Raw genomic sequence first — 144179 nt, forward strand, 5'->3', positions numbered from 1 at the left:
GTTCAGTTGCTCAGTCATGCCCAGCTCTTTGTGACCCCATACCATAGCTCACCAAGCTCCTCTGTCCGTAGGATTTTCCAGGCAAGAATACTGGAGTAGGTTGCCATTCCTTTCTCCCGATAGGAAAGGAGGCAGTGGGATTTGTAGCCTCCAAGATGCAGGTACACACCGGTTGATGCTGAAGGAAGGAAAGAAGACAGACCCAGTACCTGGAGAGACAACTCCTCTACCTGGGAGTTGTTGTTGTTGTTCGGTCACTAAGATGTGTCTGACTCTTTGTGGCTCCATGGACTGTAGCATGCCAGACTTCCCTGTCCTCCACTATCTCCAGGAGTTTGCTCAAGCTCATGTGCATTGAGATGGATAGAGAGAGCACTGGGCCCAGGATCCTACACTGACACCACTAGCATCTCCTGTCACTGGGGAGGGCAGGGAGTGCTCTTGTAGGACTCACTGCAGATGCAGAGCAGCTGGACCTTCATGGGGAGGAGGCTCAGGGATATCCACAAAGCTCCACCCTCAAGTCCCAAGCCCAAAGGACGATCTGAGGCTGATGCTGGGCTCGGCGATGAAGATGCTCAATCACCACCTGCCAGCCCAACAAGGACAGGAAACAGGGCAGGGAGCAAGAGCTCCCAGAAGCTCAGGAAACTCAGAGAGGCAGGCATGCAGGGTTGGGTGAAAATTGAGGACAGGGCCTGAACACAGAGGAAAACCTTTCTGCACTTCAGCTCTTACCTGAGCACAGAGCATCTTAGGGATTATCAAGTCTTTGTTCTGTGAGCATAATGGGATCAGTCAGCTTGGTCTGCCATAACAAAGTACCACCGACTTGGTGGCTTAGAACCACAGAACTTTATTTACTCACAGTTCTGGAGGCAGGAGTCCATGATCCAGCTGTCAGCGGGGACGGTTTCTCCTGGGGCCTCTCTCCTTGCCTTGCAGATGGCCTTCTTCTCGTTGTGCCCTCAGATGGTCTTTGTTTTGTGCAGGAGCATCCCTGGCACCGCTTCTTCTTCTAAGGACACCAGTCAGGTTGGATTAGAGTCCACTCTTGTGACTTCATTTAACCTTTCTTACCTCTTTCAAATGCTTCCCTGGTGACTCAGATGCTAAAGAATCTGCCTTCAATGCAGGAGACACAGGAGACATGAATTTGATCCCTGGGTCTCGAAGATCCCCTGGAGGAGGAAATGGTAAACCCACTCCAGTATTCTTGCCTGGGGAATCCCTTGGATGGGGGAGCCTGCTTGGCTACAGTCTGTGGGATCACAGAGTTGGACATGAATGAGTGACAAGGATGCACACACACACGCACACATCTCTTTAAGAGTCCCATCTCCAAATGCAGTCATGTTCTGATTTACTGGGGGTTAGGGCTTTTTGGTGGGGAGACAATTTAGTTCATAATGGTAACAATAACTGAGAAAACCCAAAGCCAATTCAATCCCTGAGTTACCTGATCCTTCATCTTTTCTAAAAAAGCACCTACCATTATAAATGTTTTTCCTGTTGCTGTACAATTTTTGAGTTGCCATGTTTAATGGCTGCATAACATTTCTTTTTCTGGCTTTGTCATTCTTACGTCCCTTACTGTTGTTGCACATTTTGGGTTAGTTCTGTATGTCTTCTTGCAAGGAAAATTCTCTATGTACATGTTTTTACATAATTTGGAATCCTTCCTTTGGGTAGATTCTGTGCTCAGTCGCTTCAGCAATGTCCAACTCTTTGCGACTTATGGGCTGTAGCCCGCCATGCTCCTGTGTCCATAGGATTCTCCAGGCAAGAATACTGGAGTGGGTTGCCAGTGACCTCCTCCAGGGATAGATTCTAAAAAGATACATTACTGTATCAAAGGGCATGACCCCTCTCATGGGATGAATTGTGTCTTCTTCAAAATTCTTATGTTGGAACCTTGATCCTAACACAATGGTATTTGGAGGTGGGGCCTTTGGGAGCTAATTAGGGTTAAAGGAGGTTGTAGGGTGGGGCCCTAATCTGATGGATTGGTGTCCCCAGAGGAGGAGGAGACACCAGAGAACTCTCTCACTCTGAGCACACCTGGCAGAGGAAGGGCCACAGGAACACATGGTGAGAAGGCAGCCATCTGCAAGCCAGGAGGAAAGGTTGCCAGGAATCACATTTCCTGGCACTTTGATCTTGGACTTCTGTTACCATCCAGGGTTCTTCACCTTTCCCAATTGGTAGAAATTGACTAGAGGCCACACAAGAAATACAGGCAGGGCTTTGCTGGGGTCTCTGCTGCAGCAGGGCAGGAGAACAAACCACAGTTTCCCTTGCTTGCTCTCTCCCTGAGAGGGGGGTGGCAAGCTTGTTTCTTGTACCCGGTGAGGGTAGAGGTTTGTTCAGGGATCAGGCTGCAGGGGTGGCTTAGGGGTCTGCCCACTCCTTAAGTGGTGTCCAGAGCAAGGGCACACACAGTACTCTGCTTTTGCGCTGGGCTCTTTAAAAGTAGCAGTGTGGTTTTTTTGGTCTCTTTGTTACTTTTAGGGTCCCAGAATCTGCCCCAGCTGTGCGTACACATGGCTGTTTTTAATCCCATACAGTTTTCTCAAGGAGAGGTATGTCCAGGTTCAAACACTGCAGCACTGCCGTGAAGGGGCCCGGGTCCCAGCCTGTCTCACTCCCAGCCTCTAGAACTGGGAGAAGATGAGTTTCTGTGGTAAGGGCCACCCCTTCTGTGGCCTAGCACATGCAGACTGAGCAGACTATTGCAGCCCCTTTATCCACATGCACTACTTACCTGTAAGGGTCCCGGTTCACATGAAAAGTCGTCTGCTTTTCTTATGACTATTTACAGAAACTTTTCTTCTGAATGGACTTTCCTGTCATCTGTAAACCTAAGATATTCAAATAAACTTTCCCCCTTTAAATAATTTTTGGAAATCTATGTCAGATCCTGACACTGGTATTCCATAATTCACAATTATAAATTTTGTATCTTTAAGCTTACCAATAACAAAGTCGTACCCTAATTCTGATACTTATTTCTCCCTTTGTTTTAGATTATCCCTTTCACACTCCAGGAAGCAAACACATGATCAAATGAACAAATAACAAAAACAAAAAACCCCTAACACCCCCAACCAAACACTCTAGAGTTATAGGAATTCATCCTTAAACTCTATACATATCTTTTAAAATAGACATTTTCCAAAGTATATTTTTATATCTTAATAAGAAAGGACTATTATTTAAATGCTTGTTGCTGTGACATGATTTGTGTTCATTTAAAAAATAGGGGAAAACTTTGGTAAAACATTTTTCTGTCATGTGAATTAGCAAGCATGGTAAGCAAGATATATATAAAATTTATAAATGAATAGCTGAGGGGGGATTTACTTACCATTGCTGGATGATCTGACTTTTGAGATAAACCCTTGGCTTGCTCTTAGACTTCTGTGGGACTACAGAATTATCCCGCTAATGGAGAACCAAATTTGCTTCAGAACCTTTAATTTGCTATCTTCAGTTGAAGCTGAAGAATCAGTCAATAAACATTCATTGATTTTTCCAAGGCTCCTTAGGACACAAAGAATGAGATACTGTCCACATCGAATTTTCAACTCACTGGCTTGTCAAAGTCTTGTTTTAAGGTTGGCTGCTGCTTATTATGGTCTCCTTGTGGACCTGCATTTTGGCTTTCGTAAGAGCTAATATTATCTAAGAGACAGAAACATCTTTGCTTTTTGGGTCTGTCTACTTCTTCAAAGAATGGCTATATTGCAGCTGATGTACAGGCCAGGACTCTTCAAGGAATTAGGGAAATTTTCAGATAATCCAATATTGTCACTTAAATTGGCTTATAAATTCAGTTAACTCCTCACCCAGTTTCTTGACTACACAAAACTGATGGGGCGAAGGACAGAGTTTTAGTTTAAGTCTTTTTCATAGCCCAAGAAGGTGATTCTAGGAGTCAGGAGTTAGGGAGTGGGGAGAGGGAGGCAGGGGAGGGGAAGCCAATATGCAGGTGTGGATGTTGTCAGGCAATGTAGGAGACCCCGTTTCACCATGTAGGGAAATGGACTGCCAACCTTATTACTTTTCACTATGCACACAGATGATTATATCATAACCACACTGGATCTAAAACAGACCTGCCACATGGTTCTGTGAGGTTATCCTCTCAGGGTTTATTTGAAATAAACTCTGTGAACATGGGCTTCCCTGATAGCCCAGTTGGTAAAGAACCCACCTGCAATGCAGGAGACCCCGGTTTGATTCCTGGGATGGGAAGATCCACTGGAGAAGGGATAGGCTACTCACTCCAGTATTCTTGGGCTTCCCTTGTGGCTCAGCTGGTAAAAAATCTACCTGCAGTGTGGGAGACCTGGATTCGATCCCTGGGTTAGGAAGATCTCCTGGAAAAGGGAAAGGCTACCCATTCCAGTATTCTGGCTTGGAGAATTCCATGGACTGTATAGTCTATGGGGTTGCAGAACTGGACATGACTGAGGGACTTTCACTTTCATGCATGCATGCTGTCACTTCAGCTGTGTCTCACTCTTTGTGACCCTATGTCCTATAACCCTTCAGGCTTTTCTGTCTATGGGATTCTCCAGGCAAGAATCCTGGAGTGGGATCTTCAGGGGATTTTCCTAACCCAGGGATTAAACCTGCATCTCTTACATCTTCTGCTTTGGCAGGCAGGTTTTTTTTTTTTACCAATAGATCCACCTGGGAAGCCAGTCTCAACTATAAAGCCAGCAGAGGTGCTGCTGAGCTGGAAGCACCAGACTGGGAGCTCCTTGGAGGAGCCCCTGGAAAGACCCCTTCCCCTGAATGACAGGAGGTTGCAGGTCTCATTCCCCTACTCCATCCTCATGATGGAAGGGTTAGTTTCATCATCCTTCTCTCCCAGCTTCTGAGAAGACCCTGAAGCACAAACAGGGAAAGATAAAAAGTGACTGCCTGAGTCAGGAGGAGTGGGGGCTGCAAAGCACAGGATGAGTCAGAGGGCTCCCCTAACTCCTCAGATGAGTGGACAGTGGGTCGAGGAGCTGGGAGACGGGACACTGGAGGGCATCTATGCCAAGGAGCCGCATCTCTCTTTTCCCTTTCCTGTTGATTGATTGACTTCACAATCTAACACGTGAAGATTAGGGAGGAGGAGAAGAGGAGGAGTTGGAAAATCTCAGATTTGATGAATACATCTCTGATCCCCAGAGTCGAATACCAAGTCTTTCTGCCTTTTTGGCAAACTGCCAAGAAATTGTGCAGAGCTTGCAGGTCCTCTTTGATTGTGATAGTTCTGAGGAAACAAATGAAGATACCCCCAAAGGTATTGATGAGCACGCTTCCCTCATCACTGAGACACAAATGGTTCTCTCCAAGGCCCACAGGAGTGACTAGACCTAAAAATGAATGAGTGTGACAGGCTTTAAACTTGTTTATCTTTTCAGGGTCAACGTGGGCAGGTGTAAGAGCCACCTGCAAAATGCTAATCTGTTCTCTGGAAAATGCATGACTCTAAGCTTCAGTGACCAAATGGAAGACTGTGGTGAGAGCTCATTGGCTACAGTTGGTCATGTGTTGGGTTATCACCAGTGTACTCTTTTTTTAAAAAATATTTCTTTATTTGGCTTCTTCAGGTCTTAGTTTTGGCACACAGGATCTTTGATCTTCTTTGTGGCATGAGGGATCTAGTTTCCTGAAAGTGAAAGTGTTAGCCACTCAGTTGTGTCTGATTCTTTGAGACCCCATGGACTGTAGCCCACCAGGCTCCAAGTCCGTGGAATTCTCCAGGCAAGAATACTGGAGTGGGTAGCTATTCCCTTCTCCAAGGGATCTTCCTGACCCTGGGATTGAACCCAGGTCTCCTGCATTGCAGGCAGATTCTTTACTGTCTGAGCCACCAGGGAAGTCCCTACTAGGGATCAAACCCAGCCCCTTGCATTGGGAGCAGAGTCTTAGCCACTTGACCACCAGGGAAGTCCCAGTACAAATCTACTCTTGAGTTTTTATTTCATCAAAATAAAAATAGCTAACATCTGTCTGAATGTGACACTACATGGCATAAAGATGTGATTGATGCTTTCTTAAAAGATTAAAACAGAACAGACCAATGAAGTGAGACACTAAATAATGTAGTATCAATTGTGTAAACGTTTGAATGAATGTTTTTAAAAGTGAGATGTTAGCCTCATTACCAAGTAGCAAGGTTGTGAGTGAAGACAGTTGACTTTGGGAAATGGGGCCTGGAAGATTTTGCTGTTGTGTCAAATAGCAATAAGTGCTTTGGAAAAAAAAAATGTATCTCAAGGGCTTTTTACATTTAGGAATAATGTGAAAGAGATAATGATCGCAGTGGGGATCAAGGATGGCTAAACTGGGACTCCAAAGATGACTCAGGCATGGAACTGTGACCAACAGTCCATCACATACGTTTTCCAGAAAACACATCGTTTAGGCAATCTAGAAAGAGTTGTTGTTAGAGGGTAGGGGAGTTGTTGTCAATGTTAATAATGTTGAATGAATGAACAGAGAGATGGTATATGAGATGAGGAAGCCCAAGGGAAGGCTGGACAAAGTCAAGGAAGTGGTGGATGGTGTAGTGATTCATGGTGGGAGTAGGGAGGGCTCCCAGGGGGGAGAGTTGCAGGGAGAGGAAGAAACATTGTCCATGGACCTGGATGTAGCCCAAGAGATGCTCTGGAAGCAGACTTGTGGTCTAGGATGAACTTGTTCCTGTGAGAAACAGGATAAAACTTGGCATGGACAGGGTGGGAAACATTACCAAGGACTTACCCTTGGGCCTGGTCTCCCATGATTTGTGGGGCATGGAGATCTTCTCAGGGAGAGCTTTTGTATGGCCAGATCCTCTTCAGGGGACATTGACCACGAATCATTTTCCATTCTGTAATGGAAGGTGCTGAGTTTTACCTCCCATTTTCTTGGTAGTAAGGCTACTCACTGGTGACCTGAGTAGAATCTGTGTGGTCAGAGTCCCTGCAGCCCCATCTAAGGGCACAGCCAGTGGTTCCTGCTGGAGGAGCTGCCTCTCCTGGGCTCACATCTCCTTGGAATATTTAAGGAGACTTCCCTTCTCCAGACTCCAAACTGGCCTGTGGATGGAATTAGAGCTGCTTAGTCACCTTCTCTTGAAAGGCCATCAGAGATCATGTCATCGCTTTATATGTTCATCTCACTTAGGTCAGTCTCCACCGGCAGGCTAAGCCCTTAAAGGCTTAAGGCTAAAGGCTTAAGACCACCTTAAAGTGGTCTGTTTTTTCCCTGTCTGATTTGTGTCCTGTAAGTTTCTTTATATCCCTTAATAGGGTTCAGTCTCCTATCCCTTCCTTACCACTCAGAACCTTTCTCTGTGTCCTCTGGAATCAAGTCTGTCATCCACAAATTTCCCTGAACCTCATCTCTTCTCAGAAAGTTCCTTTCTTTCTAAGAACGAGATCTGCTCTCCCCTGAGGACACTGGAGTCCTAGTGGTGTCTGTTTCTTCTCCCATTCCCCATGGAGCACAAGCTGGGAGGTGGGATAGCCTCCTTTCTGCTTCTCATTATTTCTTCCTGACCATTTTCTCCCTACTTTATTAAAAACTTCTGGTCTTTTGAGTAACTGCCATTACCGTGTATATTAATCTTGGATTTTTCCAGAAAAACAGGACCAATGAATATATTTGTATATTTATATACAAATAAATGTATAATATAATGTATTGTTTACATTATAAATAATAAAATGTATAATAATAAAATGTATTGTTATACCATTATATATATTCAATATTTAATGTTTTATTTTAAATATATACTATATATTTACTATATATACACACACACACACACACACACACACACACTAAAATTTACTCTATATATATATTCTAAAATACTTATGTGTATTTACTATAAGGAATTTGCTCACACCATTGTGGAGGTTGAGAAGTTCCAAGATCTGCAGTAGGAGAACTGCAGACCCAAGAGAACTGAGGGTGAAGTTCTAGTCCAAGTTCAAAGACAAGAGGACCAGGAGAGTTATAAAATCTTGTCTGGATTCGAGTCTGAAGGTAAGAGGAAATGGCTATTCCAGCTCAAGACAATGAGGTAGAGAGAAGGAATTCTTTCTTACTCAACATTTTATGTTATTCAGACCCTCAGCAGATTAAATGAGGCCCACCCACACTGGGAGAGCAACTTGCTTTACTCCTAACTACTCATTCAAATTTTTTTCTCACTTTCTCACATATATACTTATTTCTCCTATCCTATTAAATATACATGTATTAATTGAAGATTCAAGGGATTAGATCTGATAGAGTGCCTGAAGAACTATGGATGGAGGTTTATGACACTGTACAGGAGGCAGTGATCAAGACCATCCCAAAGAAAAAGAAATGCAAAAAGGCAAAATGGTTGTCTCAGGAGGCCTTACAAATAGCTGTGAATAGAAGAGACATGAAAGGCAAAGGAGAAAAGGAAAGATATACCCATTTGAATGCAGAGTTCTAAAGAATAACAGAGAGAGATAAGAAAGCCTTCCTCTGTGATCAATGCAAAGAAATAGAGGAAAACAATGGAATGGGCAAGACTAGAGATCTCTTCAAGAATATTAGAGATACCAAGGGAACACTTCATGCAAATATGGGCTCAATAAAGGACAGAAGTGGTATGGACCTGACAGAAACAGAAGATATTAAAAAGGGGTGGCAAGAATACATGGAAGAACTGTACAAAAAAGATCTTGATGACCCAGATAATCACTATGGTGTGATCACTCACCTAGAGCCAGACATCCTGGAATGTGAAGTCAAGTGGGCCTTAGGAAGCATCACTATGAACAAAGCTAGTGGAGGTGATAGAATTCCAGCTGAGCTATTTCAAATCCTGAAAGATGATGCTGGGAAAGCGTTGCACTCAATATGCCAGCAAATTTGGAAAACTCAGCAGTGGCCACAGGACTGGAAAAGGTCAGTTATCATTCCAATCCAAAGAAAGGCAATGCCAAAGAATGCTCAAACTACTGCACAATTGCACTCATCTCACACGCTAGTAAAGTAAAGCTCAAAATTCTCCAAGCCAGGCTTTAACAGTAGAGTCGGATATGACTGAGCAACTGAACTGAACTGAACCATGAACTTCCAAATGTTCAAGCTGGATTTAGAAAAGGCAGAGGAACCAGAGATCAAATTGCCAACATTCATCGGATCATCAAAAAAGTGAGAGAATTTCATAAAAACATCTACTTCTGCTTTATATACCTTGCCAAAGCCTTTGACTGTGCGGATCACAACAAACTGTGGAAAATTCTGAAAGAGATGAAAATACCAGACCACCTGATCTGCCTCCTGAGAAATCTGTATGCAGGTCAAGAAGCAACAGTTAGAACTGGACATGGAACAACAGACTGGTTCCAAATCAAGAAAGGAGTATGTTAAGGCTGTATATTGTCACCCTGCTTATTTAACTTATATGCAGAGTACATCATGAGAAATGCTGGAGTGGATGAAGCATAAGCTGGAATCAAGATTGTCGGGAGAAATATCAATAACCTCAGATATACAGATGACACCATCCTTATGGCAGAAAGTGAAGGAGAAGTAAAGAGCCTCTTGATGAAAAGTCAAAGAGAAGAGTGAAAAAGTTGGCTTAAAGCTCAACATCCAGAAAACTAAGATCATGGCATCTGGTCCCATCATTTCATGGCAAATAGATGTGGAGACAGTGGAAACAGTGACAGATTTTATTTTTTGGGCTCCAAAATCACTGCAGTGGTGACAGCAGCCATAAAATTAAAAGACGCTTACTCCTTGGAAGAAAAGGTATGACCAACTTTATATTAAAAAGCAGGGACATTACTTTGCCAACAAAGGTCCATCTAGTCAATGTTTTTTCTATGTTTTTCTATGTTTTCCTATGTTAGTCTATGGTTTTTCCAGTAGTCGTGTACGGATGTGAGAGTTGGACTATAAAGAAAACTGAGCACCAAAGAACTGATGCTTTTGAACTGTGGTGTTGGAGAAGGCTCTTGAGAGTCCCTTGGACTGCAAGGAAATCCAACCAGTCCATCCTAAGAAAATCAGTCCTGAATATTCATTGGAAGGACTGATGCTGAAGCTGAAACTCCAATATTTTGGCCACCTGATGAGAACTGACTTATTTGAAAAGGCCCTGATGCTAGGACAGATTCAGGGCAGGAGGAGAAGGTGATGACAGAGGATGAGACGGTTGGATGGCATCACCAACTCAATGCACATGAGTCTGAGTGAGCTCTGGGAGCTGGTGATGCACAGAGAAGCCTGGTATGCTGCAGTCCATGGGGTCGCAAAGAGTTGGACACGACTGAGTGACTGAATGAACTGAACTGATTAATTGAAGTAGAGTTGATTTACAGTGTTGTGTTAATTTCTGCTGTACAGCAAAATTATACATATATATATATACATATGCATGTGTGTATATATATATAAATATATATAAATATATTTATATAGTTGTTGTTTAGTTGCTTAGTCATGTCTGACTCTTTGCAACCCCATGGACTAGAGCCTGCCAGGCTCCTCCATCTATGGGATTTTCTGGGCAAGAATACTGGAGTGGGTTGCCATTTCCTTCTCCAGGGGATCTTCCTGACCCAGGGATTGAACCCGTGTCTCCTGCATCTCCTAAATTGCGGGTAGATTCTTTATTACTGAGCCACTGGGAAAGCCCTATATACTTAAAAAATCTCATCCAGAAACACTCTCAGAAACACACCCAGAATAATGTTTAACCAAACGTCTGGGCTCCCCTTGGCCTAGACAAGTTGACACATAAAATCAGCCGTTGCACCACACTCACTTCTCCCCATCCTTCTTGTTCACTGAAGGTTTGAACACTCAGTTCTTTCTTATTATTTGGGAAACTGTAGAAAATATATTTTTACATTTTTGTACAGTGTTTTGAACAAATTCCACTGAAATCTAGTAGCTGTGCTAAAGATCAACTCTTGGAAGATGAAGGGTGATGAGAAAATGAAAGGCTTTCCTGAGAGAGCTGCCTCCCTGGAGGGGTGTGTTTATTTCAAGGTGGGGTGAGACTTGGGACCTATGCATTTCCCTGGGTTGTAAAGTTGGAGACATTCACTTCCTGTCCTCCTTGGAGTCATTTATTTACATTCCTAAGAAAGAATTTCAGGATGCATTCCAAGGTGAGCTTATTTCCCTAGGGAGTGACAAAGATCTTCTCCTTAACCATTTTTATTCAGGCTCCTGCACCTTCTAGATCCATCTGTTCTTCCTCCTAGGAACCAGTTTTGGCAAGAAACTTGCTAAGTTATTTTAACTAGAAGCCCCCTTCCTTGACACATAATCAGATTCCTCATCTTCCACTGCCCCCCAGATATTGCCTGATCATCCCAGACCGCCTTCAGCAAGAGTCCTGAGAGGCTGATTTATTCAGAACTCCCCTGGCCCCTGATGCTTCCTTTTAGTCGTTGTCCCTCCACTGCCTCTGCCTGCTCCTTGGCTGGGACTCCCAGTTGCCCACGCTGTACTCAGAGTTGAGCCTGGTACTGAGATCTCCCTTTTTGCAATAGTTCTGAATAAAATCTGTCTTACCACGTTCCTGTTCAACTCTTTGTTTTTCTTAGAGGGGAGATGACTTTTAGTTTTATTTTTCAAGAAAGGGCAGAGGGCCACAATACAAGCCATCTTATTTAACTGCTCAGATGCATAGTTCCATTCGCGACCGCAGGATATATTCAGAGACATCTGATGTAGCATTCTTTGTATCATCCCAAGAGCAAGGATTGGAATGTGAAGAGAGTGTGGTTATGATAGGTGAGTAAAATTAATTTGTTCTTTCTCTGAAAACTCATATCTCCCACCAACTTAATATGAGCAAATATAGATACTGAACACTTCAGATTGTCTTCATCTCTGCTCTAGGTTCTTGCGGATTCACAGTCACATCAAATCCTTACACGAAGCCTTCTTAGCTCTTTCTTTTCCTCACTGTTCACATGCAAGGTTTTCTGTTTCACCTCAGCCACTTGCTCCTTTGGCCATTTCTAAGATCTCTGAAAATTTAATTCTAAGCATATTACTTTCAAATACCATATTCCTTATCTTTATTTACTTGAGTGCTATGTCCTCACAATGCTTAGTCTATACTGGGACCATACGTTTATTTGTCCTCCTTTTTCACTGAGCATTACTCGTTTTTAAAAACCCAGTTTAGAGTTCTTCGTCCTTAACCATAATTACTCCCTTGTGAACACCCTCAGCTCTTGGCCCTTCTTGGCTTTGCTTGATAAAACTCCAGCCTTGGCTAAAGTAAATTTTCTGACTCTAACACCTGCTTCCAAGGGACCAAATGTGCGAGAAACAATTGTCAGCAGTGACAACTGGTTCTGCTTTGAATTCATTGCATAACCTCACTAAATCCCTCAATGCTACTCAGCTACCCTGTTACTTCCTCTGGTCAAGTCTTTCTCTCCCATCCAGAGAGAACTATTTCATACTTTCTCCTCTCTCCTTGAAACTGCTGATATCTTTCTGCATCAGTCAGTTTCTACTGTATAACAAGTGAGTACAAAGTCCTCATGGCACACAGCAGTAGGAATCTGTGACTGTGCCCACAGCACAATCTCGGGATCAGCTTGGTTGCTCGTTCCATGTGTCTCTTCATGCTCCAGAGGACCAGGAAACATTTTTTTCCACAGCAATGGAAGAAGCAAAGAGACCAGGTCCAGGTGGCAAGGTCATTTCAATGTTCTGTTCACCTCATATTCCCTCAAGTTGCATTGGCCAAAGTAAGTTCACAATGTGATGGGAAAGTCTGTTCCTCAGATAAAGGGGCTCCTCTGGTGGCTGAGATGGTAAAGGATCCACCTGCCAATGTGGGAGGCTCAGGTTTGATCCCTGGGTCAGGAAGATCACCTGGAGAAGGGAATGGCTACCCACTCTAGCATTCTTGCCTGGAAATTCCACGGACAGAGGAGTCTGGCAGGCTATACCCCATGGGATCACAAAGAGTCAGACATGACTGAGGACCAACACACACACTCCTCAGATGGAGCTGTTGGGGGGAGTAAATATTTCCTGAAGGATAATCATTCCCAGTTGATGATCTTGCTTTATTTCACAGAACAGTCAAAAGAGAACTGCCTTGTATTTCCCCCAGTGAGTTGCCAGCCCAGCAGTAGCCTCTGCCTGACTCATGCCCTTGGCCTTCTTTCTTGTGATAAAGGGTCTGCTGTGTCTAAACCCAGCCTCTCCAGGGTGCCCTGGATCCTCTCTATTCTGGCTATGGTGGGTGGCTTCCCTGCACCATCATTTTTTCCTTCTCTCCTGGATCATCCCCAACAGCAGACATGCTGACTGGCTCCCACACCATGACATTGTCCTGCTTTGATTTGTCTTATCCCACTTTTGTCACCAGCTCAACCCAATGATTTTTATAGAAAAACTCCTCAAAAGAGTTGCCCAAATTACAGTTCCAGCTGCCTCACTTTCTAATTCGAACAAGCATTTATCTTCTATGTTACTATCACAGTGGTCAAGGTCACCAACAACCACCATCTTGTCAAATCTAATGGACAGTTGCAGCCTTCACCTTGCTTGACCAGTTGGTGGGATTTGGTACATTGCTTATTTCCTCCTTGAAGTCTCTCATTTGGTTTCCATGAGGCTCCCTTCTCGTCCTCCTACTTTACTAACTCCTCTTCCCATGACTTTTCTTATTTGTTGTTTACAATTCTTCTCTTTTTGTGGTGTCTAAATGTTGGTTCATTTTGGACTGAGCATTTGATTTCCTTCTGTGTCTACAACTGCTCCTAGGTAGTTCACATTTCCCATAGTCTTGTGGCTTTAAAAAGCATGCATAAGCTGATTGTTCCACATTTTTATATTTGTCCTTGACTTTCCCCCTAAACTTCAGACTTGTTATCCAATTTACTACCTGGCATCTCTCTTAGATATTGAATAGACACCTAAATCTACCCATCAGTACTAGATTTTTCCCCAAGCCCGCTGCTTCCCATTTAAGTAAGTGATGCCACCTAGAGTCAGGCCATCTGGTTTTGGTTCTCCTCTTTACATCTTTCTTCCATTGTATTGTTGGAAATATCTTTCAACTATATCTGGAATCCACCTATTGTGACCACCTCTGTGATTGAAAGAATACTGCCCCCTCTCCAGAACACACGGATGCCACCTTACATGGCAACAGGGATTGTGTAAATGTGATTAAATTTGCAGACCTTGGATGGAAGATTATTTTAGATTATCTGGCAACCCAATCTAGCCATATGAATCCTTACAACTGGAAGAGGAAGGTAAAAGGGGGGTAAGAAAGATGTGATATGAGAAAGACTTAACCATGGTTGCTGGCTTTGAAAATGAAGAAAAGAGACCTTGAGCATAAATATGTAGCAGCTTCTAGAAGCTGGGCACAGCCTTCATTTTACAGCCTGAAGGAAACAGAGACCTTGGGTCTTTAGCCACAAGGAAGTAAATTCTGACAATTTAATTGAACAGGAAATAATTTCTTCACTAGAGCCTGCAGAGAGGAATGAAATGCTGCTAATACCTTGGTATTAGCATCATTAGACTATATAGGACGTCACTAAGGAACAGTGAGGTAATAGATTAGTGTAGTTTTAAGGCACTAAGTTTATGGTAACTTGTCACAGAAAGAACAGAAAACTAATATGACCTCTCCTAGAAATGTATCCAGAGAAAAACATGATCTGAACAATATTAATACATGCACCCTAGTGTTCACTGCAGCACTGTTTATAATAGCCAAGACATGGGAGCAACCTAGATGCCCACCAACAGAAGAATGAGTAAAGAAGATGTGGTGTGTGCGTGTTCAGTCAGGTCCGACTCTTTTGAGACCTCATGGGTTGCTTTGTCAGTGGGATTTCCCACTGGAGTGGGTTGCCATTTCCAACAATAGAATATTACTCAGCCATTAAAAAGGATGAAATAATGCCATTTGCAGCAGCATGGATGGACCTGGAGATGATCATACTAAGAGACGTAAGTCAGACAGAGAAGGAGAAGTATCATATGACATCCCTTAAATGTGGAATCTAAAAAGAAATAATACAAACGAACTTATTTACAAAACAGAAGAGACCCACAGACTTAGAAAATGAACTTACAGTTGCCAGGGATAGTTATGGAGTTTGGGAGGGACATGTACACACTGCTATATTTAAAATGAATAACCAACAAGGACCTACTCTGTATAGCACAGGGAACTCTGATCGATGATATGTGACAGCCTGGATGGGAAGGAGTTTGGGGGAGAATGGATGCATGTTTGGGTGTGGCTGAGTCCCTTTGCTGTTCACCGAAAACCATCACAACATTGTTAATCGGCCATACATCAATACAAAATAAAAAGTTAAAGAAAAAAAAAGGAAACTGGGGCTTTCAGTAGTCTGGTGGTTGAGATTCTGAGTCTCCAATGTAGGGAACACAGGTTCAATTCCTTAGTGGGGAAAAAAGACCCACATGCTGTGCAGTGCAGCCAAATAAAAAAAAGAAAAGAAAACTAACACAACCTTTGTTACTATCACCCTATCAAAGGCAGCACCATCCAGTTGCTTTTACTTTGCAAAGTAACCGAAGTAATATTTTAAAATAGAAACCAGGTCATGCCATTATCCGGCTCCAAAGCCATTCTTCTGCTTTAAAATCTTCTCAACACATGTAGGAAAAATCCACATTGTTTATCATGACATACACATCTCTACATATCTGATGCCTGTGTAACTTAAGAATCTTGAATTCTTTCATGCTTCTTCTCTCTCATTTGGCTCCAAACACACTGATCCTGCAATTTTTAAAACAGACCAGGATCATCCCTACCTCAGAGATTTTATCCTTGCAGTAACTTTTCCTTTAAATCCTTGCTCTTTTTCCAGGTATTCACCAGGTTTGTCCCATTGTTTCATTTGGTTTGGTGCTAACAAGGCACCTGCATGGGCAGGACTCTTGCTTGGCCAGATCTCTAATCATCCCATCTTCCACTCCTGCCACCTCTGTTTCTTCACTTGTTATATTATTTTTGACAGCATTTGTTGGTATTCAAAATGAGTATTATAGTCTCATTCCTTTGCTGGTTTATTGCTTGTCTCTGCCACTAGAAAATAAACTTCACAAGGGGCCACAAAAGTTTGTCTTGCATGTTGTTGTTTTGTGCTTTGCTGGATAGAACACTTCTGGCGCATACAAAGGACTCAGCATATTTTTGTGATGACTTAGAAGGGTGGCGTGGGGGGTGGGAGGAAGCTTCAAGAGAAGGGATATGTTTATACTTATGGCTGATTCATGTTGTTGTGCAGCAGACACTAACACAACATTGTAAAGCAACTATACTCCAAAAAAGATAAAAGAAAACAAACAAACAAACAAGACAAAAAAAAAAAAAACTTAAAAAGAGTAAAGAGCAGATTGCAGCTAGAACATCTGAGTCTTTGATTCAGTGAATTCATCTCATCTGCACCTCAAGTGCTCGGAGAGGGAATGGAGATAGAAGCTCTCAATTTCTACATGATTACTTCTTTCCCAGACAGATCGGCATGTCAGTGGGCTCACTGGGTGAAGGGTCTCTGAAGAGCTTGGAAGGCAGTGCTGCTGGACTGGGCTAGCATGTTGTTTATGTCTCAAAGCAGTAGATTCAGAGCCCAAGGGGAAAGGCAAACAGGCAGAGCATCTGATGTGGCTGATCAGCTGCTGTTTCAGAATTTGGGGACTCAGAGTTGCAAGAGGTTGTAGTATTTTGCTTGCTTCTTTGGTTTTCTGCTGAATGTACCTAGTTTTTAAATATAATGATGACTGGAATAAGGTTCTCCTTTCCTCCGACATACAGAATGATCCGCTACCATGCTGTTACAGCCTGCGGGAGAGGTCACAGAGCATGACCTGCCAACTAAGTCACACGTCTAGCATCTCTCATTTCTGATGACATTACTGAAGTGCTGAGATATCAGAACATGTGATATTAAAAAAATACTTACTCATAGAACAACTTCATCTACAGAGATGAGTCCTTGGGTCTACCTGACCTGCAGAGCTCCTCCGAATCACTGAGTGCTTCCTCCCACCAACATTTTAGGGCCCAGCTGACACAGCAGGACTCAAGCTTCTGTAGCTCCTTCTTTTACATCATGAGTCTTCTAGTAGTTTTGATCAAATGTTTCTTTTTCTTTTTTTTTTTTTGCTATGATTCAAAAATAGAAATTTACATTTCTAAAATTAAAAGACACTTTGTTCTGGTCAAGTTCCTTTGCTGGTACCCATTTCCTGGATGAAGTAACATTTTGGAGTGCAAGTTAACTTTAGAATGTCCATCTGTAGCAACATACAGCTTAGGAGTCACATGGAGCTGCACAGGAGACATGCTCTGTGATGGCTAATGACACATCCTCTCATTCGCTAAAGCTTACTCTGTGCCAAGCTCTGTGCGAATAATGGCACTTTATAATCATAGTCCTTCCTCCCCAGTTCTCCTTTGATCCAGTCCAGCTTCTGTCCCCAGCACAGCAGGGAAACAGCTCATGGCAAGGTCACCAATGACCTCCATCTTGTCAGGATCCAAGAGATCCACATGGGTCCCCTCACAGGTCCTCTTGGTGGTGTTAGATTCAGTTGACCACTTCATTCTCTCTTCTGAAATTCTTTCTTCTCTGGTTTCCAAAATGATTCATTCTCTCGATTTCCTTCCTCCCTCAAATTGCCTTCATTAATGCTGGTTTTTACCAGATGACATGTTGCCGAACTCCTGGTGGTTGGCCTTCCTTCTTCCTTCATTTGAATTTTCCCCTTGGGTGGTTTGTTACGGTCCTACGACTTTTAAGGCCATCTAAATGCTAATGACTTCCAAGTTTATGTTCATCCCTGAATTCTTTCTGAGCTCTAGTCTCATATATGCAACTGCCCCCTTGACATCTCTATTTCAATATCATTTAGGCTTCTAGACCAAAAAATCTGAAACAGAACTTTTGATCCCTCACTATAATAAGAAAAAAAAAAACTAGAAGTAATCCTTGATTCTTCTTTTTCCATTATTGACACATCCAAATCCATCATCAAGTCCTGCCTCCATCAGGTACTTTCCCAAACTACTTAGCTTGTCCCCACAGGTCCCATGCTGGTCCAACCACTTAATGGTTTCTTGGAGTTGACGAAGCAAAAATGAATTAGAAATCATCACTATCTTTGGAGAAGTTGCAGATGAATAAATGAATGATCATAACAGTGTTTAGTAAGGGCTGTTTGTCATGGACAAACCCAGGGAATCTTCTTGGACATATATTAAATCAGGTATGTCTTGGACTCTATTGAATGAGTCTAATAGGAGAATGTTAAATAATCATAGATGAGAACCAGAACAAAGGGTATTTGCAGTCTCCATCCCAAAGGCATCAACTTCCCATAGATTCTTCAGCTACAAAATGGTACAGAAAGTGTAACATGCGCTTTACGAAGTGAACATCACTAGGGTAGAGACCACTCAATCTAAATTTTTCTTGAGCACTTACTCTATGCCTAATGCTGGGCTAAGGCAAGGTGAGAAAAATGCTCCTCTGATCTCCTCCACGTCTGCCTTGTACGAATGTTCACCTCCCAGTGCAGCACTGACAAAAATACGGCATATGGCACCCATGGGGTCTGTTGAATCACTAATGGATGGTGGCCTTTTTCATCTTTGCATATGGTACCCGTGGCTCCAGGCAGACACTACCAGCCAATAGGAGTTGGTGTTGGAAACTAAACCCATTTGCTATTTGTTTGTTTCAGGTCTCTGTGTATAGGAAATTTAGGGAGTCTATTAACAACTGCTGCTTGGAGGGGAGAGAAATTGGGGGATAGGCAGTAACGTCAGAGAGCCTGTCCTCTTGGGCTTAGACCCTGGTGAATCAAGACTCCTACCTCTTTTGTTTGCCTTCCTAAGTTTATAATTTCTCTGTTTTCATATTATGTTTTGAGAATAAAAAATTCAGTGTGCTTACCCCTGAAAAGAAAAATTATTGGAAGGCAGGCTTTGATCTGCTCGATGAGCTCACACATTTGTTAGCATCTTGTTCATCTTTCTATTCCAAGCCCCCTCCTGCCACAGCACCTGAGACATGAGAAGAGTTCAGAGAATGTGAGCTGGATGGACGACTGAGTTGATAGGAGGCCAGAGTCTGGAGCCTCCCCATTTGTTGAAATAACCGATGACCGGTCAAGGAGGAAGACTCTGAGACACAATGACTCCTCCGTGGGAACCAACATGTATTCATTCAATAAATATTTACCCTTTACTTTTCTACTTATTAATTTTCATCTGATTATAGTTACTTTACAATGTTGTGTCAGTTTCTGATGTACAGCAAAGTGAATCAGCTATATGTATATGTATATGTGTATCCCCTCTTTTTTGGATTTCTTTTCCATTTAGATCACTACAGAGCACTGAGTAGAGTTCCCTGGTTTGAAACTCAACATTTAAAAAACTAAGATCATGGCATCGAGTCTTACCACTTTATGGCAAATAGAAGGGGAAAAAGTGGAAACTGACAGGTTTTATTTTCTTGGGCACCAAAATCACCGCGGATGGTGACTGAAACGATGAGATTAAAAGACACTTGCTTCCTGAAAGGAAAGCTACGACAAACCTAGACAGCATATTAAAAAGCAGAGACATCACAACAACAAGTGTATATACGTCAATCCCAGTATCCCAATTTATCCTACCCTCCTTCTCCCCTTGGTATCCATACATTTTCCCCTCTACATCTGTGTCCCTATTTCTGCTTTGCAAATAAGTTCATCTGTATAATTTTTATAGATTCCACATATAAGCCATATTGCATGAACAAAGGTTAATCCTTTAGACTAGCAGCACGATCCCCAGCCCCTTGGAACTTCCAGTCCAGTTGGGGAGACAGACAAACAAATGCATAATTATAAACTGATTAATCAGGAAGGATGCAGCTTCGATGGTTCCAGGATTGGCTGGCTTGGAGGTGGATGGAGCTCCGCATTCAGTCACACACCTTGCCATCCTCCGAGCCCTGTCACAGGTCCCCAGTGGGAAGAGCCCAGGGGCACAGTGAGCAGGTGCTCAGGCTGCGGTAGAGGCGCTGGATTCTTAATGTAAACTCCATGAGTGAGAGATCTGCTGTCTGACATGCTCCGCTGGCATAGCCAGCGGTGAGAGCGGAGCTTGCTTTTTAATACCATGAAAGTTTTATCTGCCCAGACTTCAGTTCCAAAGAGGCAATAAACTAAATATTTAAGAGCGCCCCAAATTAAAAGTGACAGACAGACCCAAAGAAGTCTCCTACTTTGTAATGATAAAAATTAGCATAACTTCTACTTCATAAAAATGTACACTTACAGGCTTTAATTGGTTTTCATTTTATGGTGGCTTAGCTAAATCTGAGCCCTCAGAGTTGGGGTTTTTAAAAATTTTGTGAAACTAGTGACTTCATTCTCTTCTTTTTAAAGCTTTAATTTCTTTTCTCCTTTTTATGAAATGATGGTGCAGCCTCCAAATCCTCCTAAGACTTTGGAATGCTTATTCGGTTCAAAAGGTTTCCTTTCTTGAGTGTTCATCTCTCTGCGGAATATAAAATTTGAGCCCTAAAATAAAACCCCGAAAATCAAGCAGTTAAAAAAAACTGATAGAAAATCAAGCAGTTAAAAAACCAGTTAGAACCTGTATTGTCTTTGCTAACAAATTCCATGAAGTATTTGGAGGATACCACAAAAGAGACCACATAAAGCCCTCTCTGCCAATATGCACTGGAAGGACTGATGCTAAAGCTGAAGCTCCAATACTTTGGCCACCTGATGCGAAGAGCCAGCACATTGGAAAAGACCCTGATGCCACAAAAGAGATTGAGGACAGGAGGAGAAGGGGTGACAGAGGATGAGATGGTTGGATGGCATCACCGACTCAGTGGACACGAGTTTGAGCAAACTCCAGGAGGAAGGACAGGGAAGCCTGGCGTGTTGCAGTCCATGGGGTCACAAAGAGTCAGACACAACTTAGTGACTGAACAACAGCAACTGTCAATAAGGATATTAAAGAGACCAAAATGTTTAAAGATTTTGTTGTTAGTAACCCTCCCTTCTCGTGACCATAATATTGACTTCAAAACAGGAAACCAACATTGTTAGTTTTCCACCAGCTGTTGTCTAGTCTTCTCTCTTTTTTCCTCCCTGATCTCTGAGGTCTGAGGCTCCTGTGTCATTGGCTTTGAACAGTGTTTCCCAAATTTTCCTCTTGGTGTTCTCTTTGCAGAAGAGAGAGATATGTGTCCCTGAGCTTCCGGGGGACAACCCAGAAGGACTTGCCAAAAGCACATTTTGGGGTGATCTCCTATTTTATTTCACTTTGTTGCATGGCATGCAGGACCTTAGTTCTCTGACCAGGGATCAAATTTGTGCCCCTGCAGTGCAAACATTGAGTCTTAACCACTGGATCACCAGGGAAGTCCCTGTAATGTATTATAGTTTCCAATCTACCCCTTTGATTTACATTCTTACCTTATTCCCACTTGTTTTACTATAAAAATGTGTATTTCCCCAAACTTGCAAGTCACATTGATGATTTTGGATATTTTATAGAGCACACATGCCCTACAGCTGTGTGGGTGGTGGATGGGGGTACTGAGCCCGGATGAGATGCATAGTATCTGGGGATGAGTTTTAGCACCAGGTGTATTGAGTGCTCCATTCAACAGGGTGAGACCCAGACCCTGGCTTCCTCTTGTCACCCCAAGAAACTAGCAACAGTTTGCCCTGGTAGTTTTTTCAGTCTTTTCCTGCATCTTCAAATACCTTATCCTTCCTGAGGTCTCCATTGTTACCCCAGTTAGAGGCAGAATCTCCCCTTCCACGTGGCAAAAGCAAAGCAGAACAAATTAAAAGGAGGCGACAGAATTAGTTGGCAAAAGATGGAACTAGGAAACCCTTGTTTTGCAATTATCACTCTAATGAAATCAGGTGAAAGTCATGGGATGAAAAATTACAGGGCTTATAGGATAGACACAAAGACTCAGAATAACACTCCTTGGTTATTTATTAATCACAAGGGGAAACTTCCGTTCACAGCCCTGGCATCTCTCAGCATCAGGGTTGTGGGAGGAGCTGACATCACAGGCTTTTGCTCTGATGCAAGAAGAAGGGGAGAGCATCAAATATTCAGCATTTCAGTTGGATTTATTTTAACCTGAATCTAACATTGAGGACCCAGTCAGACTCAATCAGACCGTAGGACAGTCAGCAAAACTGGCCTGAACTCAAAAAAGATGCTGCAAACAAAAATGCAAAATAAAAACATAGACAAAGGCTCTGTTCTAGGTGAAGGGTAGATAGAGAGGCATAAAGAGTAAATACACTGCATAATCCTTGACAGAGTCTTGAACTCCTGAGACATTTTAGAATGGATTATATATTTGATACCATTATCAGTATTAAATTTCTTGGATGTGACAATGAGAGTCAAGTTATGGGGGAAAATATCCTTTTCTTTAGAAGAAATATTTGAGGATAAAAGACTTAAACTTTCTTAACGGACTTTTGGACTCAGAGGGAGAGGGAGAGGGTGGGATGATTTGGGAGAATGGCATTCTAACATGTATACTATCATGTAAGAATTGAATCGCCAGTCTATGTCTGACGCAGGATACAGCATGCTTGGGGCTGGTGCATGGGGATGACCCACAGAGATGTTATGGGGAGGGAGGTGGGAGGGGGGTTCATGTTTGGGAATGCATGTAAGAATTAAAGATTTTAAAATTAAAAAAATAAAAAACTAAAAAAAATAAAAAATAAAAAATAAATAAATAAAGAAGTTAAGTATCGACTCTATTTTTTTTTTTAGCTTTTTTAAAAATTTTAATTGGAGGATAATTGCTTTACAATACTGTGCTGGTTTCTGCCATACATCAACATGAATCAGCCACAGGTATACATAGGTCCCCTCCTTCTTGAACCTCCCTCCCACCTCCTAAATAAGTAGGGGGAGAGAGAGAGAAGGAGAGGGAGAGAGGGAACGCCAATGTTGGAAAGATTTAATTGGTGAAATGGGGTCAAAGGTGTTTGTTGTAGTCTTTGACTTCTTCGGTAAGTTTGAAGTATTTCTTGCTTCTGCAGGAAAAAAAAAAATCCACATAGCAATGTCCATTTACAAGTGTCATTTGACAGTTTTAATCTTGTACTCTAGTTGTTTGTGGGTGTTCTACTGTCTCTAATGAAAAGTTGACTTTCCTAGAATGAAGACCCAACTCGTACATTCTCTAAGCAACTACTGAGGCTAATTCATGGCTTTCCACACCACGTGTGTTCAGTACGTGTCGTATCACTTACATGAGTGTAATTCCTTGTACGCTGAATGAACGAATGCACCTCTTGGCCACCCAGCCTAGAGCAGTGCAATAGTCTCTGTTGGAGGGGTACGAAGATCTCATGAGAGCTTCCAGGATGCAAGCCCCACATTTAGGACGCTACTTCTTGGCCTTGAAAGCCTCACCTTTATCTATACAAGAGGATAGGGTGTGTGTGTGTGTGTATGTGTGTGTATGTCTTATGTGAGGGAGCTGCCCAAATAATTTGAACGCTTTGCAATAAAAATGCTTTTATGATAGGGGAGGATGGTATGCAAAGTTACAGATGATAAAGTTTTTATGAAGTGATGTTTTAAGGATATAAGGCATGAACAATAGAAAGGAAGTACACATTGAAGTCACACTTTTCAGATTTTATATATATATATATATATCTCCAAGGTCTGGGAGCACTGTGTTTTTTCTCACATTCATTTGATCTGGGAAGCCCTGGTTTATCTTCCAGAGAGTCTCAGAGTTGGGGAAGAGGGGCTGTAAACCTTCCCATGGCCTTGACCATGTTTCACTGAAACCGTACTAGATGGAGATGCAGGCATGGTTTCTTCACTGAAAGGTCAGGTGGATTTCAGGAGATGCCCCCTTCCCCTTAAGAGGATGGTCTTTCTTCAGTGTGGTCCCTTCATGAGGCTTGGATTCTGAGAGACTCCAGATTGATCTGGGTGCTGGTGGAGATTGCTGTTACTGAGGCCCTGAGGGGAGGGTCAGCATTGTCCAGGGGGTGCGCAGGAAAGCAGACTCCCCACCTCTGGTTCAGTCTGACCACCAGCCAGATGGGCAGTTGACTGCCCTCCTAGCTCACCTGTAAAGCCAGCACCCTGCCAAGGTCAGTGCTGTTTCTTCTTGGTGACAGCGTAGTTGCTCTCACCCAGTGACGTCACGTCACGTCACTCCTATTACAGGACCTCGTCATGGCTTCTTGCAAAACAATGAGCTCTGGCATCGCCATGCCCAGGCGTGTCTGGCTTCTTCCCAGGACTGGCTTCCATTACAGCTGCCTCCTTGCTGGCTGTGAACAGGTCTCTCTTTGCTCACAAGGAGGAGGATGCAGCTTCAGTAAGATCGTTTTACCTCCAAATCTTCCCCCGTGATTGTGCAGTGGCAGCTGCAGGGGATATAAACAAGCAATACCACAGCCCCACATTATGTACCGCTCTTTGTTTCCGTTTTTCCGTTTTGATTCCATTTTGAACTGTCGATTCTACTTTGGGACATGGAGAGAGTGCTCCCTTCTCTGCCCCCTTTGTAAACATGAGCAAGAGGGGCAGGTGGATGTAATTCCACAAGTCACCCTGTTGTCTCTTTCATTCTGGGTCCCACTGTGTCCCAGTGACGGACCTAGGTGAATGTTTAAATTTTCCTTTATATTAATCTATTTGAACAGGAACTCCATTTGCATGACTTGAATACCAAAGCAACAAAAGTGTATACTGACATGTCTGCACTCAACCCACCTCCTACCCACCCTGTGCCCTCCACTTGCCCTTGATGGTCATTCTCCACCCTTTGCTCTCTGCTCAGCCTGGAAGCTGCCCATGTAGCACACTCACCAGGCTTCTCTGCTCCGTTTAGCCAGTGGGAGATGCTGACACAGCCTCCTGAAGTGTTGGCCTTGGTGGTTAACTTCCTCTGCTGCTTTGTTAATTGTGCCTACAGTTGGGTACACCATCTCAATAGTAAGCCCTTTTCTGTTAAACCCATCCGAGTGAACCAAGAGCTTGTGGTCAGACCCAAACTGACTGAAGGAGGAGAGAACAGGGCTCCGAGGGGTCACTTGGCTCTCTCAAAGTCACACAGCTCACTTGTGGAGCAGAGTTCTGATACGAACTGGATGTTTGTGTCCACCCGTATCCCTAATTCACATGTTGAAGCCCTAACCTGTGATGTGATGGTATTTGGAGGTGGGGCTTTGGAGAGGTGATTATGGTTAGAGGGCTTCCTTGGTGGCTTAGACAGTAAAGAGTCTGCCTGCAATGCAGGAGACTCAGGTTCGATTCCTGGGCTGGGAAGATTCCCTGGAGAAGGCAATGGCAACCCACTCCAGTATTCTTTCCTGGAGAATCCCATGGTCAGAGGGATTTGTCCGGATACCATCCATTGTGTTGCAAAGAGTTGGACATGACTGAGCCACTAACACTTTTAAGGTCATGAGAGTGAGGCTCTGAGATGGGATTCAGTTCAGTTCAGTTCAGTCGCTCAGTTGTGTCTGACTCTTTGTGACCCCATGAACCGCAGCACACCAGACATCCCTATCTATCACCAAATCCCGGAGTTCACCCAAACCTATGTCCATCGAGTCGGTGATGCCATCCAGCCATTTCATCCTTTGTCATCCCCTTCTCTTCCTGCCCTCAGTCTTTCCCAGCATCAGGGTCTTTTCCAATGGGTCAGCTCTTCGCATGAGGTGGCCAAAGTACTGGAGTTTCAGCTTTAGCATCATTCCTGCCAAAGAAATCCCAGGGCTGATCTCCTTCAGAATGGACTGGTTGGATCTCCTTGCAGTCCAAGGGACTCTCAAGAGTCTTCTCCAACACCACAGTTCAAAAGAATCAGTTCTTTGGCACTCAGTTTTCTTTAAGAAGAAGGAGAGACAAGAGAGTTCTCTCTCCACAGGTGTGCTCTGAGTAAAGGCCCTGTGAGGACTAAGAAGGTGCCCTTGCAGGCCAGGAAGCAGTTCCCACCAGGCACAAATCTGCCTGCACCTGATCTGAGACTTCCAGCCTCCAGACTGTGATGAATCAGTGTCTGCTATTTAAGCCTTCCAGTCTGTGGTATTTTGTTAAGGTGGCCACAGTGACTAAAACAATCCTGAAAATCAGGAAGCCCTGTGTGTTTGCCTGACTTAGGAAACTCTGACTTCCTGAGGAGGGCATTTGGTCAATGGGGGCTTGGGGATCAACATGAGATGCTCTGGAATCAGGAAGAAGCCCACGACCTGGTGGTGGCTCTGTGGATGTGAGGACCCCAGCCGGAGAATGCAGGGCAGAGTCTTGGAGGAGGTGGCGATGGGGGAGGTGGATGGGACACTCAGGCATCTGGCAAGGTGAGGGGGATGCTCCACAATGAAGGACCCACTCACAGGCGCACACATTTCTCTTCCTTCCAAGGGAAGGAAGCGTCTTTGACTCCAGTGGGTGGCTGTCCTCTGGCTTCACCTTTGCATAGCTTCCTCCTCAGCCCTTTGGTCTATAAACTTGAGCCCTGAGGAGTCTTCAGTTCTGTGACCTCAAAATGTGCTGCAGGTCCAGTGGAGGAGCTAAAAAATGACCTACACTGAGGTCCAGCAAGTGAAAAAAGATGTTTTTGCTCTATTCGACCCAGGTTCTAATTTATTCATGGTGTGGATGGCCTCTCAGCATGTTGCCATTGGACAGGGCTCCATCAGCTTCATAGGAGGGTCTTTGACCTATCTATCCCCTCGCACCCATCAACTTTCCATTCTCAGTGGCTGATTTACTCTTATCAGATAAATGTTACCGGTTCGACTTTTCTTCCCAGGAAAGAAAGGAAGAAAAGAAAGGGCTGGATCTGAAAAAATGAGGAGAATATCTCAGAAGGAGATTTTGGAAAGAAAAAATTAACTCACAAATGTAAATATCTGAAAGGCAGTAAAGAAGCAACACTCTCCACTGGGTAGCCCTGCTACATGAGGTCTGTAAGGTGATGAGAGAAGAGCTGGCCTTGTGTTCCTACCTGGGAAGGTTTTGCTTTGAGCTCTAATAAGTTGGATGGCATCACTGATTCAGTGGACATGTACTTGGGCCAACTCCATAGTGAGGGACAAGGAAGCTGGTGTGCTACAGTCCATGGAGTCATGAAGAGTTGGACACAAGTGAGGGACTGAACAACAACAACTTCTTACTTTTATTTATTGACTGTGCTGGGTCTTCACTGCTGTGAGGGCTTTTCTCTAGTTGCAGTGAGCCTGCTTCTTACTGAAGTGGCCCCTCTTGTTTGGAGCACAGGCTCTAGGGCATGTGGGCTTCAGTAGTTGCATCATGGGACTCAGTAGTTGCATCATGGGATTCAGTAGTTGCAGCACGGGGACTCAGTAGTTGCAGCAGGGGACTCAGTAGTTGCAGCATGGGGACTCAGTAGTTGCAGCATGGGACTCAGTAGTTGCAGCATGGGATTCAGTAGTTGCAGCAGGGGACTCAGTAGTTGCAGAATGGGATTCAGTAGTTGCAGCAGGGGACTCAGTAGTTGCAGAATGGGATTTAGTAGTTGCAGCATGGGATTCAGTAGTTGCAGCAGGGGACTCAGTAGTTGCAGAATGGGATTTAGTAGTTGCAGCATGGGATTCAGTAGTTGCAGAATGGGATTCAGTAGTTGCAGCACGGGGACTCAGTAGTTGCAGCACGGGGACTCAGTAGTTGCAGCAGGGGACTCAGTAGTTGCAGCATGGGATTCAGTAGTTGCAGCATGGGATTCAGTAGTTGCAGCAGGGGACTCAGTAGTTGCAGCAGGGGACTCAGTAGTTGCAGAATGGGATTCAGTAGTTGCAGCATGGGATTCAGTAGTTGCAGCATGGGGATTCAATAGTTTCGACTCCCAGGCACTATAGCACAGGCTCAGTAGCTGTGGTGAATGGGCTTAATTGCTCCTTGACATGTGGGATCTTCCTGGACCAGGGATTAAACTCTTGTCTCCTGCATTGGCAGGTGGATTCTTCACCACTGAGCACCCAAGGAAAGCCCTCTAGCAACTTCTGACTGTGGAGCTCACTGTGTGGCCTTCCTAGCTGCATATAGAAAGCCAAGCTCTATGGGGAGCAAAGCAGGAATAAAGGTCTGGAAGGGAGTCTAGGCGGGGACCAGGTTCCTAAAGTGACCAGCCCACCAACAGCCTCCCTTTCTGCTGGGGGAATGGTGCCCTTCCTCCTGAAGTTTTCTACAATGGGACTGTTAAGAGCCTCGTGATCTACTGACTGAGCTAGTCAGGCACTACAGTGGGGTCTTTAAATCTCCAGCCCTCCACCAGGAGCTGGGAATGGCTGCCCTGGCACTCAGGTTTCCTGAAGCCAGAAGGGAAGAGTGGAGGCAGAGATATACTTTATCATCACCCCTTTTCTAAAAGGCAAGAAATAATTATTGAGGTCTTTTTTAAACACATTAATTCCCTTGTCTGAATAGAGATTGAAATTTGTTAACCGATAATTAATGTCTTTTTTACCTTTTAATTAAAAGTTAACTGCCAGTGGAAAGTGCAGAAGTGGAAGTGGAAACATTCTCTCACTGTACCCAGGCAATTTATGCTCTTGGGTTTTCCTGACCTGCCGGCCATTGGATGGCCAGAAGGTGGCATTTGTATGCAAGTGATTAGGGACTTGGGGAGCTTGAGAAACAAGTTATTTCTTTTCTGCAAACTGATGTGAAAAGTAAGGCTGAGACAATTGAAAATGAAGATCATCTCCCGATCCAGTCCCTTCGGCTACAATCCCAGCCCCGCTTGTCTGCTTCTGGAGGGGAGAAGGTTTTATTTTGTCTTGCTGGGGCTGACTGCTGAGTCACCACAGATAATAGCTTCCTCCAGTATCTGCCATAAACGGAGGGCAGCTGGCCACCACGCTCGATGGCTCCTCTGGGATGCCGCCTCCTTGTCGCTCTTCTGATTGTCATGAGCTGTCACAGATGGCATTTAACTGCAATTTCCACAAAGGACACTTTCTTCCCACCACTGTTTATAGCTTTATGGGTTGTATTCTGTCCAAGGTTGGGGGATGGGGCACAAAGTCCTTACCTAGAAGTAACTTTTTTATTGTATACAACCCAAGATTAATTTGCATCCTTGTAGGATTTCTATATATCATTTATCGAGCTCTTGTAATGTGCAAGGCATGGTACTAACTCTGGGATGTTGGCCTGAACCCTATGAAATTGCAGATATCCAATTCCGCCTGCCAATGCAGGAGATATGGGTTTGATCCCTGGGTCGGGAAGATCCCCTGGAGTAGGAAATATCAACACACTATAGTACTCTTTCCTGGGAAATCCCAAGGACAGAGAAGCCCAGCAGGCTATAATCCATGGAGTGGCAAAAGATTCGGACGTGATTTAACAACTAAACAACAACAACCGAAATTGACCTACAAAACTAGACATTTCCCATGGTTTAACCTAATACTTAATTGCACTTAATCCTCAAAATAAGGCTACAGGGAGGTATCATTAAATTGATTTTTTTTGGATGGTGAGGAACCACAGTTCAGGGAGGTGTGTGTATTTGCTTAATCTTGCAGAACCAGGAGGCTGGCAGAGACTGCTGTCTTATGCTAAATAGCTTGCAGTATTCTGCACCTTATTCTGGGGCTTGGGGACCATATCTGGGTGTTTCAAGAAGTTTGGACTAAAATTCAGTGCTTTTCAATAGCATGCAGTGCTGTGCTCTGAGAAGGCATTTAAAACAAAATTTCAGAGTCATAGTGATGGGGGAGGTGTCCCTTTGGCATTTACCGGGCGGGCCAGGGGTGCTAAGCATCCTGTAAGGAGTGGGGTGGTCCTAACCCACATCAGTCATTCTGTTCCAAGGGCCAGCTGCTTCCTCCATAGGAACATGGGCTGGGGTGAACCCCAGGTTTCTTTGGCAATAGAACCCAATCATTTTGAGTCTTCAAAGGGAGTGTTTCTTTCTGTGCATAGCTGATAAGCTGTCTGACCACCTCCTTTTTGAGGATGCGCTGGTCCTGCCAGGCTCAGGGTGGGCTCCTGAGGAACATGATTCTGGTATGTGACTGCATCCTAGGCATAGCTAGGCATAGCTGGTTCATCCAGGGGTGGACACCTAGCCAGACTGATTTCTTGGAGAGCTGACCACATGTACAGAGAGAGACCACATGTGGCTGGGACCACTGCACATGAACTTGGGCTTGTGGTGGTCGTCTTCCATCCACATGGGCCTTCAGCAGCCCAGAAGCTCACTTTTTTCTTGAAACCCTTCTTTGAAATTAGTCTCGGTATTTGTCTGGAAATAGATCCAGTATTCACCTATTTATCAAGTAGCTAATTTTTACAAAATGGACAAGCATAATTATAATTGGACAACAATTCAAAGTAAGGACATGGGTATTTTCCACGTCAAATGACTATGACCTGTGGGTGTTTTTCATCTCATTGATATTTTTGTGGGCATTGAGAGCAGCTTTTTTCAATTGTTACCTCTTAAGAATCCAGCTTAATTATCTTCAAGGTTTTATCTTCATAAAAGCCACTAAACTACTTGGAAATAATAGTTTCAGCATTATATGTGGAAGAATTCTATCCTCAGACACTGAAAGGAATGATGACAGCAAGAGACATCTACACGATACTTCTTTTCTTTTCATAATTATAAGTATTAGATCCCATCATTATGAAAAATAATACACTTAATTTATTTTAAAAAATGGATTGTACCTGTTACATAATGGGAAAGAGATTCTCATCTCATCAGTCACTTGGGGAAATTCTTTGAGATATGAGAGTTTTTTGGAACTTTTTTTCTGGAGTTGACTTTCAAGGATTGAAAGTTGACTGTCAGGATTTCAGATAACTTCCAGTGTTTAGGAACTGAGCCCAGCTCCTTCAGAGGGCCTGGCTTCTCTCTAGGTCTTGATGTGGGTTATTCATATCTGAATCAACTTCATTCATGGCTGGGGGAAGTTTCTATTGAGGAGAGTCTGCACTTCTCATGATCCCAAACCTCACCATGGCAGCAACATATAGGAAACAATAGGAAACCAAGATAGACAGGTCACTTTAATTCTCTGAACCCTATGAGTTTTGTTTTTGTTTTTTATTTTTAAAATGGGCTAATCATGCCTAGATCAAAGTGGGATTAAATGTCATAAGGCAGGTGAATGTGCTTTGGAAATGAAAATAAAATGTCTGGCAGCTGAAACCTTGGCAATCTGACCTCTCTGTGATGCTGAGAGGCCATCAGTGTGTAACCATGGAGCAGAAACACAGGCGTCCATTGCTTGACTTCCAGTTTTCATGCTAATGCTGTCCCTTTGGTTTTGCAGGGCTTACGTCCGAAAAGCAAGCAGGTGAGGACAAGGGCAATGTACACAGACTCCGAAGATGAGCAGGCTGGCTGCCACAGCCCCTGAGCCAAGGCCGAGTCCTGCAGTGGTGACCTGAGGCTTTGGAGAGGACCTCGCCGCATTGAACCAACACCTGCTGGCTCTGCTCAGTGGGCTGTGCTCAGCGGTGGTGAGCCTCACTTTTCTATTCTTTGATACCACTTACCTAGTGAGGATGCGGTGAGAAGTGAGTGAGACTGTGTGTAGGAGAACTGGTCATTTATTGCCTGTTTCCTGGAACAATCTGCCACTCCCACCCTGGCCCAGGGTAACTCAGGGATGGGGGTGTCAGGCGACTGTGTGAGTGGGATGAAATGGTCCCTTTATCTCTCTGGGGGATGGGGAATGTGTCAGAGATGAGGGAGAGATTCCTTCTTGTCTGCTCTGGAAATGCACTCTAGTTTTCTTGATTTCTGAAAGCAAGTGACCCTAGCTCCTGCCTGGCTCCAAATGATAACCACTGGCCCATGTCCTGAATGGACACAAAGGTCAGTAACCGAAGATGCATTCCTGGGAAGTGTTCTTTGAGTCAGCTCTCAGGTAGCCATTGCTAGTGCCCATGAAGTTCCTCCTGGTCAACCGCTTAGTTCAGCCCAGTTCTCATCTGTAAGAATTCTCCATGAATAACAGGACAATCCAGTGTCTCAGAAGCTGCAACTTTTCCTTCTTAGATCAATGTCCAGAGTCGCCTCCTTTTTCTACCTGGCTGCCTGACTCCAAGGTCCTGATTTTGCTGGCCCTGCCTAACTCCCCTCACTTGAAGTGCGATGCGTTTACACATAATTTCCAATCATTTCCATTCCTTGGCTCTGGACCTCTTCCCCTCTCCTCCTGCACTCAGTGATTCTTTAGGGGAACTTCTGGGGAAATTTCACTTGCTCTTTCCTTCTGTATCTTGCCTCTGCCCTCCCTCCAGCCTCTCCTGGCCTTTGGTCCTCCCCAAGACAAACTTTACACAAGGTGAGTGTCATCTTCCTCCTCACTGCTAGGGGTCCTCCCTTCTTCCAGGGTAAGCCCCTTCCTATAGCCATTCATCACGTCTCTCTATCTCTACCCACCCTAGACTGGTATTCTGCCATGTTTCTCATTGCTCTTTCAATAGTTCAAGTACTTCATGAAGTTTTAGGTATTTTTCCACGGCCCTAGGGATCAAAGGATGCACAAATTCTGGAAGAATTACGTGTCCCCAGAGATCTTATTGATATAGAAGAACTGATGCTTTTGAACTGTGGTGCTGGGGAAGACTCTTGAGAGTCCCTTGGGCTGCAAGGAGATCCAACCAGTCAATCCTAAAGGAAATCAGTCCTGAATATTCATTGGAAGGACAGATGCTGAAACTGAAGCTCCAATCCTTTGGCCACCTGATGCGAAGAGCTGACTCATTAGAAAAGACCCTGATGCTGGGAAAGATTGAAGGCAAGAGGAGAAGGGGAAAACAGAGGATAAAATGGTTGGATAGCATTACCGACTGGATGGACATGTTCTTAGTAAGCTCCGGGAGTTGCTGATGGACAGGGAAGCCTGACATGCTGCAATCCATGGAGTCACAAAGAGTCAGACACAACTGAGCGACTGAACAACAACAAGAAATCTTATCAAAGGCGTTGCTATTACCGTTAAAAAATATGTGTTTATGGGAGAGTGTGCAGTAAGCTAGGGAGTGGCTATAAATGACATTCTGTCCTTCAGACTATTCAGGCCAAAATAGAGCGATAGACTAGAATGTTATCATTCAAAAAACAAGAAAATTCTGTAAAGCAATTATCCTTCAATTAAAAAATAAATTAAAAAAACAGTTTTGCTTTGTAGGCATCTGTTTGCAAAAGCTGTTTTTCATCGGATGAATGAAAGCTTTTTTTTCTGGTTAATTTCTTTACGTAATGAAAATGACCTTGCCTTCTGAGATCCAAGTATAAGATGGCATTCATGCATTTTTTAAGCTTCCTTCTCCACAATTATGCCTCAGTCAGAATATCTCATTTATGAGCTTAGTGACCCTGTGGCCACTCTAGTGGAAACATTGCACCCACTCCCGCAGGTGCTTAACTAGAGAATTAAATTTTTCTAAAGACTTTATTTCACTGAATTTAATTGACTGAGATTTTTTTTTTCTAATTTTTGCTGTATCAGTATTAAGCTCTTTGGTGTGATTCAGTATTTGGAATTATTTAAAGCAAGTGCTTATATTAAATGGAGTGAACTTATCATTTTTAATGCTAATGTTTTTCAGTCTTGAAATGATTAAAATGACAGGAAGGTTTTGCAGAGGTCAAGTGTGAATATCATTTTTGCTTTCATTTTGAAAGATTTTAGCACAATTTCCTATCATCTGTTGACATATACATTAGGCCCAGTGAGCGGGCACCATATATAATTCTTCCATGACCCATTTAAATTGTGTTCAGTTTAGGGGGTACCTCTGAGAATATGTTATGATTGTGTACTTTCTGTTTTTCCTTTTCTCCAATCCCTACCCTTGAGACAGACAGACAGACAGACAGACACCCACACATACAATCTTTATTTTGTTGGTTGGACCAGCACAACCCTGGTACAAAGTACTCTATTGAGTTTTGAGGGGCTGAGACAGTGGGGTCTACTATTTTATATACCCAAGAAGAAAAACCATGATCAAATTTTTAAATTTTACTACCAAACAAACTATTCATTTTCTCAAGGGCAAATAGTCTGAATACAGGGAATTGAAAGTTATATTGTAGGTGAGTAGCAACAATGAAGTGACCTGTTACTTAATTTCTAGATCACTTGGGGTTTCTCATGGAGACACTGTGTGAGATGCAAGACCCATTTCATCCCACGTGACCCGCGAGGATGTCTCCCAGGTACTCTCATGACCATGGGCTGATCATGTAGCATTCACAAATCCTAACTTCTCACCCCTGACGGACATTACCCCAAACCCAGCGAACCTAGGCATGTTATCATACTTTGGACACTCAAGCACACACACTCCCAACTGGGCCAGCTCCCAACCCCAGGTCAGAGTCTGCTGTCTCCCACTGCCCCCAGCACTTGGGTGTCAGGCTGTACCTGTGAGTAGACTCTGAGGCGGAGCTTAGAATACTCGCAGGGTGATGGGGTATGACAGGTGTCCTGTTATCACAACCAAGTGGAAATTGTGAGTAAAAAAAATTTCCCCCTGCCACATTGCTAGAGAAAGGATGCCACAGCCATCAGCTTCTACAGCCATGCCATCGGTGAGCCCTGAGGCGACTCAGGGTGAAGATGAATAGGTTGCCAAGCTCTCACCCCTGGCAGTCACCCTGACTGTGCACCCTGAAGGGATTCAAGATGGAGAAAAGCAAGATGCTGGCTTTAGATATTTAAAGTGAAAAGTGAAAGTGTTACTTAGTCGTGTCTGACTCTTTGCGACTCTATGGACTGTAGCCTGCCAGGCTCCTCTGTCCATGGAATTCTCCCGGCAAGAATACTGGAGCGGATTGCCATTCTTTTCTCCAGGGGATCTTCCTGACCCAGGGATCAAATCTGGGTCTCCTGCATTAGAGGTGGATTTTTTTTTTTAACATCTGAGCCACCTGGGAAGCCCCCCAGATATTTAAGGTGCACATCACAGGAGTGATCTCCATGAGCCTACACTCTTGTGTCTTCCCATGCATACAAGAGTGCTGAAGTCATCAACCTGAGATGTTATCTTTAATTAGCAGTCATCTTTTGATGTTCTGACTACCTGGTCTTTGTAGTAAAGACTGCTATATATCCTGGTTCCCTCCTTACCTCTTCAGAGCAGTCTCTCAGAGCTATCTGAGATGCCGTGTCCCAGACTTAGATGCTCAGCTTTGCTTGCCAATTCTCAGCTTTTAGGTTGTGCACTTTTCCTTGGTCCACAGAGTGAAGGCCAGGGTAGGACTGGGGTGGAGGATGTGGGCTATGACTCCAGCAGACTCACAGGAAGTTTCAGAGCTGGGATGGAGGACCCTGGAGGACTGTCTCAAACTGGGCAAGGGGTCCAGGCCTTTGTTGGATGTGGACATGTCATTAGAACAGCACTGTGGCTTTGGGTGAGGCAGCTCCCTTGGACTGAGGGCAGGTTCCCAGGGGACTGAGGGCAGGGCTGGGTTCATCACCATCATAGACACTCAGCAGCTGGGGAGTGAGACTTCAGTCCTGGAAGGGCAGGGGTCTGAGGATGGCCACTGGAGCATCTTCCAAGAAAGAACCTCCGCCATGGTCCAAATCTGCCTGGGCTTCCATGATAGAGGACCATGCAGTGGGTGGCTTAAACAACAGACATTCATCTTTTCACAGCCTGGAGGCTGGAAGTCCAAGGTCAAAGTGCCAGCAGGGTCAGTGTCTCCAGGGACCTCGCTCCTTGGTGTGTCGATGGCCATCTCCCCACCGTGTCCTCACATGATTGTCCCTCTGGGTGTGTCTGTGTCCTGACCTCCTCTTCTCATGAGGACACCAGCCACACTGGGCCAAGGTCCATCTATATGACTTCATTTTGTCTTCATCATCTCATTAAACGCCCCACATCCAAAATATGCGGTGGGAGTAGGAGGTAGCTGGGGAGCACAATTTAGCTTGCAACACCGGACAAGTGGGCTGGCTCTGCAGAACCACTGATTTGAAATTTCGAGGACAGTGTCTGGAGAGTGAATTGGGGGAGCTCACCTGTGGAGGAAGGAAAGACCGGGGAACTAATTAAGGGCTCAACAAAGCACAATTCCGAATGTTGTCACTGTCGGCCTTAGAGAAAGGGCTCTTTGAACATAAATACCTACTGACCTTTCCAACAAAGAGTGAGCTGTGGGGGGTGGCACACCGGCTCTGGGAGCCTTCCAGGAGGCTTCACCCTGGGGGCTGACTCGCACATTTAATTGGGCGAAAAGGGACTGCAGGTTGTAAGATGACCTTTTCATCTGTAAACAGGGAGTGACTTAGACCTTGGGAATACTAGCGGCTGCAGATGAGATTTCGGCAATTGAAACTAGAAGATGAGATGACAGAAGTCCATGGAACCGTGCCTGATGGACTCAATGTGTACCTGTCCCATTCCTCTAGAATCCCCCTTTTCTCCTTCTCAGGGAGCCTTTGTAAGGAAAGAGTGACCTCACTGAGGGTCAGGCGGGGTGGAAGTTAGGATAAGTAAACTCACATTATTTTAAGTGAGACAGAGAGACACAGGGTGGGTGGGAGAGAATAGAAAGCACAGAGACAATAAGCCTGCAATGCCAGGATGGCAGCCGTGTGACATTTGCTAAAACATTGGAAGACCACGACCAAATATTTCCATTAATCTATTTTTTCTTTAAAAAGGCAATAAAACACAGGTCAGGGAGGTTTAAAACAGATTAGTCATGCCAGTAATTAATTAATTTATTTGTATTTGTTTATAGTAAGTCCTTGTTGGTTATCTATTTTATTTTTTTAATTAAACTTTTAATTTATACTGGAGCATAGCCAATTATGGGCTTCCCTGATGGTTCAGACAGTAACTGCCTGCAATGTGGGAGACCCAGGTTTGATCCCTGGGTTGGAAAGATCCCCTGGAGAAGGAAATGGAAACCCACTCCACTATTCTTGCCTGGGAAATCTCATGTACAGAGGAGCCTGGTGGGCTATGGTCTGTGGGGCTGCAAAAGAACTGGACATGACTTAGGGACTAAATAACAACCACAAAAACTCAAGGAGAGACTAAATTTTTGCAGACAATACACACACGAATGAAGCATTATGATAAAGAAATGCTTCCAGGAGAGGTTTGTTGAATAACTTTGCATTTCCACACGTGTAAGTACAACCAGATTGAAGGCAGGAGGAGAAGGGGATGGCAGAGCATGAAACAGTTGGATAGCATCACTGATTCAATGGACATGAGTGAGCAAGCTCTGGGAGTTGGTGATGGGCAGGGAAGCCTGGCGTACTGCAGTCCATGGGGTCACAAAGGGTTGGACACGACTGAGCGACTGAACTGACTGAGATACAACCAGGGTAACCTCCTGGCTCTGGACCATGTGCGTCTAGAGGTTGGAGACAGGTGGACTCTGTAGGAGGGATTGTTCATAAAATTGAAGGCAGCAGGAATCAAGGTGGGGGATCAAAGACTGGAGCCCGTGGGGCCTCCCATTAAGGTGGAGATGCTCAGACTCTGGGTTGAGGACCTACAGTCACCAAGGGACCGCAGCTGGCTTCTGGCTGGGGAGCAGTGAAGGCAGAAGGAAGGGGGCAAACCAGTCAGTGATGCTGGGCTGGTGAATCGCTCCATCAGAGTGACACATTTTCTGTCTGTCCTGAAACCTTCCCTGGTTAGGGACTAGGACAGAGCTGTGACTGCACATGGTGGCCACCGAAAGCCATGAAGAGGCAGAGAAACGAAGGAGGAGAAATGAAAGAGGAGATGGATTTTCTTAAAGTCCCCATAGCTCCTGCCATTGTATGCCAATGGTGCACTGGGTATGAAAGTCTGATGAAAAGCCTTAGGTCATCAGTATATAGTGTTCCTATAAATAAGCCCAAAGGAAGATTTGAAAGATTGCCTGGCCCAACCCTGCACCTTCAGGCAGGCCCATGCTTCCAAGAAAATGAAAATAATCTGTCCATATTATATATTTTTTCATAAATTGCAGAACCATATGTCTGTATTTTTATTCAGCAAGGCTGAAGAATTCCCCCAGATCTAATATATGAAGCTGTAGATCTAATTCTCCTGAAGTTCTTTCAAAATTTATCTCCCAGCTCAATATATTTAGTGTATATATTTTTGCTTAGGTTGGCAGATGTGAGGTTTTAATATTTCTATATTACTAGTGCAGGAAATGAGACGCTGAGGAATGCGGAGGCTTGGCCAAGGTCATAAGGCAAACGATGGCTCACGTCAAGAATTACAGTTCTAAGCTTCTGTTTTCTGGTCCATCTTCCATGTAAGACGGTGTTTGGTTGACCTAAGGAGAGTTATTGGATAGGGATGTGTTGAAGCTATTTAAATAAGATTGTTATTAATACATGTAAGAGTCAGCAATGACTATGCACGTCCTAACAGGGGATAGGAGAAGTAGAGGCAGGTAGTAAGAGTGAGCCTGAGAAGTTGGGAAGGAGTGAGTGATGTATGTGTGTGTGTGTGTGTGTGTGTGTGTGTGTGTGTGTGTGTGTGTGTGTGTGTGTCCTCTCAGTGCTTCAAGCAGTGACTCTCAAACTTGACTGCTCATCAGAACCACATTATTGATGTTCAGTCACTCAGTCATGTCCGACTGTGACCCCATGGACCGCAGCACGCCAGGCTTCCCTGTCCCTCACTATCTCCCTGAATGTGCTCAAACTTATGTCCACTGAGTTGGTGATGCCATCCAACCATTTCACCCTCTGTTGCCCCCTTCTCCTGCTGCCTTCAATCTTTCCTAGCATCAGGGTCTGTTCTGATGAGTCAGCTTTTCATATCAGGTGGCCAAAGCACTGGAGCTTTAGCTTCAGCATCAGTCCTTCCAATGAATATTCAGGGTTGATTTCCTTTAGGATTGACTGGTTTGATCTCCTTGCAGTCCGAGGGGCTCTCAAGAGTCTTCTCTAGCATAACAATTTGAAAGCATCAGTTCTTTAGTACTCAGTGCTTTTTATAGTCCAAGTCCATCCATTTGTTATCTATTACCCTTGTCCTTGGGGAGTCCAAGACAAGGGTCATGGAGCCTTTGCCATCCTTGGTCTCATGGCTGGTTGTATTGGGGTGCCACTGCCCAAGAGCATAGATGCGGCTGGCTGGGAGTTGCGGTCCAAGAGCCCATCTAGGGACGTGATGGAGGAACACTCAGTGCCAGGGTGCCCGTGGAGCTGGCCAGTGAGCATGATGGAGACGTGTCCTGTGTCACTCGTGGGCACTGACTTCTCACGGATGGCTTAATTTTTCCCTCTGTGGCTGCATTCAGCATCTGCCTTGTATCTTCTAAAACAGACACAACCTCACAACTCGTTAACAAGAGACAGCTATTTTACTAAAGATGCCCTGGGAAACGGTGATGGTGGTTTAGTTGCCAAGTGGTGTCTCACTCTTGCGACCCCATGGACTATAGCCTACCAGGCTCCTTTGTCCACTGGATTCTCCAGGCAAGAATCCTGGAGCGGGGTACCATTTCCTTCTCCAGCCCTGGGGAAATGAAGAGTGTGAAGCTGTGTGCCATGGCCGCACAATGAAATTCCTTACAAGGTTCTTCTAGCCATTCCTGGAAAGTCTTCCCCAAGGGTTTGTTAGGTCATCCATGTACTTGGTTGTGTCACCATAACAACGTACTGCAGGGTGGGAGGCTTAACCAATAGAAAGTTGTTTTCTCTCAGTTGGGGAGCCTGGCAGTCTGAGATCAAGGTGTGGGCATGGCTTGTGTCTCCTGAGGCCTCTCTCCTTGACTTGCAGAAGGCCATCTTCTCCCTGTATGCTCATGAAATGAGGACTCTTCTCCCTGTGTCCTCCTCTCTGAAATGGGACTGGGTCCAGATTTCCTCTTCTGATAAGACACCAGTCCTGTTGGACTTGAGCCCACCCATAGGATCTCAGTTTGCCTTAGTTACCTTTTACAAGACCCTATCTCCAAGTATAGTCACATTCAGGAGTACAAGGGGTTAGGACCTTAATATATGAATTTTGTGTCTGTGCTCAGTCACTAAGTCGTGTCCGACTCTTTGACCCCAGGGACTGTAACCTGCCAAGCTCCTCTGTCTGTGGGATTCTCCAGGCAAGAGTACTGGAGTGGGCTGCCATTTCTTCTGCCAGAGGGTCTTCCTGATCCAGGGATCCAAACCACATTTCTTACGTCTCCTGCATTGACAGGTGGATTCTTTACCACTGCGCCACCTGGGGAGCCATGAATTCTGGGGGGATACAGGTCAGCCTATAACATCATTCACCCTCTCTTTCATAACCTTCATAATCCCCTGCTTTGTCCCAAACAGTTGTAGGCTCTACTCAGTAAAGCCACAGCCCACCCTCTGGGCGCCACCAATCCTAGCCCGTCTTCTTGGAAGCTCCTGCGATGACGTATTCACTGCTTCTCCAACCCCAAGCTCTTGCGGTTCCATATGTGTGTCTGCGCTAGAGCCAGGGCAGCAGATCGCAGGCTGGCGCTCCGTGTCCCTTCTCTTGTCTCCTCTGCCTAAGCACAGCCTGCAAACCACAGGACCCGCCAAGACTCCCACTGGGAGAGCCCCCCCTCCCCCTCCAGGCCTACGGTGCTCAGAATTCCCACCCACTGAGGCGTCCCTGCGGAGGATGTGGTTCTACACCTCAAGGGGAGAAGGGAGCCCTGCCCTCCCTCCTCCGGTCTGCAGTACATCAGTGGGCGGCACTGCGGACCTGGTTCTTGACCTTGACCTTCCTCTTCCCAACTCCCCTTCCTAAGCCCCTGGGGAGTCCTAAGGGCATCCTATCTGTGTTCTCCCGTGTGTGAAATTGGGGACAGAATTTTGAGGAGTATGCTGTCAGGACGGGCTGGCAGGCAGATGCTTTGAGAGCTTGCAAATGCTTCATGTGGTTAGGATATGTATGTACATGCTTAATTTATATATTAAACCCATTTATCTTGCTCTGTGAAATAGGAATTATTATAATGAATGTACCAATTTTCCCACTGAAAAGGGACTTTCTACAGATACAGTTCCCTCGTAAAGTGGCTCTAAATGAAGAAGGTGGGGTCACAAGCCATGGAGAGACTCCTGATTCTTTCTTCTTCGTGGTCCTGCTCACTGGTGTTCACAAGGCTCAGACAAGGGCTCAGACCCAGTGCTTCTGTGTCAGCCTCCTTGGGCAGCCTGTGCTCGATGGTTCTGAAGTTTCCATCCAGCGCTCACACTGCTCATTGTATTTATCTGTTCTGTTTTCATCTTGAAATGTGCATTCTGGCTCCATCAGTCAGTTCAGTCACTCAGTCATGTCCAACTCTTTGTGACCCCAAGAACCGCAGCACACCAGGCCTCCCTGTCCATCACCAACTCCCAGAATTTACCCAAACCCATGTCCATTGAGTCGGTGATGCCATCCAACCATCTCATCCTCTGTCGTTGTCCCCTTCTCCTCCTGCCCTCAATCTTTCCCAGCATCAGGGTCTTTTCGAATGAGTCAGCTCTCCTCATTAGGTGGCCAAAGTATTGGAGTTTCAGCTTCAACATCAGTCCTTCCAATGAACACCCAGGACTGATCTCCTTTAGGATGGACTGGTTGGATCTCCTTGCAGTCCAAGGGACTCTCAAGAGTCTTCTCCAACACCACAGTTCAAAAGCATCAATTCTTCGGCACTCAGCCTTCTTCACAGTCCAACTCTCACATCCATACATGACCACTGGAAAAACCGTAGCCTTGACTAGGCAGACCTTTGTTGGCAAAGTAATGTCTCTGCTTTTTAATATGCTGTCTAGGTTGGTCATAACTTTTCTTCCAAGAAGTAAGCATATTTTAATTTCATGGCTGCGGTCACCATCTATAATGATTTTGGAGCCCCCTCAAAATAAAGTCAGCCACTGTTTCCACTGTTCCCCCATCTATTTGCCATGACGTGATGAGACCAGATGCCATGATCTTAATTTTCTGAATGTTGAGCTTTATGGCAACTTTTTCACTCTCCTTTTTCATTTGCATCAAGAGGCTCTTTAGTTGTCCTTCACTTTCTGCCATAAAGGTGGTGTCATCTGCATATCTGAGGTTACTGATATTTCTCCCGGCAATCTTGATTCAAGTTTGTGCTTCTTCCAGCCCAGTGTTTCTCATGATGTACTCTGCATAAAGTTAAATAAGCAGGGTGACAATATACAGCCTTAATGTACTCCTTTTCCTATTTGGAACCAGTCTGTTGTTTCATGTCCAGTTCGAACTGTTGCTTCCTGACCTACATACAGGTTTCTCAAGAGGCAGGTCAGGTAGTCTGGTATTCCCATCTCTTTCAGAATTTTCCACAGTTTATTGTGATCCACACAGTCAAAGGCTTTGGCATAGACAATAAAGCAGAAATAGATGTTTTCTGGAACTTTCTTGCTTTTTCAACGATCCAGCAGATGTTGGCAATTTGATCTCTGGCTCCAACACTCTGCAAAATCCATGTAGAAGCTTCTTCTTAGATTGTGCCCAGAGGGGTTCTGTTCTCTCCTTTTACCTCACTTTTATTCTTTGATATGAAGCTCATCAACCCTCCCCTTGCGAACTGGGGACCTGCCAGCAGGGCCAAGACCAAAGTGGGCACACAATTTAAAGAGGCACCAGCCTTCAGGTTTGAGCAAGCGCAGCTCTGGCATTTGCAGGAACTTGAGAGTGAGTGCCTCCTTAAATCTTGCACCTGCCCTGCAGTTACCACTTCTTACTTCCTTCTCCAAACTCAGAAAGTAGCTTCTGTGGATCCAGCTGGTGGGGATTCAAACAGTAGGTCACCCAACTACTCCCAGGTCCCCCTAGGATATCTGCATTTCAGGGTGGCTGTGAGGCAGAGTTGGTGGGACCTCACCCCCAAGCAGTCATGTGGGTCATCCCCAGGCAGTGAGTAAGGATGATCAGGAAAGAACTTGGAGAGGATTAGGATTCACATGATTGTTGGGATGGAGAGGAGGGGGTGCCTGCTGGGAACAGAAAGCCTGGAGAAGGAAGGCATAGAGGTGGCATGAAAGCCCTCTGGGGTGTCAGATGAGAGAGGGAGGGGCTGTGGAGGAGGATGTTGGAGGGAGAGGCCGCTGGGGTGATGGCTGGATGGAAATGGAGAGAGTCAGAGACAGGGCTCTGATTAACATCAATTCCACGAGCGACTGTGGATAGAGTATCTGTGCTCCAGGTGACAGGTGAAGCCCATGGAGCATCTGAGGATCATACTGTGGGACCCAGGTCCTCATTTATTTGTCTACACCAGCTGTTTGGAAGCCATCACTTGGATATGCTTGCATCTCTGGTGGGTCCTTTACATGTGAGGTGATACTCTTATTCTTTGAAGTATTTGCCATGAGAAGGCATTCTTGTTAGCATGCTGAGGCTCCTACTTGAATCTGGACCCAGTTGAAACCAGCAAGTTGCAGGCAGGTGTCCTGACTAGTGATGGACCAAGGAGATGGGCAGCCACATGTATTTCAGGTCTGAGGATTGGCTGCATTCCCTTCTGTAACATCTGCCTTGTCAAAATCAAAGGCCTACGCAGATGCTGCTCAGGGTCTTAGCAGTCCAGTTCAGTTCAGTCGCTCAGTCGTGTCTGACTCTTTGCGACCCCATGGCCTGTAGCACACCAGGCTTTCCTGTCCATCATCAACTCCCAGAGTTTGTGCAAACTCATGTCCACTGAGTCGATGATGCCACCCAATCATCTCATCTTCTATCGTCCCCTTCTCCTCCTGCCTTCAGTCTTTTCCAGCATCAGGGTCTTTTCCAAGGAGTCAGTTCTTTGCATCAGGTGGCCAAAGTATTGGAGATTCAGCTTAGCAGTCCAGACCTGGGCAAAAGGATCTTCACTGCCAGGCTGGATGGGCAGATTCCAGGGTCAAAGCCAAGTCTCCTCCAGCACTGGTGAGGCTATCACACCCATAGGAATAGCTGGGGAGAGGGGGGATGCTCTCCTCTGAGGATTCACAGTGTGACTCTCCAAGTCCATGACTCCAACTGCTCACTTCCTCCTGCTGGAGATGAGTACCTGGGGCGCAGGCAGGCTGGCAGATTTGGGGTTGGAGAAGGAGGAGCAGAAAATGTTCAACTCTGAAAGCTGAGATTGTGCTATGAAGGGCAGGCGCCTCCCGAGTAAACCAGGGGGATTTTCAGAACTGCTCTTCCTTCCAAAAACAAACCTTCTGCTCACCGACATTGACAGCGCATTTTCCATGTATCTCAACCCCGTACCCCTTGGAATTATGAAGACTGACAAATCTGTGATGATCTCTGTGCTTCCTACTTAGACTATCTTGTCATCTGTCCTTTCCCTCCCTGGTGGGGCTAGGAGCCCTAACCCAGCCTGCCTTTCTCCTTTGCTCCACTAGGTGGCCCTGGGAGCTCTCAGATATCTGCCAGGCGTTCAGACAGGTGAATGAATCTCATTGGCTCAGAGGAAGCATGATGCCACCGGGCAGCCCTTTTTAAGAGAAAAGCCAGAACCGGGAGCAGCGACCCCTGAGCAGTGCTCTCCGTGTGGCCGGTGAGGATACGGAGCTGCCCGTTGTTACAGCATCATGAGTGAGGTGAGTGGGGCTTCCACTCTGGGAGGGAAACCTGGGGGTGAGACGGGGCAAAGTTACACTCAGAAAATGTGAAGGGCTTCCGAGTGGTGAGGGCATGTCGACCCTGGAGCTATTTACCTGGAAGCCTGACTCTGTTCCTATCTGGGTTTGCATGGCAAGTGCAAAAATTGGTTAAGTTGCAACTTTTACAAATTCAAAATGAAAGGGCTTCATTGTTTGCTTCTGATTGAACTGTGAGTTGGAAAGTGCTTTGGGATTTAGACCTCAGGAGAGAAGGCTGAGTGAGTGTTTTTAGTCTCTTGCAAAGATTTGTCTCTTGAGGTGTATGGGTCTTCACATGTCTTCCTTGGTGGGTACCTTTCAGAATGTGAGCAGGCTGGCCATCTGGTGAAAGTCAGCCTCTGAAGAGAAGCAAGGGAAGGATTGCATTGCATGATCCTGTGGAAACCTTGCCTGTACAAACTACATCTGCAGTTAATCACAGTAAAACCAGGAGAGAAATGCAAGTCCAATGAACCACGAAAAATCTGTGTGTATGGTTGTGTGGGTCTAAGATGGGAGAGACCCTGGGAGAAGAGGGGCTACAGTTTTCAACTGAAAGTCACTGAGCTGCATCTGTTTACGCAGAAGAGAGTTTGTTGGGGGGCAAACTGAATGCTCACTGTATTTTTAAAAAGATCGTATTCTCTGTCTTTACGAAAAGGCAGATTTGGGGTTGTATAGCATCACCCTCTAATTTGCACTTGGTAATCAAGACAAACCCACTTTCATTTCCTTTTGGTTGGCACTTACATCATTACTTTTTAGATCTTTTATTTTGTCTGTCTTCTTTTTTTAACAGACGGGTGAACCTTTTTTGGAAATCTACAGTAAAATTAACAACTTTAAAAATAAAGTGCCTCTTTCCTGCTTTCATATGTCTAATGGGTGACTTTTGATATAAAGGATCGCCTGCAATGCAGGAGACCCAGGTTCGATCCCTGGGTTGGGAAGATCCCCTGGAGAAGGGAATGGCAACACGCTCCAGTATTTCTTGCCTGGAAAATCCCATGGACAGAGGAGCCTGGTGGGCTACAATCTATGAGGTCACAAAGAGTCGGACATGACTGAATGACTTACATATATATACATATGTATATATATACATATATATATACAGTAAAATTAACAACTTCAGCAATAAAATGCCTCTTTCCTGCTTTCATTTCTCTGATGGGTGACTTTTGATACAAGCATGACAGGAAGATGGAGCAGGCAAAGTGTTATGAGAGTTAGGAATTGGGTTTGGGATGGAGCCAAGGGGAAGGAGGAGGGCAAGTATGGATGGAAGAAGGGAAGGCAGGGTTATTCCAGCAGCAACAAGGTGACCGCCATGGCAGCTCCTGTTTGCCCAGCATCCTTAGAACCAAGCGGGGTATCAAATTGTCTTATTTGAACTTCCTACAACCCCGTGAATTAGAATAGAATTACCACGTGCGTGCCAAGTTGCTTCAGTCGTGTCTGAATCTGTGACACTATGGACTTCAGCCTTCCAGGTTCCTCTGTCCATGAGATTCTCCAGGCAAGAATACTGGAGTGGATTGCTGTGCTCTCCTCCAGGGGATCTTCCCGACCAAAGGTCTTATGTCTCTTGCATTGGCAGGGGGGGTCCTTCACCACTAGCGTCATCTGGAAATAAGTGAGTGCTGTTATGATTCCCAACTGACAGATGAGGAAACTGAGGCACAGGTTAAGGTCAGTTGGCTCAAAGCCACCAGCTCGTGAAGGGTAGAGTCAGGACTTGGGTGGGTTTTGATGTCCAAATGGCACATGGAATTTCCTGGTCCATGTGAACAATGGTTGCCAGAGAAGGAGAAAGAGGTGGAGGGAGGGGGTGAGGGTGGGGGGTGAGGCCAGGAAGCTGGGCCTCCTGGTCCTGAATGCTCACTTGAGGGGCTTTCTACAGACTCAACGGAGATTCTAGAAGCTTCTCTGCACCAGCTCACCTTGCTTGCAAGTAGCATGAACAACTATGTGGAGTGGGATTTTTTATACAACTTAATAGGTCCATGTAGAAGGGCTTGGAAACCTGTGCAGCCCAGGGGCCTCCCTGTATTCAATTAGGTTGGCTAAAGGGGACTCTTCAGGAGTGGGGAACTTCCTGCTGGTTCTCCCCTCTGGCTGTCACCCCCATCTTCAGCAGTCTCCTTGCTCAGCATCTGGAGCTTTCTAGAATGCCTCCGCTTGGCAGTGTTCACTTAACTGTGGGTCCTCAGGGAGACAGCAAGTATCCCAGAGCTCACCCATCATTAGGATCACAACCTCATTTCTGCTGAACCTGTAATTAGGGCACTTCTGCAACCACGGCCCTGCCCCCCAGCATCTCTCAGATGCCTTGCCAGGCTCTTTCAAGAACTCTGCCTCTTTCCTTTAATGTTGATAAACTCCCACAGTGTCTCACATCTTGACCTCCCTTTGCTACCACCCACCTCAATCCAGCCCCCCTTTCTTCCTCCGACATGGGTTCCCTGCTCAGGTCACGTGCAGCCCCATCCTCTGGGTGCCAGCTCCCTGGCTCATCTCCCACTTTTGGGAGTGTTCTCATTGGAGAGTGGGAATTGGTCCTTTGACTCAAATCTACTTAAAACATTTAATAAAGTTGAACAGAAGCTCCTTTCTGGGTAGAGGACTGGATCTCCCCTCCCTTCTCCTCAAGCTTTTCTTTAGTTAGATGAATTCCACGTGGCTTCTGGTTTGAATAATTCTCAGGCGGGTGTGGATTTCAGATGATCATTTACTTACCCATGTAACTAATTACCCCAGAGAGTCAAAGCAGTGGATTTTCTCAGACTTTCCTACGACTTTGGGTTTTATTTTATTTTGATGGGTACCTCATTACTGCTCCAGATGTTTGGGTTCATCTCCTGCTCTAGAAATTCTGAGGTTCACAGCTGGGCTGGGAGGAGAGGCTCCCCAGTGGCTAAATGCTCCCTGGAGTGGGCTCTCTGAGTTCTTGCAGCCTTTCATGAGGGGATTGAGCCTGCAGCTTGCTTCAAATTGGGTGACGTTAGGACAACACAACATCTTCTTTTTCCCTTTTGACAACGCTTTATGGGGGAAATGGCATGTGATTGAAAAGAGCAGCTCACATGTAGCAAGGCAAGTAAAGTCCAAATTTAGGGCAACGTGACAGAGTGGAGGTGGTTGGTGGGGGTGTCTCATTTGCATTTCGGTATTAAAGTGTGTCAAGGTGCCTGGAGCAATCTACGAGATGAGCTGCAAGATCACTTAGCAGGGATTAAGATGCAGGCTTAGGTACATTTGCTGGATCAGAAATCCTAACCACCACAGCTGAAGTTTACAAAATGCATTCTCATCTTTCCCCACTGGATTTCCCACACAGGGAGACGAAAAAGGCTCCCTTTGTTTAGTGACCTAATAATATCATTTGAAATAAGTTCCCCCAATAATGACAGTCAGTACCATTTTCTCATTCAGGTGTCTTTTTAAGTTGCTTTTCAAAAGAACTGATTTTAGTAGAGCCAGGAGCAAGAATGTAATGCATAATGGCACGTTTGGAGAGTGGCTTTGCAAAATGACATGTATTTTTTGTGAGGCGGTGGGGTGTTCCCCGTTGCATAATACACCCTTGACCGCTGTGAATTAGACTTGAAACCCCTTTGGGAAAGTGTTCTCTTGACCCTTCCTTGTTGCTGTTCACGGTCTCTTTTCTAACATCGGCTTCAGTGGGATGTTGCAATTTGGTGCCAGGCTTCTGGGCCTTTCTCTCATCCAGACATTGGCAGTGACAAAAGGACTGCACCTGCCCAGGGCTGGTTTGAACACAATGAGGAATTAAAGGGCAAATCTTTAGACCCTCATGTGTATCCCAGGTGGCACTGGTGGTAAAGAACCTTCCTGTCAATGCAAGAGATGTAAAAGAAGCAGGTTCGAGCCCTTAGTTGGGAAGATCCCCTGGAGAAGGAAATGGTAAACTGCCCCAGTATTCTTGCCTGGAAAATTCCATGGACAGAAGAGCCTGGAAGGCTACAGTCCTTGGGGTCACAAAGAGTTGGACATGACTGAGCACAGACACACACAGTGTATCCTTAGCACTGAATCAGAAGCTACTTGCCTGATACACTAAATCTCTGAAGCAAGAATCAAGCAGTGAACCTCATTGTTTTGGAAAGAGACTGCAAGGGGGAAGCTATGCCACTTATATCAGGGGTAGAGGGGATGGACAAGACATGACTTTATTCTTCAAAGGTAGCCATTGGTTTAAAATTTGCATATGACAGTGGTTTAGGGTTTACCTAACCAGCATTCAGGGTAATCCTTTGGAGAGAGAAATAGTAAGATGAAACAGGTCTAAAGTGAAAATTAGCATAGTTCTGTGTTTCCTATGATGTAATAGCAAGCTGAAACAGATGCCAATGCGTGAGTAATAGGTTTGCAAGGAACTGTATAACTTAGACCAGTTAAGCACAGATCCTGAGGATACCTGCATAAAATGTGGATTTTGCAGCTGGCCTAAAAGGCTTAGCAAGAAAAGGTCAAATGAAAATTCAACTTCTTAGGCAATTTTAACCTCATTTGGGGATGGCCCTGCAGCTGAGATACAGGAAGACCCAGCAAGATGCATATGGTTTCACTGGATCATAGAATGATAGATGTTCTAACTGGGGACATTAGGTCTAGAAAGACTCCAATTACAACTTGGGTCTGAGGTTCAACATTACCTAAGTAGGAAGAGGCCAGTGAAGCAAGAAAGTGTGTTTGTTCGGCTGATGATGGTAATGGATTGCTCTAAGATTGATTTCCCCAATCCTGCATTTCATTAACAGGCGCTGTGGGATTAAGAAGTTTCATTGTTTTCCTCTCTTGAATTCTAAGAATGACAGAATGCAAGATGTATGATATTTTTTAGAAAGAAAATTGAATAAATGACTCACAATTAGAGGTTCAGTGGAATAATGTGATCAAGATGAAGAGGAAACATGGGCTTTTGTAATGGAAAGTGCCTTGAATTTATGATGAACACGTTCTGTGCATTATTTTTAAAAATTCTAATTTCTGCTCTCAGAGCTCTGTCAGAAGTGTTTTCAGAGGTGGAAGGCATCCACAGTTTGTTTGGGGTCTTTCTGTTCTTGATTCACTGGGCACACTGAACTATTTGAACATCTGAATAACATCATGAACCCAAGCTTGGGGCTTTCCATTAATTTAGAATGGCTTTCTAGAAAAGGCTTCAGAGTGGGGAATAGAAAGATTTTAGGGGATGCGTATGCACAGGTTTATATTGTATTTGATTAATATTTTTATAAAACAGTGCATTAAAGATCATGTTGTTAAAGTGTTATCTTAATGTGTCTGGGCTGCTGCAACAAAATACCACAGACTGTGGCTTATAAAAGATAGAAATTTATTACTCACAGTGCTGGAGGCTGGCTGGTAGTCTGAGATCAGGGTGTTGGCATCCTCAGGTGATGGGTCTCTTCTGGGTTGCAGATTTCCCACTGTATCCTCACCTGTTGGAAGGGGCAACTGAGTCCTCTGGGGTCTTTTTGATAAAGGCACTAATTCCATTTATGGGCTTCCCAGGTGGCTCAGCAGTAAAAGAGCCCACTTGCAATGCAGGCAAGAATACTGGAGTGGGTCGCCGTGGTCCTTAGAGCATCCCTGTTATACTGGGCTGTTTAAATATGGCTGTTAAATCCTTGGGCTTCCCAGGTGGCACCAGAGGTAAAGAATCTGCCTGCCAATGCAGGAGACACAGGAGATGTGGGTTCTATCCCTGGGTTCGGATGATCCTCTGGAGAAGGAAATGGCAACCCATTCCAGTGTTCTTGTCTGGAAAATCCCATGGACAGAGGAACCTGGCAGGCTATAGTCCATGGGGTTGCAAAGAATCAGACACAGCTTAGCAACTAAACAACAGTGACAAAATCTCAAAATCTCATTCATGAGGGCTCCAGCCTCACAACCTAATCACCTCCTAATGCCATCACCTTTGGGTGTTATGATTTCAACATTTGAATTTTGGCGGAATGCAAACATCCAGACCATAGCTAGTATGGGCTGCATTTTATATATTAGAATTATCCTACCTGGACTGTGAACTTTCTGAAGTCATCCACAGACCCAGCTCCTGGTTTGGCACTTGGGGATGTTCAGTTACTGGATGAATCAGATCAAATGGCTTTTGGGGGTCTGGATTTATCAGTTATTGTAACCAACAGACCAGCACCCTCTTTTCTAACTGTTGAGATTTGTGGTCTGGGTAGATTTGGAGAGAAAAATTTCTCTCTTTTGTTCTTTACCTCCAGGTTTGAAACTTGTGTTTGCCATTTAAATTCTTTTAAATTGGAAATGGGTGCATTGTTACTCATGTCAAATAAACACTTTCGTGGCTGGCAAAGAAAATGAGAAAAAATCAGAAGAATCTCAATAGAAAGAACTCTTGACATTTGGGAAAATGTCAAGGAAAATAGGGAGCTGAGGGAAGAATGGAGAATTCTAATATCCTTCAGTTTGGGGCTTTTCTCCATTGAGACCATTTTGCTTCAGATAAGTACTGTGAAATTTAGACAAAAGTGATGATAGCCCAATGTGGCAGAGCTCACTTCTACCTTGAAAAAGGCCCATTGTATTGAAATATAAAATCAATTAGACAGTTAGGGGTTAAGGGTGAATAAGAAATAGTCCAAACTGATCTTTAATAAGTTAGCTCCATACGCCCAATCATAGTCAAATCATAAATTCTGGAATATTGTTGAAGGCACAATATAGAATACAGAACGCAAGCTGTGTATTTAAATATTATAATTAATACTTAAAATGAAGCCCCAAATGTTAATACTAAATAAAACAAATAGTTCAATTATAGTTGCATATTCATACCGTAATAGTTAACGGAGTATCAATGTTAATATTCATTAAAACAAATATTTTAATTATAGTTGTGTGTTTAAATTTTTCAGGTTACTTTATATTTGAAATAAGAATATAGGACAATTCATATGCAAAAGACGTCAATTCATATTTGTTCTCCTGGAAGCTGAACATTGAACTGCGAATCCGGGACACTGCAGTCTATGGGGTCTGCATCCATTCTCCTATATTCCCTACTCATAAACTACTTACCATTCCTCCAGTCTTTGGAATGAAGTGAGGTATAAACAATTAATGGCAAAGTGCTGTTCATTTGATTTAATATAGGTGCCTTTTGGGTATGGATACCTGAATGTATCAGGTGGCACTGTGATAAAGAATCCACCTGCCAGTGCAGGAGATGCAAAAGACATGGGTTCAATCCGGGGTTGGGAAGATCCCCTGGAATAGGAAATGACACTCCACTCCAGTATTCTAGTCTGGAAAAGCCCATAGACAGAGGAGCCTTGAGGGCTACAGTCCATGGGGTCACGAGGAGTCGGACACGAATGAGCACACACACGAGAATGTTGTATAGCTCATGGTTCTGTGACATAAGCCAAACAAGCTTGCCACACCCATCAAAGGTCCAGACCTATAAACCAGCATCTCTTTCAGGGCTCTTTCACGTGAACAATGAGTTACCCATTACAGGCATCAATCTGCTTGAATGTCATTTGTGCCTTGCAAATAGCCCTAAATTTATGCTTCAGAATCTCACTGAAATACTTCTCATTCATTTCTGAAAGGGAAACGCATGGCCATATTTATAACATTGTCCATGGAAAAATCAATCACCAACTAAATGCCATTATTTTATATTTTGCTCTCAAGCTGCCACTTTATAAATAAAAGGAAGACAAATTAGAATCATAAAACAAGAAGGTAATCATCCACAGATTGAAAATGGCCTTGCAGGACATCTAAGGGGAAGAAGCCAAGAAATATGAAATGATGGAACTTTCGAATGGGGCCATTTTCATACCATAATGGAGCTATAACGGAGAACAGGGGGTCCTTTGTTCTGAGTGGTTTTCCCTCTCCAGTTTGAGGACAATGATGGGTTTTCCAAGATTGAAATATGTCAACTCATCCATCAGTTCAGTTCAGTTCAGTTCATTTGCTCAGTCATGTCCGACTCCTTGCGACCCCATGAAACGCAGCATGCCAGGCCTCCCTGTCCATCACCATCTCCTGGAGTTCACTCAGACTCATGTCCATTGAGTCCGTGATGCCATCCAGCCATCTCATCCTCTGTCATCCCCTTCTCCTCCTGCCACCAATCCCTCCCAGCATCAGAGTCTTTTCCAGTGAGTCAACTCTTCGTATGAGGTGGCCAAAGTACTGGAGCTTCAGCTTTAGCATCATTTCTTCCAAAGAAATCCCAGGGTTGATCTCCTTCAGAATGGACTGGTTGGATCTCCTTGCAGTCCAAGGGACTCTCAAGAGTCTTCTCCAACACCACAGTTCAAAAACATCAATTCTTCGGCGCTCAGCCTTCTTCACAGTCCAACTCTCACATCCATACATGACCACAGGAAAAACCATAGCCTTGACTAGACGGACCTTAGTCAGCAAAGTAATGTCTCTGCTTTTGAATATACTATCTAGGTTGGTCATAACTTTCCTTTCAAGGAGTAAGCGTCTTTTAATTTCATGGCTGCAGTCACCATCTGCAGTGATTTGGGAGCCCCAAAAAATAAAGTCTGACACTGTTTCCACTGTTTCCCCATCTATTTCCCATGAAGTGATGGGACCAGATGCCATGATCTTCGTTTTCTGAATGTTGAGCTTTAAGCCAACTTTTTCTCTCTCCACTTTCACTTTCATCAAGAGGCTTTTTAGCTCCTCTTCACTTTCTGCCATAAGGGTGGTATCATCTGCATATCTGAGGTTATTGATATTTCTCCCGGCAATCTTGATTCCAGCTTGTGTTTCTTCCAGTCCAGCATTTCTCATGATGTACTCTGCATAGAAGTTAAATAAGTAGGTTGACAATATATAGCCTTGACGTACTCCTTTTCCTATTTGTAACCAGTCTGTTGTTCCATGTCCAGTTCTAACTGTTGCTTCCTGACCTGCATACAGATTTCTCCAGAGGCAGGTTAGGTGGTCTGGTATTCTCATCTCTTTCAGAATTTTCCACAGTTTATTGTGATCCACATGGTCAAAGGCTTTGGCATAGTCAATAAAGCAGAAATAGATGTTTTTCTGGAATTCTCTTGCTTTTTCCATGATCCAGCGGATGTTGGCAATTTGATCTCTGGTTCCTCTGCCTTTTCTAAAACCAGCTTGAACATCAGGGAGTTCACGGTTCACGTATTGCTGAAGCCTGGCTTGGAGAATTTTGAGTATGACTTTACTAGCATGTGAGATGAGTGCAATTGTGCGGTAGTTTGAGCATTCTTTTGCATTGCCTTTCTTTGGAATTGGAATGAAAACTGACCTTTCCCAGTACTGTGGCCACTGCTGAGTTTTCCGAATTTGCTGGCATATTGAGTGCGGCACTTTCACAGCATCATCTTTCAGGTTTTGAAACAGCTCAACTGGAATTCCATCACATCCACTAGCTTTGTTCGTAGTAGTGCTTTCTAAGGCCCACTTGACTTCACATTCCAAGATGTCTGGCTCTAGATTAGTGATCACATCATCATGATTATCTGGGTTGTGAAGATCTTTTTGTACAGTTCTTCTGTGTATTCTTGCCACCTATTCTTAATATCTTCTGCTTCTGTCAGGTCCATACCATTTCTGTCCTTTATCGAGCCCATCTTTGCATGAAAGTCATCCATAGTGCAATCTTTCACCCAGTGGCCTGGAATTTTAAATACTTGTTTATGATGATCTGACAGGTGAGTTTGTATCTGGGTTTCCCAGAGACCATGCTTTTGCAGCTATTACAGTCCAAAGCTGCTGTGGAATGACTCAGCAAAGAAATGGTCATCTGCTTCCATAATGCTATACCTGTGCATGGCCAAAGTTCTAATGAAGTGACTAGTTACTTTGTTGTTGTTTTTGGTTATCTACTTTAAATATAGAAGTGTGTAGATGTCAATTCCAAACTCCCAATTTATTCTTCCCCCAACCCTATCCTCTTGGTAACCATTCAGTTCAGTTCAGTTGCTCAGTCATGTCTGACTCTTTGCGACTCCTGGAGCTTGCTCAAATTCATGTCCATTGAGTCAGTGATGCCATCCAACCATCTCATCTTCTGTCATCCCCTTCTCCTGCCTTCAATCTTTCTTAGCATCAGAGTCTTTTCCAATGAATCAGTTCTTTGCATCAGTTGGCCAAAGTATCAGAGCTTCAGCTTCAACATGAGTCCTTCCAATGAATATTCAAGACTGATTTCCTTTAGGATTGACTGGTTTGATCTCCTTGCAGTCCAAGAGACTCTCAAGAGTCTTCTCAGTAACCATAAGTTCATATTATATTTTAATTTTATGCAATGCCTGAGAAAAGGACACCAGAGATTGACAACAGACTACGCATTAACATTGATCTTAACCAAACAGGGAGTAAAGATAAAGAAATAAGTTTTTCTTATTCTCAAGATCTTTTTTGAAATTTTTTTTAGCCAATCACTTTTCTGTACACCATGTGGCTAAGTTCCAATGTTTAAAAACTAATTTATAAATAACACTTATTTTAATTTAAGATTCTTAGGTATCAGTTCACTTCAGTCGTTCAGTCGTGTCCGACTCTTTGTGACCCCATGGACTGCAGCAGGCCTCCCTGTCCATCATCAACTCCCGGAGTTTATTCAAACTCATATCCATTGAGTCAGTGATGCCATCCAACTGTCTCATCCTCTGTCTTCCCCTTCTCCTCCTGCCCTCAATCTTTCCCAGCATCAGGGTCTTTTCAAATGAGTCAGCTCTTTGCATCAGGTGGCCAAAATATTGGAGCTTCAGCTTCAACATCCATCCCTCCAATGAATACCCAGGACTGATCTCCTTTAGGATGGACTGGTTAGATCTCCTCACAGTCCAAGGGACTCTCAAGAGTCTTCTCCAACACCACAGTTCAAAAGCATCAATTCTTCTGTGCTCAGCTTCTTTATAGTCCAACTCTCACATCCATATATGACTACTGGAAAAACCATAGCTTTAACTAGACAGACCTTCAGTGGCAAAGTAATGTCTCTGCTTTTGAATATGCTATCTAGGTTAGTCATAGCTTTTCTTCTAAGGAGCAAGCATCTTTTAATTTCATGGCTGCAATCACCATCTGCAGTGATTTGGGGGCCCCCCAAATTAAAATCTTTTACTGTTTCCACTGTTTCTCCATCTATTTGCCATGAAGTGATGGGACTGGATGCTATGATCTTAGTTTTCTGAATGCTGAGCTTTAAGCCAACTTTTTCATTCTCTTCTTTCACTTTCATCTAGAGGCTCTTTAGTTCTTCTTCACTTTCTGCCAGAAGAGTGGTGTCATCTGCATATCTGAGGTTATTGATATTTCTCCTGGCAATCTTGATTCCAGCTTGTGCTTCATTCAGCCCAGCATTTCTCATGATGTACTCTGCATATAAGTTAAATAAACAGGGTGACAGTATACAGGCTTGACGTACTCCTTTCCTGATTTGGAACCAGTCTGTTGTTCCATGTCCAGTTCTAACTGTTGTTTCCTAACCTATCATTTCCTTATTAAGTAGTATTCACTGTTTTCTTGATGCTCCCTCATGGTCTAGTGGTTAGGATTTGGCTCTCCCACTGCTGTGGCCAGGGTTTGATTCCTGGTGAAGGAAAACTTTCTTCCTGGGCTTCCCAGGTAGCACTAGTGAAAAGAACCCACTGCCCATGCAGGAGACATAAGAGACATGGGTTCAGTCTCTGGGTTGGGAAGATCCTCTGGATAAGGAAGTGGGCAACCCACTCCAGTATTCTTGCCTAGAGAATCCCATGGACAGAGGAGCCTGGCAGGCTACAGTCTATAGGATTGCAAAGAGTTGGCTATGACTGAAGAGACTTAGCATGCACTGTTTAATTATGAGTTGTTAGGAAATTATCACTTTATTTTCTTGAGCATGGCAAGATGGCTAATTGTATGTAGGCTTTTCTTTTTCACATTTCCCCACACATGTTTGAGGAGCAAAAGAATCCCTGAGGCCATAAACTGGTCAAACCGTGAGTCCGAGATCATCCAAAATGGTGGTCTCCTCATCTGGGAGGGGTGAGACATCAAGTAGACAGGTGTTGATGCAAACCTGCCTACATCTAAGATGGAGGAGCATGTTGAGCCCTCTTTGAGAATCCTCTTATTTCATGTGTCTCAAAGAGCTGTAGATGGAAATGGAACACGCAAAACTTCAAACCATTATGCTACAGGAACCCCTTGCTGAACCAATTCAAGGGGGTTTTGAAATGATTCTGTTCTCTTCCTAGTGAAACTATTGCTATCCTGCCCTTTCTTTTCTTTGACTTTTCCATTAGCTGTTGGTATTCTAATAATAACCATCCACAAGTGTTTAAAGTAACATTCAAAGCTGATCAGCTTCTGGGAAACCATCTCTGCAGTCCTCCTGTGGATCCATGACAGACCGATGGAATGGTGTCCATGGTGACTGTGGGTATCCATCCTCAAGGAGAGTAATCTTCAAAGATTTTGACAGTGTATCATCTCAGAAAAAAGGTTGGAGCATGCATTTACAATAATTTTTTATTTACTTATTTTATAATAATTTACCCAGTATTCTTGCCTGAAAAATTCCATGGACAGAGGAGCCTGGTGGGCTATAGTCCTTGGGGTCACAAGAGTCAGACATGGCTGAGTGACTTTCACTTCACTTACTGCTTGCTTATGTGCTCATATAGTAAGTCCAGCTATAAAACATGCAAAAATATACCTTAAAATGAAGAAGAATATGATGAGATACACTAGGTATTTTGTTAATTGTGATGGATGGCTTTATTAACCCTAATCAAGATTTCCAAGCACCATGTATACTTGTGAGAGGTAATTGCTGGTGGAAGGTATAAAAATCTTTAACTCAAATAGTGTTGTTAACTGTACTTCTTTTGAGCTGATTTTGTTGATTGTGTTTTTAAGTTCATGTTGGCCCTTGTGAAGACATTCTGATAGGAGAATGGTTAGGTAGCAATCTCACTGTTTCCTTTTGCTGGCAGTATCAACATTATCTTCAATCTGAAGATTTTATGTAGGAATTTTTTTTTATTCCTGTAGAGAATACATACCATAAAATTTACCATCTTACTCATTTTTAAGTGTATAATTCTGCAGTGTTGTCTATTTACGTTATTGTGAAGCAGATCTCCAAATTTCTTACCTTGCAAAATTGAAATTCTACCCTTTAAACATCTCCCCCTTCCCTTCCCTCTCTCCCCTGTTAACCAGCTTTCTGCTTTCTGTCTCAATGAATTTGACTACTTTAAGCACCACACAGAAGTGTAATTATACAATGTTTGTCTTTTTGTGACAGGCTTGCTTTACTTATCATCATGTCCTCAAGTTCCTCTATGTTGTATCGTGACTATGCAGGAATTTTTAAAGACACTTACCCACTATGGGGAGATTAGGTTGGTTAAAGGTAAACTGTATAAATATAAATCCTCTTACCAGAGCACAAGGGACTGCAGTGCAGCACAAAGTGCTATTCAGAGAGCAATTCAAGAGTAAGGATGTTGTAGAAAGCAAACTCATGGTTACCAAAGGGGAAAGTGGGGTGAGAGTGATAAATTAGGTGCTTAGAATCCCAGAGACGGGGGAGCCTGGTGGGCTGCTGTCTCTGGGGTTGCACAGAGTCGGACACGACTGAAGCAACTTCACAGCAGCAGCAGCAGCAGGGTTAACAGATACACACTACTATATACAAAAGAGATAAACAACAAGGTCCGATTGTATAGCACAGGGAAGTACATCCAATATATCATAATAAAGGAAAGATTCTGAAACAATATAACACACACACCCCCCCCTCCGACACACACACACACCTCCACACACACACACACACGCACACATATATATATAGTAGTTGTAAGGAACCTGCTCTTCTTCAGTAGTGTTGCCACTCCAGTACTCTTGCTTGGAGAATCTCATGCACAGAGGAGCCTGGCAGGCTACTGTCCACAGGGTTGCAAAGAGTCAAACATGACTGAAGCAACTTATGTCGGAATCGCTTTGCTGTACACATGAAACTAACATAATATTGTAAATCAACTATGCTTCAATTTGGGCTTCCCTTGTGGCTCAGCTGGTAAAGAAGGGTTTGATCCCTGGGTTGGGAAGATCCTCTGGAAAAGGGAAAGGCTATCCACTTCAGTATTCTGGCCAGGAGAATTCCATGGACTGTATAGTCCGTGAAGTCGCAAAGAGTCAGACACACGGAGCGACTTTCACTTTCACACTTCAATTTATGTACCCCGATGTTCATTGCAACACAATTTACAATAGCCAGGATATAGAAGCAACCTAGATGTCCACTGACAGATGAATGGATAAAGAAGATGTGGTGTATAATATATAATATATATAATATTATATATATTATATATATATATAATGAAATATCACTCAGCCAATAAAAGGAACAAATTTGAGTCAGTTGAAGTGAGATGGATGAGTGGGTGAAACCAATGCAATACTATGAAGCAATTATCCTCCAACTAAAATTTAAAAAGTGAAAGTGAAAGTGAAAGTGAAGTCGCTCAGTCGTGCCTGACTATTTGTGACCCCATGGACTGTAGCTACCAAGCTCCTCTGTCCATGGGATTTTCCAGGCAACAGTACTGGAGTGGATTGCCATTTCCTTCTCCAGGGGATCTTCCCGACCCAGGGATCGAACCCAGGTCTCCCGTATTGTAGACAGACGCTTTAACTATACTTCAATTAAAAAAAATAGGGTGGGGGAGAGTGAGGTAGTTCTGAACAATCCTCAGTTGTGGGATTCCCACTCGTTCCCACATACAAATGATGATGTTGGTATCAATCCAGATATTAGTTATTGATAAAATCTGATTTCCTTCTTACTGATCTTAGGTCCTAAAGTGATATAACTAGACATTCCAGAATTCTCTTCACCAGGCATGGTTGTAAGTGCTGAGCACCTTACAACCCAGAGGGGCCGTCCACACCACAGTTCACGTCAATGGCATTCCCTGGATTTGCGCAGTGCACAACCTGTGTGGCTGAACAGGGCGGCTCTGCCCTTCTGGGGCGCGACCAGCTTGCTTAAAGACTCTTGACCTGGAGAAAGATGATCATTTCTATGGCCTTGCTTAGAATTCAGAGAATTAAAGGAGGCCCTATATTCATTTCATTCCAAATAGTCATTTAAAATAGGGAACTGAGTGCCCCTAGGCTAATTTTATTCAAAATCACAGAGCTTCTTAAGGAAAAGTCAGGCTAGGTTCCACTTCTACCTTTCCTATCCTACTAAATTGCTCCTTTTCTGACATATCCTAGATATAGCCCAATTTCTTTTATACCTGTCCCAGTTCCATTTAGGACTTGGGCATGAAATACATTAAAAATAATATTGTCCTTTTTTTTCTTTTCCAGTCTTGAATTAAAAAAGAACAACCACAGAAATCTTGACAAAGTCATTCTCTCCTTCACTGGTGCTTCTTCTTTGCTTGTAGAGATTCAACTTTCCACTCCAACCCCCTCAATCCTCCCACCCCCGTCACACATGAAGTTGGTAAATGTCAGTATTGCTACTCTTGTGCAATACCATGGAGGTCTCTGCCCACAAAGTTTTCTTCTGCGTCACCTGGCAGAGTTTCCCTGACTTAGAGTTTATACCAGCGGCCTTCATTCCTTGCCTTACCTCCCTGGCTCTGTTTGAATGTGTAAGACCATTCTGAACTCTCAATAAAAACTCTTAGAAAATGTTTGCTCAGGGAACAGAGTCCCTTTCTATGGTCAAAACTACTGCACATACAGGCAATCCTTGGAGGTGTTTTGGGTTCAGTTCCAGACCGTCATGATAAAGCAAAAATCTCAATAAAGCAACTCACAGAAACATTGTTGTTTCCCAGTGCATATAGAAGTGATGTTTACACTGTACTGTGGTCTGTTAAGTGTGCAATAGCATTATGATGAGGAAAAATTGCATACCTTAATTAAAAAGGCATTGGTAAAAAGAGGGCAACTGTCACCGGAGCCTTCTGAGAGTTGTAATCATTTTGCCATACTTACATCAAAGATGACTGATCACCATGACAATATAATAATAATAAAAATTTTGAAACATTGTGAGAATTACTAAAATGTGACACAGAGACACAAAGTGAGCAAATGCTGTTGGAAAAAATGATGGCAATAGACTTGTTTTACACAAGATTGCCACCAACATTCCATTTGTAAAAAGTACGATATTAGCAAAGTATAATAAAATGAGGTATGCCTGTAATCAGTAATCACTTATCTTGTCAAATTTCTGTCTGCCTTCTAGATTATAAACCTTTAAAAGACAGATATTGTGTCTTCTACACTCTTTCTTCTCCCCAGCACATACCATTCAACTCCATTGATGAAGCATCCATATACGTTGTACATTATGGACCCCCACCCCTCAAAGAGTTTATAGGCTAGAGGGGGAGATAGAATCACATAAAGTTAACTGGATGAGAGGGGCCATACAGAGTAGAGGTCTACTCACTGTATAAACCAAGTGCAAGAGAAGCATTGGTTGAGGTCATCGTGCTGGCCAGGGAAAGGGAAGAAGGACATGATCAGGAAAACTTCCCCAAAGAGTCAGTGCTGACAAAAGCAGGGGCTCAATACATATTGGTTGAATAACTACCTAACTAATGGTTCATCTTAAAAGTCATATATGTTAGAGCCACATGTTTATCAGTCATGAAGTCCAATGAATAGATATACATCTATTAGGATATTGTTCAATTATCCCTAGGTATCCAAGGAGGATTATTTCCAGGACCACCCTGTTCACGGATGGTTACCAATCCAAAGATGCTCCTTATATAAAGTTCCTTGTATAAAATGGCATACTATTTGTATATAAGCTACACATATCCTCCCATGTACTTTAAATCATCTCTAGATTACTTATGACACCTAATACAATGTAAATGCCATGTCAATAGTTATAAATACAATATAAATGTGAAGTAAATAGTTGCTGGCATATAGCAAATTCAAGTTTTGCTTTTGGGAACTTTCTGGAATTTTAAAAAAATATTTAAAACCCGTGGTTGGATGAATCCCAGATTTGGAACTGTTGGATATGGAGGGCTGATAGTAGCTGATTTCTAACTCCTGCTTAGTGATATAAATTGTTTTAAACATGTTAGAATTTTCCCCATCCTTATCAATAACGAGTTAGGTTCTATTGACTTATCACATCTTCCTTTTAAAGTGTGAAGAGAAAATAAATCTGTTCAGTAATTCAGAAGCAGATTACATGAGAACAGTTGATAAGATTTTTGCAATTGTGCCTATTGTGTGTTTTTTAAGTTCTGTGTTCTAATTGTTAGACATGCCCACGTGAATTTAGATATTCATGTAATCTACCTTCTGTGAGGGTATTAGAGTTTGTGCATGGCAGAATACCATTAAACACTTTGTATCTGAGCTTCTGGTGACTTTTTTCTTTTTTGCCATGTGATGCGGCTTGTGTGGTCTTAGTTCCCTGACCAGGGATAGAACATGTGCCCCCTGTGGAGGAAGCATGGAGTTTTAACCACTGGACCACCGGGGAAGTCCCACCTAGTAACTTTAACCATTATTATTTTCTTGTCTTTGGAGTTTGCTCAGGGCAAGGCTCATGCCTGTATTTATAGCTCAGTTCTCACATATGCACAAATCTTGTCAAAATATCGAGATAATACAGTGGCACATCACAAATATTATTTCTGGCAATGTTCTATACTTCAGAAAGCTATTTTACTTCTTCTTTGAGATATCCTCTTAAAATAGATACAGCAATTTGTCAATTTGTATTTCCACCAAATCCTTCCTGCAAGTTCACTGTTATTTTTTCCATCTAGATTTAATCTTTCCCAGCTTCAAAGAGGATTTGGTTCATTCTGGGGGCACTATTTTGTGAATTTCCATGTCATCCTTTTTCTGCTGTGTTCTTGCTGAGAACCAGATTTGGCTGATCTACATTTGAGAGCTCCCTCACAGTTGAATTTTGGATGATGATCTGGGATTCTCACCTGAAAAAAATTAATGCAGTGTAAAGTAGCTGTAGGATTATGAGCAGCCCCCCGAGGGGATCCCACTCTGCTCCTGTGTCCCTTCAGTGTTACGACAAGGAGACAGGACGAGAGCAGAGGAGTGGAGCAGATCCCCGTCAGAAATGAAAAACCTTAATGACACCCCACTCCAATACTCTTGCCTGGAAAATCCCATGTACGGAGGAGCCTGGTAGGCCGCAGTCCATGGGGTCGCTAAGAGTCGAACATGACTGAGTGACTTCACTTTCACTTTTTACTTTCATACATTGGAGAAGGAAATGGCAGTCCACTCCAGTGTTCTTGCCTGGACGGGGGAGCCTGGTGGGCTGCCATCTATGGGGTCTCACAGAGTCGGACACGACTGAAGCGACTTAGCAGCAGCAGCAGGACTCCAGTATTCTTGCCTGGAGAATTCCATGGACAGAAGAGCTTGGCTGGCTACAGTCCATGGGGTGACAAAGAGCGGGACATGACTGAGTGACTAACATTTTCACTTTTAAAAACAAGCCACAGCCCTGTCATCGTTTGCTCCCATCCGCCTCTGCCATGAACCTTTTTCAAGGTGACTGAAGCTCCGAGTTGGGAGGTCCAGGTGAGCCTGAAATGGGGCGGTGGGGACAGGACTATTTCCACAATTTAGGGGAGAGTGAAAAGCAGAAATGTGGTGTTTCATGTTGAATGTGGTGAAGAGTTTTGAGAGCATGACACCAAGTTCAGGCCCTACTAAGGGAGGGACCCTGGGTCGGTTGTTCAGCCACAGGCTAGCCCTGTAATGTGGGGGCAGGGAGGTGCGGACATGGGGGCTGCCTGATTGCTTTTTAGCAAAAAAAATGAAACCAAACCAAACTGAGAGACAGAGCTATGAAACGTAATTCCATTAGTCCTTTGTCATGTCTGGAGCCTTTTACATATAATTTCTCTCCATCCAAGCAGGGCTTTAGGAATGGCCCGTGCCTGACCGTGGAAGCGGGTGGCTTGAGGGTCTTAGCCAGGAATCAGATGGAGTTTTCAGGCCGGCTCAGAAGAAGCCCACTCAAGGACATGCTTGAACAAGAAATCAATGATGCTGGCTGACTCCACAGGACTGTTCTGAGGATGGAGTCATAAAGCTGGTTCAAAACATTTGGAAAGCGTACATTTTTAAAAGACCATATCAATGCTAAGCTATAACCTCAATGTGGAAAATTCCCCCAATTGCGATTTCAAGTATCTTTACTGAGTGCGGTTGTTGACTCTGATCAATACTCTGAGCTGCCCATTTTTTCCAGAGACTTTTCCTACACTAAAGCCCTATGTCCTCGCCCTTCTCTCCTTGCCTGTGTGATGTCAGAGGATACACAGGGCAGATGTGTCAAGGGTCAATTAAAGGATGATGTTTGCACTTGGGAAGTAAAAGTTCTCACCATAGTAGGATCCAGGGTTGGTCTGTGCAGGCATGAAACAGTTTGACAGCATCCGTTTCCTTCATTTGTAACAGCCCCCTGGAAGGCAACTTTCAACTCAGTTACACCTGGGCTGGTTTTCCAGCAAATTAAGTTGTTCTGGACTTTTGAGGGATTTGAAAATAAAATTTGCAGCAATATCAGATGTGAAGGAAGTGGAGGCGTTAGACTGAGTTGGTTGGTGCTGCTGGATGGTGGGGGCGGTGTTTTTGTTTTAAGTGGAGAGTGAGCTAGAATTTTCAGCTTTCCATAGGGCAACTGATCCAGTGGTTTATATAGCTTTTTTTTCTTTTAGTCATTTTATGTATTCATTTTGTATTGAAGCATAAATTGATTTACAATGTTATATTCGTTTCAGGTATACATACAACAAAGTGATTCAGTTAAATATGTCTTTTTCAGATTATTTTCCCTTATATGTTATTACAAAATATAGAGTTTGCTGTACTATACAGTCAGTTCTTACTGGTTATCTATTTTATATATAGTATAGCTTTTCTAGCATTTTCTGATCTCTCTCGATTCACTTTTTTTTGGTTCATTTTCTACTTGTATTTTGTATCTATGTATAAATACTCACAGACTTCCCTGGTGGCTCAATGGTAAAGAATTTGCCTGCTATTTCAAGAGAAGCAGGGTTTGGAAGATCCCCTGGAGGAAGAAATGGCAACCCACTCCAGTATTCTTGCCGAGAGAATCCCATGGACAGAGGAGCCTGGTTGGTTATAGTCCATAGGGTCGCAAAGAGTCAGACATGACTGAAGCTACTAAACAGCACCAGAAATATATACTCACACATGCATATGTAAAAAGTTTATTATTTGTAATTATATTGTATACTCTATTTTTGCCTGCTTCATAGATTTTCTTACTGTGCTGTGCTAAGTCTCTTCAGTCGTGTCTGACTGTTTGAGACCCTATGGACTATAGCCCACCAGGCTCCTCTGTCCATGGGATTCTCCAGACAAGAGAACTGGAGTGGGTTGCCATGCCCTCCTCCAGGGAAGCTTCCTGAACCAGGGATCAAACTTTCATCTCTACCATCTCCTGTATTGGCAGGCAGGTTCTTTACCACAAGCACCACCTAAGAAGGCCCAGATTTCCTTACTATAGGTGTGCAAATATTCATCCAGACTCACTGAAGTGGGCTAGGATTCAGTTCACTTCTTGAGCCATGACAGCTGATTTAGGACAAAGCCTTGCCCTGTCTTCCCAAAGTACACAACCTCAGACTTGTACCATGTTCTGCAGCTATTTAGGTTTTAGTTGATTTTGGAGGAAAAAAAAAAAAAAAGAAAAACCTGGCTGCTTCTTTATTACCAGAAAAGAAAGACTCTAGCTCTTAAAGCCTGGAATAGCCCCTCCCGGAGAGGCACGCGGAGTCACGGATAGGGCTGAGTCAGCATCTGTGCTTCCTCACAAGCAGTCAGTGCATGGAGACTAAGCTTTGCCTTTCTTACCAAGTGTCCAGGCAAGAGTCTGTGAAGTTAGTTAAGACACATAAAATAAGTCAGGACACCCGGACAGAGTGAATTATGGAGAGAGCGCTGTCTGAAGGGTCCCGGAGCCTCATTCTAGCATCCTACACATCTATGGGGTTTCCAAAGGTGGCTGAGGCAGGTTGAGTCAACCCACATGTCTTTTTATTCAACCTCAGGCTCAGGGAGTCTGCTGATCAGGTAAGAGGCACACACGTTAAAGGGGTCACTAGGTCCTTCCAGCTTCCTTCCACCTTCCTTCTTTGATCATATCTACTCGCTTCTTGCATCTTCTCTTTCTAGAAAAAAATAAAGGCAGTGATTTATACGAAACACACAAACACACGTGCAGCAGAAGCAGAGGAAAATTCAACTGAAATTCATAACCTAACAACTAGCAGATGAAGGCTGCATACTTTATGAAAAAAAAAAGATCATAAATACCAATATTTCTGTCTTTGGATTCTCACATAGACATGTGAAATACTTGCTTAATTTAATCATATTTACTTGACGTCTCCATGAAGAAGAAACTGAGCAGGTGCAGAAGAAGCCGAGGGAATCCCTTTTCCAGGGTTCATCTGGCTGCACACGAGGGCTGGGCTTCCTCCTTCCTCAAGTTTTGCTGAGCTCCTTGGGCCACTGTTAATGAGCTGCAAGAAAAATACAATGGGGACAAAGAGTCATTTGTCTTTCCAAGCCTCTTTTGCATTACTTTGCAGGCTGACTTTTTCAGGGATCTCCTGCAGGCAGTGTGAATGTTTTAATCTCATTGAATTCTCACAACTTGATGATGTGAGTGTATTGTTATCTTCGGTTTATAGAAGCAGAAACTGAGGCTTAGAGATGTCGTGTGTCATGCACAGGGTCACACAGCTGCTAAGTGAAAGGGCTGGAGAGCCTGGCCAGCCTGATAACAGGACATTCTTTTCTTTCTTTTTTAAAAATCAATTTTATTAAGGTATATTTTATATACATAAAATTATCCTTTTTAGTTATATAGTTGATGAGCCTTGACATGTTTATAATCTTATAATTGAGGTTTGCTGCTGCTGCTGCTGCTGCTGCTGCTGCTAAGTCGCTTCAGTCATGTCTGACTCTGTGCGACCCCATAGACAGCAGCCCACCAGGCTCCTCTGTCCCTGGGCTTCTCCAGGCAAGAATACTGGAGTGGGTTGCCATTTCCTTCTCCAATGCATGAAAGTGAAAAGTGAAAGTGAAGTCATTCAGTCATGTTCGACTCTTAGTGACCGCACGGACTGCAGCCTACCAGGCTCCTCCGCCCATGGGATTTTCCAGGCAAGAGTACTGGAGTGGGGTGCCATTGCCTTCTCCGAATTGAAGTTTAGATTATCCTAAAAAAGAACTTCTGAGCGTGATAGGATAGTTAACATAGATTAGCTCTGAATAGTTGGGTTATAAGTGTTTTGCTTTCCTCCTCATGTATTTATTTTCTAAGATTTTCATTATGGCCCTATCTCACTTTTATAAACAGAAAATAGTATTACTGAAAAAGAAAATGGGCATGGAGAAAGTTTTTAAGGGTAGAAAATACTCATTTAAAATATATAGGTATAGGATAAAGTATAAAGTGAATTTCAGTAAGACAAACCACCAATCCCTGGAGAACTAAATGGACATTTCTCCAAAGAAGACATACGGATGGCTAACAAACACATGAAAAGATGCTCAACATCACTCATTATCAGAGAAATGCAAATCAAGACCACAAAGAAGTACCACTTCACACCAGTCAGAATGGCTGCGATCCAAAAGTCTGCAAGCAATAAATGCTGGAGAGGGTGTGGAGAAAAGGGAACCTTCTTACACTGTTGGTGGGAATGCAAACTAGTACAGCCACTATGGAGAACAGTGTGGAGATTCCTTAAAAAATTGCAAATAGAACTGCCTTATGACCCAGCAATCCCACTTCTGGGCATACACACCAAAGAAACCAGAATTGAAAGAGACACATGTACCCACATTGTTCATCGCAGCACTGTTTATAATAGCCAGGACATGGAAGCAACCTAGATGTCCATCAGCAGATGAATGGATAAGAAAGCTGTGGTACATATACACAATGGAGTATTACTCAGCCATTAAAAAGAATACATTTGAATCCGTTCTAATGAGATGGATGAAACTGGAACCGATTATACAGAGTGAAGTAAGCCAGAAAGAAAAACACCAATGCAGTATACTAACACATATATAAGGAATTTAGAAAGATGGCAATGATGACCCTGTATGTGAGATAGCAAAGGAGTCACAGATGTGTAGAGCGGACTTTTGGACTCTGAGGGAGACGGAGAGGGTGGGATGATTTGGGAGAATGTCATTGAAACATGTATACTATCATGTAAGAAACGAATCACCAGTCTATGTTCGATACAGGATACAGGATGCTTGGGGCTGGTGCACGGGGATGACCCAGAGAGATGATATGGGGTGGGAGGTGGGAGGGGGTTCATGATTGGGAACTCATGTACACCCGTGGTGGGTTCATGTCAATGTATGGCAAAACCAATACAGTATTGTAAAGTGAAATAAAGTAAAAATAAATATTAAAAAAAAAAAAAGAAAAATGAGGGATAAAAGGCCTGCCTCACCACAGCCATGCTAATTGCTTCGATTAACATAAAGGTCAGGATAAAAATGCTCCGAGCTGAATGTAGTAGCAGAAGGTGGAAGAATTAGGAAGAATTATAAAGGTTAATGCCTCTGTCATGAAGATCCCATCATTTTCTTTTTAGCCAACTTTTGGACTTTTTTTGAAATCCTTCCAGTGAAAGTCCTCTTCTGATCTTTAGGGATTAAATTGGTGGATTTTTAAAATGTTCAGTGTTTGGAGTATTACCAGGAGAATCATAGATGATTTTAAAATGATCAGTGCTAAGAAAATACATCAGCTGTGTTCTGATCACACAATGTTGGCAGCAAAGTCTCTTCTGCTCTTCAGACAAATTTGGGGCCTTTGCTTTAGAAGAGGCCTTTCATGGTGTGCCTTTCATGTTGCTGAGAAAACACTGATTTCATGACGGCGGTGGCACTGAGCACACATCAGCTGCCTGTACTGGCCAACCCAGCTGCTAATCTTCCTTCACTGAGTGATCGCCATGGTTCCTCAGCACTGTCCATTTAGAATCTGGTATTTCATCTAAAAGACTTACAATCTTTCATCAATAAAAATTAAACATAACACCATAGATAAACTTAATATAATACCACAGAAACACTTCTGTTTCATTCTTTATAAACATGGTCCTCAAAAGACAGCTTCGAAGGATGAATTGAGAACTCTGGGGTCCTTTCTCCATTTTGCCCTCTCTCCTGTGTGCAGGAAATGGCAACCCACTCTAGTATTCTTGCCTGGAGAATCCCAGGGACGGAGGAGCCTGGTGGGCTGCCATCTATGGGGTCGCACAGAGTTGGACACGACTGAAGCGACTTAGCAGCTGCGAGCAGGATATTGATTCTGCAAAGAATATTGCAATTATCTGAGCCTTCATGTTCCCTGAGAGTCTTCTAGCCCCAAAACACACAGATTGGCATTTTCCCCCTTATTTATGACCCATTTGAGGATCCGCTTGTCACGATGCTAGCATTTAAGGGGCGCCAGAATCCCTGAGCCATCAGCAATCTGAATATCAGGTTGCAGCCACACAAAAGGAAGGCAGAGTCATGGAGAAGAAACAACTTCAGAGCAAAGTCAATCACCAGGGGAGGGACTGTGTGAAGGAGCAGTTGCTGACAAGAGCTTCTAAGCAACTCTGGGGGTGGGGAGGATGTTTCTTTCATTCTTTTGCCAAATTTCTGTAACTTTTTGATTGTTATTGTTCAGTTACTCAGTCGTGTCCGACTCTTGGAGACCCCATGGACTGCAGCACATCAGGCTTCCCTGTCCTTCACCATCTCCCAGAGTTTGCTCAGGCTCATGTCCATTGAGTTGGTGATGCCATCCAACCATCTCATTCTCTGCCCTCAAACTTTCCCAGCATCAGCGTCTTATCCAACGAGTCGCCTCTTTTCATCAGATGGTCAAATACTGGAACTTCAGACAAAATCCAACAGAGGTCAGACATTGGGGACAGAGAGGAAAATGTTAAAAAATGCCTTGAAACACATACTTTCCTTTCCCTTGAGACAGTTGTGCCATCTATTTGATAATGCCAAGTAGTGTCTCTTTTGGAAAACGCTGTCACTGATGGGTGGATGGGAGAGTGGACTTGCTGCGTGACAGGTCCTTACACGTGACAGCAGGAACCGGAGGTCACCATCTTTCCTTCTCAGGAAGGAGCTTGGTAAGGAGTTTCCCCAGCTCTGCCCAGCTTGTGGGGTCGCTGTGACTCATTCCCCTCCCTCAAAATGTGGAACTGTCCTTGACCCCCTACTCACTCCACTGTGAGCTGGGGGACCCTAACCCGTGGTCCTGAACTTGGGTCTTATCTTACCCGCCATCTGAGGTGATTGGTTTAGTCTCTCTCCCTCCAGGCTGTGACCAACCAAAGTCAGAGCATATCCCCCTTCTCCTGGGGACCCTCAGGGCCTGGCGCAGTGCCTGGCCCAAGGAAAGAGGAGTAAATTGTGAGTCCAGGAGCCAGTCACCCCCTGGGTTGCTCGCAGCCTCTGTCTGACACTGAATCCATGACTTCACTGCTAATGGTTTTGCACAGTGGTAAATATACCTTTTTTTTTTGTTAAATAAATAATGTTTTATTGGAACACAGCTAGTGTTTGCATATTGTCTACGGCTACTTCCATGTTACAACTGCAGACTTGAGTAGTCACAACAGAGACCACTTGGCCTGTGACCCTAAAATATTTACTATCCAGCCCTTTAACAAAATTTTGGCTGGCTGTTTCTTAAGGAAGTGATTTTGAGAGCAATTAGGAAGTGTTACTTTAGCTTCCTTTGGAAGCTCTCTGGAGTTTCTTATTTTCTCATTGTGGATCTGAGTTTCTGTGTGGTACCATCTTCCTTCTGCATGAAATCTTTTATTTCTTAACTTGGGCGAGACCAAAGTCCTCTAATGGGAACTTTCCTAATGCGGCAGCACTGACAGGCTGACCTCAGGGCTGTGAGGAGCTCCTTCACATCCTCTCCTACCCTGATGGCTTGATAAGGCGGATGAGAAAAAATGCCTTCGGGAGCCAAAGACTTTTATGGGCCCTTCTGTCCTTTCTCCCATGGATCTGGTGCCATGAGGGTAGTCTTTTCTCCAGTGTTGCCAAAGCAAATTCATGCATGGAGCTCTTTCCAGAATTTTGTGGCACAATGGGTGAGTTGCTTGGGAAGATGGAAGAAGAAGGGATGGAGAGCTGTGGGACTCTGGGAATGCTGGGGACCCTGGGGATGCCCTGGGACCCTTACTGCTGCAGAAGGCAATTTGTTCCCCAACCGTAAGGGGCTTTTGAAGTTAGTCACCCTCTATTTGAGTCTTTTGTTGTTGTCCAGTGGCTCAGTTGTGTCTGACTATTTGTGACCTCATGGACTACAGCACACCAGGCTTCCTTGTCCTTCACCATCTCCCAGAGTTTGCTCAAACTCATGTCTATTGAATGGGTGATGCCATCCAACCATCCCATTCTCTGTCATCCCCTTCTCCTTCTGCCTTCAATCTTTCCCATCATCAGAGTCTTTTCTGATGAGTTGGCTCTTTACATCAGGTGGCCAAAGTATTGCAGTCATATCTCATCAAATTAAGAAACAAGCCAAGTTCTTGAAGACAGATTTATCCACTTAGTGGGTGCACATTCAGAAAATATTCTTGAACTATCATTTGTGCCCCTCTGGAATTCATTTCACATTTCATTCTGTCCAACCTTCTGAAATGAAAAGCAAATGTCTTCATGGGAACTTGTGTTTTATCCTAAAGATGAAAACAGTATGTACTGGCTGAATGGATTTTCCAAGCAGACATAATCTGTCCAGGGTTCTGGGTCTGCTTTAATGAGGAAGCAGGTCTTAGTGATTCTGGGTCCTATAAGACATACGACTGGCATGACCGATTTTAAGGGTATCAACAGCAAAATAGGAAAGGCAAGACACTCCACTGCAGTATTCTAGAAATCGTAGAATAAAAACTTGAAACATGACAGCATGAATCATAAGCCACAGTCTTGGCCCTTGAGAGAGCTGCAGAAGAAAGGTTTCAAAGACTGTATTAGAATAATTGTATAAATCCATGAAATTACGCAACTTCCTGAGTCTTTTATTTGCTTTAGGGAAACATGGCCAGCACCTGGGCGAGCCATGCAAGAGTGTGGCAAAAGGAAATGTCAGTGGTTCGCACCTGTCTTGTCTTGTGGGTAAAATGCAAAATGTGGGTATTTTGTTTACCATGACTTTTTGCAGTAGTTTTGATTTTCTAAAATAGTATATTAATATTTGCCTTTTTTCCAGTTTTGTTGAAGTATGTTGTTTAGTTGCTAAGTCATGTCTAACCCTTTGTGACCTCATGGACTATAGCCTGCCAGGCTCCTCTGTCCACAGGATTCTCCAGGCAAGGATACTAGAGTGAGTCGCCATTTCCTTCTCTAGGGGATCTTCCAGACCCAGCAATCAAACCCACGTCTCCTGCAGTGGCAGGCAGATTCTTTACCACTGAGAACCTGGGAAGCCCTTTTTGATGTATACTTGACAAATAAAATTGTAACATGATTAAAGTGTACAACTAGAAAATTTGACATATCTGTACACTGTGAAAGGAGTCCCATTATCAGTTTAATTTCAACATCCATCTCCTAAAATTTTTACCTTTTCTTTTCTTTTTTTTTTTTTTTTTTTTGGTGAGAGCTCTTAAGTTTCATTCTCTTAGCAAATTTGAATTTTACAGCAGAGTGTTATTAACCATAGCCACCATGTGACACATTTGATCCGCTAACCTTGCTCATAACTAGATTTGTGCCCTTTTACCAGCTTCTCCCCTTTCCCCTACCCCAGCTCCTGGCAACCACCATTTCCCTCTCTGCTCCTATGACCTTGCCTTTTTTTTCCTCCTTCAGATTCCATGCAAACATGATCCCAGGCAGCATTTGTTCTGATTAACGAGTTTCTTGATGCCATCTTAAATTCTGTGCCCAAGGCGGGTGAACACTTCACTCTCCTTAGCCAGTGACTTGATAATTACTCCAAGAACATAAAGGTTTTGTGATAGATCTCACAGGGAAGAACAGAGGACGTGGGGGCTTGTGATGGTCACGCAGTAGGATTGGGCTTCAGTCTGTTGGTGATGGGTAGGATGACCTCACACTCTCTTCCAACCAACACTGTTGAGACGGGACTTCCTGATGTGGGCATGGCCCCTGTTTTTCAGTCACTGAATCCTGTCTGACTCTTTGCGACCCCATGGACTGCAGCACGCCAGGCTTTCCTGTCCTTCACTATCTCCTGGAGCGTGCTCAGATTCATGTCCATTGAATTTGTGATGCTTTCTAACCATCTCATCTTCTGTTGCCCCCTTTTCCTCCTGCCCTCAATCTTTCTCAGCATCAGAGTCTTTTCCAATGAGTCCCGGCCCCTAGATGTAGCAAAAAGTGACTGCACACACTCTGAGCTCAAAATACAAGAAGAAGTGGTGCCAAAGCTGGTTATTTACCAGAAAATTGGAGTGACTTGTTCCACTACTGAAGTTTCTAATATGAAAGGACTGTCCGTGAGTTTGCAACTTGGTTGAAAAGACAACCAGCCAAGTTGATGTGCTGAGTCAGACACCTCTCCTGTGTCACTTCAGGTCCCATTAGGGAGGGCCCTGTGGGTGGGCAGCCAGCGTGGGCTCTGCAGGCTTCAGGCAGGTTTAAGTGACAGTATGTCACCTCCTGCCCATGCCCTGTGTCTCCATCTCCTTCCCAGGGGTGTCCTCCTTGTCCTTTGACAGACACCATGTTGGAGACATGGCCCAGACTAGAAGCACTGGGAATTAAGCTCCATGGTGCATGTCTCGGGCCAGTGAGAGATGGGAGCTGATGGATCTTGGGAGTCTGTCCTCGAACACAGTTCGAGCATCGCTGGAGGGCAAAGTCTTGGGGTCTGGGTGCCCCTGGCAGCGCCTACCTGATGCCGTTTCCTTGCATAGCTATCTGGGCCCTACTGCCCTTCCTCTCCACTCATTCCTGGAACCTCCCTTCCCAATTAGATTGTAGCACAAATTGCTCTTGCCTTGCACTTTTCTTTCTGGGAAGCCAAGCTAAGACATGTTCCTTGTCATTTCCCCGTAGCCCTTGGTGTCAGGGGACTGACAGGGAAAATCACTTTAAGAATCATACTTTTGAAAACCAGTCCTGCCTTTTTATGAGTACTTAGCATTATGTTGGATTGTAAGAAGAAGCTATATATGCTTATTCTTCATTTAGGCTCCTTTTAAAAAATTCATTTATTTTTAATTGGAGGATAATTACACTATAATGTTGTGTTGGCTTCTGCCATACATCAACATGAATCAGCCAGAGGCATACATATGTCCCCTCCTCTTGAACCTCCCACCTCCCACCCCATCCCACCCCTCAATGTTGTCAAAGAGCGCGGCGTTGAGCTCCCTGTGTCATATAGCAAACTCCCACTGGCTATCTATTTTGCATATGGCAACGTATATGTTTCAATGCTACTCTCTCAATTTGTCCCACTCTCTCCTTCCCCCATGGTGTCTACAAGTCTGTTTACTTGATTGGAATTTATCAAACTCTGAAACGCTATCCTTGTATTAGTTAACACCATTGAGGAAGGAAACCTCCCTCCCAAGACCCGTGGGAGTTGCTGGGTGAGGATTTAAGGACTGAGAACCCAGAGAACACCTCTCCTGGCCATGGTTCTGCCTTGTTGGCTCACATCCCCTTCCCTCCTGGCTGCTCCGCAGAGTCCCCCAGCATCCTCCAGCCTCCTGCTTGTGCTGCAGAAGAAGGAGCCTCCAATGCTGTCATGTTAACATTTTGGGCTGCGTCCTTAGACAGGGCTCTTATACTTCCTGAGAAATTCTGCAGAGGCCATCAGTGTGTGTGTGCTCAGCGGTGTGTCTGACTCCCTGCGACCCCGGGACTGTAGCCCATCAGACTCCTCTGTCAATGGAATTTTCCAGGTGAGAATCCTGGAGTAGGTTGCCATGCCCTCCTCCAGGGGATCTTCCCGACCCTGGGATTGAACCTGGGTCTCTTGTGTACCCCACATTGGCAGGAGAATTCTTTACCATTAGTGCCATCAGGGAAGCCCACACTTCCTGTTGGTGATAGAAGCAGCATGTTGGATGGTGATACATTTTTTCTTAAGCTATTTTTCTCTGTGGTACTGTCTGCCCTCCATGTAGCAATCTCCCCACCTGCTGGTGTGTTGGGTGGAGGTGGGGTGGGCTCAGAAGGATACTAGAGGATATGCAGGCTCAGTGGTTAAAAGGTCAACTAAGGAGCCAGAGCCTCTGGGTTGGAGCTCAGGCTCTGCCACTTCCCAGCTGTGTGACCTTGAGCAAGTCCTCTGTGCCTGGGGATACAGTGTGTAGAGTGATGCTGATGAGGACCACGGTGGTATCTGCCTGGTTAAGGATGCTGTCGTAATTTACTAAGCCCATAATGCCCAGGACCACCTGGAGCTTGTCTGGCCTCGGCACACTGAGCCCCAGCTTGACTCAGGCCCCCTCCAGATACTTGGTTCAGGGGAGTTTCAGCTTCTTCCCTAGTGATAAAACAATCACCAGTGATGACCCTGGAGACCCCTGGAACAGGAACAAGAGCCCTCTTGACTGCTCCCCTCACTGTTCTCAGCCTTGCCTTAAAAATGTCGCCAGGTCTGAAAGAATTCTGAAACAAGATGTTTTGGATGACTAGTTCTTTTTTGTAGGGATCATTTTCTGATGCGAGACACAAGCTCCTTATGACATCTATCAGCTTCATTTTGCCTCCATCAAATAAGACCTGACACAAAACTCCTATCTTAGAAATTCTTAGAAAATGAACCCCTTTTCTTTCCCAGTGCACGTTTCATTTTGGTTTTCTTCAGGTTTCTTAGAGGTGATCTTTTATGGAATGAAGTATTCAGGACATTTGAAAGCTGTCAGTATTTAAGGCATTTAAAGATAATGGAGCTGGATGTGCACCTATTTTGCATTTGTATGCCATTGAATTTGCTTTATTCAGCTCTAAAACCCTGTCCTTTTATTCTGTGGAATTTGCCCTGTCTTCTGAGTCTTCTATGAACTATGTGGGGAAGGATGGAGAGTTTAAACCTTGGAGCGGTTCAACCTGTAACTGGCTGCTGTGTCTCTTTTGATCCTTCACAATGGTGATCAGATTTCCATCCTGCACAGCAAATTTACCAGCTTCCTGTTTTAAAAAAATGAAACTGAGTAAACAACAGGCAAGAGTAAAGTGGCATTTTCACTTACAAATCTACTGTATTTAAGCAATGTGTAATCTGGTTTAAATCAAGATGATGAGGTGTTACAAGTTGAGTGCTTTAGATAAAGATGCTATGATACAGGGAACGATACAGAAGAAATTTATTGAAGATCAGTGGATGTTTGGCCAGTACTGCAACCTTTTTCTTCCATGGGAACATGGGCAGGTCTGGATTCTGAGAAAATGTTTAAAATTAAATAAGAAGAAGGAACCCACATTTATCTAGGCTTTCCTTCCACTTTCTGCCAGAGAGAGGTGGTTTTTCTTCTTGGAATGAAGCAGAGTACTCTCCTGACCTGGGTGGGCATTTGTACTTCTCATTGACTGAGATAGAGTCTGTGTGTACATAGAGTGTGTGTGTGTGTGTGTGTGTGTGTGTGTGTGTGTGTGTGGCATGTGTGTGGTGGGATTTGTAATAAATGGAAGGCTTGACTTTTCCTCTCTCTTGAGTTATCATCTGCACCAGATAGTAAGTGTACACAGGGATGGTTAAATTTGTTCACATAAGCCTCTATCATTCATTTGCCATATTTATTTACAGTAATCAGAACATGCAAGCAATATTTTTCCAGATGATCCAGCTTCTATTAATCAAGGGTTGGCCAAGGACCTAGGAATTTCTCATGAAAACATTGGACAATAATAGGAACTAATAATTTTTTTTTAATATTGCTTTAGGCTGAAGTCTTGGACTCAAATATAGACTTTAAGTTCATTCTGATCCTTGATGGGAGTCACCTATATTGATTTTCTACTTGGTCAGTGCCTTGCTTCTCTTTCCAGGATCCCATCAGAGAGTTACATAATGATGACTATTCCTGCAAGGTACTAAGCTTGGCAGGAAGTCCAATCTCCAGCCTTGACTGCACCACCAGTCAGCTTCATGAACTTGGACAAATCAGCTCCCTGCCTGGCCTCTTTTTCTGCACCTGAAAACTAGAGAGTTTACAATCACTTTATTTTTCTCAACTTATAGTATGTTTTCCAATGATGACCAGAAAACGGGACTGACAAAATACTTCTGTCTCCATGGACTAGAATGATTCCGAACAGCATGTTATTTAAAAGTAGTCTCTGGATAAGCTTTGAGGAAACATGCTTATATGCCTGCATTTGCAATACATTGCACATAGCTCCCCAGGCCACATATCCAGAGAATCTTGCCCAAAGATTCAAGACTAACCATAAAACATTCCTTATGGCCAACCTAGTAAATTGAAAATACACAAGATAGGCATAAACATGGACAGAAAAGTAACCTAACGCTAGAGGAGATTCTGGCCATTGACATGGGACTTTTTAAAATTGATTACCATATATCTGAAGATGAGACATTGAACATAGTGATTGGAATAAAAATGTGGCAGTGTAATCACTGACAAAAGTGATAGCTCTGATCTTGTCGCAGTTGGCGCAGACTCTTTGCTACTTCCCTCGTGTTTCTGTTGATGCTATGTTCCATCAACAGTATCCTGTCTGCTATCCCTTGTGACTAGTGAACTGAATTCATAGAACAGTGGCTCTGGTCCAGGGAGGCAGTCTGTGACATTTCAAAACATCCTGTCTTGGACTGATCTTTTCTTGGTCACACAAATATCATGCCTCAACCATCTTAAGCTAAAGTGACATAGAAATTGATATGATGCAAGAAGTATTGGAAACAATGAAAGAGACGAAAATAATCCTGAAAGTGACTGATAACAATTTCTTTCTTTTTTAACACCTTTAGCGACAAGGAGCTGGGACAACCAATGGAAAAGACAAGCCATCTGGTGAAAATGGTAAGACCCCATGAATAGTCTAACTACTTACTTATTTCCTGTCTGTAGCTTTGGGCACATGGCAGGTGTGGATCATAACTTTCAGCCAAATCGGCCACTATCTACGCCTGCACTTTGGTGTAGAGTGGATTTTAGCAAGTCAAAGTGGGCACCATGGTCTGGTTTAAAAAAAAAAAAAAACAAACTGAGCTAAACGCAGTGGATAAGATCAGTTTGCTTCCCAAAGGAGGACACCCATTCTGGGCAACATGATAATTACGATGCAAATATAGTTCTCTGCTTTCTTCATTAGGGGTGGTGAGAATCACCCGAGTTGTTGTGAGGATAAAATGAGATCAAATGAGAGAAGTGCTTTGAAAACTGTGAAGCACTCAACTTCACAGGAAAGGAGGTTTAAAACTTGCTTCGCTCTCCCTCGTATATAGAGCAGGGTGCTGGTTGGGGGAGGTCCTGGATCAGTGTCACTGCACGGATTCACAGAAGATAAAAGTAATAGAAGAGACCAGAGCATTTATATTCTCCATTCCAGTCTCCACCTCAGCCTTAAATTGTAGGAAGGATCATTAAATTTTATCGTTGAAACAGAATGGCAGTGGAGGAGCTGGGATGTGGCTGGGAAAGGGAAGAGCATGGACTCTTCGTGGAAAGAAGCCAGCTCCCTACCTTTAGTGGTTGTAGTGGAGGATGACTGGTCACCAGAATAAAGACCCAGTAAGCACCCAGGGCTGGGGTTGTGGTCCTGGAGAGGCTGAGCTCTGGATGTTCCTGTATGTGTGTGCTGTCACTCAGCTGTGTCTGACTCTTTGTGACCCCATGGACTATAGCCCACCAGGCTCCTCTGGTGGTGGAATCCATGGGATCCTCCAGGTAAGAATACTGGAGTGAGTTGCCATTCCCTTCTCCAGGGGATCTTCCCCGACCCTGGGTGTTCCAACTTTTTGTTTATTACAAAATGAACTCCCCTTTCATGGAAAACTACTCCTTGCTTCCTGCTGGATGGAATTTAAGCTGATGCTGCTCATCCAGTTGTAGATTATGTCAGTCTCAGATCCCAGCTGTAAAAACTCCTTAGGGCCCTGAAAACCACTTAGGACCCTCCGTTTCGAATCTTAATGGGGCCTGAGCAAGTCTAAAGTTCTAGAACGTTTTGTGGTGGGTCACTCATCTGTGGCTGCTGACTCACTCACCTGTTTTGGGCCTTTGTCCTGGAGGGTGAAAAGTTCATTGTATTAATAAAAAGAGGGACTGGTACCCAAGAATGTCTTGATCAGACCTGGGGGCTTAGGGAGGGTGGGGGAGGAAATGCGCTCTTTGGCAAGCCTTTTCTGATGCCCACGGCTTTTCCCATTTTCTCTGCGTGGGTGCAGGTTGGTGGGTTTATTAGCAAGGAGTTCAGAGAGCAGAGAGGAGCAAAATGAGAGCTGCTCAAACAGAGAAGGATGGACTGTCACACAGGAGTTTCTTGATTTTCTGGGTTCATAGATTCATGTCCATCTTGTCAATGGAGTTAACATCCATGGAACCTGCCAACCTTGGTATCATGGGATTTAGGGTCAAAAGTCTTCTCAGATGTGCCCTCATGAAGCAGTTTTCAACCTTTTGGCTCTCACAACTTCTTTCCACTCTTAAAAATTCTCAAAGACCCCAAAGAACTTCTGATTTGTTGGCTATATCTACTGATGATTCTCATATTAGAAATTAAAATGGAGAAATTGTTAAAGGGTTTGTTTGTTCATTAAAAACAAAGTGACAAGCCTATGTTAACATAGATAACATTTTAAAAATAAAAAGTAATAATATTTTCCAAGACAGAAAAAAATACTTTTGCAAGACAGTGGAAGAGTTCTGTATTTTTGCAAATAGCTGTAATGTCTGGCTGCCTAGAAGACAGCTGCTTCTACGTTCAGTCTGTTGTAATATGTGTTGTGTAGCCTCTAGAAAATTCCACTGTGCACTTATGAGAGGACAAGATTTTAAAAAGCAAATAATACCTTGTTGTTGTTGTTTGGTGATACTAGTGGTAAAGAACCTGCCTGCCAGTGCTGGAGACACAAGACGTGGGTTTGATCCCTGGGTTGGGAAGATCCCCTGTAGAAGGAAAAGGCAACCCTCTCCAGTTTCCTGCCTGGAGAATCCTATGGACAGAAAAGCCTGGTGGGTTACAGTCCATAGGGTGGCAAAGAGTCAGGCACAACCAAAGCAACTTCGCATGTACACACGTTGTTGTTGTTCAGTCCCTCAGTCATGTCTGAATCTTTGTGACCCCGAGGACTGCAGCATGCCAGCCTTCCCTGTCCTCTACTACCTCTTGGAGTTTGCTCAAATTCATGTTCATTGAGGCAGTGATGCTATTTAACCATCTCATCCTCTGGTGCCCTTTTCTTTTACCTTCAATCTTTCCCAGCATCAGGGTCTTTTCCAGTGAGTCAGCTGTTCATATCACGTGGCCAAAGGATTGGAGCTTCAGCATCAGTCCTTCCAGTGAATATTCAGGGTTGATTTCCTTTAAGATTGACTGGTCTGATTTCATTTCTGTCCAAGGGACTCTCAAGAGTTTTCTCCAGCACCATAATTTGAAAGTATCAGATAATATAATACCTTAGTATCATAAAAATGATTTTGGTTTTGTGCGCTCCCTGAAAGGAAGGAAGTCCCCTCAGGGTAACCAGTCTGCTCTTTGAGAACTGCTGCTTTAGGAACTCACGGCTCATGTGGGAGGAGGCTGGAGTCTGGGGTCTGGCAGAGTGGAGGTCAAGGCCGGACTAGGTCCCTTGCGCTCAATAGCTCTGCAGCCTGGCTTTCCCTTGGCATCCACAGGTCCTTCAAAGCAAGTCTGTGTGCTCAGTGCTTTGCGCCGAGGGGATTATCAGCTGTTACAGAAGACACTGCTTTCTCGTATTATAAAGCATGAAATTCATTTCCAATAAAAATGGATTTACTCTAGTGAAAAATGCATATGTCTTTTCTGGAAGTCTAAAAGTAAACAGAAAGGAAAAATTCAAGATGCTACAAATAAAGTGTTTCTTTATATAATTCTAGATATTAGAAGCTATTCATTTGATAAAGACTATTTGATGGTTAAAGATTATTTGATAAAGACTCATGGCTCTGTATACATTCAAATTGTTATTAACATGTTTTATCTTAATTTCAGATATAACTGCTCATGTGTGATATACATATGTGGATTTCATTAAAATATTAAATTGGGGGTAAAGTTTTCTAGAAGTGGTCTAAATGTTTTCCTAAAAATCTAAGCTGCCTAGTTCCTTATTCTTAAATATGCAATATGAGAAGATCATCTTGGAATTTCTGTTTTAACCTAATATTACATCCCATTGAAATTGAATTCATTTTATTCTGTCATCATGGGTGTCTCAAGAGATCTTTTATCTTAATATATATATATTTCCTATTAATACAAATGAAGCTATCTACATGTTTTGAAGAAACAGGGACCCATGAGAGTAGAAATACAAAGCACAGATTATCATAATGTAATGAGATCAGAATAGTAGTCAATTAATTGTAAAATGAGCATCCCAAAATGTCATTAGTTGACTACAATTCTAATATTATAAATTTACTTGAGGTCTCCATTTAGCACAAAGCAATGAAGACTATAGGGGGCTCCCTGGTGGCTCAGTTGATGAAGAATCTGCTTGCAATGCAGGAGACTGCCTGCAATGAAGGAGACATGGGTTCAATCCTTAGGTTGGGAAGATCCCCTGGAAAAGGAAATGGCAACTCACTCCCAGATTCTGGCCTGGGAAGTCCCTTGGGCAGAGGAGCCTGGCAGGCCAGAGTCCATGGTGTCACAAGACTTGGCCATGACTTAGCAACTAGACCACCACCACCAATGAAGACTATAGGGCTATGGGCTTCCCACGTGGTGCTAATGGTAAAGAATCTGTCTGCCAGTTTGGAAGACATAAGGGATGTGAATTTGATCCCTGGATCCAAAAGGTCTCTGGGAGCAGGAAATGACACCCGACTCCAGTATTCTTGCCTGGAAAATTCCGTGGGCAGAGGATCCTGGTGAGCTACAGTCCATGGAGTGCAAAGAACTGGACACAACTTAACAACTGAGCACAAACATACACATAGTGAGGACCATGGGAGTGAATTTAGGGTGCCTTGAAATTCTAATCTGGATTACAGAAGACACAAGTCAGATGCATTAAACTCCAGTGGGATCTAAACTCTTGAGCTCTGCTGAAATACTGTTAAATATTATCTCAAAAGGGTCATTGGCTAGGAATCTGGGTTCTTCTAAGATTCATTTTTGTGTCGTTGTTGTTGCCGTGGTATTTATTGATGTGAAATTTTACATATATCCACCCCATACTATACAGAACAACCTTGAACTTGTCCTTATTCTCCAGTACACCAGCCTCTGGATACACAACCCAGATAGTCCTCATCTTACCTGCAGAGTGAAGACATATTTTTTCCCACAGAAACACTAGAGTTGTATTATTTTTTAATTAAAAAATTAATTCATTAGTATCTTGATAATTCAGAGATTTTCATTCTTATCTGAACAAAGTATCTTTGTGATTGAGTAGTTTTGGCCAAGAGCTTCATTTTTTTTGCACATAGGACTTCCCTATGTGCGTGTGTTAGTTGTTTAGTCATGTCTGACACTTTGTGACCCCCATGGATTATAGCCTGCCGGTCTCTATTGTCCATGGGATTTTTCCAGGCAATAATACTGGAGCCATTTCCTTCTCCAGGGGATCTTCCTGACCCAGGGGTCGAACGTGGGTCTTCTGCATTGCAGGCAGATTCTTTACTGTCTGAGCCACCAGGGAAACCCATATAACTCTCCACTTCAGTGAAACGCCACTTCAGAGCTCCGGTTACAATTCATCTGCTACATTCAATTCAAACATGGCACAATCATCTGAACCAGATTATTTCCCACTAGTCAGCAGTTTGTTGTTGTTCAGTCACTCAGCTGTGTCTGATTCTTTGTGACCCCATAAGCTGCGGTACATCAGGCTTCCCTGTCCTCTGCTATCTCCCAGAGTTTGCTCAAAATCATGTTCATTGAGTTGGTGATGCCATTCAACCATCTCATCCTCTGCCACCCTCTTCTCCTTTTACCTTCAGTCTTTCCCAGCGTCAGGGTCTTTTCCAGTGAGTTGAGTGTTTGCATCAGGTGGCCAAAGTATTAGAGCTTCAGCTTCAGGATCAGCATCAGTCCTTCCAACGAATATTCAGGGTTGGGCACAACCAAAAGGTTTCATTTTGTAAGACAATAATTTGGCTGTGTCTCTAGACTTATATCTTGATGTTCATTGTTCAGAGAGACTGTAAGAGTTAAATTTCTTTATTGATGAACAAAAGTGGGAAAATACTGGAAGGAGAGTGGCTGCTGGGTGACTTCCAATCTCAAGGAAAGATTTATGAGTAATAAATGTCTGATGGAGCTTACTTTTAGTGCTTGGAGGCTTACCCAAGCTAGATTGAATTTCTAAAACTGGAATGGATTTCTCTTGACTTAGTGAGCTGTGATATATTTGTTTCCAAAAGTCTGCATTTGGAGGTGAAAGGCATATGGGCATACTGAGTTTGATAAGAGAATCTCCTCACCCAGTCCTGGCTGTAGGTAAATACCCAGAAGGAAGGTATTTTTCTGAAATACCTGTGGGGCTTACCCCAGTTGTCATCTCTTTGAGATGTGAGTTGTGTTGTGTGTGTGCTCAGTTGTGTCCGACTCTTTGTGAGACCACGGACTGTAACCCACCAGGCTCCTCTGCCCATGGGATTCTCCAGGCAAGAATACTGGAGTGGGTTGCTATTTCCTTCTCCAGGGGATCTTCCTGAACCTGGGATTGAACTCACATTTCCTGCATCGGCAGGCGGATTCTTGAGTATCTGAGCAAAAATACAGCACCATACTTGGATAGGTACTTCTTTGGAAAAGAGGTCATGGCTTGAGAAGGTTCTAGTAGGTGTGGGATTGTACTAGGAGCATCCAAGATTTAGTTTGCTTTGATGAGATTATAGTTACTAACAGCGAATAAGGTCAAAGATGGGTACTATCCTCTCCTTGTTTTGAATAAAGTCAAAAATCACATTTAAGTTTATCTCACCTTTGATTTTGAGGGAACAGAGACACACACGCTGCAACTTGATTTTTCTGCTATCAAGTATGTGGAGAAACTGATTGAAAAGGACTTGCATTCATAGACATAGACAGATACAGCAGCATTAATTTGAGTCTGATTTTTCAAATAAGAACTAAAGTTCAAATATTTATTCCCAAAACACGTTCCATGCTGCCCGCACCCACCCCCTTGGCTCCAGGGCACCCAGCAGATATCCCTTTTTTTCTTTTGGCATCTTGTTGACCTTTCCATGACCACAAATCGACATGGACAGATTTTGCCTGGGCTACATTTCCTCTGGCTCCTTTCCTTGGTTTGTGGAGGTGTGTGGGGCAAGGTCTTGTACACAGGATGGAAGATCAGCCTGGAGTAGGGAAAGACACCTTTGGAACTGGGGACAGAAAGGAGCTGACTGAATGCTCACTACCATGCTTAAGAGAGAAGGCCAGTTCTGGCAGGAGGTGCTGCAGGGCTGGTCTGATTCTTTGGTCTGGGGAGGTTAGGCTGGAAGGCAAGAGGAGAAAATGCAATCTCCACAAAGGCTACGGAGGGATCATGCCTTGTTACTGTCTATGGCAGAGATGTGACTTGGTTCTGCTTCAAATACGGGACAATGGTGCCTGAGGCTGGGTCGGGGCGGGGGGGGGGGGGGGGGGGGGTGGGGTTTGGATGTTTCGGTAAGCTGCTGTGAGCGGGGGTCTGGAAGCCAGGGCACTGTGCAGTTCCCCTCTACTCTGAGGATGTAATATGTTAATTTTGCATGAATCTCAATATGAGTTTAGGTGGAAGCTCAGCATGCAGAGCCTCTCAGCCCTTTGAAACAGGGAAAATGGTAACCTGGAATGCTGAGCTGCCACGGGTCTCAGAGACGTGCTGGTTAAACTGCATCTGGCTATGGGAAAAACATGTCTCTAGATAATCAATCACTGAGGGGTGCAACGATTCCCAGGACAGAAAGTTCTAAATCTGCTTCCTGGTAGAGCAGTAAAACCTGCAGGAAGGCCTGAGTTCACCTGGACTGATGCATTGTGCGTGCTGCCCTGAACACCACAGAGCTCTCAGTGTGAAACATCAAATCACTCTGGTCTCCATCAGGGGTCACTTGGCCCTTTCCTTCTTCTTTTTCTATATTTGAAGTAACCAGAAAAAATTTCAAAACAAGAATGGATGAAATACTGTGCTAACATGGCTCTCAAATACTATTCACAGGACGTGACCTTTGTGTTATGAGCTTGGAATGCTCCGAAGCTTCTCTATTCCAGAAGGAAGCTATGGATGGATAGCTTCTGATATTGATCCAGATGAGGAAAGAATGAAACTGGAATTGCTTAGAAGGCCAGGCCTTTAAACCATCAGGGTATCCACACAGACCTGATCAATGAGTAATATTGTTCAACAAGTGAATTGATTCTTTGCAAAGGTTATTTTAGGGATTAGGGCTGACAGGGAATTTATTACTGCCAATCTCAACTGAGTGACTGATTGATTGATATCCCCCTGCACCCCTGCTTCAGGTTGAGCCTTATGATAATTTCAGTGTGCAAGTAAATACCGTGGATAAACACAATGCTTCTAATCCATTGTCTTTGGAGTAAACGTGCTTGAAGCATTGTTAATAGATGTGGAGCTTTTTACCTGCTCCTGGTTCAAGTTCTCTATGTCTGTGGGTGTTTGCATAGCCTAACATGTTCTCATGCACAACCGATTCTGTGGCAGACTTGGGAGGGGAGTGGGGGAGGCTATATCAGCCCAAGTTCCTTGGGGAGTCAGGAGATAGGCCCCAAGATTGCATAAATCACAAGAAAGATGGCGGGTCATCTGGCCTGTGGTCCAAACACACCAGCTCATCCCCATGTCCACGCTGTCTTGAGTTCTCTCTTGACCAGGGGTCTGGGGTGTAAATGGGCAGCTAGGTTGGGCTGTGGTCAGAGTCCATAGCACTGAAGGAGGTTAATAGACTTACATCTTAGCCAAGCTGGAAACCATGGTCTCAACAGCAGTATCATCTCATCAATTTAGTTAACTAGCTTCTGGCACATATGTGGTCACAGACTATTATAGGGACAGCCCGTCAATTTTCAAAAGTAAAACATTGAAGCAATATTCTAATTTGTGGGCTTATCTGTATTTCCTTTCTCCTTCCCTCCTTGCTTCCTTTCTTTTTTTTGAGATTAAATTTTAGATAGCTTTAGACCAACTGCAGATAAGAATTTTTGTATTGTACAGAGAAGGCCCATGTGAATTTATAAATTATGCTGAAAGAATTCCCACTGAAGATCTTTTGAAGCTTGTGAATTATGAGCTTGTACCTGGAGAGTGATGATCTATCCTTTGCCCTCATCAGGAGACAGGAATGTTTCTTATTCTGCTTATCAATTATTTGTATGGACATAATACTTCTCAGGTACTTGAATATGTTTTGCTTTTTTAAGCAGCAGGTGATACATTCATAATTTTATGTATAAAGTTAATTTGCACAACAAGCAGCTTTTCAGAAGAGAGAATTTGCTACACCTGCAGCCTGCGCTCCATGATAAGATGTTGAGATTTGTAGGGTTCCTATCAGAGGGGCGCATCTGTGATTACAAAGCGTTAGAGAAGCTCACAGGTCATGTTCCTTCTTGGGAGTCAGTGTGTTTAGGCAAGAGAGTGGGCTGAGTTGCCTTCAGGCACTGGACTTCCTCTTAGGTGGGACCTGCTCTCCTGTCCAAGCTGTGCAGAACAAGGAAGTCTCCTGTGCCTGTGAAGGTCTGCAGGCATCCTCAGAGCAACCACAGACTCACCCAGACCCGCAGGCAGACGTCTCCCTGGTCTCACCTGAAAGCTCTCATCAGTGATCCTAGAAAGTGGCTTTGGGGAGAGCCCCAGAGGGTTGTTTTGAGTTTCTGCAAAATCCATGCAAAGCAACTGGTTTCTTCCAACGTTCTTAATCAGTAATGAGTTGGCGTTTCCAATCAATAATAATTAACTGCCAAGATTTGGCTCAATTTACACAATTTAGCCAGGAAACGGTGCTATTTCACTCCAAGTACAATTTTTATTCTTTCCTAAATGGGTCCCTTATACTCAGGAAGTGACCACTTTTTATTCACTCTGACAAGCTGGGGACAAATTAGCTCTGAATCCTCTTTAAATTTTTTTAAGTAAAGTAAATAGTGTATAATGTTATGTAAGTTACAGGTGTACAAAATAGCAATTCACATTTTAAAGGTTATACTCCATTTATAGTTATTATAAAATATTGCCTGTATTCTCTGTGCTGTAAAGTATATTCTGTAGCTTATTTATACCTAATAGTTTGTGCCTGCTCATCCCCTACCCCATGTTGCTCCTCCCCCTTCCCTTGCCCCACCAGTAACCACTAGTTTGTTCTCTATATTTGTGAGTCTGCTTCTTTTTTGTCACATGTACTAGTTTGTCATATTTTTTTAGCTTCTACATATAAGAGATATTATACAGTATTTGTGTTTCTCTTTCTGACTTAATTTCACTTATCATAATGCCTTCCATGTCCACCCGTGCGTGCATGAATGCATGCTCAGTCATGTCTGACTCTTTGCAACCCCATGGACTGTAGCCCAGCAGGCTCCTTTGTCCATGGAATTTTCCAGTCAAGAATACTGGAGTGAGTTGCCATTTCCTTCTCCAGGGGATCTTCCCTACCCAGGGTTTGAGCCTGAATCTCCTGCGTCTCCTGAGTTGGTGGGTAGACTCTTTACCACTGCACCCCCTGGGAAGCCCTCCCAGTCCATCCATGTTGCTGCAAGTGGCACAATGTCACTCCTTTATACAGCTGAGTAGTATTCCTCTGTGTGTGTGTGTCTCACATTTTCTTTATCTGGAATCCTTTCCTTAAGAGTGACTTCAGAATGTGATAGTGGATTTTGTTGGCCCTGGGCTAAAACGTCATCTAGCAAACAGGCTGCATCAGTGTGGTTTTGCCTCATTGAGGGCAGGTGCCTTCCGCTTTAGAGGCAGACAGGGCAGCAAAGGCGGTAGGTCACCACACAGCCGAGTTTGTCTCAAGGTTGGCACGATGTCACCCAGCCCAGGCTCTGGAAGACAAGCCCCTACAAGCTCAGCCTTAGTTCTTCTTCAGTTGCTGCCTCCTACCTCACTTTCTCTCTATTAAGGACCAAAGACAGGGCCAGCTGTTATCAGTTGTAGGGTCCAGGGAAAAACTGAGGACCCGGGCTCCTTGGATTTGCCTGGTGGTGCTGTGGATAGGAATTCGACTGCCAGTGCGGGGGCACGGGTTTGGTCCCTGGTTCAGGAAGGTTCCATATGCCTCAAAGCAACTAAGCCTATGAGCCTCACCTACTGAGCCTGTGCTCTGGAGCCCTGGAGCCACAACTACTGAGGTATGTGTGCCTAGAGCCCGTGCTCTGCAACAAGAGAAGCCATCGCAATAAGGCCTCGCTAGTTGCATCGCAACTAGAGAAAGCCCACATGTAACAATGAAGACCCAGCACAGCCAAAAAAGAAAGAAAGAAAACCTGGGCTCCTTGTTAAAACTTATTAAGCTGATCATTCAGTCAAGCCTGGTCACTTCCCTAGGGTCCCTGCACATTTTGCCTGCCATGTAACTGGCCTGAGTGGTACCACATACAAACTCCTATTTAAAAACAATTCAATATTAACTTCCCTGACAGTCCAGTGGTTAAGATTCTGCACATTCACTGCAGGGCTCATGAGTCAGGGAACTAAGATCCCACGTGTCATGCACTGCACAACCCCCCAAGAAAGTCAGTTCATTATGTATTATTCATTTCACAATATCAATACGTTTCCCACCTCCCCCACCCCCGCCCTCAGCACGTTCTAAACTGCTACCCTGGTTTAAGCAAGCAGATAGATCATTGGGAATTTTTTAGGTATGAAAATTTACATCTAAGAACTTTTCCAAGTCAAGGGGTAAAACCTCCCTCTCTTTAAAGTTTTCTTTACTTTTTAATGGCCTTGGCACATATTCCTGGATCACTTTGTGTGTTGGTTGTGATTTTGTGTGATTCCTGGTTTGGGGTCAGACTTAAAGAGGATGAAAGATTGCTGCTGACTCTCTGGGCCGTGGAGGGAGAGTTCTAAGTCCCTCTTCTTGCTTCAGGGCAGCTGAGGCTCCTCAGGCCAACAGCATGCAGCAGAGGGGGGCCTATGAGTTTCCTGGCTTGGACCTTAGGAAACTGGAAGCTTCTGCTTTTTCCCTCTGGGAATGTTTGCTGTTGGAGAAGCCAGTTACCACTTAAGAGGTTCCAGTAGATGGGAAGGAAATCCAAAAAAGAAGAGATGAATGTACACGTATAGCTAATTCGCTTGTCTGAATGGCAGAAACATCACTTTGCCAACAAAGGTCCGTATCGTCGAAGCTATGGTTTTTCCATTAGTCATGTACTGATGTGAGAGTTGAACCATAAGGAAGGTTGAGAGCCAAAGAATGGATGCTTTTGAGCTGTGGTGCTGGAGAAGACTCTTGAGAGTCCCTTGGACTGCAAGGAACTCAAACCAGTCAATCCTAAAGGAAATCAAACCTGAATATTCATTGGAGGACTGATACTAAAGCTGACGCACCAATACTTTGGCCACCTGATGTGAAGAACTGACTCATTAGAAAGACCCTGATGCTGGGAAAGATTGAAGGCAGGCGGAGAAGGGGGTGGCAGAGAATGAGATGGTTTGGTGGCATCACTGACTCAATGGATATGAGTTTGAGCCAGCTCCAGGAGTTGCTGATGGACAGGGAAGCCTGGCGTGCTGAAGTCCATGGGGTCGCAAAGTGCCGGACATGACTGAGCCACTGAACAATAGCAACAAGAAGCTAATACAATGTTATAAAAGAACTATGCTCCAATAACAAATTTAAAAATAAATTAAAAAAGAAGAGCCACTACCTTAAACTGCAAGCTGTAAGGAAGTCCAGCTAGTCCATGGGCAACGGCCTGGAGAGGTGCCCACAGTCAGACTCTGCCAGCGCTTCCCTCCCAGATGGCAAGAATGTGGGTGAAGGTTCTTGGGTGACCCCAGCCCTGGGACCATCCAGCTGCAGTCGTGTGGGAGGCTCCATCCAAGAGAAGAGAAGCTCAGCCAAGCCTGCTACACTACAGCACTGGGGGGAGAGGACACTCAGTTCTTGTGCTGAAGCTGCCAATTCAGGGTGATCAGTTCTGCAGGAATAGTTATCTGGGACACAGGTAAATTGCTCCTCTTTGCTAACCCCTCGGTTCCTTCTCCTCTCACTCCACCATTCTCCAAGAACATCCTGGATCGCTTTCTATTCTTTGCTGGCTAGAGTAGGATCGCTTCAGCATGCAGACTTTTGGGTCCTTAACTACCAGAAATGGGATCCTGCAAAGCACTCTGGACTCAAGCCTGGTTGTGCTAATTCGTTTATCCATTCACTCAGGAAATATTTGCTGAGCACCTCGTATGTGCTACCCCTGGGGTGGGAAGATCCCTTGGAGGAGGGCATGGCAACCCACTCCAGTATTCTTGTCTGGGAAAATCCCATGGACAGAGAAGCCTGACAGGCTATAGTCCTTGGGGTTGCGAAGAGTCAGACATGACTGAAGCAACTTAGCATGCACACACACAGTATATGCTACAGGTGGTACTCAGATCTGGGGATGGGGAATTTTAAAAAAGTGATGCTGGGAGAGTGAAGTGGGATGTCCTTAGTGATGAATGTATCAGTCATGATTCCGAGGGGAACCAGAGGACAACTTCCACGGGAGTAATTTGAAGAAGGTCAGCTCCAAAAGACCGTTTGCAAAGGTGCCTGCAAATGCCAGAGACCCCAGTTTGATTCCTGGGTCAGGAAGATCTGCTGGAGAAGGGATAGGCTACCCACTCCAGTATTCTTGGGCTTCCCTTGTGGCTCAGCTGGTAAATAATCCACTTGCAATGCCAGAGACCTGGGTTTGACCCCTGGGGTGGGAAGATCCCCTGGAGAAGGGAAAGGTTACCCACTCCAGTATTCTGGCCTGGAGAATTTCATGGACTGTGTAGTCCATGGGGTCCAAAAGAGTCAGACCTGACTGATCAACTTCCACTTTCATGCAGTTTAGGGAAACCCACAAAGAACAATGTAGCATCTCACACTAGGAATAGCAGAACCTGCAGGGAAGCACCAGAAACCGGAGAGGGTGCTATGTGGGGAGCAGCCTGACAAGGTCTGTGGTCCTCTGTTGAAGGGCACAGCTATGCTTCAGGCTATTTATTTATTTATTTGGCTGTACCGGGTCTTAGTGTTGACACGCGGGATCTTTAGTTGCAGCATGTGGGATTAAGTTCCCCAACCAGGGATCAAACCTGGGTCCCCTGCACTGGGAACACGAAGTCTTAGCCACTGGACCACCAGAGAAGTCCCAGCCTCAGGCTGTTTTACAGACTTTTATGGTTGCCACGTTTCAGCAAATAAAAATTCAGAATGCCCAGTTAAATTTCAATGTCAGATAACCCCCCCAAAAAAGTGTAGGTATATCCCATGGAATATCTGGGGGCATAGTTATACTAAACTTTTTCTTGTTGTTTATTTGAAGTTCAAATTGAACTGAACAGTCTGTGTTTTACCTGACAATCTGAGCAGTGAAGGAGGCAAATAAATACCCAGATCTTGTTTCTTCTGCCTTCTGATCACCTCTGGTACCACCTATGGGATGAATCCACTAAAGACACAGCATGATGTTGAGGGAAAGGGTGGGTGGTGAGTCAGGAGGGGTGAGAGGGGAGGACTGTCTTGCTTTTTACCCTTGCATGTCTGCCCCTGGGCTCTTGGCCAGGCCCTGAGTGTTCCTCTCAGCCTCCCTAATTAAAAATATCAACTGTTAGACTGTAAGTGGTGGTAGCTTTACAAACATGGTGAAGGTGTGATTTTTGAACCCTGATACTGGATTGGTTTCAGGAAAAAAACAGAAAGAAAAGCAGTGTATCAGTATCATTCTTTTAACTGCCGTGTCATTGGTTGGCTTCATATTTTTTAAAAAAGGGAAACTGTCAGACCTTTTGGGAAAAGTGAAAGTAAAAGTCGCTCAGTCCAACTCTTTGTGACCCTATGGACTATACAGTTCATGGAATTCTCCAGGCCAGACTAATAGAGTGGGTAGTCTTTCCCTTTTCCACGGGATCTTCCCAACCCAGGGGTTGAACCCAGGTCTCCCACATAGCAGGCAGATTGATTGCCAGCCCAGTCACAATGGAAGCCCCTTTCAGGAAGGATGACATATTTGACATTCTTGGAGCAATTAGGCTCTCCTTGTAAAGGTTAACACATGTTCGTGAAATCAGTTTTATCCCCAAAGCCCAACTTGGGTGTCATTCAGGAGGTGGCCAGAGATGTGGGGTACTTAACTGAGGATGTGGCCCGGGCGGCGGTGAGGGTGGACACAGGCTGTGAGCATCTCAGCCCCATCTGAAGGGAAACCCTGGTGGATGCAGGCCAGCCGGAAACGGGGGTGGAGGCAAAGCAGGTCGGTTGCCCCCAGAAGTCCGGATTATTGGAGCAGGAAGGAGAGAAGGTGGCAGCTTCTGCCTCCTGGGATTTGGGGCCACCAGCATCCAAACATGGATGGGGCGGGGCAGTCTCCCTTCAATGAGCTGGTGCTGGAAGCCACACGGGTTTCTAGAAATGCTGCTTTCTATGTATGGAGTCCACTGTGTCTCTGGATAACTCACCCAGCCACCCTGGCCCAGAAAGGTGGGAGATGGGGGACCGCCAGGACTCCAGGTGTCCCCCAAGGGAGGCCTGGACCAGCTGCCACCTGGCCTGGGGCCAGGGCTCTTGGTCTGGCATGTACTCTCTCCCAGCCAGTGATGCAGGGTAGAGATGCTAACTTTTGCTGTCCCTGTCTTGGGGAGACGTCAAGGAGCAGATCTGCTCTTGGATTCCTGGGCCCCAGAGCTTTGAATTCAACTTTGGATTCGTGACTGTGAGATCAGCTGCTTAAAAACTATGAAAAATGACCATTTCTTTCCTTTGATGACATACGAACCAGGAATCGAAATCTTCATATCTCTGCTTCTTCACACAACCCGGGGAAAGGTTCTTTGGGGACCACAGTGAAGATAGTCCCCCAAAAGAAGAGAATTTGAGCCCCTTAATATAAGCCAGGCTTTGAAAGTTCAAGAGGGAAGAAGATTAACCCATGCTGTGGGATCATTGAATTTAAAGGGCAATTATTTATAGACTGGGCTTCCTTTGTGGCTCAGATGGTAAAGAATCCGCCTGCAGGGCAGGAGATCTGGGTTCGATCCCTGGGTCAGGAAGATCCCCTGGAGGAGAAAATGACAACCCACTCCAGTGTTCTTGTCTGGAAAATCCCACGGATAGAGGAGTCTGGTGGGATATAGTCCACGGCGTCACAAAGAGTTGGACAAGACTGAGCATTATCACTTTCACTTTCATTTACAGACTTGGCTTTTTCCAGCATTAATGTCATAGAGTATTTACTATTATCCTTCACAGGACTTGCTACCTATGAGTGAGAAGCCTAATTACTTGCAGATTACTAGACTTAATTCAATAAGACATGAAAAAATTATGTTTGTCTTGAAAATTACCCCTTTCTCTCAAAAAGTGAACCAAGGAGTAGATGCTTCTTGTCAATCCTCAGGTGTTCTTTTGGGTTCTTACCACAGCTGTGCTGTCCCAGCTGCCACGTTCCTTTTGCCTGTTGGGATCTGAAATTGAGTCAACCAACAATCAGCTGAAATATGTATTGATTCCATAGAGCCAGACAGTTGGGGCGGGGTGAGGGAGGGGTGGGCAGGGGAAGGATGGGAAATGGACAGACAATGGATGAGATGGGCTCAGTCACAGTGTTTATGGGAACACTCCTTCCAGTAATTTGTGGTTATGTGAAATGAAAGCTTGCTGCTATTTTTGTGCTTGGCTTCTTCAATATTTCCGAAGCACCTTTTCCTCTCTCTACTCTCCCCTCATCCCAGACCCTGAAGATAATTGAAAATTGAACTGCACTCTGGCATTCATTTAGAGAGCAGAGTCTCCTCAGATGTCAGAGAGATGCTTTCATGGCTTTGGTGCTGATGCGAGGAAGTCATCCTCCCTCTGGACTCACCCAATCACAATCAGCTCAGACCCAAGCGTCCTACATGCAGGACTTACTTCCCACAGCACAGCGATTGCTAATTGTGCTCATTGCAGTGAGATGAGGCTTCTTGCATCCAATCTTTCTTAGGCTTCAGGGTTTCAGGGTTTCAAGGCAAACATTAACATTTTGACGGCTTGAATTGATGTGTGCTCACCAAAATTCCATTTCCCACCAGTCCATAAAGACCTTGTTTTTATAGTGAGCTTTAAAAATGGGCTGGGTTGTCAGAAACAGCTCATGAAGATGCCTACTGTAAATGATAATACATTTCCTGGCCACGAAAAGCGCTCTAAATGTTCCTCCCAGATAGTCACACTTCATAATTGTTTCCTAGGAATTCTGAAAGGAATAGAGAAATTTTTAGCATCCAATTTTCACTGGGTCTACCCTTGGAAGAGCTGACACCTCACTGCCTCCTCTGGAGAGCTTTGTCATGTCTGACTCTTTGCAACCCCATGCCCATAGGATTCTTTAGGCAAGAATACTGGAGTGGGTACGCCATTCCCTTCTCCAGGGGATCTTCCCCACCCAGGGATCAAAGGTGGGTCTCCCGCATTGCAGGCAGATTCTTTATCATCTGAGCCACAAGGGAAGCCCTTTTCCATCTTAGTTGATTGCTTTGAAGGTTCTTTGCATTTTAGCCATTCCTCTTACTGCAGGGCCCCTGGGCCTCCTCGCCTGTCTGGTCTGCCCAGAAAACCCCTCTGAGTCTCAGCTTTTTCATCAAGGGGTGGAGGGAAGGATGAACCCCCAAAGTTTCTGGTCCCTGTCCTGTGGTTTGGCCATTTGCTGTCGGGTCACTCGTGGTGAATCATTTCACTCCTGCGGTTCCAGTGTCTTCTTTGTGGGACAACGGTGTCTTCAGACTCTTCCTCTAATCTGGACACTCTCTGATCCTCTTTCTCTCCCTGAACACTGCAGAACGCTTGGTTTCTCTTGATTTTACTTTCTGTTCATATCAAGGGAATGCTGCCTGTGAGTTCAAAGGAGAAAAAGATGCTATTTCTTGGTGGAGGCAGTAGAGGGGAAAGTAGGTACAATGGACAGAATCAGAATTGGATTCTCACAGGCTGTGAACCTGTGATAACAAATAATGTAACTATTTCCAAAAAATGGGCGAAAACGGAAAAATTCGGCCTTTTATCTGGACAAACTGCACTTCCAACTAGCTGACTGCCAAACATGAAGAGAGGGCTTATTTCCCTGGATGTTTCTGGGGTGTGCATTCAGGCTGATGGTGAGGCTGCCTGGCTGGGGACCGGCCTCCAGGCGAGGACAGGTGTAGACAACGAGTCCATGCGTGACAGGTAGGTGACCTCCTAAGGTTGAAATGGGCACACCTGTGCACATAAAGAGGCTGCTGTCAGCACCCCCCTTACCCCCTAAAATTAAATTGTTACTGTGCTGTTGCAGCCAGAAAGTATTCTGATTTTCTTTTGAAACTTTGTAACCCTTTCCCTTCTGGTGCCCTGCATATTTGGGATGATGGAACCTGAGGTTGTCAGCTGGTATCCTCTCTGGTGCCATGGCAATTGAATATCGAGTTGCAGCTACTTCTGGAAAAATGTCTCATTCGCATTTTCATTCTTGTTTTAAATATCTTTTTCTTTTGGCCGCGTTACACGGCCGGTGGGATCTTACTTCCCCAACCAGGGATCGAACCTGAGGTGGACATCTTAACCACTAAAGCAACAGGGAAGTCCCTCACTTGCATTTTCTATCCATCCAGGCCTTGACATCTTAAATGACAGCAAGGCATCATTTAATAAAAATTCCAATTCTTGCTGGGAAAGATTAAAGGTAAAAGGAGAAGGAAGTGGCAGAGGATGAGATGGTTAGATAGCATCACTGACTCAACGGACATAAATCTGAGCAAACTTTAGGAGATAATAAAGGACAGGGGAGCCTGGTGTGCTGTAGTCCATGGGATAGCAAAGTATCAGGCATGATTTAGTGTCTGAACAGCAACAAAATTTGAAATTATGAGCCAGATTAGTGTCAGGAAGGCTAGCATAGGATCTTTGAAGACATTTTGAGCAAGTCGCAGATAAAATGTTCAGTCCTTTCCTGTTCACACATCTCAGAGGTGAACAAAACAAAACAAATCTTTCCAATTAGGTGTCTGGGCTGTAAGCCGCCTGCTGGGTCTCCCTAGCCATTTATAGCTGGCAAAATAGAAGTCCCTGCTGTGTCAGTCCTCAGTTCAGCTTGAAATGACTTTAGCGAAAGGTCAGATGCTGTGGCTCTGGGGACGACTTCCGTTCTCCAACAGACTGACATTAAACCTTTTCTAACATTCTATCTAAATTGGTTTCCTTCCTCAGTTTCTTGTCATCGGCCTCTAGTTAATGCTCCCTTGAGCTGCTGCCACCAAAAATGGATATTTTATCACTGCTTCCATGTGTGATCTGGACAGTAATGCTTCTACCACCTCTGTTGATGATTAGAAGGCTTCAAGTGATGATCGGTCAGTGCTGATCCTTTGAAATATGTTTTGTTAAAACTTTTATTTCAAAATTGAATACTTTCTGATCATGTGGCCTGACACGGGAAATTATTTCCTTTTTGGAATTCTTTTTTTTTAAATTAATTAATTAATTAATTTTTAGCTATGCTGGATCTTCAGTCCTATGCAGGCTTTTCTCCAGTTGCAGAGAAAGGGGCTACTCTCTAGTCCTGGCACAAGGGCTTCTCAGTGTTGTGGAGCAAGGGCTGTAGATCTCATGGGCTTCAGTAGCTGGGGCGCATGGGCTCAGTAGTTGCAGCTCCCGGGCCCTAGGGCATAGGTTTGAGAGCTGTGGTGCACAGGCTGTTACTCTGGGGCATGGGGGATCTTCCCAGATCAGTGATGTCTCCTGCACTGGCAGGCAGATTCTTTCTCACTGAGCCACCAGGGAAGGCCTAGTTTGGAATTCTTGAAATAAAAATATTCTGCTTCTGGATGGGGGGAGGGGCTAGGTGGTCTGTCTGTGGAAAGTGCAAGGCTTTGCTTTCCTGTCGCGGTGCTATATAAAGGTCCTGGTTAAACACTCATGGTGGCTCGTGGGACCAAGCACAGCCCATGTCTGGATTCATCCCAGAAGCTCTTCACCTCAACCAGGAGGAGAGGAGCCTGGAGCTTTAACGCTTTCCCTCCTACTTGGGAAGCCCTTCTTATTCTATTTCTTCTTGGGCTTACTTGTCAGAACATCGCTACTAAATAATGCCTAAAAGTTAAACCCAGACTCTACCAAGAGCTAGTCCTTGAGAATCTGACAGACTCTGTGTGGTTGAGTTACTTCACCCAGAAACCACATCACTTTATCCTTCCTTGGGTGTTCAATTTTGTTCTCTTTTTACAAATATGCGAATCCATCTTCCTGGTAGGGAGGATAGCAAAGCCCAAAGCTTAAAATGGCATGCCTCTAAAACCACTCTTTCCAACAAATCAGCAAGTCCCTGGCCGTTAGCTCTCAAGATAGTGTCACTTTAAAAAAGCAAATAGAAGGGATATAGTTTTGCCTAAAACCTACAGAAGGAAGAAAGGAAGAAAGAAAGGAAGGGAAACTGAGGCTGTGGGATCAGGAGGCAGAGTGCGTGGAGTTTAAACCCTCAGAAGTTCCTGGAGCTAAATGCATGTCTTTGATGACACATAAATAGACAGTTATGAACAGACACACACACCTCTGTGAAGAGCTGGTCCCTGTCATTATGACACTCAGGAAGCACAAGAAGCATGACCAGATGGAGAAATCAAGGCTGATCGCACCTCAGGTTTGAGACGGTGAGCAGAAACAGGAACATGTTGGCTGCAGCTGGACCCATTAGGATCCAGGCTCTGGTTTGGCTTCACAGACCCTCCTTTCAAAACTTTGCACCCAAATTCTGAATACACAGTGGACGCATCTGTCCAATACTCTTGTGCATCTAAGAAAGCTTGTAATCCCTGAAAATCCACCTGGGAAAACAGCTGTCCACCTGGATTAGAGGTGCAGGGCTGAAGAGCCCAAGTGGGATGCTCCTGGGGAGACAACACAGCCCCTTGCTCAGCTGCTGGCGGAGCTCCAGGAAGGATGCAGATACGCCTGCCACGCTGCTGGAGAACGGCATCTCTGATCAGCCAGTGCCTGGTGCAGAGGGCAAAGGGGAGGGGAGGAGAACCACGGCCCTAAAGGCTGGAAACAGCTTCGGTCCTTTCTGGCATCTGCATGATGACTTTTCCACCGACGTTGCTGTTTGCTCTCCACATTTTTCATAAAGCTTGCCTAATTCCATGAAAGCCCTAAGGCTTGTCTTGGCCTTTCTCCTATTCAATCTTCTTCCTCCTGCACAGAGTGGAATGCTTTCCATCTGCCTTAACGCCTTCCTTTCTCTTTTAAAGTCAAACTGTCTAGAATGATGGGGCAATGGAATTTAGATACTCAATGGGCTCAAATAAGGTTTTTCATATTGGTGTTTTTCAGTTGCTAAGACATGTCCGAATCTTGGTGACCCCATGAACTGCAGTACACCAGGCGTCCCTGTCCTACATCATCTCCCAGAGTTTGCTCCAACTCAGGTCCTTTGAGTTGGTGATGCCTTCTAACCATCTCACCCTCTGTTGCCCCCTTCTCCTTTTGCCCTCAGTCTTTCCCAGCATCAGGGTCTTTTCCAGTAAGTTGGCTGTTCACATCATGTGGCCAAAGTATTGGAGCTTCAGCATCAGCATCAATCCTTCCAATGAGTATTCAGGGTTGATTTCCTTTAGGATTGACTGGTTTGATTTCCTTGCTGTCCAGGGGACTCTCAAGAGTCTTCTCCAGCAACGCAACTCCAAAGCATTAATTCTTTGGTGCTTAGCCTTCTTTATGGTCCAGCTCACACATCCATCCATGAGTACTGGGAAAACCGTAGCTCTCACTATATGGACCTTTGTCAGCAAAGTGATGTCTCTGCTTTTAAATATTAGATGAACTAATATTTGAGACTACTTGAACATGTACTGTGATTATGATTGTATTTGACTTTTCTTTCTATTTCAAACTGGGGAACTTTAGAGAATTCTCCATCGTGGTGAAATTTTCAGTTTAATCCTTTAAAACTAATATTTTGAAGTTTAAAAGCTGGGGGAAAAGAGCCTGAGGAAATTCCTCCCTTCTGAAATGGTAAAACCAGGTAACAAAAAAGAAAGGAAAGCACTCAAATTTTTCCAAAACTCTGAAAAGAAGAAAAAAAAAGAGCCTGGAGTAGAATGGAAGGAGTGAGCTAAACCCTGGTGGGAAAATACATGCCTAGAAGCTGCATCTCATTCAGGTTCATTTCTCAAATTTTAGGGAGTGGAAGGAATAAGTTGATGCCCCAGGAGGAGAAACATAATAAATGAATCCGGGACACCTGAGAGTGATGGTTGGCAAAGGTTACCACATATGCAGGCAATATTTCTGTAGAAATAAAACCTGAGGTTTTAAAAGTATTAAGTGCTATAAAGAAATGGCCATCCATATCAGAAATTGAACAGATGTGTATATCAAAAAAATAAGCATACAGTTAAGTGAAGCCAAACTATGCACAGGGATGTATATTTGAATTTTTATTATCAGCTTGAAACAAAACGTTTTCAAATGAGCTATGCACATTATTATGTTATGTGTAAGTAGATAAGGTTTATCTGTAAGAAGCTGAAACCCTTAAAATAGCAACAGCTTAAACTATAATGTCTATTCTTCACTTGTATAAAGGGAGTCTGAAGATAGGTAGTTGACAACAATCAAGATGATTTCAAGGTGCATTAAGCATCTGTATTACTGCTTTGTCATCCTTAGCATAAGACTTATGCTCCAGAATGGCTGCCTGAGCACCAGCCATAGCATCTGCATTCCAGCTAGTAGAAAGCAGATAGCAGTAAGTAAAAAGGGCCAAGGGCTAGCTTCCTTCCTTTTTTCCTTTCTTTCTTTCTCTTTTTTGGCCCTGCTACTTAGGATTTTAGTTCCCTCAGCAAGGGTCAAACCTGGGCCTAGCAGTGAAAGTGCTGAGTCCTAACAACTGGACTGCTATGGAATTCCCAGGTTAGCTTTCTTTTAATGAGATTTCTTTCTCACATATTGTATTGACCAGAACCTAGGTCACCCAGTTTCAAGGAGCATGGAAAACTTGTTCTGGGTAGCCATGTGCTCAGCCCCAAGTCAGGGGTTTTATAACTAAGAAAATGGGGGTAAATAGAGGCAAGAAATAGACTTGGCCACAACACATTTCTGCTGATGGAGTTTCTTGAGCCCTTGCCTATGTGGCTGGCTTGCATGGAGAGCAGGTCTAAGGTGTCAGATGACTCTTGTTCTCCATCTTCCCAGTCAGTTCAAAGTCTTCAGAGTGTGAAGGAAGGCAAACGGTGGCTTTTCTGAGTGGTTCACTGTCAAGAAAGTTAGGTGTTAATCCCTGGGAAGGAATTTTCATTCTTTCCATATGCTCCTAAGAGGAAAGGAACATTTGCTGTGTTATCCACAGAGGTTTCTTACTTACCTACTTTCATTCAAGTTGTTCTCCAGTGCATACTAAAGAATCTTCTATGCAAATGAAATGGAAGTCTGCTATCTGATCCCTAGACACACAGGATCATCTCTTTCATTACCTAACACTCCTCTCCCCCCGTAGCCCCACGTAAGCTAGGCATGCCTGCAGGAGATAGCAGCATGGACCACAGACACCAAGATTTAGCCAAAATGGGTTTATTATAGGTTATCCATGTATTACAGAATTTCTGGGAGGCAGGGAAACCAGTCCTGGCCATTCATAGCCGGGGATAACGCACACGGAAACACGCAGCCACACGGCATGTTCTTCCAGCAGATGATCTTCCAAGAACTGTTGCTGTTGCCTGGTCTGTGGGTCCAGGCACAGGACAGGGGGTGTCTGCTGGCTGCCCTGGGAAGCCCCATTAGGTGTTTCTGCTTCTGTGCCTGTGAAGGGGGCTCTTGCTGCATTTGATTGCTTCCCCTGGTGCTCACTTCTCTTTTCTCAGATCTTGCCACACTGCACCTGTTTGACTGGCCTTACACCTGGACTTAGGGCTTTCCACCTGGTACAGTGGTAAGAATCTGCGTGTCAATGCAGGAGACGTGGGTTCGATCTCTGGCTCGGGAAGATTCCCTGGAGTAGGAAATGGCAACCCACTCCAGTATTCTTGCCTGGAAAATTCCATGGACAGAGAAGCCTGGTGGGCTACAGTCTATGGGGTCGCAAAGAGTTGGACATGACTGAACACACACACATGCACGCCTGCACACCTGGACTAAACAACAACAACAACACCTGGGCAGAATTCTACTCCCAGGACACCTGCGGTGGAGGCGGGAGGCGGCAGGAGGGGTGCTGGGTGAGCCAGTCTGCAGGCCCCCATCTATTACCACCAGGGAATAACCCTGCATTTGTCTTGGCAAATTATGAAGCAGCCAGGTATACTCTGATAAATGTCTTGCGAGAGAAACAGCCTCCATTTATCATTATCCCCATTTCAAACACAGGGGAGGATGCGAATCCCAGAAAGGCAAATCTGACCACAGAGTCAGTTGGGATTTGAATCTGAGGCTTCTTTAGTGAAGCTGTGTCTCACCGTAACTTATCAGCCTTTCTCTATTTTTATGCTAGGAAATGTAGGCATTCTGGCCAGTGTCACGGGCTGAATTATGTGTCCTCCTCAAATGCCTCTGTTGAAGCCGTAAGCCCTGGTGCTTCAGTATGTGACTATATTTAGAAATATGGCCTTTAAAGAGGTAATTAAGGTAAAATGAGGTCATTAGGGTGGGCCTTCATCCAAGATGTCTGCTGTCCTTATAAGAAGAAATCAGGACACAGATACACAGAGGGATGAGCGTGTGAAGACCTGGGAAGAAGACGGCCATCTGTGTGCCAGGCAGAGAGCTCGGAGGACCCAAGCCTGTGGACACCTTGACCTTGGACTTCCAGCCTCCAGGAGTGGGAACAAATAAATGTCTGCCATTTAAGCCGCACTGACTGTGGTAGTTCGTTACGGCAGCCCTAAGCAGACTAATGCAAATAGGAACTGAGTTTGCCTTTCCAATAGAAAAACTGATTTCAACAATATTTATATTTTTTTGGTTTTGTTTTTCTCTTCCTAGACTTAATGAGTTTGGGGAAATTTTTGATCTCACCAGTGCTTATTCTTTTCCATCGAGTCCCACAGATGTGCACTTATTTGATTACCTAAATGCTACAGCTTGGGAGTAATCTTATCCAAGCAAGGTGCATCCAGGTAGGGGTCAGAGAAATAAGATAATGAGGTTGAGAGCAAGGAGGGAGTAGGGGGAGCTTTGTATCCACCAAAGCCTGAGGTGAGCGTTGGAGACTGTGGGATCCAAAATGCCTCTATTTTAGGGCAAAAGAGAATTTTTTTCTCTTGCAAAAAGCTGTAAGGACCAGAAGGGTGCTGACTTGGTAACGGGAAAGTTAGGAGAAACGAGAACCGTGTTTTCATTTGATGCGAGAGGGAACATGGTGAATGCAGAAAGCACCCCCCTTGCCTGCTGCCACTAATGCCTGACCCTGCTCATTAATCTCTGCCGCTTAGCAGAGACCTGGAAAATTGCAATTCTCCGCGCCAGCAGCCCCTGTTCAATAAATCCCGAGCCAGCAGGCAGAAGCAAGAAATGGCCCGAAGCTTGGAGCTGGCTTGCTGCATTCCGCGCTGCTGCCCAGCAAGGGAGACTCTGTTTTAACTCGGGAAAAACTGGCTGAGGGAGCTGGGGCCTCTTCTTGTTCATTTCCAGCTTTTAAAAGAGCGTGTTGTCTTTGTTTTTATTAGCGTTTCATAGGATGCTTTGTGCCAGCATTGTGATGAACTAGGTATACCAATTTATTTTTATTACTATTTTTTTTTCCTCGGGAGGAGCTGACCTTTTCTCTAACACTAGCTGCCTTGTTCTCTGGGTGTATTTTGATCCAATTTGAGGCTTAAGGGATAAAAATCCCAATTCTTGCTTTTCTTATTTGTGTCTCTGTTTTCCCTGCCTGGAGGGCTGGGTTTTCATCCTGATGAAGGAAGGCACCTTAGCTGTCCTGGGTCACTCTGTAGTCCTGGTGCTGGAGAGGGTCAGTGGCCAGTTCAGAGGCCTCCAGAGCCCAAGTACAGTCTCTGTGTATCAAGGGCAGCCCAACTGACAGATGTTAATTCTTTCCCAGTTAACATTACAGTTTGAAAGAAGGTAGGACATTCTAAGAAACTTGGCATTAAAATATCCCACTTGCAAGGCATACTTAAGTTAAATGACTGTTATTTCTTGATGGCATACTAAAATTTAGGTTCTTTTATAGTACGCTCTGTGCTTTGCCTCCTAATCAAGGCAAACTCCCACTCAGGACAATTATATCCCAATTTACTGCTTATGTGCAAATTTCTGATCTAGGGGATTAGGCCTTAGGAGGTAATTTGTTTCTATAAAATAAATCCAAAAATATGGAGGGTTATAAATGCGTAAACGAAAGGCTTTACATCTGTGTGTGTGTGTATGTGTGTGTGTATACACAGCCCCTGTGCTCATGAATTACTGCCAGTATCTCTAGGCAATGACTTTGCATCATCATAAACTCAGAAACAAATATAAGAGCTCTTCTGATCAAGCATGGGGGTTCATATATTTTGGAATGAGGCTGAATTTCAAACTTTAAAAATCACACCCAGAGCTGTTGCAGGATCCCTGAATAGCTCTGTTTTGCCCTGGAAGACTGCGTGTCTTTTAATTTTGAAAGAACTCATGCTAAATGAGAGAAGTCTGCCACTTGGATGGGGACTGGGAAGATGAAGAATACTTTTTCAAGCAGTGGAGAATAGTTTTTCAAAAAGTGTGGTTATTAGTCACCCCTTTTGTCTGGGCAAGTGAGTGTGAGGCTAGCTTTGGGGACGACCTCCCCTGTCCCCTCCCCAGAGGCCTTTGTTTTGAGTTGTTTCAATTGTGTCTGACTCTTTTCACCCCATGCTCTGTAGTGCACCAGGCTCCTCTATACATGGGATTTCCCAGGCAAGAACACTGGAGTGGGCTGCTCTTCCTCTAGGGGATCTTCCTGACCCAGGGATCGAACCTGAGTCTCTCATGTCTCCTGCACTGGCAGGCAGGTTCTTTACCACTGAGCCACCTGGGAGGCCCACTAGGCACATTAAAGCACTTACATTCCCTCTCCCACTCAGCACCCTGCTTTATTTGAAGAATTTCTGAAACGCTATTGCTTCTCTATACACTTACCTTTTTATTTTCTGTTTCTCCAGAAGAGCAGGGTTTTGTCCTCTGTTCTCTCCCAGCCCCTAGAACAGTGACAGGCCTGCAGGAGGCCTTCTGGGCCATTTATCAAATGACTGAATTTGGTATATGAATTCTCCCGGACTGCCTGGTAAACAGACAGATTTTCTGAACTGGTAGACCCAACCATGTGTTTAGACTTGGACTATCTGAGACTTCTTTTTTTCTCCCTGGGCAATAGTAACTGGTCCATACAGCAGGCTGTCATCTTGGTCTCAGTCTAGGGAACTCAAGGTAACAAGACATGGGGGAATAAAAAGAAGATTTGGAGCAAGACCTGGATTCTGAATCAGCCCATGGCCAGCACTCACCGGGTGCTCTCCAGTGAGGCAGGTTATGGTCTCTGAGCCTTTGTAAATTGAGGACCATGGACGTTTCCTGCAGCTCTCATAACTGGCCAAAGGAGCCAGACAATGCATACAACATGAAGCTACTTTAAAACCTATCCCTGGATGGGAGAGGCGTTTGGGGGAGAAAGGACACGTGTATGTATAGCTGGGTCCCTTTGCTGTTCACCTGAAACTGTCTCAACATTTGTTTGTTAACTGGTTATACCCCAATGCAAAATAAATAGTTTCATTAAAAAATTAAGTAGTTATTGACAGGTACGTGCTAAGTTGCTTCAGTCATGTCCAACTCTGTTTGATCCATGCACTGTAGACCACCAGGCGTGTCTGTCCATGGGATCTTCCAGGCAAGAATACTGGAGTGGGTTGCCATGCCCTCCTCCAGGGGATCTTCCTGACCCAGAGGTCAAACCCACATCTCTTATGTCTCTTGCATTGGCAGGTGGATTCTTTAGCCCTAGCACCACCTGGGAAACCCATTGATAGGTAACAGAAGAAATAATAAAGCCTAGAGAGCCCCAAAGTTAGATCAGGTGCTGTTATGTGTTGAATTGTGTCTGACCCCACATTCAGATGCTGAAGCCCTGCACCCCTAGCCCCCCACCACACCATCCCTCAGAATGTGGCTGTATTTGGATACAGGCCCTTTATAGAGGTGATGCAGCTAAAATGGCTCAGCAGGTAAAGAATCCACTTGCAATACAGGAGACATGGGAACCTCGGGTTCCATCCCTGGGTTGGGAAGATCCCCTGGAAGAGGAAATAGCAACCCAGTCCAGTGTTCTTGCCTGGAGAATCCCATGGACAGAGGAGCCTGGCCGGCTACAGTCCATGGAGTTGCAAAGTCAGACACGACTGAGCAACTAACACACTACTACAGGTTGATACGGCTGCTCACCAAGAAACTTCAATGGGCTGTAGGGCTGATCTGTGTTTTATCCGGATGAATTTACACAAAGGGAATTTTTGTCTCTCAAACAGTTTTCCTATTTGCTGGATTTTCATGGCCATATCAGAGGCCTGTAGGATCTATTTGGGATTGTCTTCACCTGGTAACAGTTCCTTCCTTTTATATTTATGATTCTCGATTTTCCATTTGCTCTCAAATGATCTATAAAAGAAAATCCGCTTATGTCTATGAGGGAGAATCCATGTAATGCTTGGTGAAGACTGGTTCTTATTACAATGGCATCTTCAAGAAGGGCTCCCTTACCAATTCTCTGATGGTGTAAAATGCAAAACAGCAGGGCCATTCCCTGTCTCAGTTTCTGCAAGGAGAAGGCTGTATTTCAGGAAAAGAGCGTAACAAACACCTTGTTATTTGTTTCAGTCGCTAAGTCATGTCCTACTCTGCGACCCCATGGTCTGTAGGTTGCCAGGCTTTTCTGTCCATGGCATTTTCCAGGCAAAAATACTGGAGTGGGTTGCCATTTGCTCCTCTAGGAGATCTTCCTGACCCAAGGATCAAACCCATGTCTCCTGCAATGGCAGGCGGATTCTTTACTACTGAGCCACCAGGGAAGGTCTAGAGCCATGCAAAGTGTAAGTCTGAATAGAATGAGGTTCCTTCCTAGTGGGGAGGTCACAGAAGTCTGAGCCGCAGGGAGCATTGGTTCTTCATCAGGCTGGGCCATCAACAGTGCTCGGTGTTGTGCCTTGGTTGGTTGATGATGTTTCTGCCTGGGGAAAAGAGTATAATTGTTTGGGATGGTTTTATAGCTGTGCTTTTCGTTCTGAGAAAGAAGATGGATGGGAACACAGACAGATGGATGATGCAGATAGTTAGATACTGTGGTTGAGACTGCCGCTGCCTTGCCTGATAGACTGTGAGCCTCACCTCCTCAGACTTGCTCGTGTCTCTGAGACCCGGTGCTCCAGGTAACGGACCCGACAGCATTTGGGTGAAGTCTGAAGGGCTCGTGGGGAGTCCTGCTCACACCTCTGGAGCTCCACGGTCAGGAAGGTGATTTTTCTCTCATGCTCCAGGGGAGTTGGCAATCAATATCTTTTTCTATCAAACCAGTGTATTTGAATGAATCATCTGTCGACCATTCTCCTATTCAGCTTCAGAAATCCTTCCTGGAGGACACACAAAAATGCTAAAGTTCTAGGACCCCGGAGAGAAACAAATGATAAGAACTGTACAGTCCTGGGCAGTTTACTTGGTGCTCTGGTGAAATACTGCCTGCCCAGGCTCAAAAGCTACTGTCAGGAGCCGGGTGGGATGTGTGCTGTCCACTCCAGGTAGCAGGACTCTACATAAAAATGCCAGGTGCAGCCCACCCAGTGCAGATGTGAGCAGCAGATGCTCTTCATGGAGCTGCAGTGGGCGGAGGACACTGGAGGAAGGGTGGCTGCAGGGAGGTCTGGAAATGAGGGTGGCATTGGTCCCCTGCATGACTTGCCAGAATCTACTGGCCCCTCTGGTGGAGAAGTGTGCAGAGCCTGATGCCCTCAGGGCCTCCCAGATGTGGGGCCTAGTGGCACCTTTCTCTTGTACTATTCTGGCTGTGTATTCGCAGGACCCAGAAGTCATCTTTAGGTGGAGGACTCTCTGTGCCTTGCCCTGCTGAGTGAGGACCATCCCAACACAAGCCCAGCAAACGCAACCTGCCACCCCAAAGACTGGGTGGGGTTTGATGCCCTGGGGCTCCGGCCTGGCTGTGTTTGGTGGTTGTGTGGCTGGCCCTGCTGGAAAGCAGTCCCTCCCTCTTTGTGTTGGGGCCCAAACATCCGTGAGTCTCACCACTGAGCAGATGGCCAGGCCAAGAACCACGTGACTGCCCATATCCTCTGCTGACTTAGCAAGTTCTGCCCCACACCGATGGGTCTCGGTTTAATTTACACTGCAGCCTTGAATTTACTCATGACATTTGTGACCAGGCGGAGCAGGCTTGGAGTTTTTATTTTTTTTGGCCATGCCACACGGGTTGCAGGATATCAGTCCCGGACCAGGGATGGAACCTGGGCCACGGCAGTGAAGGCTGGGAATCCTAACCACTACGCCACACTGAACTCCCAGGGCAGGCTCTTTACAAAACAGTTCTACCTCTCCATTTTTGAGATGAGCAAACTGAGACTCAGAGAAGCTAGTCTAAGGGTCCCAGAGCGGGCAGAGACACCCCCGATCCACCCTTGTCTGGACCTATACCCCTGCTTCTGCTGGCAGCCTTATCAGAGGTGGGAGGGTCTGAGGGCTGGGAGAGGGTCAGCCCAACCCCACAGCAAGCTGGAGGTGCTGTCTGCCTGCCTGAGACCTCCTTTCGTTATTCCTCTGGGCTGGTGCTAGGAACAGGCACTGTCCTGGCACATTTTCCATTCAGGAGAGAAACCTTGCCTCTTTTTCACCGTGCTGCTGGGTGGGTCAGTGCCCCACAGAGGTTTTGTTGTGCCCCGCTGCCCAGACCCCTCCTTAAGAGCACTGGGGTGGAAGAGGCGGCTGAAGACTCCCTGCAGCATGGAAATGAAAGGCCTGCACCGGACAGCTGCCTGGCTTATCGATGGACTCACTTGCAATCAACCATTGGTTACTTGTGGAATGCCTGCTACGTGCTGGGCCCTGTGTGAGCCGCTGGAGCCAGATGGATGAAGTCCCCGCCCTTATGGAGCTCAGATGGGGTGATGGACCCCCAAATGGGAAGTAGAGCAGGGAGTAAAATAAGACAGAAGTAGCCCCATGAAGAGCAGCAATGCGGGGGGAATGGATAGGGTGTGCCCTGGAGGAAACCCACCCTCCCCAGGGCCCTTCCTGTCCCCCGCAGGCAAGGCCGAGGTCCTACCTCTGGGTTTCAGCTGATGCTGCTGGTCGGCATCTCTCTTCTGCTCTGGAGGGATGGCAAAGGGAGGTTTCATATAGCCCTCCTGCACCCCTCCACCGTCACCATCACCCAGGTCATGGGAGGGAGCCTTGGCATCAGTGAGGGGATGTCCACAGGGCCGGGGGCACTGGGCGCTGGCTGTGGTCCCTCAGTTGCCCTTCTCCATCATTCCCTCACTCCTGCTGAGCATGGGGTGCTTAGAGCTCCTTTTTTTTTCTAGCTCCCAGGATGACATGGACCCATTGCCAGGCCCTCACATCATTTGCATTGGACCCTGTGTCAACGTCAACAGTTCTAACTGTTTCTTTTTCACCACAATCTGAGTCCTCCTCCTGCTTTGAACATCCCTGGGCAGCTCAGCGGAAGCACTAAGCATGGCAGACCTCCAAGAAATGCTGGACTCTACAAAGTAAAGACTCCTGACACATCAGTGGTTTTCTTTTTTAAACACTGGAATATTTTTCAGAGGGAGGAATCTATAAATCACTTTGGCTGAAGATATTAGTTGAAGATATAATTGCGAAATCCATTTTTATGACCCATCCTTACTGTCTCATTACATATTCCCTAAATATACATAATTTTCCACATCTTCATTCATCATGTGTCAAAAAATACTATTGCTGTTTTCTTCCATTATTGTAAGAGGTAAAAGACGAACCAGGCTGCTCAAAAGCTTCAGACTGCTGCAGCATTTTAACTCTGAAAGAGAAAATCTCCCATCTTCTTTTGAGTCAGATCTCATTCTCCCCCTCTGCAATCAGGTTACAGTAGATACAAGGGATCCTCTGGGAGGAGAAGCACCTGGGACTCCAGACCATCCGGTGATGATTCTCAGTGCACAAGATACTGCTTCTGCTCTCTGCTGAGGACAGATGAGCTGGAGCCATCATGCACTGGTCTGATAGATGCTTGCGCTCCAGTCACACGCTCTTGTGATAATCACTTTTGTTTTTGTTTAGTTGCTAAGTCGTGTCCAACTCTTTTGCAATCCCGAAGACTGTAGCCCACTAGGCTCCTCTGTCCATGGGATTTCCCAGGCAAGAATACTGGAGTGGATAGCCATTCCCTTCTCTAGGGGATCTCCCCAACCCAGGGATGGAACCCACATCTCCTACGTTGGTAGGCAGCTTCTTCCCACTGAGCCACCTGGGAAGCCTGTGATAACCTTGGTGAAATGTTTTTAAAGGATGAATTTGAGCCTCAGGGAACTCCTGTCCTTCCTGATGTTTCTGCTCCTTAGAGAATCTCTGAAGAAAGGGACTTGGAGTGAGGATTAAAATGCGGATGGCTACCCAATGCAGTAAGAGACAATCTTACGATTCTCTGTATCATCTGGGGTCCCATGGGTTAAAGACTATCACTCCCAAATAATCCATGGACAGCAAGCTGCTCAAAATCTCGGTGGTCAATCTGAGACAGAGGGAAACAATTTTACTGATTTAGGTCATGGACCAATCAGTCCAGTAAGGCTTACAAAGCCAGCATCTTCTCCTCCCAGATGGAGATGGGATTGGAGGGCTCCGGGCGCAACCTGCTTGGTCTCCGAGAAAACTGAGGGGAGCCTGCTTAAGGATCTGCAAAGGAAAAGTTATGCAACCAGACACATCTCTCTCTCTTTCACCTATCTACCTATTTTTTCTATCTATTGCTATCTATCTATCTAATCTATAGGCTTCCTAGGTGGCTCCATGGTAAAGAATATTCCTGCCAATGCAGGAGACAAAGGTTTGATCCCTGGTTTGGGAAGATCCCCAGGAGGAAATGGCACCCCACTCCAGTATTCTTGCCTGGAGAATTCCATGGATAGAGGAGGCTGGTGGGCTACAGTCCATGGGGTCACAAAGAGTTGGACATGACTGAGCGACTGAACACAGACGTCTATTTAGTCTATCATATCTATTTATCTATCTACCCATCTATCTAAACTATCATCTAACATTATCTATCTGTCTATCTATGAGAGAGAGAAAACAGAACAGAGTAAGCAAGAGAGGAGGAACCTGTGTCGCTTGCACATAACCCCAGCGTCCTTGACCCTCTGTTCTGGGGATGCTGACTGGATACTGTCATCCAAGGGCACAAAGTAAGACAGATGGAGAAGGGCTGGACCGCACTCAGATTAAGTGATGAACTCAGGATGCTGGTGATAAGGTCAAGGAGTAAAGCCCTGGCAGTGCTCCCTCAGTGGGCTTCCTGTCCCACCTCCAGTGCTCCCCATTCTCCATCCCCAAGCTGGATGTGCTCCACACGCTGTCCTGACCTCTGCTCCAGGTGCGAACCCAGGATGGCAGGGATGTTCTCAGCCCAGGTGCTGAGTGGGGGGTTCTGCCTCCAGTTCCCTCAGGAGTTAACCCCAGGGCCTTATTTGTTACTTCATCTTAAGCCGAGTAGCTGGATCTCAACTCTGGCTACATCTGGAAATCACCTGAGAGCGTTTTTTAGAAAGTAGGGCTGTCTGACCCTCTGCCCAGGGATGCTGATTACTCTAACTTGGTCTTGTTTGAAGGAGTACTTCCGCTGTGGCTGTGAAGAGGCAGCCTGAGTCTGGGATGGATCCTCATGACTCCATTAAAAAATAGTGCCTTTGATGATTCTGATGATCAGCTGTCACTAAACTGGAGTATTAATGATTCTTCCCTTCTGTGACTAGAGGGTTTGTTTATTTATTTTTCTTATATTTGGCTAGAAATGTACACAGCACAAAGGAAGCGTCAATACAGGTGATCACTTCACCGTGGCACCAATCCTATTTTCAAGGATCTTAACTGTGAATGAGTACAGCCCCCTGCCACAGCAAACAAATGTGAAGCCTACGTCGTTGAAACAATTTGTTAAGATGTGCAAGTCCAGCTTGATTGTGAAGGTCGGATGGTATCATCCATCTTTGACAATGGTAGAAATAGAAGCCCTCATTCAATCAGTAAATCTCTTGTGTGTGTGCGTAGAAGCTCAGCGCCTCTGTTAATTGGAGCTGTTCTGAGCAAAAGCTACCACTGGGTCCATTAGCTGTAGCACTATTTAAATTGTATCTCAGGAGGTTCAAGAAAGAGGGGAACATATGTACACCTATGGTGAATTCATGTTGATATATGACAGAAATCAAACCAGTATTGTAAAGCAATCAGCAATCAATTAAAAATAAATATTACCAAAGGTAAAAAAATAAATACAAATCAGTAAAAATATTTAAAAAATTGTATCTACATGAGAAAGCAGAGGGAAATAATAGCACTGTTGGTGTTTTAAGCTTTTTTAAATTGAAGTACGGTTAATTTACAATACTATGCTTGTTTCAGTGTACAGCAAAGTACAAACACCTACACATGTATGGATATTCTTTCTCAGATTCTTTTCCATTATAGGTTATTGCAAGATGTTGAGTGGAGTTCCCTGTGCTATATAGTAGGTCCTTGTCACTTACTTTTTATATGGTGGTTCCTCACTAAGTTGTGTTTGACTCTTGAGACCCCATGGACTGTAGCCCGCCAGGCTTCTCTGTTCATGGGATTTTCCAGGCAAGAATACTGGAGTGGGTTGCCATTTCCTTCTCCAGGGAGTCTTCCAGGCCCAGGGATCGAACTTGGATCTCCTGTATTGCTGGTGAAGTCTTTACCAACTGAGCTACCAGGGAGACCCTATTTTATATATAGTATTCTGTGTATGTTAATCCCGATGTTAAATGGGGCCCCAAGGAACAGAGATTGGTACAGAAAGTATCCACGATGCTGAGACTGCGTTTCTGACTTTCCTCATCCCTCCCTGGCAGGGGTAGCGACTAGGCAGTCAGAAGACGGCTGCTTCTGAGCTCCGAGGAAGCCCAGGACATGCTCCACTGGCTTGTACTTTGCAAATTAGGTCTTGTGCTGGGGGAGGTGCCACGTGGCGCCTGGAGCCTGGCTTGATCCAGAGCCACTGTCTTCCTGCTCACTGCTCAGTGATCACCTTCTGTTTGTGTTTTTCTTGCTCCAGATGGGCAGAAGAAGGTTCAAGAGGAATTTGACATCGACATGGACGCGCCAGAGACAGAACGCGCGGCAGTGGCCATCCAGTCTCAGTTCAGAAAATTCCAGAAGAAAAAGGCCGGGTCCCAGTCCTAGCGGGAGAGTCCCTTCCTAGTCTGCCAGGAGACACCACCTTCAGCCATCATCCACCAAGAAATTAAGAAGAAACAGCGCCCTCAAGAGAAGTCCTCATCACATGATACCCATGTGCACCGCAGTCCCTCAGTGCATGCACAGAGACCTGTGATATTTATACCCTTGTAGGAAGGTGTAGACAATGCAGTTGTGAGCAGCTTAATCTCTGTTTATCTCTAGGACCATTCCTCCTGCAACTAATTATTTTCCTTGATGTTGTAGTAAAATGGAGTTAAGATGCGTGATTAAAGTGTCTGCCTCTGTCTCCCCTTTTACATTAACTTGGAAAGTTACTGCTGTTAGCAGTGACTGCAGGCTAGATGCCTATTTCCCTCTCCCTCCAAGAGTTAGAGTTGAAACATGGTGCCTTCTGTGAGCAGTTTTCCTGCTGAAAATGGGAGATATGTGCTCAGCTGTGCCTGTCTAGTTCGGAGAGCTCTTACCGCTGACTGGTAATGGGCAATGTATTTTCTTCTTACCATGGGGTTAGAGCTCTGGGTCCTGGAGAGTCAAAGAATCAGAGGGCTCCTGGAGAATTGTGACTCATGCAGAAGAACTTGAAGGGGGAGGGCAATGGGTCTATTTGGGCGTGTCACCCAGGTTTAGGCAGCAGGCACATTTCAGTGCCCTGGGGGGTATGTCCCTACTACTGAGAGCCATTTCACCACTCACCTGCCTCTCCCCACTCATGTGGTGCTCTATGGCAAGGTGGCCCCTTGCCCCCCAACTCCTTACACTCCTCAGGTAGTAATTTGCTACCTGTTAAGACTATTTAGCACATCCTGCAAATGGGAGAAGCTGTGGGTTCTCTCACACCCCATCTCTTCCCCTGCAAACTTCACAGATAAATTGCTTCCCACACCCAAAGGGTAGGCAGGAATGAGAGGTCTGTCATGTGCAGAGGAGTTGAGAGCCAGGTGTGTATTTGCCTTGGGGCCCCAGGAGGCAGGCACCTCCAGCCCCTAAGTCTGGTGTGGTTTGGGCTTTGCCATGTGAGACCCTGATGTGGAAGCTGTATCTTGTCTTCATCCCGAGATGCTTGGGACAGGGTACTGCTGTAGGCCAGTCAGGTTCTTCCCTTTGCCAGCAATTAACCAAGGATGGAAGCAGAGAGTGGTGAATAGTGGAGAGAGGAGGGACTGTGGTGTGTGTGTGTGTGTGTGTGTGTGTGTGTGTGTGTGTGTAGTGTGTGTACGTGCCCTCTCACATATGTGCACCTGAGAGTGTGTGTGTGTGTGTGTGTGTGTATAAAGCATGGTGGGAGCAAGCAGTGGGCAGGGCCATGACTCATAGCTCTTCTGTCAAGGCCCCATTCACTGTCTCCAAGGTACAGACTGAGAAAGACTGTCTGAAAAATTCAGCTGCAAATGTATTCATTCTCTTGTGTACACAAATGCCCTTTACTGGACACCCTCTGGGGCTGTTACGGTCCAGGATACTTAGGCTCCTCTGATGAGTTTCCAACTAGAGAAGCACAAGTTGGGATCATTGTGGATCACCCAGCAACAAGCCAGGGCTCCTCGGGGGCTCCTGACAACCTGTGGTCCCCACTGGGAGGAGGACAGTGGATTGAGCGGACCCGCCATAGAAAGCATCATGAAGACAGCGGGTTGTGAATGGGACCCGGTCTTCTCTGGAGTCACCTGGAGCACCAACATGAAGAAAGTTGGGAGCAAATAGAAGTGTTTAAGTCATTCATATGAATTCCCTCTACATCCAGTCCTCCCAGAAATCCCACTGGCCCTCATTCTCTGAATGTTTCACATAAAGGAAGTGGGGTTCCCCCTTACTAGATGAGTCTGCACTTGATGGCCAACACTCTGGCTCTGAGAAATCTAGAAACAGGACTTCCCTGGTGGCGCACTGGATAGGAATCTGCTACCAAAGCAGGAGACATGGGTTCCCTCCCTGGTTTGGGAAGACCCCACATGCCACAGAGTTACTAAGCCGGTTGCGCCCGTAACTACTGAGTCCTGCAGGCCCTAGAGCCCAGGAGCCACAACTACAGAGCCCACAGCCTGCAGCTACTGAAGCCTGCCCATCTAGAGGCCACGCTGTGCAATAAGAGAAGCCACAGTAACGAGAAGCCCGAGCAGCACAACTAGAGAGTGGCTTTCACTGGCAGCAACTGGAGAAAAGCTGGTGTAGCAGTGAAGACCCAGCAGGGCCAAAAATAAATAAATAAAATGCAATAAAAAAAAGAAATCTAGAAACAACTGGTTTTATAGCGAGGCTGTGCCCCCTAGAGGGGATTCTTCATGCACAGTGAGGAGTCCTAGGGAGGGACTCCTGGACCAGAAACACTCTTTACACACTGACAAAGCCCCTGGAGGCAAAAGGAGGAGGCTGGGGTGAGGGCTGCGATGGCTGGAGAGGTCCCTCAAGCATTCTGATTCACCTTCTTGGTTCAATCACAGGGCAAGGGTGTATCTGACTTCCTATGAGTCACAGGAATGAATTTAATTTACTTCCCAGGCAGATTCAGGAGAGTCTGAAATGCCAGTCAACAGCAATGGGGAGACTCCAAAGTGCCCCGTTCTGCACGGGAATTGGGTGCGCTAGGTCTATGACTTCGTAGAGCCAGAGGAAGGAGCAGAGGCTCGTGGCTCCAGCCTCTGGGGACCTTTCTGCTCCCGAGGCTGCAGTGTTCACTGCAGAGAGGAGGGGGACTTTCCTTCCCAGAGTGTGTCTGAGTGGGGCAACACATGGTGTCAATTTCATTTCACACATGTTTATTGAACTCCTAGTACATGTATGTACTTGGCACTGTCACGGTAGTGGCAGACTGGTGGGCAAGAGGCACCAATAAGTAGATAGTAAAATGGAGAGATTTGTGCTCCAGTGGACCAGAGGAGAGACAGCTCATCTGAACTTGGAGAATTACTGAAGTCTTCCTAAGGAATTGCTACCCACAGCGGTCATCCAAAAGATAGTGGGAGCTACTCTATTTACCATATAATAGTGTGGGTGGTAGGCGGGTGCAGGACCGTCAGCAACCACAAAGAAGCTATCTACCTCGAGCAGCTTGTTTCCATACCATTCAGGTGATGATAAAAGTCTACTTGGCAAGGTGTATGGGAACATGTTAGGAATTTAAAATGTCTCCATGTGGGTGTCTGCTAAGTGGAAGATTATTAATGGTAGTGCACGTGTGCATGCTAAGTCATTTCAGTTGTGTCTGACTCTGTACGACCTGACCTTATGGACTGTAGCCCACCAGGCTACTCTGCCCATGGGATTCTCCAGGCAAGAATACTGGAGTGGGTTGCCATGCCCTCCTCCAGGAGATCTTCATGATCTGGGGATTGAACCCGTATCTCTTTTGCCTCCTGCATTGGCAGGTGGGTTCTTTATCACTAGCACGACCTGGGGAGCTAAAGGCAGACCATGAGGTAAAGGGTTAGTCATTGCCTCCATCACCAACACCCTTTTTCCTGACTCAACCTAGTTCATGGGACTCTGCTTCTCTGGGTTGTAGCCATTTGGATAGGTGGTGTGCTTGACCCAAGGGGTTCAGTTCAGTTCAGTTGCTTATTCATGCCCAACTCTTTGTGACCCCACGGACTGCAGTATGCCAGGCCTCCCTGTCCATCATCAACTCCCAGAGCTTGCTCAAACTCATGTGCATTGAGTTGGTGATGCCATCCAACCATCTCATCTTCTGTCCAAGGGGCTCTAAGAGTCTTCTCCAGCATTATGCTGCTGCTGCAGCTAAGTCGCTTCAGTCATGTCCAACTCCGTGCGACCCCATAGATGGCAACCCACCAGGCTCTGCTGTCCCTGCGATTCTCCAGGCAAGAACACCGGAGTGGGTTGCCATTTCCTTCTCCAATGCATGAAAGTGAAAAGTGAAAGTGAAGTCTCTCAGTCTTGTCTGACCCTCAGCGACCCCATGGACTGCAGCCTACCAGGCTCCTCTGTCCATGGGATTTTCCAGGCAAGGATGCTGGAGTGAGGTGCCATTGCCTTCTCCATCTCCAGCATCATAGTTCTCTCTAAAAGAGAGAGTTATTCAGGTCTCACAGACATCCTAGAGTGGAACATCTAAGACATCTCAGATGCCACGGACAGGTAAAATTACATTGAATTTACGACCAGACTGGGGCATAGTTAGGGAGAATGGATTTCTTTGTATTATTGTCTTTATAGCATTTTATGACTTTCAGTCAAGTTTTACAGTTTTCTTCACATAGGTCTTGTACATTTCTTTTCAATTTCTAGGTATCTCATAGTATTTGTTGTTCATCCAAATACAGTCTTTTCCCACAGCGGTCTCTAGTTGGGTTTGCTTTTTTTCTAAGATAACTACTGATTTCTACATATTCAACTTGTGCAGTTCAATTCAGTCACTCAGCTGTGTTTGACTCTTTGTGACCCCACAGACTGCAGCACTCCAGGCTTTCCTGTCTATCACCAACTCCCGAAGTTTACTCAAACTCACGTCCATAGAGTTGGTGATGTCATCCAACCATTTCATCCTCTCTTGCCCCCTTCTCCTCCCACCTTCAATGTTTCCAATCATCAGGGTCTTTTCCATTGAGTCAGTTTTTTTGCATCAGGTGGCCAAAGTATTGGAGTTTCAGCTTCAGCATCAGTCCTTCCAATCAATATTCAGGACTGATTTCCTTTAGGATGGACTGGTTGGATCTTCTTGCAGTCCAAGGGACTCTCAAGAGTCTTCTCCAACACCACAGTTCAAAAGCATCAATTCTTTGGTGTTCATCTTTCTTTATAGTCCAACTCTCACATCCATACATGATTACTGTAAAAACCATAGCTTTGACTAGATGGACATTTGTTGGCCAAGTAATGTCTCCACTTTTTAATGTGCTGTCTAGGTTGGTCATAGCTTTTCTTCCAAGGAGCAAGCATCTTTTAATTTCATGGCTGCAGTCACCATCTGCAGTGATTTTGGAGGCACCTCCCCCCAAAAAAAGTCTGTCAAATCATATGTAATATCTGATCATTTTTTAGTGGATTTGTTAAGATTTCCAAGTAGACAGACCTGTCTATCATCTGTAAATAACAATAACTTTCTATTCTGTGTTTTGAGCTCCTTTTTTAATTCTTGTCTTGTCTTCTTTATGCTCTATCCTTGCATTTTGAGGGAGGTGTAGGGATTTTTTCCATCTCAAGTGACAGCAAAAGACCACCTCATGCATGAGGTGAGCATCTCATAGGTCATGTATGTATATATTAATACACATATATATTTTTCTTTTACATATTCTTGAGAGTCACTTGGACAGCAAGGAGATCAAACCAGTCAATCCTAAAGGAAATGAGCCCTGAATATTCATTGGAGGACTGATGCTGAAGCTCCAATACTTTGGCCACCTGGTGCAAAGAGCTGACTGATTGGAAAAGACCTCAAGGCTGGGAAAGATTGAAGGCAGGAGGAGAAGGGGATGACAGAGGATGAGATGGTTGGATGGCATCATCAACTCAATGGACATGAATTTGAGCAAACTCTGGGAGACAGTGAAGGACAGGGAAGCCTGATGTGCTGCAGTCCATGGGGTCACAAAAAGTCAGACAGGACTGAGTGACTGAACAACACAACAACATATATTCTTTTCCATTGTGGTTTATCACAGAATTCCTGGGATATATAGTAGCACCGTGCTGTTATTCATTCTCTATATAATAGCATGCATCTGCTACCCCAAACTCTCACTCCACCCCCTACCCCTGCCTTGGCAACTGCAAGTCTGTTCTCTAAGCGGGCCTCCTCCTCCTTGCTGTGTCCTCACATGGTGGAAAGAAAGTTCTAGTGTCTCTTCTTCTTTTTGTAAGAGCATGGATCCCAGACTTCCCTGGTGGCTCAGTGGTAAGGAAACTGCCCACCAATGCAGTAGATACGGGTTCAATGTCTGATTTGGGAAGATCCCACACGCTGCTGAGTAACTAAGTCCATGTACCATGACTACTGAGCATGTGTTCTAGAGAGCCTGGGAACTGCAACTGCTGAGCCCACATGCCACAGCTACTGAGGTCTGTGTGCTCTAAAGCCTGTGCTCCCCAACTGAGAAACCACTGCAGTGAGAAGACTGCACACCACAATGAGAGGGTAGCCCCCACTAGCCACAACTAGAGAAAAGCCCACGTGCAGCAACAAAGACCCAGGACAACCAAACATTAAATAAATTAAAAAAAAAATATTTTTTTTAAAAAACAGCATGGATCCCATCATGGGGTCCACCCTCATGACCTGCTCTAAACGCAGTTACTTCCCAAAGGCCCCATTACGTTAGGAGTTAGGGTTTCACCCTATGAATTTTTGGTAGGACACAAACATCCAGTCTACAGCGTTCACCTTCTCAGAAGCAGAGCTCACCGGTTTTGAAAGCCCTTTACTGCAATGTAAACAGACTGAAGAACTCACTGGACCGGCTCCCCAACCCCGCTGGTGGACTGCAGGGCTCTGAGGTGTCCTTATCACCTCTGTTTTTTCTCGGCTGCTGCTCTGATGTTTTCCTCGTGGCTGTGGCACTGGACTCTACAGCCTGTCACGTTGCCCTTTTCCAAATAGTCTGTCCTTTTGCTAACAGATGCTTGACTGAATACAAATGAAGGCTGCTCTACTTGATGTGACCTCCTGAGAGGCAGGGGTCCACAGGGCAGGGATAATGACGGGACTTTATCAGGATTTATGGATAAAACAACCAGAGGCTAGTCAAGAGCATGATACTGAACTTGTCCACTTTCTGCTCCTTGCCCTGTGAAATAAGACCTGACTATGGAGATTTCTCTCCTTATTTCCATGCGCCAGTGCTGCAGGGGCTTGCTGACTAAGAGTTCAGAAAGATGTCATCACATGACTTGTGATCGCTTACAAAGGGTGAGCGGATGGAGAAGGTTTCTTTGTTAGTGCTTTCAGGGCTTCAGGTGAGGTTTTTTTTTTTTTTTCCTCATAGCCCTTCAACTAAAGAGAGCTTCCCAGGTGGCACTACTGGTAAAGAATCCACCTGCCAATGTAGGAGACATAAAAGACGAGGGTTCGATCCCTGGGTCAGGAAGATTCCCTGGAGAAGGGAATGGCAACCCACTCCAGTATTCTTGCCTGGGGAATCCCATGGACAAAGGAACCTGGCGGGCTACAGTCCACGGGGTTGCAAAGAGTTGGACATGACTGAGTGACTGAACAACAACTGAGGAATCTTTCCCTAGCCCACCTCTGGGATGAACTACAGAGCTCCGACAAGATAAATGGTTTGTCCCAAACCAGGTTTTCATTGACGTGTGTGATGGACTGCTGCATGGACAGGCCTGAATGGAGATGAAAACACATTGCTGAGCTAGACTGAGCGGAGTCTCCACCACTGTGTTCGCATGTGAACGTCACCCTGACCTCGGGTTTCCCTCTTCTGCCGCCATGACCACCCACGTCCCAGTCCTCTGTCCATCCACTGTGCCCTGGAAGCCACACACAGAGCGTGAGACAGGAGACTCGTGCCGCACTCTCTAGTGATCTGCCGGTCCAAAGGGCTAGATCGAGCCGCTAACTGGGAGGGAGCCACACCACTCTGCACTGGGATCAGCTCTTTGTTCCTCCAATTCCTCCACTTTGTGTCCACAGTCCTCTCTCGAGAATGTTCCCCTGTAGCAGCCAGCGTATTCTTTTACAAACGTGGATCTGACCATGTCACCTTGTCTTCCAGCCCCCGCACTTGAAACCTTACACTGGCTTCATTGTGTTCTTAGGAGAAAGGCAATCTCCTTGATGTGTCTTGGGGAGACCTGCCCTCTCTCCCCTTGTTTTCTGGATGTTTCAGTTCTTCAAACATACTTTCCCACCTTCCATGTCAGTGCCCCTTAGTCTTTGCATCTGGTTACCTCCTAGCATGGGCTTCCCTGGTGGCTCAGATGGTAAAGAATCTGCCTGCAATGCAGGAGACCTGGGTTTCATCCCTAGGTCAGGAAGATCTCCTGGAGAAGGGAATGGCAACCCATTCCAATATTCTTGCCTGGGAAATCCCATGGACAGCGGAGCCTGGTGGGCTACAGTCACTGGGGTCACAAAAAGTCAGCATGACTTAGTGATTAACACACACACACACACATACACACACACACACACACACCTCCCATCATGCCTTAGTTCTGAGATGGCACATTCCCTTCTGGAGCAATTGAGATAAAATTAACTGCTGGAAGAGCTCAGCCTCCAATTGTGGAGGCTGCACTTGAGGGAAGATCATTTTTCACTCACTGTAGAGCCTAATGCAGGTGTTCTGGGCCAGTGTTCTTCACGTGGAAGATGGCATCAAAGGTGTGTAATGGGCCAGGTCAAGAAGTGACTCACAGAAGTTCCTCTGCTCTGAACACAGGCAAGTGGCCACACCGCTTCCAGGGAAGCGGGAAATGTGTCCACCCATGTGCTCAGGAGGTGTAGGACACACACCTCCGTTTCTGCTGCAAGCCCCACCCTGGCACCCCCACCCCCTCTGTAAGGTCCTACTCTTACATAGGGGTTCTTGGTACAGCTTCAATTTCACATGCATTTTTGTGCTTCTGTGATTGGTGTCTTCACTCAGCTCCGTGAGGTCGGGGACGTCCCTTTGATGGCAGGTCAGTTGCTCAGTAAATATTTGTCAGGAGAGTGAATAAATAAATACATATTCAAGTTGTGAGCACTCTGAAGAAATCGGCTCCTATTGTATCTGAGGACATGGACATCCACATTGGAGAGACATAAATAAATCTTCTGTTCCCATTTAGTCAACAGCCAAGAAAGACTGATCCTGATTTGGTCAGAGTTCAAAATCAGCCCATTTTTCTTTTTAAAGAGGGTTTTAGAAAGATGTTTGGTGGATTTTTTAAATCATTTCAGCTGACAATGAATAGATATACAGTTGAATCAAGACAGATGGGCATCAAGACATGTACATTTGTAGGCCACCTCTTTCCTAAAAAAAAGAAAGCAAACAAACCCCCAAGCCTATGATGGGCACAAGAACAGCAGGTGTCTAAGCACTGCAAATCCAGGATTCTGCTTAGCATATATTTTTGCCCTTTCTTTCATGTGAAACAAAGTTCCTTCTTTCAACTTAACCTCCCAGGAGCACCTGTCATCAGGAGAGCCAGGCTTGGGCTCTGACTCAGTTACTACCACTGATGCCATCCTGGGCAAGAACCATAACTTTCATTGACCTCAATCTCCTCCTCCATAAAATGGGTCTAATAAGCTCCCCAGAGTGGTAGAGAGGGAACAGAGACCTTTCTGTGTGTCAGGCTGAAGCAACCCACTGAGCACTTTATATATATAAAACCTATTTTATAAGATTATCATTAAATGAGATTATACACATATAGTATATATAGTCTATATATTATCAGTTCAGTTCAGTTCAGTTGCTCAGTTGTGTCTGACTCTTTGTGACCCCATGAATTGCAGCACTCCAGGCCTCCCTGTCCATCACCAACTCTCAGAGTTCACTCAAACTCACATCCATCGAGTTGGTGATGCCATCCAGCCATCTCATCCTCTGTCATGCCCTTCTCCTCCTGCCCCCAATCCCTCCCAGCATCAGAGTCTTTTCCAATGAGTCAACTCTTCACATGAGGTGGCCAAAGTACTGGAGTTTCAGCTTTAGCATCATTCCTTCCAAAGGACACCCAGGTCTGTTCTCCTTTAGAATGGACTGGTTGGATCTCCTTGCAGTCCAAGGGACTCCCAAGAGTCTTCTCCAACACCATAGTTCAAAAGCATCAATTCTTCAGCACTCAGCTTTCTTCACAGTCCAACTCTCACATCCATACATGACCACTGGAAAAAACCATTGTCTTGACTAGAGGACCTTTCTTGGCAAAGTAATGTTTCTGCTTTTGAATATGCTATCTAGGTTGGTCATAACTTTCCTTCCAAGGAGTAAGTGTCTTTTAATTTCATGGCTGCAATCACCATCTGCAGTGATTTCGGAGCCCCCAAAAATAAAGTCTGGCACTGTTTCCCCTGTTTCCCCATCTATTTCCCATGAAGTGATGGGACCAGATGCCATGATCTTAGTTTTCTAAATGTTGAGCTTTAAGCCAACTTTTTCACTCTCCTCTTTCACTTTCAAGAGGCTTTTTAGTTCCTCTTCACTTTCTGCCATAAGGGTGATGTCATCTGCATATCTGAGGTTATTGATACTTCTCCTGGCAATCTTGATTCCAGCTTGTGCTTCTTCCAGCCCAGTGTTTCTCATGATGTTCTCTGCATATAAGTTAAATAAGCAGGGTGACAATATACAGCCTTGACGTACTCCTTTTCCTATTTGAAACCAGTCTGTTATTCCATGTCCAGTTCTAAATGTTGCTTCTTGACCTGTATATAGATTTCTCCAGAGGCAGGTCAGGTGGTCTGGTATTCCCATCTCTTTCAGAATTTTTCACAGTTTATTGTGATCCACACAGTCAAAGGTTTTGGCATAGTCAATAGAGCAGAAATAGACATTTTTCTGGAACTCTCTTGCTTTTTCCATGATCCAGCAGATGTTGGCAATTTGATCTCTGGTTCCCCTGCCTTTTCTAAAACCAGCTTGAACATCTGGAAGTTCACGGTTCCTGTATTGCTGAAGCCTGGCTTGGAGAATTTTGAGCATTATTTTACTAGTGTGTGAGATGAGTGCAATTGTTCGGTAGTTTGAGCATTCTTGGGCATTGCCTTTCTTTGGGATTGGAATGAAAACTGACCTTTTCCAGTCCTGTGGCCACTGCTGAGTTTTCCAAATTTGCTGGCATATTGAGTGCAGCACTTCCACAGCATCATCTTTTATAAGATAATAATACCATAAATTTAATAATAATCATATATATCATAATCTTATAATAATCATGTATTTATAAGATCATTAAGATTAAATTAGATTATATATATAAATATAAAATTACCTGATTACTTAGCAGGTAAAGAATCTGCCTGCAATGCAGGAGACACAGGAGATGTGGTTTCAGTCTATGGGTCAGAAAGATCCCCTGGAAAAAGAAATGGCAACCTACTCCAGTATTCTTGCTTGGAAAATCACATGAACAGAGAGGAACCTTGTGGGCTACATTCCATGGTGTTGCAAAGAGTCAGACATGACTGAGTGACTAATACTTTCACTTTCATATATTTCATACATCAACCTATGTAATCTATATTATATATTAATTTATTAGTTAAATGAGATTATATTATTATATATTATATAAAAATTTATATAATATAGATTTATATAACTGCAGATGATGAATGCAGCCATGAAATTAAAAGACACTTGCTCCTTGGAAGAAAAGCTATGACAAACCTAGACAGCATATTAAAAAGCAGAGACATTACTTTGCAGATGAAGGTCTGTCAAGTCAAAGCCATGGTTTTTCCAGTAGTCATATATAGATGTGAGAGTTGGACCATAAAGAAAGCTAAGTGCTGAAGGATTGATGATTTTGAGCTGTAGTGTTGGAAAAGACTCTTGAGAGTCCCTTGGACTGCAAGGAGATCAAACTAGTCAATCCCAAAGGAAATCAGTCTTGGGTATTTACTGGAAGGACTGATGCTGAAGCTGAAGATCTAATATTTTGGCCACCTGATGCGAAGAACTGACTCAATGGAAAAGACCCTGGTGCTGGACAAGATTGAAGGCAGGAGGAGAAGGGGACGACAGAGGATGAGATGGCTGGACAGTATCACCAACTTGATGGCATTGGGTTTGAGTAAGCTGCGGGAGTTGGTGATGGACAGGGAAGCCTGGTGTGCTGTCATCCATGGGGTAGCACAGCGTCGGACACGACTGACTGAACTGAACTGACTGATCTATATACCATAGGTTATACAGATTAACATATATATATAATATAATTTCACTTAATCTATAATATAGATTACATTTTGCTGGTAGCTCAGCTGGTAAAGAATCTGCCTTCAATGAAGGAGACCCTGGTTCCATCCCTGGGTTGGAAAGATTCCCTGGAGAAGGCATAGGCTGCCCACTCCAGTACTCTTGGGCTTCCCTGGTGGCTCAGCTGGTAAAGGCTCCCTGCAATATGGGAAACCCTGGGTTTGATCTCTGGGTTGGAAAGATCCCCTGGAGAAGGGAATGGCTACCCACTCCAGTATTCTGCCCTGGAGAATTCCAGACAAGACTTAGTGACTTTCACTTTCACTTATATATAATTTCACTATATATAATTCATAGATTATATATATTAATATAATATAGATAATCTCATTTAATCTTAATAATATAAAATAAGTGCTCTATCTCCATTTTACAGGTAAGAAAACTAAGGCTCAAAGAGGTAAGGGAATGCTTAGGGTCATGCAGCTAGTGAGGAGTGAAGCGGAGCTTCTCATCTGGGTCTGACTTGAGAGCCTGCAGTCTTTGACACCTGCATCCCCTAGGCATTGAACACCAATTTCTTATCCAGATAGTGTGCCTTAGGGTTCTACAATCTTCAAGGGTCCCCATGATGCCTCTCTTATCCATTAAATCCCTTAGGAGGCTCTTTTGCTTCTGAATTCCAACAGGGATGGTCAGTAAAATTGTTCCCAAAGATGTCCATGTTCTTGTCCCAGAAAATATAAATATGTTACCTGACATGGCAAAAAAGCCTTTGCAGGGAGATCATACTGTTTGTATGGGTGAACCCAGCATAATCACAGGGTCCTTATTAGAGGGAGGCAGGAGGATCACATCAGAAAAAGACATAATTTAGATGGTAGAGAGGTTAGAGTGATGTCTTTTGAAGATGGAAGAAGTGGCTGTGAGCCAAGGAATGGAGGTGGTGTCTAGAAGCTGGAAAAGTCAAGAAAACAGCTCTTCCCCCAGGGCCCCGAAAAGGAACTTAGCCCTTCCCAAATCTTGATTTTTCAATCCATAAAATGCATTACGGATTCCTCACCTCTACAACTGCAATAGTAAATTTTTGTTATTTCAAGGTATTGGTTTGTGGTATCTTGTTACAGTAGCATAGAAAACTCATAGAGTGATGCTTTCTGTGCTGTTTCTTACAACCCTTAGCACTTGGTGCTGTCTTGTAGTTTACCTGCTATGCATGTGTTAATTATTGTCACCCTAGCTAATGGAGATGACTGAGCACTGGAGAACTGATGCTTTTGAACTGTGGTGTTGGAGAAGATTCTTGAGAGTTCCTTGGACTTCAAGGAGATCAAAGTAGTCAATCCTAAAGATAATCAACCCTGAGTATTCATTGGAAGGACTGTTGCTGAAGCTTAGACAATACTTTGGCCACCTGATGCAAAGAACCAACCCATTGGGAAAGACCCTGATGCTGGGAAAAATTGAGGGCAAGAGGAGAAGGGGACGACAGAGGATGAGATGGGAGATGGTAAGATAGCATCACTGACTTAGTGGACATGAATTTGAGCAAACTCTGGGAGACAGTGGAGGACAGAGGAGTGTGGTGTGCTGCAGTCCATGGGGCCACATAGAGTTGGACAGAACTTAGGGACTGAACAACACAGCAACAGCTAGTGGAGAATCTCTTGGTAGAGGGAGAGGGAGACCAGAGCCTACACAGGGCAGACTCATAAAAGCATCGAGTAGAAATCTGTTGAGGTCCAAGACTGTGACCCAGTGGTGAGGCCATTGAGCCAACTGGCAGACCATTACGTCACCAGGGCAGTCTCTGGAATGGAAGCTGCATGGCAGGGTCACATCCACATCCACCTGGGCTCGCCTCCAGGGGGCAGGTGTTGGCTGAAGTGAGCTGAGAGTGTCATGGCATTGGCATGCCCACACAGCTATGCACATACTCCACACCCAACCGTGTCCTGCTGCAGAGGCTGGCCTGGCGCCAGCTCTGGTGTCACCTGGCTCTTCTGGTGGTTCAGGGGTCACCCAGGCTCTTTTGTGTGTGATCTGTTTGCCAGCCAGCCAGCATCCTCTGCTGTACGAGGGCACCAAGCCAAGTCAATGAACACAGCAGCCGAGGGAATGGCTTTGCGGCTGCAGAGCTGCAGGTGGGACGGGGTCAGTGCAGACTCTGCAGCATTTGTTATTTCCTCAGCATCGCTGACCTCTACTGCAGTCAGTTCTGAGTGGATCCTCCTGGTGGAGATGAATGGTGGATGGGACAGCAGGAATCAGGACCCTTTGTGAATCTGCTGACCTCCGAGGTGGGTGTGTGATGGTGACTCCAAGGAGCTGTTTGTGGAGCGGTTTTTGTGACTGGCTGAGTCTAAATGAACTCTCTGGTTCTCAATCAAGCACTTGCTTACTCGGCCCTCCCACGCCCAGCTACGGCTTCCTGCTTGTAAATCAGAGAGCATTCAATGTTTCAAGCCTCCACAGGGATCTCAACCATCCCTGCATTTTATAAACAAATAAAGTAGATTCCAAGACATGGAGTTTTTGATCTGTGATCCCGTGGCCAGGCCCGGAGTCCTTCAGGGCCAGTGCATCCCCTGATGAAGCTTCACCTCAGACACGGATGATGTAACCCATGTTCAACTCCTCATCAGAGACACGAGGCTGTGCTTTTCACTAGCCAGGCCTCAGGAGGCCCCTCGCTGGCCAGGTTGCACAACCTTTTGCTAAAATTCCCTGGGGATGGAAGCGGACAAACGCTCAGAAACAAACAACTATGGGGCACTCCACTGTTATTTTAGTCTAGGTCTCAGAAGAGCAGAAGGGAGGATGGGTGGCAATCAGGATTTCAGCTCAGCTGCTTTAACAAGACCCCCAGTAAAAGTGGCTCCAACCAGAGGCTTGTCTCACCATGACAGTCTGGGTGAAGCCTCCTAGGGGGCTGGGAGAACAGCTCCTGCCTTCAGAAACACGTTCTTTCTGTCTCATTTGCCTCCACCCTGAGGTTCTGCCATTTTTCCTTCCTGTTTAAGATGGATCACCATGGTGTTCCTGTTCCAGGAAGGATACCTGGGAGGATAGATGTAGGACACACAGTCCTTCCCACAGGGATCACCTAACTACAGAGACGGGCAAGTCTATGGCTCAAGTTTCCCCGACAGTTGGCATTTGTCCACTTCCCTTGGCGTGTGTGGCCTGGGGAGGTGGGATTGATGTGTCTCCCCACACAGGTCACTCCAGTTAATGCTGATGGCCTCCCACAAGCCTCTGTGACTCCCCAGGGGCTTCTCCCAGCCTACACGTAGCCCCTGGGGTGTCACTTCTGCCCAAGGCAGTCCCCAGCCAAAGCCCAATGGAGCTTGGGGGACAACTATGCCTATCTCCTTGCTCCTCAGGTGGGATCACTAGGAGCATGTGCCATCCTGCTCTTTGGAGATCCTGGTGGGGATGAATCCCAAATAGCAGGTAGTGACCTGCTCAACTACACCCTCTTTATCGGCTTTGTTTCCTTCCTGCCTCACGTCCTCACTTTCCTGCCCACGTCCTCACTTTCCTGCCCCACGTCCTCACTTTCCTGCCCACGCTCCCTTGGATAACCTTCCCAACAAACCATTTTCATCCAAATCTTTGTCTCAGAGTTTGCTTCTGGGTGAATCCAATCCAAGACATATGGCAATGGAGACGTGGGCATTTTTAGCCAAAACTCCAGGTTTCAAGAATGCTGGACCATATGGATGATATGTTTTGTTTATATCATATTTGTCACAACCTCCTTGCTTGAAGAAATCAGCTTCTTAAGATTTAAAAAGAGGGGAGAATTGACTTTTGTTTCTGGAGCAACCTCACCCACTTCATCTCCAGAACTTGAGCCAAAAAGCCTCCTTCTGGTCCTTGGGAATTGCCTGTGAACATGCCTCAGCTTTTTCAGGTCAGAGAGCAGGAATTTCAGGTTGTTTCAGGGACACTGCTTTCTTTATTGGTTAGCTGTGACTTGATGCTCAGGTCTCTGGGATGCACTGATGTCTAGGGCTGGCTTCTGGATCTCAGGATGAGCAGGGATGGTGCTCTCTGCACAGGAGAATTCATCCTTCCCTCCAGGGATGCTCCCCAGGTCTCCCTTTCCCTGTTCCTTCCAGATGTTTGCTTCTTTGCTTTTTTTGTGGAGGCTCTCTCAGCTTTCTTACCCTCAAGGCAGACTGTTCTCCAAATGGTCCTTGCTCCCTCATGTTTGGTCCAGTATTGCACCCTTAAGGGTCTCTTCCAGAGGGTAGCTGCTTCCCAGGAGGGTCCTTGATACCTATAGTGATACTTCTCTGATGGACAAAAACTCTAGGCATCCGGGATGCCCAGAGCACAGCCAGTCTTGAATATATGCTGTCCTAGGACCTTGAGGACCTATTCCAGTTCAAATCTGTTCTATTTGGGATGATACAGATTGCACTGTGACTTCTCAGAATTTCCTGAACTCCATCTCTGTTTTTCTCCCCTATAGTTTCTAAGCCCAGGCTATGACTCCTCAGTTTTCTTAATAAGATATCTGGCAAGCTGAGTTGTTTTCCAGACAGATTATACTGTACCATCTTTCTCTCACTTTAACCTGGACTCCTGAGCTAGGTTAGCTCAGTCCTGGGTGTGCCCCTGGGTTGATTCTGGCCTGAGACCACACTCCTTCTCTATGTGAGGTCTGCCCAGGGCATCATGTCCATGCTTCTCCATGGGAGTCTTGAATTTTACAGCCCTGGTGTGTAATAAGTGGTCTAACTGTGTCTCTGAGTCAACAGTAGCTCCAGCAGGTTTTGAGGATAAGGAGGGACCAGCAGGGTTTTGTTTGTGTCTGGATGAGAAAGACTGAGAACCATTTTTTTTTTTTTTTTTGGTCAGTGAAAATGCAGAGTCCTGACCACTGGACCACCATGAAGTTTCTAAGACCCTGGACTTGATACACCATTGAAAGTGAAGGGGAGGAACTGACTGCCTTTTTTCATTTCCTTTTTTTTTTTTTCTCTGCTCTCAGGATTTCTTTCTCTCTCACCTGTATTCCTACTTTTGGTCTTGTCATCATAATGGTTGTATTAGTCAGCGTAGTTAATGCTAGCTGCCATAACAAGCAGCCCCACATCATAGCAGTTCAGTACAAAAGAAGCATGTTTCCCACTCCTGTACAGTCTAACAAGCATTTTCAGCTCTCTTGGGCAGTTCTCCACCAGGTGACTCAAGGATTCTGGCTCCATGTCATGGGTAACTCTGCTCTCCTTGGGTCATTTGCTTGTGAGAGAAAGAACTTGAGTGATTCCCTGATGTCTTAGCTTCCTAGTGAAAGTTGCTCAGTCATGTTTGACTTTTTGCAACTCCATGGACTATACAGTCCATGGAATTCTCCAGGCCAGAAGACTGGAGTGGGTAGCTGTTCCCTTCTCCAGGGAACCTTCCTAACTCTGGGATCGAACCCTGGTCTCCCGCATCGCAGGTAGATTCTTTACCATCTGAACCACCAGGGATATTGGAGTGGGAAGCCTTTCCTTTCGCCAGTGGATCTTCCCAACCCAGGAATCAAACCGGGGCCTCCTGCATTGCAGGTGGATTCTAAGGCTTCCATAAAAAATATTTGACACAAACTGGGGGCTTAAAACAACAGAATTTTATTGTCTCATGGTTCTGAAGGCCAGGCTCCAAGATCAAGGTGTTGGCAGGGTTGGTTCTTTATGAAACTGAAGGAGAATCCATTCCATGCTTCTCCCCTAGCATTCCATGCTTCTGACGATTCTTGAGTTTCCTTGGCTTGTACACACATAACTCTAATCCCTGCCAGCATCTTTGCTTGGGCCTCTTCTCTGTGTATCTGTGTTCCTCTCTCTCTCTCTACTTCTAGAAATATCTGTCATTTGACTCAGAGCCTACCCTAAACTCCAGATTATCTCTTCTTAAGATCTTTGACTTCATTACATCTGCAAAGACCAACTTTTCCCAGATAAGGTCACCATCACGGGTTCTGGGGGTTGGGACTTCGGTCTTTTTGGGAGTCACTTTTCAACACGCTACACACGGTTTGTTTTATTATCAGGCCTGGAAGTGGCTCATGAATCCGCTCACATTCACTGCCCAGAACTAATCGTATGCACAGTGCTGATTACAAGGGAACCTGGGAAATGCAGTCATTCTGTTTGCCCAGAGGGAGGAGACAGAGGTGGTGGGCATCTGGCCAGTCTCTGACATCAGCTAATACTCAAGGAATGTATCCTCTGTGCCAGATGTCTTGCTAAGGACCTTGCAAGGATAACCTCATTTTGATCATTTTAATACTCACAAGGGACTTATGAGGTCAATGCTCTTTGTTATCCAAGTTCCAGGTAAGTAAATAGAAGCACAGAGTCCTCTGAACAATGACCCACATCATTTGTAAATGGGTGAGCCACTGTTTGCATCTGAGCAGACTGTTTTCAGGACCTGTGTCTTTAGCTCCTGTGTGATGTAATCTCTAACTGTCCTGATGCCTGGCTACTTGTCTTTGTGGGGACAATTGTTACCCTCCCCAAGACGTTCCCAAGTCTATTCTCAGAAATTTACTCATCACTGGGCATTGACCTGGCTGGAGCAAAGTGCTTACATGGTGACTTTCCTTCAATCTGGAAAGGGTTTCATCTTTCTTCTCCCTGAAATGGCTTGTTCAAGGACAACTCAGTGGACAGTGATGAAGCAGCCAGCATTCTTACCTCTCAGGCCTGTAATCAGAGGACACCAATCAACAGGGATGACAGTGCAGATACCCCAAGTTGATTGAAGTAAATGCTATGTTCATCTGCTGAAGAAGACAGGCTGTCATGTGGAGTGTGATGCGTCCCCCAAGCACAATGATTGACTTTGGGTGAGAGGACGCTGTGAGTTTATTTCTATTTTGACCACTCACAGAACTACATTTTAGCAGCTCTAGCATCATCTACATCAAGCTACAAAACATCAATTGGCAGCTTGTTTGACGTGGATCCAAACTACCTTGTCTGAATAGAGCAACAGAGAGTGTTTGTAAGCAGGAAAGCCTTGGATTCACAGCCTGTGGGGAGAAGGGGACTGGGGTTGCTTTCTCTCTCCCCGCTGCCCCTTCTGTCCTGGAAAATTTTCTGCTGGCTTGCAGAAGTCCAAGGAAGGAAAAACACGCTTGTGTAATTTTGTACTTCATTATGATTATTGATCCAGATCTGTCTTGTACACATTGAGACAAATAAATAAATGTTTTTTTAAGGAAATAAAGTCCAGAAGAGAATGATATTGGAGGAAGGGTAAGATGGCGGAGGGGGGTGGTGCGGAAAGGAACCTGAGAAAACATGGAGAGAGGCAGGAAGTTGAGAGGGAAAAAAAAAAGTAGGAAAGAAAACAACTTCCCTCTAGCTTGGTTTTGATGTAAGAGATAATATTTCTCCCCACGCCCTTGACGAGGGCATGTATGTGTGTATGTGTGTGTGCGCTCAGTGACTTCCTGGACTGTAGCTCTTCAGGCTTCTCTGTCCATGGAATTTTTCAGTCAAGAGTACTGGAGGGGTTGCCATTTCCATCTCCAGTGGATCTTCCTGGCCCAGGGATCGAACTAATGTCTCATGCATTGACCAGGAGGATTCTTTACCACTGAGCCACCTGGGAAGCACTGACAAGGGTATTGTTGGGGATATTCTTGCTAAAAGTTCTGGCAAATCTGTCCTCAGTTACTGAAGATGCAGTAGATCTCATTCTTGATGCTGGAGTGCATGGTCCATCCATGGATGGAGAAAGGGGACACCCGAGGGCCTGAGTTGGCACCAGTTTACTTTGTACCTGCTACACAGGAGGCATTGTATCAATTCTCCAGGCACAGAGAGAATGATGTAATTCGGTATGAATCTTTCAGGTCTGCTTTGATAAAACACAATATGAAGACATGACCACCTGTCTGCAAGGAGCTTGATTTTTTAATGGATATACAGACATACCCACAAAGAAGGTAAATGTGGCATGTTCTGTGGCAGACACACAGATGAGGATTAGCGAGGGACTGAGATACATTTCAACCTAAAGAAAGCTTCATGGAGAAGTACAAGTCTTGAAGAGAGCATAGAAACTGAACATGCGAAGACAGGGAGTAGGATAGTCTAAGGGGGGCAGTCACAGAGGCAGGAAGACACGTTTGGGAATAATGGTTCTTTCAGTTTAGGATAAGCAAAGGGAGCTCCGAGTGGCACGGAGTTGTGGATCCCAGGCTCTGGAGTGCAGGCTCTGTAGCTGTGGCACACAGGCTTAGCTGCTCCTCAGCAGGTTGGATCCCCAAGGATCAGGGATCAGACCCGGGTTTCCTGCCTTGGCAGGCAGATTCCTTACCACTGAGTCACCAGGGAAGTCCCCAGACTTCTTTCTATAGTGGCTGTGATATTTCGAGTTTCTATCAGAAATGTATGGGAGTTCTCATAATTCCAGATCTTTATTAACATTTGGTAGTCTCTTAAAATTTTTAAAAGTATTATTATTTTATTGGCTCCATTGTTCCTGAAAATAAATCAAATGCTATTATGATATCCAAACTTTCGTCCATTCTTCAATTTTTGTTCTTGAGCCTCTCTTTATTGCAGTTTTCTGACAATTGGCAGTGATACGCTTTGAGGTGTTTTGGCCGAATATTTATGGCTAAGTTCCCAACTGGAGTCTTATGTCCTTCAGTTCCACAAATTCATTCTCTATATCGAGCTTCCCTTGTGGCTCAGCTGGTAAAGAATCTATCTGCAATGCAGGAGACCTGGATTCGATCCCTGGGTTGGAAAGATCCCCTGGAGTAGGGAAAAGCTACCCACTCCAGTATTCTGGCATGGAGAATTCCATGGACTGTACAGTCCATGGGGTCACAAAGAGTAGGACATGACCAAGAGACTTTCACTTTCTTCACTTTCATTCTCTATATCTGTGTCTCCATCCTTCCCTTCAAATAGGTTCAGTACCATGTTTTAGAGTTCATGTATATCCATTAATATACAATATTTGTTTTTCTCTTTTTGACTTACTTCATTCTGTGTAACAGGTTCATCCGCCTCATTGAGAACTGACTCAAATTCATTCCTTTTTAAACTGATTTTTTTCACTTTGCCTTTCAATAGTTTTATTGTCTTTTTCATTTTGATCTCATATCTTTAATTTATGAGACCTGGCTTTTTTGTTGCCTCTCTGTACTTGCTTTTAATCACACTTTATTCTTGTTTTTTTGAAACAGTACATACCTGTTTTTATCAGGATGTAATTGCAGTTTTTTTCTTTCCAAAGATGTATTTTCCTCCTTGCCTCACCCTAGTTTGTTTTTTCCTGTTTGTTTTAGGATTTGCCTTTCCTATTGGACTATGTCAGTGACTCTCCACTGAGCCGATGGGCTGGAAGGAGGAAGACCTCACCCTCAGGGGATATTTGGCAACATCTGGAGATATTCTTGTTGCTCCCGCTGGAGTAGGGGTGCTACCCTCTCTAGTGGGTAGAGGTCAGGGAAGTTGCCAAGCATTCTACAGTGCATAGGCTGCCCACACCCTTCCCCACAACAAAAAGTTATCTGGCCTCAAATGTCAGCAGTGTGGAGGGTGGGAAACCCTGGATGCTAGATGCTTCTGTCAAATGTCTCCTGATCTTTGGCTGTTAGTTCATACTTGAAGTGCAGTTCATTAAAAAGTATCTTTATATGGTCCATATACACGATGGTATACTGCTCAACCATAACAAAGGATGAAGTAACGCCAATTGCAGCAACATGGAGAGCCTTCAAGATGATCTTACTAGGTGAAGTAAGTCAGACAGAGAGAGATAAATACCACATGATATCACTTGTATGACACAAATGAACCTATCCATAAAACAGAAACAGTCTCAGAGACGTAGAGAACAGATATGTGGTCGTGAAGGAGAGGGGGATAGATTGGGAGTTTGGGGTTAGCAGATGCAAACTAGTGTATATGCAATGGATAAACAATAAGGTCCTTCTGTAAAGCATGGAGAACTACATTCAATATCCTGTGATAAGCCATAATGGAAATGAATATGAAAACAAATGTATACACACACACACATATGCGTATGTATAATGAGTCATTTTGCTGTATAGCAGAAATTAACACAGCATTGTAATTCAACTATGTGAGTGAGTGAGAGTCACTCAGTTGTGTCTGACTCTTTGTGACCCCATGGACTATAGCCTACCAGGCTCCTCTGTCCATGGAATTCTCTAGGCAGAAATACTGCAGTGGGTTGCCATTTCCTTCTCCAGAGGATCTTCCCGACCCAGGGACTGAACACAGGTCTCCTGCACTGCAGGCAGATTCTTTACCATCTGAGCCACCAGGGAATTGAACTATACTTCAATAAAAATAAATAAATAAATAAATAAATAAATAAATAAATAGAGTATCCAGAGCTCATTGACTGGGGGATTCAACTAAGAGAAACTTGGGAGGTTCTTTTCATTGCTATGTGTAGGTCTTTGTCAGAGCTGATGAGAAATCCTCAAATTCCCCTTAATGTGAGGATGAGTTTAAGCATGGCAGCCCATGTTCTCAAAATTAAGGTGGGAAAGGAGGCCAGAGTCTTAGCAGCCAGTGTGTCAACTTTGATTTAATTTCTGTAATTCAGTCTGTACTATGACCTCAGCTCCATATACTCTCTGTTTCAGTCTCTCCATAGAATAAGCTTCATGGCAAACAAAGGGGAAAAAGTGGAAGCACTGATAGGTTTTATATTCTTGGGCTCCTAAATCACTGCAGATGATGACCACAACCATGAAATTCAAAGACACTTGCTCCTTGGAAGGAGAGCTATGACAAACCTAGGCAGCATATTAAAAAGCTGAGACATCACTTTGCCAACAAAGATCCATATAGTCAAAGCTGTGGTCTTTCCAATAGTCGTGTACAGAGGTGAGAGTTGGACCATGATTATCTCTAGGTCCATCCCTGTTGCGGCAAATGGCGTGATTTCATTCTTTTTTATGGCTGAGTAGTATTCCACTGCATATATGAACCACATCTTCTTTATTCATCCATCAATGGACATTTTTATTGCTTTCATGTCTTGATCTTTTTTGAATCCTCAGTCTCTCCCTCGTCATAGCCCCCTTTTCCTGTACAAAATAGGATTAGGTCTGCCCTGTTTTTAAAAATGTCATGACCTTGGTATTTCCTAAGACCTGTCCCTTCACAGCCATATTTCTTTGTAAAAGTTGTCTAAACTTTTTGAAAGCACTTACTCACCTGATCTTTGTCGACCAGCCCTCACTCCCGTCCCTCCTCCTGTCACTGATGAGGATCTTGGCTTGGGTCCTCTCCGAGATATTCCCAGAGGAGATACATGCTCCTCTGTCTCCTTGTCCCTGGCTCCTCCTTTCTGCTGATTTCTTCTCTTTCTCCCCCGAGTCTTCCTTTTCCTCCCACACACTAAAAAATGGAGGAATCGCTTCAGGATAATCTTTTTTATATCCAGGGCATCTCTCAGTTGGCTCCCAAATCTTCACCACCAGCTTCCTGGTTTTGAATGCTCAGGATCCATTCATATAAGGTACACCTGAGGGAAATGATCCTTTGATTTTAGATTATGGGGGGTGGGAGGGAAAAGATGGCTGTCAACATACTGCTACACTGGCTGGAGACACATGGGCAGAGGACAGCATCTGTCCACTGGCTGTAATTCTCTAGTGAGCTCACATCACCAAGTATGGGAAATAGTCTCCACCCTTGCTATAGATTCATTCTTGGGCTTCCCAGGTGACGCTAGTCGTAAAGAACCTGCCTGTCCGTGCAAGAGACATAAGAGACTCAGGTTCAATCCCTGGGTTGGGAAGATCCCCTGGTGAAGAGCATGGCAACCCACTCCAGTATTCTTGCCTGGAGAATCCCATGGGCAGAGGAGGCTGGCGGGCTACAGTCCATGGGGCCACATAGAGTTGGACATGACACACACGTACTGGCCAAAGATTCAGAATTTCTGCTCTTCTTGCACTTTAAATCCTTACCTTATTCTGTCTTAACTCGGGACCCTTTTCCTGCCTAAACTATTCACATACTCCTGTTTATGTTGAATTACCCTGAAATTACATTTTTCATCCATCTGTAGCTAGACCAAAGAAATATGGTCTTTCAGTCTTTTTATGTTCAAAAGGAAAACAGGGTTTTGTTTATTCTGTGACTTGGAGCACAAAGAGGCTACAGGCAAACCTGCTCTGAAGTCCACACTCAACACACTCATTATTGCTGCCTCTGGATTAAGTCTTGTGGCTGAGGTTCTTGGCCCCTGCTCACACTGTAATCAGCTGGGGAGTTGCTGAAAAACACCATTGTTCAGATTTCACTCTGGACCGATTATGGGGCTTGGGCATCAGTGTTTTTACATCGGTACTTTTCATGTGATTCAAAGGTGCTGCCAGAGCTGACAGCCACAGTTCTGATTAGCTTTTTTCCTTTGCCCAACTTTTGGCCAAGACTCAAATCTTACTCTAGTGATTCTTCCACATTAGTGTATCTTAAAATCAACCTCAAGCCTTATTAAGACAGATTTCTGAGCCTCACCCTCAAGGTTTCTGATTCCATAGGTCTGGGGTGGAGTCCAGGAATGATGATGATGATGTTGGTCTGGGGGCCACACTTGCAGAATCACTGCCTCATTCTGCCTGAGGATTTTCATCTTCTGAAGTCTGCCTCTCAGAGTGGGGTAAGTGGCCAATCTCCATGTTGGTGCTGAAAGTCCCAAGTCTTGGAAAATCCTTCCAATTCAGGAAAATGGGGACAGATGGTCACTATAAAGGTATATCACATCCTAATCCTTAGAACCTGTGAATGATCTTATTTTGGTCAGGGGTCTTTGTAGATATAATTAAGTAAAAGGTGCTGAGATAAGATGATCATGATGGATTATCTGAGTGGGGGGGGCCCAAAGCCAGTGATAAGGGTCTTTATTTATTAATTTTTTTACATGAAGACACCATTTTTACATTCTCTAAGGACTTAAAAATAATATAAACAGGATAAAATGACCAGATAGTGTCAAGAAAATAAAAGTACAGCATAATCACCCAGAAAAGAACTGACAATTTGTTAATATTATAATTCAGAGTCAGAATACAACTGCATTTATATGATAGAAAATCACTAAGATCTTGTATTTTAAGGGAGAAGTCCAGATGTTTCACATGCCACATGTCAAAAGTTTTGGATTCAATTTTGTGGTATAATTGCTTTGGTACATGTAAGTAGGTCTATCTAGCATGAGTCATAGTGAATCATAAGAGTAGTGTGCCCTGCTTCACGTGTGTGTATGTCTTCTCAGCTGGTCAGTTGTGTCTGACTCTTTGCAACCTCATGGACTGCAGCCCACCAGGCTCCTCTGTCCATGGGATTTCCCAGGCAAGAATACTGGAGTGAGTTGCCATTTTCTTCTCTAGGGGATCTTTCCAACCTAGGGATCAAACCTGCATCTCCTGCAGTGGCAGGTGGGCTCTTTAACACTGAGCCAGCTAACCCTAACCCTACTTCAAAAGATAGTTTGAATAACGAAGGAAATTGATTGTCCTTAAGAGAATGAGGCTGAGTGAGATTATACAGATAGAAGAGGAGAAGGCCGTGTGGTCATAGGGACAGAATGTGGATTTATCCTGTCATAAACCAGGGAGCTCTGGGAGCCACCAGAAGCTAGAAGATGCAAGGAGTGGATTCTACTAGAGCTTCTAGTGGGAATGTGGTCCTATCGACACCTTGATTTTTTTACTTTTCCAGAATTGTGAGAGAAAAATTGATTACAGCAGCCACTGGAATTTCACACAGTTGCCCCAACACTGCTCTTCTATTGTGGGGGTTTCTTGTCTCTTATACCTATCAAAAGGGAAATTCAGTTCAGTTCAGTTGCTCAGTTGTGTCCAGCTCTTTGTGACCCCTGTCCATCACCAACTCCCAGAGTTTACTCAAACTCATGTCCACTGAACCAGTGATGGCATCCAACCATCTCATCCTTTGTCATCCCCTTCTCCTCCTGTCTTCGATCTTTCCCAGCATCAGGGTCTTTTCAAATAAGTCAGTTCTTTGCATCAGGTGGCCAAAGTATTGGAGTTTTAGCTTTGACATCAGTCCATCCAACCAATATTCAGGGCTAATTTCCTTTAGGATGGACTGGTGGGATCTCCTTACAGTCCAAGGGACTCTCAAGAGTCTTCTCCAATACCATAGTTCAAAAGCATCAATTCTTTGGTGCTCAGCTTTCACTATAGTCCAACTCTCACATCCATACATGACCACTGGAAAAACCATAGTCTTGAGTAGACAGACCTTTGTTGGCAAAGTAACATCTCTGCTTTTTAACCTAGACAGCAGTCTAGGCTGGTCATAACTTTTCTTCCAAGGAGCAAGCATCTTTTAATTCCATGGCTGCAGTCACCATCTGCAGTGATTTTGGAGCCTAAAAAAATTAAGTTTGGCACTGTTTCCACTGTTTCTCCATCTATTTGCTATGAAGTGATGGGACCAGATGCCATGATCTTTGTTTAGTCTCCTGTAATAAACCACATGGAAAAAGAGTATCTATTTATCTTTATATCTGGGCTTCCCAGGTGGCTCAACAGTAAAGAATCCACTTGCCAAACAGGAGATTCACATTTAATCCCTGGGTCAGGAAGATACCCTGGAGCAGAAGATGGAAACCCACTCCAGTATTCTTGCCTAGAGAATCCCATGGACAGAGGAACCTAATGGGCTACAGTCCATGGGGTCGCAAAAGAGTTGGACATGACTTAGTGCCTAAGCAACAACAACAATAATCTCTCTCTCTCTCTCTAGATAACTGAATCACTTTGCTGTATACCAGAAACTTAGCACGACATTGGAAATCAACTATACTCCAATTTGAAAAAAGGAGAGAGATTCTGATAATACATTTCCTCCACAAAGACTGGGTGGTTGACTAATGAGTGTGTAAAAATGCTTCTCAGAAAGAACAGGCTAGAAATCAATGGAGTACAGCTAATCTGATATATTAAAAGTTCTGAAGATTATCTGCAGTAGGTCATTAAGCAGCAAATTGCTGGGAGCCAGTGTGAGGAATCCCGCCCGTGACAAGGTCATGAGGAAGGAAGCTGACATACGCAAGGCGTGCTCAGACTTCAGGGACCCCTCTGGAAATTCCTAAGCATGTACCCCAACAAAAATCTGCCGGCTTTTGTGCTCTGCTTTTCCACTCTTCTGACATTTTCTGGAAAAAGTCAATTCAGGGCTTTAGTCTTCTGCATTTAAAAGAGTGTTTCAATCCAAAAAACCCTCTGATGGCTTTCTAGCCTGCCTGCAGGACTCGTACAGCTGCGCGTGTGATTGTCTGAGGCCTCCTGACCGCAGGAGGCACAGGAAGCTTAAAACATCCTAGGAATGTAGGGGCTTCCGAGGAGTCAAAATCTTTAGAATAGGACTGATTAAAGGTTTCATTTGTTGAATCAATATTTGCTGCCAAATTTTCACATCCTTTAGTTGTAGATATAGTTAGAAAAACAAGTAGTAGACCTTGTGTTAGCAACATTAGATCTTTGAGTTAAGTACCTTCTTTGTTATATCCCACTGCACCTTTGTTCTATTGAGATGTAACTTTAATGTTAATGCTTTAAGGAGATGTAGATTAAAGAAAAACACTTCAGGGGAAACAAAATTAACATTCATTAAGGAAGAGAGCCAAAAGTGTTAACAAGCCTCTTGGCCAGAAGATAATGTAAATCACCTGAGACCTTTTGTATACCAAATGATGTATAGAAAGAGCTTGAGCTGCGAACGCTACATAATCTTGTGTTGCCCATTGATCTCTGTGTTTTATCAAAAGTATAAAAGGCCTTCTGAACAATAAAGGAGGGGGCCAGCTCCGGGGGCCAGCTCCGGGGGCCAGCTCCGGGGGCCAGCTCCAGGGGCCAGGGGCCAGCTTCTTGGACCAGCTTCTCTAACTAGTCTCCCGGCCTGGTTTCTTGACACTCTGGCTCCCCCCGTGTCTCTCTCTCTCTTTCTTCTTCTCTCTTTCCCTCTCTCTGCTCTTTACTTTAATTTCGGGCTGAATTTCCACCTGGAGCGCAGAGGCTCTCCACGTCTACTTACTTGCCCCGGCTATTAAGATCCGCGAGAAAGGGAGCTTAAGGCGAGGCACCCTTAGATATTCAAGCGGGCGCCGGTGGCCCAACGTAGATGGTGCAAATTCCTTGTCTGGAATTTTATTGGCCTTCCGCGTAAACCAAGCTATTCAGCCCTCTTCCTCCACTTAATCTTCTTACTACACTATAATTTCTTAATCTAATCTTACTTTAATAAATAAACAAGTTTTTCCACGCCGACGCCGTCCACCCTTCGAATTCCCTGGATCCACCGGGGCTGGACCCCGGCAAGTGGCGCCCGAAACAGGCTATTCGAAGGTAGGTTCCTCGGAGCAAAAGCTCCCCCCGGAGCACTCTCTGTTGCTCCCCCGGAGTGATTTAATCACTCCCCCAGTGTTGAGTGTTCGGGACGGCTAGGACCCCACTCAGGGTGCCGCGGACCCCCCTGTAGGATAGACAGGGTGAAGAGGAGTGGGAAGTGTTTAAGGGTTTAAGAGAAACCTGGTGCTCTAGAGGTTGAAAAGAAATCTGCTATCCTAGGGTTAAAAACAAAACCCCCCTCGCCAAAGGTAAAACCTTTTGTTGAGGTAGACTTTTCTATAACTCTTAATTTTCTGACACGGGTAACAATGACTCAAAACAATGACACCTCTTTATACAAGTAATTTTGTAACTGTTAAACAAAAAAGACAAATTAAAGATGAAAAGGCTAGTGTTACGAGACCAATGTCCTTGGTTTCCAGAAAAGGGATTTAGATACTTGGGTTAAGCTACAAAAACAGCTAAAAACTTATTATACTTTGCATGGGCCTGTAAATGCTTTTGCTCTGTAAAATATGATTACAAATGTTCTAGACCCCCGTCATGAGGCTGTTAGTTAGATAACCTATGGGAGAGGCTATAGCAGTTGATGGTAGTGGGTCTCCACCTTCTACGCAGATCATATTTTCTGCCATTGGCAAAAGGAGACAGACTGTACTCTTCCTCCCGAGGAAGGAGGGTGCTTACAGGACGCAGCGGCCGAGCGCCCTGGAGAGCCCCCTCCCCCTCTACACAAACCAAACCTTTAAAAAAGTAATCTTATTTAAGGCGACCACTGCAACCTCTGCTTGTGCCTCCCCAGGGTTTAAGAACTCCCCACTTTATATCCAAAGCCTCCCAGAACATTGCTTAAGTTTAAAAAGGATAGTGACTATTTTTGAGCAAAAGAGCTTTTTAAAACAGAGCTTGCTCCTTGCATAAAATCCCCTCAGGAGGGGCCTCACCCAACAACAACAACAACAACAACAAAAAAAAAACAGAAAAAAAAAATCGTAATAAAAGGGATTTTACAAATGCAAAATGTTTCTCTTGAGGCCAAATAGAACACTTTTTGCCAAAATGTCCTGCTAAACAGAGACAACAACCCTTACCAAACAACCCCAGGTAGCTCAGGCCTAGACCTCAGTTCCACCACCTTAATAATAATAACTCCTGACTCAGATTCCAATTTGCCCAACTCCTCGCAAGCTACGTGCTGGATTGGGATATCCAAATTTATAATAGAGGCCAGTGTTTTTGCTGCCTACCCCATTACATAGATACCTCAAGATCCGGTGAAGGGTGGAACAATGGCCTCTGCCTAAAGAAAAATTACTGACATATTAATTAAAAAGATTAATTCAAGTATACTGATTTATTAAATTGTTTGGTAAACAACCATCAAAAATTGTAATTCCATATAACAGAAAACAACTTGATGCTTTTCAAATGTTTGATAATGATTGGCAGATTGCTATAAAAAATTATTGTGATCAGATCTTGCATCATTTACCCTCACGTTTTGTTAATTCAAAAATTAAAAAGGGAGAATTTAAGTATAGTTTTTCCTCCATCAGATTTTACAACATGTTCTTTGTAATAAGTTGAATGCTGATTTGTTTGGAACTATAAGATGTAAAACCGTTGATAAAGTAAAAAAGATCTCCAGATAACAAAAAGATCCCGACCCAAAATTAACTGCCGGTCGAGGAAGTGTTTATATTTTTTCCACAGGGCGCAGATTCGTCAATTTGGATCCTGGACAGACTGATTCGCCACAAAAGAAAAAGGGAACTTCTCTGCCGCCACCGCCGTGGGAAAGAGCCGCTCGTGATGGCAGGAGAGGCAAAATAAACAACAAGATCCCGGCGAGACTGACAGCTGCTGCAGCACAAACTCCAACCAGAAAATGACTCTATTTACTCTATTTTGGCTTGTCTATCCTCTCCTTATGTTTTTCTTTTCACCAATGATTCCAGAAAACTTAACGTACCTAATGTAATGACTTGTGAACCATGGATGCTTTCATCTTGTTTAACTCCTCAAAATAATGTCTGCTCTTTTGTGGTTTTAAAGATGTCCTGTAACTGTAACAACTTATTGATATGATAATTATGTTCTTGCTGTGTTACAACAACTGTTATTGTTACTATGACAGCAATCATTGACTCAACAAGTGTAAATGCCCAATATGTTAAAAAATCAAGTTTTAGGTGTTTTGGAACAACTCAGATATTAGTTTAGACTTAGGGAAACTTCATAATCAGATTCAGACCTTGGAACACTCCCGGTTAGATTTTACCACCGCAGGAGAAGCCAATGACTTTCTCCACACTTTCTCTAACTTCGTTTCTGGAAAGACTATTCTGTCTACTGTTTATAACCTTGCTCCTCGTAATCATTCTTCCCTGTATTGTCTAGATTCTTCGGCAGAGCATTCGAAATTTCGCGACCGAACTGCACCTAATTTTAAACATAAATAATTAATTATTTAAAATTAAAAAGGGTGAGATGCTGGGAGCCAGTGTGAGGAATCCCGCCCGTGACAAGGTCATGAGGAAGGAAGCTGACATACGCAAGGCGTGCTCAGACTTCAGGGACCCTCTGGAAATTCCTAAGCATGTACCCCAACAAAAATCTGCCGGCTTTTGTGCTCTGCTTTTCCACTCTTCTGACATTTTCTGGAAAAAGTCAATTCAGGGCTTTAGTCTTCTGCATTTAAAAGAGTGTTTCAATCCAAAAACCCTCTGATGGCTTTCTAGCCTGCCTGCAGGACTCGTACAGCTGCGCGTGTGATTGTCTGAGGCCTCCTGACCGCAGGAGGCACAGGAAGCTTAAAACATCCTAGGAATGTAGGGGCTTCCGAGGAGTCAAAATCTTTAGAATAGGACTGATTAAAGGTTTCATTTGTTGAATCAATATTTGCTGCCAAATTTTCACATCCTTTAGTTGTAGATATAGTTAGAAAAACAAGTAGTAGACCTTGTGTTAGCAACATTAGATCTTTGAGTTAAGTACCTTCTTTGTTATATCCCACTGCACCTTTGTTCTATTGAGATGTAACTTTAATGTTAATGCTTTAAGGAGATGTAGATTAAAGAAAAACACTTCAGGGGAAACAAAATTAACATTCATTAAGGAAGAGAGCCAAAAGTGTTAACAAGCCTCTTGGCCAGAAGATAATGTAAATCACCTGAGACCTTTTGTATACCAAATGATGTATAGAAAGAGCTTGAGCTGCGAACGCTACATAATCTTGTGTTGCCCATTGATCTCTGTGTTTTATCAAAAGTATAAAAGGCCTTCTGAACAATAAAGGAGGGGGCCAGCTCCGGGGGCCAGCTCCGGGGCCAGCTCCAGGGGCCAGGGGCCAGCTTCTTGGACCAGCTTCTCTAACTAGTCTCCCGGCCTGGTTTCTTGACACTCTGGCTCCCCCGTGTCTCTCTCTCTCTTTCTTCTTCTCTCTCTTTC

The 144179-nt window shown here is 44.6% G+C and overlaps 1 protein-coding gene across 1 annotated transcript; it reads left to right on the top strand.

The window, feature by feature from the left end:
- Positions 1 to 44501: 44501 nt before the first annotated feature.
- PCP4 (Purkinje cell protein 4) lies at positions 44502 to 112771 on the top strand. The gene is made up of 3 exons (XM_027960682.2): positions 44502 to 44580; positions 77693 to 77744; positions 112360 to 112771. The coding sequence occupies exons 1-3, from the start codon at positions 44572 to 44574 to the stop codon at positions 112485 to 112487; spliced, it is 189 nt and encodes a 62-aa protein (XP_027816483.1). The 5' UTR covers positions 44502 to 44571; the 3' UTR covers positions 112488 to 112771.
- Positions 112772 to 144179: the final 31408 nt, after the last annotated feature.

Source organism: Ovis aries, chromosome 1 (genome assembly GCF_016772045.2).
Source record: "Ovis aries strain OAR_USU_Benz2616 breed Rambouillet chromosome 1, ARS-UI_Ramb_v3.0, whole genome shotgun sequence".
Taxonomy (NCBI): domain Eukaryota; kingdom Metazoa; phylum Chordata; class Mammalia; order Artiodactyla; family Bovidae; genus Ovis; species Ovis aries.

Coding starts and splice junctions, on each gene's coding strand:
- PCP4 (XM_027960682.2), top strand. Junction 77,745..112,359: donor CAAGCCATCTGGTGAAAATG/GTAAGACCCCAT, acceptor TTCTTGCTCCAG/ATGGGCAGAAGAAGGTTCAA.